Source organism: Symphalangus syndactylus, chromosome 6 (assembly GCF_028878055.3).
Source record: "Symphalangus syndactylus isolate Jambi chromosome 6, NHGRI_mSymSyn1-v2.1_pri, whole genome shotgun sequence".
NCBI classification, from domain to species: Eukaryota; Metazoa; Chordata; class Mammalia; order Primates; family Hylobatidae; genus Symphalangus; species Symphalangus syndactylus.
The window spans coordinates 11335882-11480060 of NC_072428.2; the positions used below are offsets into that span (position 1 = coordinate 11335882).

Here is a 144179-nt window from a genome sequence, read left to right on the forward strand (position 1 = left end):
TCCCATCCCAAGCTCCTGGCACAAGACCTACTGCTCCCATGAATTTTTTTTTTTTTTTTTTTTTGGTGACAGAGTCTCAGTCTGTCACCCAGGCTAGAGTGCAGTGGCACGATCTTGGCTCACTGTGACCTCTGCCTCCCAGGATCAAGTGATTCTCCTGCCTCAGCCTCCCAAGTAGCTGGGGTTACAGGCACATGCCACCACACCCAGCTAATTTGTGTATTTTTTATTACAGACAGGGTTTCACCATGTTGGCCAAGCTGGTCTCAAACTCCTGACCTCAAGGGATCCTCCCACCTTGGCCTCCCAAACTGCTGGGATTATAGGCTTGAGCCACCACGCCAAGCCTCCCATGAATATGTGATGACCGACTGAAGGAGTATACAAGGAACCTCTATGTAATTACAGGAGACACCTGTCAGAGGCTCCAGGACCCAGAGATATGCAAAAGATATCCTATTAAATGAGATGGAAATTAAATGACAAGCCAGGCCCAGGCTGCTGGAGGTGGAGGAGGGGAACACTTCAGAATCCAGGGTCATCAGCGGCTCTATTCCAAATGTGTTTTCAAGCAAACGGTGGAGCCCAGTGAACCTTGGACATGAAGCTCTTTCTAAATGAGTCTTTAATAATTTAGTTATACAAATTGAGCCTAATTAAATTGTACCCGTTGAAAACGCACTGCTGTACATCTGAATGATGAAATCGGGATCAAAAGGCAATACAGAATAGATGCTAAGGTAATTTTCCACTTGTGCTAAGCAAGCTGGGATCTTCAAACTGCAATTGCGCTGAGTGCCCACCTGGGATTATTAAAGGGCCAGTCTTCCAAGTTTATGGGAGAACTCAAGGTTGGTACCATCTCTCTCTTCCTTGGGCTGCCTGCCTCTTGGCCTCCAGAGCAGGGGGCAGGGGAGGATAGGAAGGGTTCACAGACTCCTAACATTGCATCAGCTTCTCTCCCGTCCTTGAAAACACTGAGCTTGCCCCTGCTGTTCCCCTTCCTGGAATGATTCCCTTGATAGTCTGTAAGAGGCTGAGTCATCCTCACCATCCACGTAGGGGTTTAAATGGCCCCTTCTGAACACGCCTCCTATGACCCCCCGATCTAAAGTTGCCTGCTGTGCCATGCCCACCTCCCATCACTCCGATACCATCCTGTTCTGTTTGCTTCAAAACACATCACTATCTGGGAAGCATCCCTCATCTTTCCACTTGTCTCCTCACCCCTACATCGAGACCCAGAATGTAAATTCCAAGAGCTCAGGGACCTCGTCTGTCTGTCTTGTTTTCTGCTATCTCTCACTCCAAGGCCTTAATGCAGAGAAAGTGACAAATGAGTATGTGTTGAGTAAGATCCTCAGAGCTGGAGGATTCCAGAGGTTGAACAGCCACGTCCATTTTGAAGCCTAGAGAGGGGAAAGGGCTGTTCAAGGCCACCCAGCAAGTTCCTAGGCAGCCCGGGTTACTGGTCCAAAGGTCCTTCTCATTTCTCCTCTAGCCTCTCAGTGTATTGGTTGAGGGTGTGGGCCCTGGAGCCAGAGCGCCTGGGTTCAAGTCTCACTTCTGCCTTTACTGACTGTATTGACCCTGAGCAAGCTCCAGAATCCGGCCCCCTCTTGTATAGAGTGGAAATAATGGCAGTAGCCAGCCCTAGGTGATTGTGGAACCAGACATGCGAGGTGGTTTTATTATCCTTGCATTTCGATGGAAGCAGCAGAGGTTCAGGGGGTTAAGTGACTTACTCAGAGTGACACAGCCAGCAGTGGCCGGAAAAGTGACTATGAGCTCAGGTCTCTGCCCTCGACACCACCTCGGGGCTGCTGAATCCTGCCTCCTGGAATCTTCCTCTTTCCCTCCACTTCCTCCCGCCGCCCGCACCTGATTGATAAAGGCAGGACCGAAGCCTTCTGCTCCCCATCCTCTCTCCTGACAAGGCTGCCTCTTGTCAGGTCTGAAAGGCAAGTTTACAAGGTATATCTAAAAGGCTCCTGGACAGGGGAGCTGGTTTACATGCCTTCGGGGCCGGTTCAGTGTTCTGCTTCTAATGAAAACAGACTCCTGGTTCCTGAGTGAGCTCAGAAGAGACTGCGGGCTGAGAGCAGGCAGAGACGGTTTGCTGCAAGGAGGCACCAGCATGTACTTAATCTTGGGTGCCCACGACTCCCCTGCAGGGGTCCCCTCCTCTTTATCTGCTGTCTCACCTTTCCAGAAACGTTACAACACAGGGTCTCAAACTGGTAGGCTGTGAGTAGCCCCTGGCCAGCAGATGAGTCTGGGATGACCCAAGTGGTGATTTTTTTCTGTTAAAGAATTGAGCTAATGTTTAAAAGTCAGATATGGCTTATGGAAAAAAATTGAATTTTCAGCTTCTCTTTAAAAATATTTAAAGAATTGTCAGCAACTCTAACACTCATCCTACCCTGCTCCATGGCAATAGCCCCCTCTCTGGAGTTTTCTCCAGGGACCCACACCTCCCACCTTTCCCAATGCCTCTCTTTTCTTAGTTACATTTCCTGCTGGTTCCCTGGGGGCCATCTGAGTTTGAGAGCCCCATGCTGCTGCAGGAACTGGCAGCACGGACTTAGTCCAGTGTGCTCATTATACACATGAGGGTTCGTGGAGACCCAGAGAGGGAAAGTGACTTGCCCAAGGTCACCCAGAAAGTTAACTGCACATTAGGGACTAGCACCAGGATGTCCACTTTCAGTGAAGCATCTGCTCCTCACCAAGGCCTGAACACTGGGGTTTCCGGGTTTCCCTTCTTTGTGGTCCCAAGGCAGCCCCAGCCTCCTTCCCGCAGCCCCAGCCTCCTCCCGGCAGCTTCATTCCCGCCCCCAAGTCATTTGCCAAAGAGAGCCTTGCAAATTTACATCTGATCTCATTATGTCACTCACTTCCCAACTTTGAGAGGAAAGAACATTATTCCTAGTCTAAGCATAAAGTCAGCCTCCTTAGGATGACACTCTGGGCTGGCGCTATGTGGCCCCCACCTACCTATCCTGCCTCATCCTGTCCCTCTGTCCTACCCAGCCTGCCAGCCTGTCTTGTCCATTCTGTGGGACCATTTGCTATTCCCCAAACACAAAGCTGTGCCCGTTCCTCTGGCTGACACATACCGCTCCCTTCTGCAAATGAAATTCTGCTCAGCCTTCAAGGCCCGCTCCACATTACTTCCTCCAAGAAGCCGTCCTTAACTCCCAACTCCCACTCTGGGGTCTTCAGGTTAGCTAGGGGCTGCTCCCCTCCTTCACCACTCTGTTCATCCCGCCCATCCAGGCACATATTGTTTTGCGTTCTTGCCTGAAGGCCCGTAGTTACCTTATTCACCTGCCGGCCTAATGGTAGCAGCGTTTTGCTAAGCCCTTTGCCTGAATTTGCTCATGGATTCAATAGTCCCCTGAAGTAGAGAGATGCCCCTATGTGTTCATATGGAGAAACTGAGGCACGGCATGGTCCAGTGGCATGTCCAAGGTCACTCAGCCTGAATGCAGCCATGGCAGGACCCAGCTTGGATCTGGATCCCAGGACCAACCAGTGATGCTATGGGTGAGAGGCTCAGAGCAGGAGTGATCCAGGGTTCTTCACCCTGGTCCAATGAGCCCCAAGGGTATTCTTAGGGTCAGGACCAGGTGGCAGCTCCTGGGGCAGTTTCCTCCTTGGTTCTCAGCAGCCTGGGCTCATTGCCCGACCCCAAGCTCCAGCCACCCTACCAACACTTCCCCCTTTCTCCCCACTTTTCTCTCACTCCTCCTCCCTCTGCTGCTGCTGTCTTCTAATGGAAAGACCCAGAAAGCAGCTTTTCTTGGTGGCAGCACCCCAAAGCAGAATGAGTGACTGGAGTTTCCCCTTACAGGCCCCACGCCTCGAGGCCTTCACATGTGCTGTTCCCTCTGTCTGTGCATAAGGTCTCCCCCACAGCCCATCCTCACTCCGGAACTCTGCCCTGTCCTTCCAGAGGAAGCTCAAGGGCAGAAGGTTTCTCTGCTCACCAGGCTAGGTGTGGAGCCCCCACCTGGGCTTTCCGGAGAGAAATCCAGCCTTAGCCCCGATGTGGTTTCCAATTTCCCAAAGTGCCAGGGTGGGGGCACTTCATAGGGTCTCAGATGATGACACTTGGGAGAAAGGAGAAAGGACAAGGAGGACAGCACGGATGTCATTTGACTTGTTGTGAAATCTGACCTCCTTCTTCTCTGTCTCTTGCCCACTCCTTTGACTTCTGCTCTGGCCACCTTCCCCCTTGCCCACTCTGCCTGAGCTGCACGGACTTCCCTCTACTCCTCACACAAGCCAAGTCCTGTCCTGGCTTAGGGCTCCTGCACCAGCCACTCCCCTGCCTAGAATCCCTCCCTCTGCTCTTGAGCCTTTCTATCCTTCAGGTCATGGCTCGAATGTCACTATTTCAGGGGTAACAAGTCCCCCATTGGCACCTTCATGGAGGTGAGAGCTGGTTCACAAGTTTGTTGCCTATCTCTCCTGCATTCCAGCCATAGGAGGGCAGAGGCCTTGCCAGTCTTGCTTGTGGGATCCCCAGCACCTGATACAAGGCCCAGCACAAAGTAGATGCTCAGTAAATATTTGGGTAAATACAAGGAAGTGGGGTAGAAAAAGAGAGCCAGAGAAAGGAAGAAATGAAGGAAGAGAGGAAGAGAGGAGAGAGGAAGGGAGGAAGGAAGGAAGAGAGAGGAGGGGGGGGAAGGAAGGAAAGGAAGGAGGGAGGAAGGAAGGAAGGGAGGAGAGGGAGAGAAGAAAGGAAAAGTAAGAGAGTGCCTAGTTCTTGGCACAGGAAAGGTCTTGATGGTGCCAGACTACCCTTGACAATGGGCAAGCATCTTGTCCCTAGCACAAGGTGTGTACGAGAGGAGACGGGAAGGACAGTGAGGGATAGATGTCTTTCTTTACTCTCCAAATGCAGCATCTGGGTGAGGCCCTTCGTTAGCAGTTGTTCTCCAACTGAGAGCCTCTCTCTGCTCCCCTCCCCGAGAACAAGGGTGACAAATGAGGACAGGTACCTCCTGGAGGTAAAGGGCACTGGGAAGGGCCAGATAATACAAATGAGCATCAGACGCTGTCCTGACCAGAGGCAGAGTGGAGAACAAGAAAGATTAGAGTCAGGGAAGAGAGGAGGCCTAGTGAGCCAGGGACAGAGCTGCCTCCAGTAAGGACACGCCTGTTGGGGCGGAGAGTGGCTGCCCATGACCACGAAGTCATGTGTGAGCAGCCTTTCTGCTGCCTGATAAACTGCTACTGTGACCCCGATCGTAAATTAGAGTCAGGGTTGGAGATTAGCACTAGAATTAAATACCATGGGAATTCAAGGAGAAAAAAAAATCAAATAAAATTCAATTTAAGGATTAAACAGTCATACTTCCTGGTGAAACCATCTTCCTGTGATTATTAAATTGCCCTGCATTGGGGCAGGCTGTCTCACCTGCACACCCCCAAGCTGGCAGCTGGTAGCGCAGTGGGCTGACACATGGCGCTGTTGGTCTTAAAGCCCTCATTCTCTGAGGGCCTTGGGGAAGGAGTGGCTATACCTGCTTCCCCTCCCCCAACCAGTCAAGGCACCCTCCAATCATCCCGTGTTACTGAGTCACAAACAGAAAGAGCAAGGAGGTGTGGAGGGTGCCAGGTAAGCCCACCACCTCCCCTGGGGACAGCTGTGGGTTTTCAGATGCTTATGCAGACACCATCATGCCCCACAGACAGCAGTTGAAGCTGGCAGGCTCTGGGCAGACTGCAAGGTTAGACCCAGAAAAAGCCTTAGAGATCCTCAAGTCTACCTGTCCCCAGAAGAGGAGAGTGAGACCCACAGAGTAGAAGAACTCACCCAAGGCCACTCAGTTGTGTCAGAGGTAGACCAGCACCCCAGGGTCTCTGGACATCTGGAGTTTGTTCCTCAGTGGCAGCATAAGCCACTTAGGTAGGCAGTTAGATCTAAGTGACATCTGCCCTAGGACTTTAGTTGGAACTACCAAGAACAATGCACTTTCTTTCTCTGGGATTGCCCAGTTGGTTGGATGTAACCCTAGAGCTGCTGAGCTCATCTTTGTCACCATTTGAAAGAGCCTGCCTGAGGATTAAGCCAGAGGAACCATAGTTAAGGGATAAAGGGAGATAGACTTTGGATGATATCATTTGAGCACCTGGAGCCAGCCATGCCTGAATGCAGTTAACATTGATGGTTTTAGTTACATGAGCCAAAACTTTTCAAGACCAAGACCATTTGAATTGGATTTCTGTTATTGGTAACTATAAGAGTCCTGACTGATACAATATTCCTCCCTGGGACACAGAGTCCCAATGTCTTTGAATGGTCTGCAAAACTCTGCGGGTTTCAGGACAACTTCTTGGTACACCCCTTCTCCACTCCTGACAATTCACGCTTTGTGCTTCAGCCAACCAAAACTCTTGTGGGCCTACACTCATTCCACCTAGTTCTTGTGCCTCCATGAATACCTCTGGCTAGGATGCATTTTTACCTTTGCCTGGAAAATTCCTCTTAGATTTTCCAAAATCCTTCCCAGAAATTACTTCTTTTTTTCTCAGACTTTCTTAGACCAGTCATTTCCTGCCCATACCATGTCAAACACTGCATGTATTTCTATTGTGATTTTCTCCTGGTTTGGGATGGATCATTCATCTGTCTCCCCTAAAGGAAAGCGACCAGCTCTCAAATGCCCTTGGTGCCTAGGATGCAGCTGATCAAATGTAGAAATGAACAGAAAGGCATTAAGCAAATATGATTGAATGATATTTTTCAAAGCCAACCAGCTGAGGAGCCCTTGTCCCCAAATATCTCCTCAAGCCATCTGCCAAATCTGGCCAGAGAAGTCTTTCTGAAAGATGACCCTTCTGATACGTTCTATACTGTTATCATCTGAGTTCAAAGCCTGGCTCTGTCACTTCCTAACTGTGTGACTATAGGAAGGACCCTTTACCTCTCTGGGCCCCAGTCTTCATTGTGTGGTTGGGCTGGGCTTAATGACATGATGTCTGTAAAGAGCTTGGAGCAGTGCCTGGCACATGGTAAGCACCCAATAAATGTTAGGTGTTATTATTCACTGCGGAGAAAATGAGGCAAAAATTAACAAGAACTTTGATGAGGACCTTTTTGTACTCTGTTTCATATTAAACAGTATTTTAGGTGAGTGCTTACTGACATTGCCCTGTTTAATTGATTTAGAAGCACTTCTGAAAGCTTGCTGCTGCCCAAAGCACAGGTATGCCGTTTAAAGGTGATTAACAAAGATGTTTGTGGTCATTTTATAAAATGTTGAGCATCAGGTCTTTAGTGAGGAACATCATTACATCGTTTCCATGGGAGAATTAGATTAGATTTAGATCATTTCGACTAATAAGTGCATTTTACAAGCCCAAGCTTTCCCAGGCTGGGTGAAAAAGTAGTTAAGAAATGGAGGAGCTCATTGCAAAATCAAGCTTCCAAACCCTGCCCACTTCCTGGCCTCAGATCTACAGAACCAGGTGTGGAAGCTTCATCTCCCACTCTTGTATAGACAGACAACAACCTCAGCTCCCAGAAGAGTAGCACGTTCCTGCAGGACTCCTTCTAATGATTTAAGGTCTCTGGGCTCCCTTTATCACAAAGGGTTCAAGGGCAGGGGAGGGACCAGTTACTGATGCCTCATGGGTGCCAGGCATGGTGCCTTAGTGCATTATGCGACGAAAGCTCACAGCATCCCTGAGAAAGGTACTGTGATTAGACCCATTTTACAGATGAGAGGTGGGCTGACTTGCCCAGTGTCACACAGCATTGTCACATGAAGTAGAAGCCAGAGATGTCTCGCCCCAAGGCCTGTGTTCCTCCCATACCAGTGATACTGTGTTCTGAGACGTCTCATCCAGGAACTGTTCCCAGGCTGACTCTGAGCCTTTACTCTCTGCCCCACTGAGTCCCACTGCCAGCCCTGGTGGAAAATTCCAGCAAAGGTTCTCTCTTGAGTTATATACAAATGTCCATTTCTTGCTGCTTTTAAGCTACTGGAATCAACTTCCGACAGGGTCTTTTCCATTAATACACGTGTTTTGAAGTAGGAGAACAGCCCATCCTGGGGAAGAACAGCTCATAATTCATATCTGACTGTGATTTGTCCCGAGGCTACGATGGATGACAAGTGATCTGCAAGACCAGTGAAGTGCTCCTCCAAGGGTCTAATTAGATGAGCTTGGGATGTGGGGTTCAGACACTGGAGGAGCCCAGAGGGGCCTGGACACCCTGGGTTGACTGCAGGTTTGGGATTTGAGACAGCTCATGTCAAAGCTCATGTGTTGGAGTCAAGATGTCTGAAGAGCTCCTGGGGACATAGAAGCACAAAGCTGTGAACTGGCTCAGGCCCCTTCTCCACCACCCAACAGCAAGAAAGGAAGTCAGCCTCCTCTTCCCTGACCCCTTAACACTCACATGTAGACCAAGGGTGTTCATAACAGAGGTGCTCCCTGGGTTGGCCTGCTGGAACATCAGTGTTCTCTCTTGCCCCACATTTTCTCTGGATGAAGAAGGCCTAAAGGGACCCAGAGGGGAGCAGAACCATGAGATGGAAGGAGCCTGGGTCCCTGAGTGACTGCGTGGAGCAGCACTCCCCTCTCCCACTGACCTGCCTTGGACTTATGACATGAACAAGAAAGACTTTCCTTGTGTTCAGTGCCTGAGGTTTGGGGGTTGTTTGTTACAGCACTTATCCTACCCTGACTGATACACTCACCATTCACAGACGCAGTCCTGAGCCTCTTTCTCAATCTGTTCTCACTGAGCCTTGGGTTTTACCATCTGTTTTCTGGTTTCCAAACTCACCTCATCTTGGGTTAATTCTCCTGTTACTCTGACGCCTACCTAGTGGTTGATGCTCTTTCCTGGTTCTTCTAGGCATCCTGGGAAGTGGCCACTCACCTCCAAACAACAAGGTAAGGAGGAAGAAACAGAATCATAGCTCTGGGCTGAGAATTGAGCCTTTGGTTTCAGTCTGGGCTCTACCACTAACATGCTTGTGGCTGTGGATAAGTCAATGAAAACCTCTCTGGGTTTGCATTGCTCGCCTATAAAACATGGAAGATAGATGCTTAACCTTAATAGTAGTGGTTAAGCTAGACTCAATCACTAACGAAAATTCACTGGACCCAAAATGACAATGCTTACAAATCTAGAGTTTATTACAGGAAAAGGATACAGGTAGCAGCAGTGTTGGGGTAAGGATACATCTTGCAGCCAGGAGGCTGGAAAGGACAGGTGCAAGCTCCTGTCATCACATGGAACACCTCGGAACTAGGGTAGACTCTCAGCTTGAGCATATTCATATCTTGCTGGTCACGTAGGAAGATACCTGCTACATAACCAGCTTAAACAATGCCTTTCAAGGGTCTCACCAAGACCAAGTGCAAACCATCAGTCTCACTGTTAACCAAAAACAATGCTGACAAGCTGGTCCAAGCTGCCCCAAAACTCCTCCGACCCCTGATTACAGAGCAACACTATGATCCAGTATGTTTCTTGACCTGACCAGGGGTCAGTGCTGGGTAGGGAAATGCTTACGTGTCAGTACCATGTTAGCAAGGCAGCTCACGGCACCATCCACATCCCGTGTCCCATGGGCAAGGCCTTTTTATAACAAAACCATCGTCCTTACCTGAACAGTACAGATACTCCTCAACTCACGACGGAGCTGCATCCCGATAAACCCTCCCTAAGTTGAAGATGCATTTATGTCGAAAGTGCATTTAATACACCTAACCTTCCAAATGTCATAGCTTAGCCTAGCCTGCGTTAAACGTGCTCAGAACACTTGCAGTAGCCTATAGTTGAATAATGTCATCTTACACAAAGCCTATTGCATAATAAAGTGTTGAACATCTCATGGAATTTATTGAATACTGTACTGAAAGTGAAAAACAGAAAGGCTCACCACTGCTGCCCAGCATTGGCAGAGAGTATCATACGGCATATCTCCAGCCTGGCAAAAGATCAAATTTTAAAATTTGAAGTACAGTTTCCACTGCATGCATATTGCTTTCACACCATCACAGAGTCAAAAATCATAAGTTGAAACATCCTAAGTCAGGGACCATCTGTAATTAAAATGCTCACACAGATTCCACGCATTTTATAATAGCTTGGTCCTGATTTAAACAGACAGCTGAACCATCCAATAATACCAGCACAAACTTTCTCATATCTTTGTACTAACTGGACAATTTTGCCACCTTAATCTATAGCCATCTGCACTTAATTGTATACATTTGTTGAGTGATAGAACCATAATCAATCTATGATGAATCAAATCTAAATCTTCTTCAGGCCAATTCTCCTTCACAGGTAGAACATTCGAATGGGGTTTTGATTTGCTCTCCCAATACATTTGATCATAAGTATCAGCATCATCATAAATTCTATTAGCTTCTACAGTATTAAATTTGCCTCTGAATCCTGGAGTATACCACCAGCAGCATCAAGTGCAACTCTAGATCTGTGGTTACAGCACAAATGAGACATAATTATAGTGCAATTATTTTGTCCCTCTCAACAAAATCTACCTTTTCCCATAAGCCATATATTATCTCATAGGAGTCTAAATTAGAGACCATGACGCTATTATTCCAGGATTCCAAACCTCTTGAGGATACAGCCAAATTCCTTTCCAGTTTTTATAATTTGACAGGTACTGGTTCCCAGTGAGCGGGACCACACAAGAGGACTCATCTATCCCTCAGGACATGGGTATGAAAAGTCCTTTGATTATGATCCTGGGTTCTATAGCTCTTAGATACTCTGACTTGAAGAGAGAAAAGATTTGAGGTTAGAAAGGTGCCCAGTGAGTTAAATCAGTTAGGCTGGGCCTGCTGCTATTCGGACCTGGGAAGAGCAACTCTTCCCTCCTCTTTTTGTGCAAGTGGCCTCGGATCATAAACACATTGATTTCCTATCAGGTAGACAAGCTGGGCTACGGCAGGAACAAGCCTCTCAGCATGAAGCGGGGGCCGGCTAAGCCCCCTGGTTTTTCGAGATGCTGAATCATCTTGCCAAATGCTAATGCTGGCCCAGCAAAGGCCGTATTGAGGCAGGGAGTCTGGATCTCCCTGCCTCTCTGTGGTTGGCTGTGCCACAATCCCAGGACATCCTTGTGTGGGTAACATGACACACTGGTACTCTTACCTACCGGTGTTCTTTTGGCTTAAATCATGCTTCAAGCAAGCATTTTTTTCAGACACCTACTGTGTGCCTGGTATTTCGACCTCAGTTTAAGCCTTACATCTCCCTTCAGCTGAGACAGGATTACTTATCTTCCTATGAAAGACACTGAAGCCACCAGAGGGGAAGTGACTTACCCAAGGCTATTGACCTTGCAGGTGCTGGAGCTGAGACTCAAACTCAGGTGTTTTTCGGGCCTTCCAGGATGTGAATATTCATGAGATTAAGGCCTGACCTGGCACCAGGAGAACCCGAGCCAGAGTGAAAGCCCCTATAGGTCCTTGGAGACCTCGGAAGTGTCAGTGTGAGTTATTCTAATGGGGTTTCTGCACACTTCTGATACTAGACAACCCCTTCTGATACGTGACTTCTGTTTACAAAGCCCTTTCCTGAACCATAACGCCCTGAACACCACACCCTCCTGTTTTACAGAGGAGCAAATGGGGGTTGTGACTTTACGATGAACTAAGGTCAGGTCAGGCTCCTTAGGGTGGCTTCTCCAGTGCCTGGCCTAGTGTCTTCCATATTAGTAGTTCTTTAATACCTTTTGTCAAGTGAATAAATGAATGAGGATAGATTTTTCCATTCCTCTATTTACTTTGGGTCTTCTGAAATGGTCAGGTCAAAGACTGTTAGATGATCAGGGCCAGAAGGGCCTGTCAGAGAGAAACCCAGCCCCTCATTCTACACATGAAGGGGATGGAGGGCCACTGACCTGCCCGTGATCACACAGCCTGGACTCCTCATTCAGTGCTCAGAGTGACCTAATGGATCTCAAAGGTTTCCCATGTAGGGAACAGAAATGCTGCGTCAAGAGAAATGCACTTTGCAAACAATCCCTCTGGGTAGGCAGGAGACTGGTGGAAAGAGATGATGCCTTCTCAGAGCTGCCTGTATTGAAAGAAGGTGGGGGGTGGCAGAGGAGGCAGGCCTAGGATCCAACAAGCTTTTTCGTGGCTTAGAGGGAGGGGAAAGAGAAGGCCTCCAAGGGGCTTCAGTAGGTACCTTGTAGGATCTCAGAGCTAAAAGGAGCCCACGGCCAGAAATCAGCCTGCCCCGTTCATTGCGGCCGACACAAAAGGGGAAAAACCTAGAGACCCTGCACTCATGGAGCTTGTGGTCTGGCAGATGTGCCGCACAATCCCCACTAAAGATGTCAACTTGCAAGACTGCGGGCCCCTCCGAGAAGAGGGGCGAGTTTCTCCGGACCCCAACCCCAGTGTGTGCGCTTGGCCTGTTGGCTCTCCGCTGCCTCTCTTGCCCCATCTTCCCAGGCTCTTCTGCTTGCCTGTTCTCTGTTCTCTCTCTTCTACTCCCTGCCCCTTTCCTCCACTCCGTCTCTGCGTCTCTCTGGTTTCTAGCCCCGTTGGCTGCACCTCCTGCCGTCTGTGTGTCTCTCTGCCTTGGTCTCTGTCCCCAGCCCTCCTTCTGTCTCTCTCTCCTCCCCCACAACAGCAGGCTGTGCTCTCTCTGTCTCCCTCGGTTACTGTTTACACTGTCTCCGCTTGTTGCTGTTTCTCCCTGACCTCAGGCCTGACTGTCCCTATCTCTTGTAGTCTCTCCCCCTCTCCTCTCTCTCCCTTCTCTCTCAAGAGACTGGAGCCAGAACCCTGCATTCCCAGCGCCCATCATCTCCCCTCTGCAGGGCCCTCCCCATGGCCCGCCAGCAGGCTGTGAAAACACCCGGGCCTCATAACCTGAAGGGCAGAATTGATGAGAAAATAAATTCCTGATTAGTGTTTTAATTTTAAGGATCTTTAGAGGGGACTAAACAGCAAGTGAGGCTGGTGGAGAAAGACAGCATTATTAAAACCATAAATCCTCCGCGGGAGAGGGGAGAAAGGGGCCAAAAGGAATACAGACGGGGCAGACAGAGCTTCCTTTGAAGGGATGGGCTGGGGGGTGAGGCACAGAAGTGGGTGGAGAGGCCAAGGACATGGATCATCCTCTCCCTCCCCTGCACGAAGAGGCTTGCTTCCCTGGGGGCAACAGACCCCACTGGCCATGGCTTCCTGTTCCCAGAGTGTTAGGCTGGGCCACAGAGGGAGACTGTTGGTGGCCGGCACGGGTTGGGTGGAGGGGTGGAAGCCGCGTTAGTTCAACTGCCTCTCTCCACATTGGCCAGCGTAGTGCCTGGGAAGAGTGAGAGCCCATCAGCCTTATTCAGTGAGAGGCAAGAGTCAGAGGTATGTGTGGAGTGGGGAAAATTATTCCCCCACTGCAGGTGTGTGTGACAATGAAATGAGAAATGAGATCATGCACATGCGGCGCTTAGAAGGGGTGGTGCAAGGAAGGTGCCCGTTAAATGCAGCTTTTGTTCCTCCTGCCAGCACCGAGCTCTTTCCTCTCAGAAAATTTTAGTCAGTCTCACCTTCCCCACCTCGTTTTTTTTATTTTTTACAGCTTTATTGAGGGATAATTGATATACCACTAAACAGCATAGTTAATGTACACAATTTGATGAGTTTAGACATAGGCAGAGATGCCGGAAATCACCACGATCAAGGTAACACACATATCCATCATGTCCAGAAGTTTCCTTGTGCCCCCTGCTTTTGTTTTTATGGTGAGAACACTTAACATGAGGTCTACCCTCTGAACAGGTTTTTAAGTACACACTATGGCACTGTTAACTCCAGGCACTAGAGCACAGATCTTTAGGACTGGTTCATCTTGCGTCACTGACACTCAAGTTATACATTGAATAACCCTCCATTTTCCCCTCTCCCAGCTTCTGGCAGCCATCATTCTACACCTCCTCTATGCGTCCGACTTCTATATCCTTCACACACAGGGAACTGCAGTAGTTGTCCTTCTGGGACTGGCTGATTTCACTGAATATTATATTCCTCGGGCTCATCCATGCTGTTGCATATGGCAGGATTCCCTTCTCTTTTAAGGCTGAATAATATTCCGTTGTGTATACATGTCACATTACCTTTTTTTTTTTTGAGACAGAGTGTCACCCTGTTGACCAGGCTGGAGTGCAGTGGCGTGATATCAGCTCACTGTAACCTCCACCCTCCGGGTTCAAGCGATTCTCCTGCCTCAGCCTCCTGAGTAGCTGGGATTACAGGTGCCTGCCACCATGTCTGGCTACTTTTTGTATTTTTAGTAGAGACGGGGTTTCACCATGTTGGCTAGGCTTGTCTTGAACTCCTGACCTCAAGTGATCCACCCGCCTCGGCCTCCAAAAGTGCTGGGATTATAGGCGTGAGCCACCGCGCGCGGCCCCAGCACATTGTCTTTATCCATTCATCTGTCATAAGGCTTGAGGTTGTTTCAGTCTTGTCTACTGTGAATAGTGCTGCTGTGAACACGGGATACAGGTATCTCTTAGAGATCCTGGTTTCAATTATTCTGGATATATACCCAGACATGGGATTGCGGGATCATACGGTAGTTCCATTTTTAACATTTTGAAGAACCTCCATACTGTTTTCCGCAGCAGCTGCCACCCCCATTTACAGATAGACAAGCTGGAGCCAGAGGTCCAATCACCTTACCTTAGGCGGCAAGGCCTGTAAGGGCTGAAGTCGAGATGGGGCCCAGCTCTGAAGCAGAGTCCTCCCCAGGCATCCCTGGGGCTGCCTCTGAGGGATTCATGCTTGCCACCTGAGGGGCTCGGTCCAGACAAGCAGCCACGCCAGGCAGACGGGGAAAGGGTTACCAGGAAGCAGAGCTGCTTGGTTCCCTTGACAAAGCCCAGAACCCGGGTGCCAATGCCTGGTGGGGGGAAGAGGGGAAGGTGGTCACCCCCTGCCCTGCTCCAGCCCGAGAATGAAAGGCCTTCATCCAAGGGCTGCCTAAGTGTGTCTGGTGGCACCTGGAGCCACCCTACCTGCCCCTGTTGACCTTTCCATTCTTCCCATGCTCTTTTGGACAACTCGGGCCTCTAGCTTTCAGGAGGCAGGACCACTGCCTTAGGCCCCACTGCAGGGGGCATCATTCCTATCCTGCAGAATGTGAATCAGACAATGTGTGCAGGGCTGGAGAGGGGATAAGGGGCCTGCGTGATGCCACATGGTAGTGAGGAAGCCACCTCCATGAGATTTTCTCACCACGGGTCCTCAGGCCCACTTTGGAAGCAGCAGGTTGTTCCTCTTGAGAAGGGAGCCTGGAGCTGGGGGCTTAATGAGTAATTCAAAGAGGAAGAGGCTTGGAAGCCACCCTAGGAGGAGGCATGGGCAGCCTCGAGGTCTCTTGTGAGGACGGCGGAGTGAGCAGAATTACCAAGACCAGCGTGGGGTGAGAGGAAGGCCGTGGTCTGTTGTGCAAAGAGTGGGAGGAGAAGGCATCCGGCCAGCCCCCAAGAAGCCTCTGGGGTCTGAGAGGCCTTTTGGTTCCTGTGCCCCCTCCTTTTCCCTTCTATGGCAGGGCTGCTCCCACCAGCCAGTGAAGGTCACTGTGTCCAGAGTCACTGTCCTGGGCAGGGCTCTGGGACCTCCTGCCGCACATTCTTGGCTGATGGTGCTGATTTGGCCCCAAATCCCTTTAGAGACCACCCAAGGCCCACCATAGCACAGTCTATTTTTTCATAAGGGAGCTTGAGCACGGAGGCAGTTGGGGCCAGCAGCCAGCCCCACCTCCGCAAGTTCAAGGGCACACGGCCTCCTCCTGCTCTCATTTAATGGTTTCCTCTCATTTAATTTTTAACTGTTAAAAATTGTCTTTGGGGCCCGGACTCTTTTTCTGGTAGCATTGGGTCAGGGGAAGAGGGAGGAAGAATTTGTCTGCCTGGGATGAAGCAAGCCTGGCTTGGCACTCGGCCTAGCTTTCCTGCCTCCCTTGGGAATCTGTCCACATTCTGGCTCTGCTGGGGTCCAAGGCAGGGCAAATGATGATGTGGCAGCATTTCAGTTCAAACCCATGGTGAGCTGGCATAGAGAATATTTGGTTAATAGGTCAGAATTTGGAGCCAGGCTGCATAGGTTCTAATCCTGGCTTGGTTACCAACTCTCTGGGTGATCTTGGGAAAGTTACTTACCCTTTCTGTGCCTTGCTTTCTTCATCTGTAAAGTAAGGATACAGATATGCTCCTCGAGGGCTGTTCTGAGTCTTTTCCTCAAACTTCAGCCTGATGGCCAGGCCCGGTGTGGTGCCCACTGCCTACCTGCCACGGGCCCCATACAGCCGGAGCGGCACCCGGCCACTTCCTCTGGGACTCCTACTGCTGGCTGGAATGTCCTGCTGTTTGGTATCACTTAGACGTGGTCCTGGTCACCACAGGAGCCTCTCCCTAGCATTTAGGCCACAGCTTCCTGATTCTGCACTGCTCTGGTCCCATGCTTCCCTCTATCTTGTTAGCAATCAACCCCTGTTCCACCCATGCTACCCAAACCACCATAACACCGCAGCTTCCATCCCTGGGGCCTACTGCAGTGCAGGCACTAGACTGTTTGACCTACAAGAGCTCCTCCAATCCTCCACATAGCCCTCCAAAACTGGTATTATCACTCCATTTGCAAAGGAGTAAGCGTGAGTAACTTGCTCAAGGTCACACAGCCCATAGAGAATGTGGAAGAATTTGAACCTGTATCTACCTGCAAATGGGCAGGGTTCTGACACGTGGGAAGAGGTGGCAGCATCTGGCTCAGAGACACAGCAAGGGGATAGAGGGACCAGTGTGGCACCCATTAGAAATAGCAAGTGGGGAGAGGGAGAAAATGAGGAAGGGGTCTGGGCTTAATGGAGGGTGCCTTTCTCTCAGCATCACTGCCAGCTTGAAATAGTCGCAGACTCTTCTGGAAAAAGACAAGGTGAGGGGTGGAGGCTGGGAGAGAAAGCCCAGACTGACAGGTTAAAAAGAAAATCCTGGCTGGGCACAAGGCTCACTCCTGTAATCCCAGCACTTTGGGAGGCCGAGGCGGGTGGATCACCTGAGGTCAGGAGTTCAAGACCAGCCTTGCCAACATGGTGAAACCTTGTCTCTACTAAAAATACAAAAATTAGCCGGGTGTGGTGGCAGGCGCCTGTAATCTCAACTACTTGGGAGGCTGAGGCAGGAGAATCACTTGAACCCCGGAGATGGAGGTTGCAGTGAGCCGAGATCATGCTACTGCACTCCAGCCTGGGCGACAGAATAAGACTCTGTCTAAAAAAAAAAAGAAAAAGAAAAAAAGAAAATCCTGGTTCCTACCTGCCAACTTCTCTGGGTGATGGCAGCAGTGAGAGGAATCCAGGCATTTCGGTGGGTAGGCCCTGTCTGGGCCCCCAATCTCAATATATAGTTACTAATGGTGTGAGAGTAAGAAAATAACATTGACTTAGTAGTCAAGACAGACCTTGGCTGAAAGCCCCTGACCACAGTTTTCTATGTGACCTTAAGTTAGCAACTTAACCTCTCTGTGGCTGTTTCCTCATCTATAAAATGGAACCGTAACACCTACCTTGCAGGACTGGACTAAGTATTGGATGGACTAAGCCAAACTCTTTGGATGTCATAAGGCTCTTCCATGGTACTTGTCCTGCCCCTGCTTTGAGCTCCTGTGTATTTGAGCAGAGCCCTGTCCATGTCTGCAGCTCCATTTCCGGGTCTGTGAAGAGGAGGAGGTGGCACAAGCTGATTCCAACAGCCCCTCCAGCTTGACCAGCCATGATAGATGACTTCAGGCCAGGCCAGCCCTCCTCTGGAGCCACAGGAATGTGAACAAGGGGCCACTTGGGGGCAAAAGAGTTTCCTGCAGCAGCGTGTTTCCGCTTCTGCCCGCAAGCAGAGCCGAGACAGCGATTTGTTCTTAGCTTGAGGAGAGACACAAAACTGGAACAACAGGAAGAAGGCGCTCTGGGGAAAAGGATTTGGCCATGGGGAAATCATGTTCACCTCCACTTTGGGAAGAAAGCTGAGGCAGGAGGCAGGAAGGCCTGGCTGCTCCTCCCTACGTGATGCCAGCAGCCTGGGATGACCGCAATCTAAGAAGAGGCAGGGAATGCCGTCGGCCACTCTGGAGTGCTCTGGAGCCCCACACTTAGGGACCCATCACAAATTGCCAGGGACATCTCAGCTCGGAGCATGAATCAGGACACAGCCCATGTTTTCCTGCTTTCAAATCCAGGGAGCTGGGGAGGGACCTCTAGGAGCAATTGACTCTGGTCATGCACGGGCCATGGGCTCTGTGGCCCTACCTGGGCTGATGGTGCTTATCTACCCCTCAGATGCTGCGTGACCTCACCCTGCTCCCTTGACCTCAGTGAGCCTTAGTTTCACCTTCTATAAAAGGAGACAATGACGGTACCTACTCCGCAGGGATGTTAGGAGGATTAGATGCGTGTGGCATTTAGAGAAGAGTGGCTGATACTTGGCAAGGGCTTTATAAATGTGAGCTAAATGGTCTCATCTGCTCCTCACCACACCTGTGAAGTGGTGGTTGCTACCCCCTTGCACAGATGGGACGTGAAGCTACGGATGGGAGTGATTGCCCAAGAACCTGTAGCTTGTTAAGTAGAGGAGCTGAAGTGGAAGCCAGGGTGGGCGGTTTCCCAGGTCTGCATCCTCCATCCTTACTCCTAGGACCGTTCTGTGGGGCTCTGAGTAGGGGTGGGAAGAGAGAGGGCCCCTACTCCAATTACTTTCAGTGCAGTTGAAAGATGCTCCCGGGTCCCAGCTTCTGTGGGGCTGTCTTGGGTTTAGGACATCTGCTCAGTCCCCTCTTTTCCTTTTTATAACTTTTCCCATTACCTGAGCCCCATCATATGCCAGAAACCATGCTGGGCATGCCACCCACATTATCTCAGTCCTTGTGGGCTAGGTGCTGTTTTCCTCATTTCAAAATTAATGAGAAACAGAGAGGTTAATGCCTAACCCTACACCACACAGATGCTCAGAGCTAACAGAGCTGGGATTCGAGACCCCTGCAGCTCTGCTTTCTGCCCAGCTGTAGCACTAAAGTCTGATGCCCACAACCACCTATGCAACCTCTCCATGTTTCAGTTTTTCCATCTATAAAATGGGAGTGGTAAAGTAGTGCTTACATATCTTCTAGGATTATTGTGAGGATTAACTTGGTAAATGTACACATATACCCACAAAACATTTGGAAGAGTGTCTGACATAGAGTGAGTTCTCTGCGAATTAAAATGAGCTGTTTTCAGCTCACCCGATTAGCATGGGCCACAAGATCAATGGCATTGGGTTTCCTGAGTCTGATTCCTGAGCCGTGCCTTGGCGGCTTGCAGTGGGTGGGCCTACCTAGTGTTTATTCAGCAAACACTACTGGGGCATTGGTTGGACCCATGCACTCAACAATAGCTCATTTAATCCTCACAGTCACCCTCTGAGATCTGTAGGGACTATTCTAATCACTCCCAATTTGCAGATGAGCAAACTGAGGCATAGAGAGATGCAGAAGCTTGCCCAAGCTCAAACAGACTTCGAACAGGGGCAGCTTGGCTTCAAAGTCTGTGGTCTTAGCCACCTCGCTTCATCAGCTGCCTCTCCTTTCCGGAATGTGAGAACCTGAGTGGAAGAGGTACAGCTTTTCTGTACGGGCTTGAAGCCAATAGTCACCCCCAGCTATTCACCATATAATTAATGATGATTATCTTATCTCTTGGGAGCGAAATAGACACACAGTGACTATGAAGCCTGTTATGCTAAGATCTGTGTGCTCTTTTCCCAGGAGATAAGGGCTAAATAGGCAGAAACCAAGGTGGTGATCTCTCAATATTGTTCAGGATAGAGAATTATGGAGCAGGTGAAAAATTGGCCTAAGTTTGCTGGTATCCCAAATGATTTTTCTCATTGTTTGTTTTTAAAAAAACCGAAATTGGGGTCTCCTTGGAGAAAGGAAGGCCAGGCCTGGTCATGGTGGCTCCCTGCCATGCTTCATGGCCAGAGTGACCTCTGCAAGGATCTGCTACATGAATAATCACGTCCTGGGAGTGAACCCATGTGTGAGAGTCAATTCCTGGACTCACCAAAAGAAGAGGGGCCTGAGGGGTTATCTGGTCCAGTATCCCTGCCTTCAAAAAGGAAGAAATCCAGGCCCAGAAAAGGGGAGCGACTTATGCAAGGTTGCACAGCAGACTGATGGCTGTCATGAGTAGCGACTATATGGGGGTGGTGGCATGGGTGGTAAAGGAATTTACCAAGACAGTCGTAGGTATAGGAAGGCAGATTTATTAGAGAAGATATGAAAAGATGTAAGAAAGCAATGGGTAGATTAGCAAGAGAGGAGCTGACTGCCAGGAGACAAAAGCCTTCTGGGGAGTTCATAGGATGGTGCTTGTGCTGGACAGGGTTATGTATAGTATTGATAATGCCAAGGCTGCAGTGAGCTAACTTCCTTTTTTTAGTCAGCTGAGGGCCTGATGGTAAGTTGGGTACAGGAAGACTGTGAGTTATTTGCGCAGGAGGGCTATGTGTCCTGGATTGTGAAGAAAGGCAGATGTGTAGCTTATTTTCTTTTTCTTTTTACTTTTCCCTTGTTTTGCCAGCCTAACTCTGTTACCCTAACATTGTGATTCCACAATGGTGACCTGAGGCTTCAGGACCCCTGGTCACTCCTTATGACCTTAACATTGACAAGACGCCTCAGCTTTGCCTGGTCTGGACTACAGAGTAACAAGGAGAGAATGTAGGTGATGGCTCAAGCAAACCTGCCTGTTCCTAGGATGGTAAATTCCATAACGGCAGGCGACCACAGTGTCTTCTTTGCTGGATCCCCAGGGCCCAGCACAGAACGTGGCATACAGTAGAGACTCAATAAATATCTTCAAAATGACTTACTGAATGAGAAGTCCAGTGTGCAGTGAAACTGGAAGGGCAGAGTAAGCAGTGGGACCTCTAAGGGAGTCTCAGAGGGAGGGAGGTAAGGAAGATTCAGAAGAGGAGGCATCTTCTTAGGAGGCTTCCAACCTCTCCAAAGATCTGTTCCCAAGGGAGGTTCTCTTGGAGCATCATCCTCAAGAAGGAAATGTATGTGCCTTGCAGGGAGGTGGGAGTAGAGCTGGGAAGCTTCTCCAGGTCCCAGCAGGGCACTCCACTCCCAGCCACTCAACCTGCACTTCTCCAGGCTATATCTGGCGTCACTGAGGCCTGATCTTACTCAGACCATGAAGCCTGGCTGTGAACCACCAACTGACAGCTCAAAGCCCTATCTTTAAACCACTCACCATGGTGTTTTAGTAGAAACCATCTGGGCCTTGTTTTCCTGGGACCCTCAAAGCTCTCATCTGGGGGCACAAAGTGAAGGGCAGCTCTCTATTGTGATAGGAAAACTCTTCTGACCTACTTCCTTTCCAAGAGTGGATACTGGAAGAGCCAGATGTCTCCCAGTGGAGACAGATCCTGGCTGTTGCAGACTGAGACCTGGCGTTTGAAGCCACTCCGAGTCACCTCATCATAGTAAAACAGCAGCTGCTGCAAGGTATCGGGAGCCAGTTTTGTGCTAGGGTCTTTGTTCTGTGTTCCATGTATCTCACATTGTCCCCCACAGTGAACTGGGGCAGTGAGCCCCCTTGTGCCAATGATAGAGTTAGGGCCCAAAGGCATACAGCACCCTGACCAAGGTCATACAGCCAGAAAGAGGCAGAGTGGGTTGCTGAATGCTGTTCTGTCAGTCTCCAGAGCCCATGCCTGGAACACTGCGTGACACTGACTGCCTGGGAGAGGGCATGTTGCAGAACTGGCCCCATGACCCAAGATGATCCAGCCAGCCCAGCCAGACTTTTTGTCCTGAGTGGAGATGAGTGAAAGCTTTATTCCAGGTTGGCACATGGGGCATCGCCTGGGATTCTGCAGATTCCCAGTGTGAACCTCATCTTCTTAGCTGGGCGGAAGCTCCTTGGGAGCAGAGACAGCTCTGACGCCTCCACAGCACTGTGTCTTGTCCTCTCCCTGGCTCCTGTGGCTGGGCCAGGCCATGGTCCCAATCCTCATGGGTCTCATTGTTCAACTGGTTCAGGGTTGGGCTACCTGGCAGATTGGAAACTGGAGCCAAGAGACCCAGTTCTAGTCTCAGCTTTGCCATCTTCTAGCTCAGCAACCTTAGGGAGTTCTTGGAGAGCCTCAGTTCCTCAGATGGAGATGACGATAACTCCCTTACAGACATGCAGTGAGGCACTGGGCCCTCCCCACACTTGTGTGGCCTCTTAGAGCTGAGAACACCCACAGCATCTTCTCCATCCATCCTTCCCTTGCAGGGCTGTGGCAGTGGGAGGGATATGGAGAGCCTGCTTCTTCCCAACCCCAGCTCTTGGCCCTTTCCTCAGCTCCAGCTTTAGATCTGTGTATCAGTCAGCTATTGCCACAAAAATGAGAAACAAACCATCCAAAATCTCAGTGGCTTATATCAACAAGCACCTGTTTTCCCATCTGTGGGCCTGAAGGTCAATCCAGGTTCTCTTAGTCTCAGCTGGGCTCAGCTGGGCGGCTCTGCTGCAGGCTGCAGGTTGGGCTCACACTGTGTAAGTTCATTGTACCACCCAGCTGAAGGGCAGCAGCCATGCAGGGGAACCCCTTACTGTTATCACCAGAGCACAAGGGATCAGCGGATCCATCCACACAAGCACAGTTCAATCCTCTGCCCTGTCATGTCAGCTAACATTTCTTGCTCAAGGCAATGTACATGGCCAAGCCCATCTTCAACAGTGCAGGGAGTGTACCCCGACCAGAGTGGGAAGAGATGGGGAGTAAATATTTGCTAAACCATAATCCAATCTAGCATGGCTGGAAAACCCCAAATTGAATTTACAAATAAGGACAGGCTTATCTTGGCCACTGCTGGCTCAGTTCCCCTTTGCCCCATGAGGTTCAAATGCTGAGTGAAGGAGCAGTCTGCTCTGGGAAAAGGGGCCACTGAGAGGTCAAAGGATGGGGTGTCGTTCTACTGTGTGGCCCTGGGCAAGCCCCTTCCTCTTGGCACCTCCATTTACCCCCCTGAACATTCACCAAGGCCCCTTCTGATGGAACTGAAAGCCCTGGGCCCCTTCCTTCTCGCTTCCTTCTACATGGCTGGAGTTTGGGGAGCACATAGAGCCCCGTGCCACACCCAACTGGCTGGCATTTCAGCTCACAAACACCTTTCCTGGAGAAGCAGATCTAATTTCCTCCCTGTGAAAAAAACAGTTGTCTAGCACTCAGGCAGCCTCTGCCATGGGGCAGCCAGCTGCTTCCATGGTGAGGACAAGGGTGGGTAAAATCTGGATCAGGACAAGCTGCGGGCACATGGACAGTGATTGGCGTGAAATAATCGTTCTTTTCCCAGGTGACGGCTGTGGTAAGGGCAGGTGGCGGTGCTGTGTGCTGCTCCAGGATGGTTTGTGAGGCTGAGAGTAACTCCCCCTCCCTAGGCCTCAGTTTCCCTATTTGTGAGAAATGAGGGGTGGGTTTCTGCAAGGTGTTTTCTAGCTCTCAAGTTCATGGCTCTCAATGGATCTACCTTTGTTCAAGTTTGCAGTATTAAGGTGCAAATCAAATTCCTAGCCCCTTCCTTTCTTCCCCTTCTTTAATTTTTTTTTTTTCTTTCCGAGATGGAGTCTTGCTCTGTCAACCAGGCTGGAGTGAAGTGGCATGATCTCGGCTCACTGCAACTTCCACCTCCCAGGTTCAAGCAACTCTCCTGCCTCAGCCTCCCTAGTAGCTGGGATTACAGGTGCCCGCCACCGTGCCCAGCTAATTTTTGTATTTTTAGTAGAGATGAGGTTTCACCATGTTGGCCAGGCTGATCTCGAACCCCTGACCTCGTGATCCACTTGCCTCGACCTCCCAAAGTGCTGGCATTACAGGCGTGAGCCACCACACCCGGCCATCGCCTTAATTCTAAACATATGCAATTAGAACCATCACCGTTCTCTCCCCTGCTGCTGAGGTGTGTCCTCTCTGCAGCTAGGTGGCCGCTGGGGCTAGACAAGACAAGCCACAGGCGGGGGCAGTTGGGGATCCGTGAGAGGTGCTGTTCATAAACCAGCACCCCTCCTAGGGGCTGGCTCCTGAGTTCTCAGCCAACCAGGGCCCTGGGGATGGAAGAGGCTTTTCAAAAAGAAGGTCACTCAGTTTCCAGATGAGGCTCTCCTGATAACCCTTGAGAGAGTTCCACGTGCCTTCCTATGTCCCTGAGAGCACAAAGCCAGGGCTGCTGCATTCACAGCAGTAGGACCACCAGGAGGCAGGAGGGATAACACAGAACTGCTGTGAGTTCACCTCCCGAGAGAGCTGAGCGCTGTCTTCGGAGACCGGCAAACCTCATCTTACTGTTCTCCATTCACCTTTTGACAAAGACAGAGAAGTCAGTAGGTAACAATTTCCAGGTGGGGATATGAGAAACAGAGGCTTCAGTCCCATCCAGCCTCAGCCGCTCATTGGCTCCCCACCTGCCGGTGGTTCCTATATGTCAGACATTCCCCAAGTCCTGCCCCTGCGTACCATCCTCACCATGATCCCTGGGCAAGCTCATCCACCCTCGTGACTGTAGATAGCTGTGGCATAAGCTGACACCTGCTGCCAGATTGCTCTCTCTCAGCTCCAGACTCAGAGACAGTCCCATAGAAAAAATAGGGTGCTGTCACCATCCCAGGCTTGAAAGGGCAAGAGAAGGGAGCCATTGCCAGCACCTGCCAGAGCTTACAGAGCTAGATAGAGAGAGCTGCCCTGAAGGGTGCAAATGGAGATGCTCAGCTCGGGAGCGCTGAGGAAGGAAGGTGCCATCCAGATCTCTTAATCTTGCTGATCCTTCTCTTGTTCCCAGCACCCCTTCTGGGCCTTCTCTGCCTGTATACATCAGAGGCTGGGAAGTTTCAGGGCTTTGAATTCAGACAGTCCAGGATCTGAATCCTAATTGGATTCACTGGCTATGTGACCTTGAGCAAGTTATTTAACCCCTTTGCACCTCGGTTTCCTCACGTGCGAAATGGGAACAAAGGCACCTAACACAGAGATGGAAAGTGTTTGACACATAGTAAGTCCTCAATAAGTTTATCTAATATTTATCCAGATTTATCTACCCTTTATCTCTTGGCCGGTCTGCAGAACCTCTGAGCGGGTCTCTGCCCCATTCTCCTCGAATTCATCCTCCACACTGCCCCTGGAATGCTCTTCCTGAAACCCCAGGTAGATTATGCCACAGCCTTCCTCAAGAACTATGAATGGCTCCCCCTATGCCTAGACAATGTAGCTAAATTCTTTAGTGTAACAACCAAAGCCAATCAGGGTCTGGTCTTAACCCCACCTTACCAGACCCTGCCAATCTTTCCTTTGGTTCTTTTGCCCAAGTGACATTGATCTACTCACTGTCCCCAAAGTGCCATTATGTCTCTGTATTATTCTTCCACTGCTGTAAAAAGATACCCAAGACTGGGTAATTTATAAAGAAAAAAGGTTTAATTGGCTCATGGCTCTGCAGGCTGTACAGGAAGCGTAGCGGTTTTTGCTTCTGGGGAGGCCTCAGGAAGCTTCCAATCACATGGAAGATGAAGGCGGAGCAGTACTTCACATGGCCAGAGGAGCAAGAGATAGAGTGGGGAGGTGCTACACACTTTTAAACAACCAGATCTTGCGAGAACTCACTCACTATCACGAGAACAGCACCAAGGGAATGGTGCGAAACCATTCATAAGAAACTGCCCCCATGATCCAATCACCTCTTACCAGGTCCCACTGCCAACACTGGGGATTACAATTTGACAAGAGATCTGTGTGGAGACACAGATCCAAACCATATGAGTCTCCAAGCCTTTGCTATTGTTGTCCTCTCCATTTGATGTACCTTCTTATATCCCACCAGTGGGGCTCAAAGACCCCATCTTCCAATAAAACTCCTCCTTCACCCCACTAGTATAATTGGCCACAGCTGTTATTACGCTTCTGTGTAGCACCTACTCCATTTTGCCTTGGAGGGGAAGCAGGCTGGTATAGCATGTCTTCCCCCATCAGTCTTTGAATGTACAAAAGGCAGGTCTTTGTGGCACCCATGTCTGGCACTCTGTAATCCCTAGGCTAGTGCTGGACGGAGGGGAGGGCTTGTTGTGTACAAGGTGTTCCATGTGCATTTATGCCAATCCTAAGAGAAGACTTGGAAGGGATAGGTGTAATCCTTTGTTACTAATAAGGGAACTAAGGCACAGGAATTTGCTCAGGTACACTTAGCTAGGAAGCAGGGGAGCTGACTTGGAACCAGGCTGTGTGGGCTCTAAAATCTGTGCTATTCCCACTCCCTGTGGGGCAAGAAGTACCTTAAAAATGAATCAATAAATAAATGAATGTAAAGAAAGTGGCAATAGCAACATACCGTGGTGGTTGAAAGCAAGAAACACTTGGGTTCAAGTCCACTCCTTACAAACTTGGGGAAGTTGCCTTTCTTCTCTGCCCTTCCCACCCTCCCCTAATGCTCTGTGACTCTGGCAGTTCTAGGTTCCCCTCCAGAACCCAGATAGACAGTCAGGGCCTCCCAGCAGGGAGGAAATAACCACGTGGCTGAGACTGATGGAGTGTGGGGAGGCCCACCGCCTGCGGGAAGCCCAGGCAGCCGCCGAAACAACCCTTCAAGCCAGCATGATGAACATCTCAAGATGTCATCTCCAGCACCCAGAGCTGGAGAGGGGGCCTGTTAAAACTATTTATATTTTGCCTGCCAACTAACAGCTTAATCACACTGCTCCTTTTCTTTGACTTTCATTCGACAATCACATTTACACACCCCAAAGAGCCTCAAAAAGTGGGTCCTGTTGGCTCAGCTAGGCAACCTGGCTCCTGCAGGAGACCCCGGGGATTCACAAACAGCTCCAAAGGGACTGGCTGCTGCTGCTTCCTTACAACTCAGCTCCCAGCCCTAGTGGTCAAAGGAGCCTCAGGGAGGGGCTGGGCAGCTTAGGGGGTCTGGAACTGGGGCTCTACCCGCAGCATCTGAGGCCTGGGCTCTGCCTGAGTGGCTAATGTCTGGGCAGCACCTCATGAATTGAGCAAGAATTCCCTTCACCCTCCCGTGCAAGAGGCATTATCGTTGGGGCCATAAATTAACTCCTTTGATTCTCATAAGGGACAAGTTTGGCAAGAAGATTGCTGGCTCTGGTGTGAGCGGGAAGAGCAGTCACTGAACAAAGATGATTAGAATATGGCATCTTTCCCTGAGGCCCACATGTGCCTGCTCACAGGGCCCGGGTCACCGTGAGAATGTTCCCATAAATGAGAAGACATCGTGATGGAAATGATTCTAATACATGGAACTCTTGCACTGATATCATTTAAGCCTCAAAATGCACTATAACCAGCAGCAAAGAAGTGGGAAATCCAGACTGAAGGATGAATTTGTTCACTTATTCATTCATTCATTCATTCGATATATTAATCTGCTAGAATACTCTGCCCTGGAATTTTTGCATGGCTGAAATGTCTCCATATTTGGGTCTTGGTCTGTTTGTCACATCCTCAGAGAGGCTGCCCTGACCACCCTTTCTAGCAGTGTCTCATCCCCTCCATCCTACCCTGGTCCTATGACGTCTTTATTATATGTTTGGTTTGTTGCTTTCACAGTATTTCCTGGTAATGAAGTTCTCTTGTGTATTTATTTGTCTGCTGGTTTGCTGTCTGATGTGCCCACTGGAAGTAAACTCCACGGGAATAGGGATCTTGTTCTGCCTGTCCACTGCTGTGTCCCCAAGTGTTTGGCATCATGCCTGGTCTGCAGTGGACCCTCATCTACCCAACATTTACCAAGAACCTCCCCATTGTCAGGCCAGTGCTAGGGCTCAGCTGTGGCCTGATTGCTGCACTCAGCTCACCATCTAGCTGGAGAGTTTTGCAAATGGGGTAAGGGCCATGTATGAAGCACGTGTTTCTGATGCTTTGACATAGGCTTTGTTGACCCTGTAGAGAGTGCCCATCCCAGGGCTGGCCAATTCCCAGAGATACTAAACAACTTGTCTGTGCCTATGCAAAGCAACAAACCCAGGGCTCATACCCCAACCATCTCCCTTATCAGGCTCTCAATGGGCTCTCACACTCTAGGCCACTATCCACCCACCCACCTTTGTTACCCAAGGGCCAGGTACTAGACAACCAGGGACAGGCCCCCTGCATCAGATTAAGCAAAAATTATTCAAACACAACCAATCCTAAGCCTGCCTGTGCCGCCCTGCCCTTCCTTCTCCCAGGAACCACAGTAAAGACTCTTGCCCACATTCCTCCACTCCCTCTGCTTCCCAACCAACCCTGGTGTTTCCCCATGTGGCCCTGTGTGGTGTGGCATGCCCCACTCATGTTGGGAAGTGTGAGTAACCAACCATGTTTTCCATCAACGGCAGTCATCTCCTGATCTGTTGGCCTCACCATTCCTGACTGATAATAAAGCCAGCACTTAAAAACAGGTCATGAGGGTGAAGCAGGCCCGAGGCGGCAATGACTTGGGGGAGGGGCATGTAACTCACACCAGGGTGTTGCAACAACACCTTGGTTGTTGCTGGGGCTGCTATTGGAGTTGCGTCAGCAGCATGGGGGAGGTAGTGGGTCTTCTAAGCAAAGGATACAGCCACGGCAAAGTTTTGGCAGCCAAGGAGATGGAGCTTTCTGGTAACTCAAATGGTCCCTGTGGCTGGAGCAGAGCTGAGAGGAGCCACAGCATGGAAAACTGGAGGAGGATGGGGACCAAATCCTGGAGGACTTTGGCTGAGGCTGGGTTTTGCTTTGGAGAAGGCAACAGGCACCTAGAGAGCTGTGGATGGAGGCCATTGAATGCATGGTCCCTGGATGTTTTTCCTCTGAGCCAGAGTCCACTTGGCTGCTGTCCTGTGTGTGGGATAAGGTAAGTCAATAGTCCCAAACTCCCACTTCATCAGCTCTGATCCCAGCCCATACCAGCCTCAGCACCCAACCCCCCTTACAGCTGCTGTTTCTCCTGGACCCTAGACTGAGGCACACCTGTCCGTATTCTCCCATCTTGCACTTTCCTCGTTCCCCAGCATCCAAGAGTAGGGGACATTGGGGATGATGGAATTTTTTGGTAGCTGGTGGAATCATTGCTGCATGCAGCACCCAGGAGCTCAAATCCCTTGGGATTCTAAGTTCAGCTGTAGCACAAACCAGAGTGTTCTTAGATAGGGCAAGGAGGAGCTACAGAGTACAGAGGTGCAAGGGCTCACTACTAACTGGGGAGCTCAGGAAAGGCTGTGTGGACCAGGCAGCCTTACGGTTGGGCAGGACCAATGGGCAGTGATGGAGAGAGGGCATCCCAGCAGAGACATAGCATGAGCAGAAGTGCAGACTCTGGGAGGGTAAGACCTTGTGTCTGTGGAGTGGAGTGAGAGACACCCTTGTAGTGGAGATAAGCGTCATTCTGGGGTGACCTTGACCAAAGATAAACCAGGAAGCTTCAGCCCAGTCCACAATGAAGTGGTTTAAACAGAGGACTGACTCAAAGTGAGGGCAGGGGAATAAATTGGCAATGATGAGCAAAATCATGTCAGATCTGGTAGAACATGTGATTAAAACTGTGGCCCCTGGATGCACACTGCTTGGAATTGGTTCCAGCTCTACCCCTGCCCCCTTGGCCCTAACTTTTGATTGAACAGCCTGACTCCCAATTCCCAGAACCAGCATTGCTTTGCTTGAGGACTTTCTCAGGCTGCAAAAGCCCCTTCTGCCTGCACTGGGAATGCCAGGGACTCAAGGTCCCTTGGAGTAACTCTCATCTATGCACTAACAGGAGTTGGTGTATCAATACCCCAGCTCCCTGAGCATTTCTGAGTATCAATACCTCAGCTTCTGAGTATTTCTGAGTATCAATACCCTGGCTCCTTGCTTTTGAGTTCCTCAGAGGGATTACACTTCAGTTCTCATCCTCTTACATGGCAGGAGCAGGACTACGGACACACTTTTAAACAACCAGATCTCCTGAGAACTCTATCACTAAAATAGCACCAAGGGGATGGTGTTAAACCATTCATGAAGGATCCACCTCCATGATCCAATCACCTCCCATCAGGCCCCATCTCCAACACTGGGGATTACAATTGAACATGAGATTTGGGTAGGGACAGAGATGCAAACGGTATCACCCACCTCCCTGTGTTTCCCGGAATCACTTCCCAAATATACTTTTTGCACTTGAATCCTTTCCTTGAGGTTGGTTTCTGGGGAAACTGGAATAAGACAACCAACTACTTTTAGCTAGATGGTCTTGGTTGAATTATTTCACCTCCCTAGGCTTCAGTTTCCTCACCTATGAAATGAGGATGAGGATAGTAATTCCTCTCTCAAAGGGACATTATGATAACTAATTGAGTTCAGAAACACGAAGAACTTAGTGTCTTGCACATAGTAAGTTCTCAGCAAATGTCTGCCAAGATGGTTTCAGAACAGATGAGGTAGATGAGGGGAAGAGTCTGTGAGGAGAGGACAGATGTGAGAGAGTTGGCACTGAGCAGGGAAGGAATTGAGGACACAGCCAAGTCTGCAGATTGCAGAGCTGTAGAGAGGAATGCCGTTTACAGCAGCCGGTGGCCAGGAGGAGGAGCTGGGCTTGGGGAAAGAAGCGCAATTTTAGAGTCAGAGCATTTTCAGGTGCCAGACAGCCATGTGCAGACACCTAGCAGGCATCTGGGACAGTGAGGCCGAGCAGGGGAGATGGCAAATGTGGCAGCCATGAGGATTTGGGAGTTACCTGGAGGGAAATGAGTTGCTGCTATGGGATTTGGGTGGGGGAAGGGGATTGAGGAGACGAGATTAAGAAGAGGTGAAGGTGGCAGGGAGGGGCAGATTGGTGAGGCAGGGTCCTCTGGGGAAGCAGGAATCAAGGGTGGGGAAGGGGAACTCCTCTTCCCAAGACTCTGAAGCAATAGGCATTTCTAAGACTAGAATCATGGCAGCCCGTTTCTGGGGTATGGGTCTCTGGATGCAGAGCCTGAGGCAGGGATTCAGTGCACATGATTGATTGAGAAATGAGAAGGGGAGTAAGGGAGGAGGGATAGGGCAGGGCAGATCTCAGCTGGAGACTCACTTCAGCCTAATCCCATGGGGAACTTGGCAGCACAAATTGAATTGAACCACAGAGTTGTCCCACCTCAAGGCAAGGGGAGGAGCCTCTTATATTCATATGTCCCTTGGACACTGGCTCCTGGAATGTGATTCTTCAGATAAGGCGGCATCTGTAAGCCATTAGCAGCCAATACTTACTGTAACTGAGGAATGAGGACTGACTCAGAAAGGGGATCTGAGTGGGGTACCAACAACATCCACAGCAGCCTGGTGTGAGTCTAGCTCAACCAGGCCCACCCTGGCCTGACAAGATGACATTTATGAACTCACATATACTTATCCTTCTCACTCAAAGCACTCATGTGATTTACCTTGGCAGAAGGTGCAAATGAGATCTGGAGAGTCAGTTTCCAGTCTATCTCCAGAGCACCTCCCTTAACCTCTCACAAGGGAGAATAGATGACATTTGATCTTCACCCAGATAGTTTGGCTAAGTCAGAGGCATGGTGCACCCAGAGAAACTATAACTAGTGTTCATAAGCTCTGGCTGCACATACCAGGTACTGTGTGAAGGGCCTTGCTTGCACTGTCTAGTGATCTGTGACAAAGATGCTTTATTATCCCCTTTTACAAGGGAAAAAGCTGTGGTTTCCTTGGCCAAGATTAAGCATCTAAGAATTAGAATGGAATTGAACCTAAGTCTGTGTGACTTCAGAGCTCAGGATCTTCACTGCTTCCCTGTCTTGCAGCTCAGGATGTTAGGGGCTGTGGACACTGTAAACTGCCTTTGGCTTGTCAGGACACAAAGGGGCCAGCTATCCCTGGCCCCCAGAAACCGTCATTCAATCCCACCCATCCCACCTCACCCCAGTCCTGATAGTTTAAAAAGAAGGAAGCAAGAAAAGGAAGGAGGGGGGAAAACATGACCAAGAACCCTTGAAGCTGAGGATCCACATGCCTAATCCATGTTGAATTGAGATGCCCCCATGGTACTGCACCCTGAGAAAGGGGTGTTTGGGTTTCAGCCTGTGTCCTGGCAGCAGACCCTCAAGAGCTTCAGGATGCCAGGCATAGCCGTGGCCTGACCTGGCTTCCCCCAACCCCACTGACCCCAGGTTTTGTTGAGGGACCCTGGAAATAGATGAGTTTTGGCTATAAGACTTTGGTCTGAAGAGGGGACATCCCCAAGCTCAGAGAACACTTCCAGGTCTCCTGGAAGAGCCAGCAGGCTGACCTGCTAGCAAGCCTTGGAAGCTATCCTTGTTTGAGCTTTACTGGGCACCAATCCACAATCAATGAGGAGGCTGCTCTGAGCCACAAAAGAGCCCTGAGCTGGACACCTGGAGCCCTGGATTCTGGGCCCTGCTCTGCCGCAAACTCACTCTGTGCTTGGCACCAGCCACTTAACCCTTAAGGCCTTAGTGCCCTCATCTGGAAAAGGGGATCCATTTGGGGCCTTCCGCCCAGGTGGCATGAGGATCTGGTGAGATCAGATGAGAAAGGATGCAGCATGTGCACACTGGCCTCCCTGCTGCTCCTTGAACCCAACGCCAAACAGGAGCCCACCTCTGAGCATCTGTGCTTGCTGTTTCCTCAGCCTAGAATGCTTTTCCTCCAGTAAGCTGCAGCTTCACTCCTGCATATCTCAGGTCCCTGCTCAATGTCTCTTTCTCAGAGACGCCTTCCCTGACCACTCATCTAAAAACAGCATCCCTAGCTCTTTCCCCATGCTCCTGTATAATCTTTCCCCTTGGCTCCTATCACTACTGGTATATTTTCTGTGTATATGTTTCTTTTCTTTTGTCTCTCTCCCTTCATAGAATATAAACTCCATGTGGGGAGCAGCTTCATCACCTACCGTTCCCTGCCTCTGGACTTTACAGCGCATTTTCCATCAATATCCAATGGTGTGTATTTCCCTTGAGCCCACTGCTCCCTTATTCCTCTAAGCGTTAGTTTCTGTTGTTTCCTTCCTAGGGATACTACAGAATGTCCTTCAAAATCTTCACCTGGTATATCAGATGTCTCAGGGAGAAATGTTGCTCTCAGTGCTCAGGTAGCACTCCAGGCCACTTCAATAACTGCACCCTCCTGGCAGCATGGTAACTGGAAGTTTACCTGTGACTCCCATACTGTTGTTTGTCTTCTTATCTCTAAGCTGATGTCTGGGCTGGCACCAGAGTGTGGGCAATAACTAAGCAGCACAGACCTGCTCATGGCAGGATGGATAGTCACATAAAACAACACAAGGCCTCAGCTTGGGCCCACTTGGTGGTAACAGGTGGTCTGGCGGGCTCCAAACCCTTGATTTCAGCTAATGGGTTACAGCTGGACCAGAGGATGAGGGGGGTTTTTCTTGATGCTTCTTGCATACCATACAAAGATGCTTCTGTTGGAGGTGACCCTGTGCAGGTAAACCCCCAGGTGAAGTTCTCGCTGGAAAGAGTCAGGGGTCTCGTTAACAGCTTGGGTGAGTGGTGGGCATGGAGGAAGGGCAGTTCAAGTATGGACTGGTGAGTGAATGCTGGATCCTGGTCCGGAGAATTAGGTCAAAGATGACAACGAATGAATGGTCAAAGTCTGTGAAGCTGGCCAGGTGCAATGGCTCACGCCTATAATTCCAACACTTTGGGAGGCTGAGGCAGGTGGATCACTTGAGGTCAGGAGTTCAAGACCAGCCTGGCCAACATCGTGAAACCTGACTCTACTAAAAATACAAAAAAAAATTAGCTAGGCGTAGTGGTGGGTGCCTGTAGTCCCAACTACTCGGGAGGCTGAGGCAGGAGAATCGCTTGAACCCAAGAGGTAGAAGCTGCAGTGAGCTAAGATTATGCCACTGCACTCCAGCCTGGGAGACACAGCAAAGTGAGACCCTGTCTTAAAAAAAAAACAAATGCCTGTGAAGCTCTGGCTCAGCAGAGACACCAGTGGCTTGTGAGCCAGGGAGCAGGCTTCCAGTTTCTGCCTCACTCCCAATCAGCTCTATGACCTTGGGAAAGCCTCTTCATCTCTCTGGGACTCAGAGAGTTTGCTTTTCAGCTTCAGATAAAGGGTTTGTAAAATAGATTTTTGTCCCACTCCCCTCCCCCAAAAAAGTGTCTGGAGTGCTGGGTTAGGAAAGATTCTGAAGTGGACATTGAGCTCAATGGGACAGTACCATGATTGATTAGTAACGTCTGCCATGGATATTGTAAAGGAGACGTGTGTGACTCCTTGTCCGGTGTCTCTTGCATGCATCTCATGACCCAGTGACTCTGCAGAGCCAAAGATCAACAGCGTCTGTGTGTGCCAAGGAAGGAGGGGTCCAAAAGATAAGAAAAGTAGGTTAAGAAGCTTTGGTCAGACCCACGGAGAGCTCCAAAATAGATGGAGAATGGAAGTTGCTTCACTGCACACAAAAAGCACACTCTAGGATAGCAGTTTGTTTTTGCAAACTGAGTTGCTAACCATTAGTGGGTTGTGAAATAAATTTAGTTGCCCATACCAATATTTTAAGAACACACAGAGTAGAACTGAATAAAATAGAATGAAATGGAATATTTTATATTGTCAATGCATATGGTAAGGTTAAATGCTGTTTTGTGAGCTTTTGTTTCAGTTACGTGTGTGCATGTGAAGAGAGTCAGGATGGATTTTTAACTGTGGCTTAGGGTCCAAATGGTTTGGAGTTGGGTGATCAAATGTGATCCGTGCAGGACAGACCTGGTTCACCTCAGCATCCCGGGATAATTATCTACCATCTCCTTTCACTCCCTGTGGTGATTTTAAAATATGTACCCACATTTTTTGGACACTCTTTCTTTCAAAAGGTGAGACCTAATTTATCTTTTCTCAAATGTGGGATGGGACTTGGTGACTTGCTGCTAATGAACAGAATATGGTGAAAGTGACAGCGTGTCTTCCTTGGGACTATGTCATAAAAGGCTCTGTAGCCTCCTCCTCACTGTCTTTCTTGGGTCACTCACGCTGGCGAGCTGCTGCCACATGGTGAAGAAATTCGAGCAGTCCTGCAGAGAGGCCCATGTGGCAAGAAATGAGGCCTCCTGCCAACAGCCATGTCAGCCATCTTGGAAATGGATCCTCCAGCCCCAGGCAAGCTTTCAGATGCCTGCAGCCCTGGTCAGCATCCTGCCTGCAACTTCGTAAGAGACTCCAATCCAGAACCTGTCAGCCAAGACACTCCCAAACTCCTCACCCACAGAAATTGTGAGATAGTAAATGTTGTTTTTAGCTGCTAAATTTTAGGGGAATTTGTTATGAAGCAATTGACAACTAATACATTCTCAAAGTTATTTCTTTTGGTTGAAAAATTATATGGTTACACTATATAAAAGGGACTTCCAGGATTCTGCGGGGTTTCCAAGAGTCACAGAGAAAGAGAAAATTACAAAGAGATGGAAGGCAGCAAAGCGGCCTTTGCCAAAAAGAAGGGAAGAGTGGAAGAGTGGATTCTGATCATGACAGGAACAGTCTAGACTGGCTGACTGGATAGAAAACCCAGGAGCATCTGGGAAAGAACGTGGCATGGTCCAAGGGCAAGCCCAGGCTCACCAAGGTCATGTTTCCCCTAATTAATGTTTCCCCCTTTCCCACAGGAGGGCTGGATTAGCAGATCAGTGGATAAGAGGGCAGGTTTAGTGGTTGGAACAGCTTCTACTCAAGAAGTCTGGGTGGCAGGGAATGAATTGGGAGAGGGATTTCCAGTGCAAAACGTTGCCCTGCCTCCAGCCTGTCCAGTAATTTCGACAGACACTTGGATGAAGACACAAAAGATGTGTCCATCCAAACCTCGAAAGCACAAGTTACTTTGCTTTAGCTGATTTATGATCCAAACTCCTTTCCAAGGCAGAATTGCTGGGCCAAAATCAACACGAAGATATTTAACAGTAATCAATGTAAAGTCAGGCACTTTCAGATAAAAAAAAAAAAAAAAAAAAAAATCAATGATTCTAGAAACAAGCCCAGGGTGGGTGGATGGAGCTGGCTTGGCAGGATTCCACCTGAAATGATCTGGTCATTTTTATTTGACCCCCAAGGTCAATGTAAGCACCAACAATGTGCTGTGGCTACTAAAACAGTGGACCCAGACATAGGTCCCTAACTTCCCGGGTGCCGTGGTAGCGGGAGGGACTGTTCCCCATCTGCTCTTGGCCCTGCTCAGGCGCATCTGGACCCCACAGAGTTTCTGGAGGGAGACCCAGAACGGGGAGCAGGGCTCAGCATCCTCACATGGGGAATGATGAATGACATTTAGAGAGGGGCTCAGCTGCCTTGGAATGTCTGGGGATCGGCCTGGGCAAGAGAGAGGGGCCAAGATGGAGGGTGGAACTAATAGGGCAACAGATTGGGAGTTTCTAAGGGGAAGGTATCCTCACAGGTGGGCTTGGCTGTGGGTGCTTGGGCCCCCCATCACTGGTGTGAGTGAGAAGAGGCCAGTTGGAGGAAATAAAGGCTACTTTGTCCCATTCCATCTCTTTGTAATTTTCTCATTCTCCATGACTCTACGATGCCAGGGTCCTTTCTTCTGTCCAGACACAGCCTCTGGCTTCCATGGGGGCTTTCCCCAGGGTAAGAGGGTGGTCCTTGATTAAGCAAGGAGAATAAGTAGGGGAAGGGAGCAGTAAAAAGGGGGGCAGAGAGAGAGACAAGGGCAGAATCTGCCTGGGCTACCCTGCTGTGTACACACATACACACACACACGCACACACACTCCTGCTCACATATGCTCAAACATCAACCCTCACACAAATGTTCACACACCCACATTCATACACAATCTCATGTATTCCCGCCGCATGTCCACCTGCCTACACACCCACCCACCCTCACCTGTGCTTACAAACTCCCCTCATACACCCGCATGCGTGCTACACACCCACCCACCCTCACCTGTGCTTACACACTCCCCTCATACACCCACATGCGTGCTACACACCCACCCACCCTCACCTGTGCTTACAAACTCCCCTCATACATCCACATGCGTGCTCCCATCTCCCTTACAAAATGCACACGCATGCACGCACGAGTGCCCACACAGAGGAAGGTCCAATCTTAGCTCAGATTCTCGGGAAACAGCCTCTGAGATGGCAACTTGTGTGTGGGAGGCTTACTGGGCAGAGCTCTCGGAAGCAGCACTGGCGAGGGAGCGAGGGAGGCAGGCTTAAGTCGGGGGAAGTGGAGCTGCGATGCAGTCACAGCAGAGGCCTCAGCCCATCCCCCAGGGAGTTCTGAAGCTGGCATGGCCCTTCAGAGAGGTCCAGAATTGATGTAAAGGGGCTTGGCCTTTGTATCTCTGTGTAGACTGGTCACTGGACACAGGGAAGGTAAGTATATTTGGGCGAGGTGGCTCTTTCTAGTTGAGGGCATTGCCCAGAGTGGGCCTCAGCTGTGCGCCATCAGTAGGCGAAGCTCCTGGTAGCTGGAGGCTGAGTGTTTTGGTCCTGGAAGAGATGGTATGGGCAGCACTGCTGCATTCACTCCGTGCCCACAGGGACATGCAGTTGCACACACAAGCCTGGATGCAATTCTCCTTTCCAGCTCAATGCATGTCTGTTGCCGGGACAAGCCCACCCACTGGGTGAGGAGGCAAACAGAGAGGCCTTAAAGGGAAGGCTGCCTCCCTGACCAGCGATAGGAGGAAGCAGTCTGCTGGCCGGGATGGGCTGCCCAGGGAAGGACTCAAAGGAGAGGTCAGCGGTGACCCAGGAAGAATGTGTGGGACCTTCTTCAACCATCTCATTGGGACCTGGCCTTTTGGGTCCCCGCATACCCTGCACCCAGAGTGGCCGGCATGACAAACGCCCTCTCCCAAGACATGTTCCCAGCTCGACTTTACTTTTCCTCCCCGCTCCGTCTGGAATGTTCCCAGTGGATAGCACCATCCCCTGCACCGAAGTGGACACTCAGGCTGTTCCCGTGGCTTTCTGCTTGCCCTTAGATAATCAGCAGTTAGGGTTACAGAAAGAGCTTGATTCAGACTGTGTCCAGTTTGTGATATAAATCTACACTCCAGTCTTTTTTCACAGGTAACTGCTCCCCTCTCCCTTCTCGGGGTCAGGGCTGACGGGAAAGCCATGGAGTTGCTATTTTCTCTCGTTCTGCTCACCCATCCTCACTCACGGGCTGTTGTTTTGGATGCTCCAGGCCAAGGCTAAGCCAGGGTCCCCTGTGGGGTGCAGATGTCAGTTCCTTGGGGACTCAGGGATGGGCATCTTCCACCTGCAGTCATCTTGGCCTGGGAGGTCAACCTTTCCTTTCAAACCATGGGATGTACCTCATGCCCAGGTCCCCAGGAGCCAGGAGCCTGCCTCCGGTGTCTTTCTGCTGAACCCCCCTGTCCCTGGGCAGTCCTGGTGGCAACCTTGCCTCACATGGTGTTTGCATACACGTGGCACAGTCAGGACCCCAAGAGATGCATATATACCCCTTTGCATCCTCAGTCCTCTGCCCCAGGCCACCGTGGCCATCTCAGCTAGGCAGGCCCTGGGCCTCTGAGTGTCCCAACTGTAGGGACCACCTGTCCCATGGAAGCCCCTCATTTTCCTTAAAGAGTATCACAGCATAACACCAGCTCTCCAAAGAGAGCTCCACGCACCTCCCGCCCTCCATTTCCAATTTCATATCCTTGATCTGGCAAAGGAGCCCAAGAATCAAGGAACCAGTTCTCAAAATTTTCCTTTGTAAAAATCTGCCCCAGGTGACTGGCGTCACCTCTCTGTTGTCTGAGATCTGAAATCCTGCAGTCTCCTAGGCCTATTTTAATATTCTCTTGCCCTATGTGACACAGTGGTTTAGAGCACACCCCCAAGCTAGGTCCCCTCAGTTTGAACGCAAGCTCTGCCCCTTGCTGTGGGTGGGACCCTAGGCAGGTTGTGTGACCTGTCTGTGCATCGCTTGGCTCGTCTGTAAAATGGGGTAATAAATCACAGGGTCTGCGTAGATAATGCATATAGAGCCAACTGGCACAGAGTCCGTCTCCAAGAACCTCATGCTTCTAGCTCCTTCTTGATAGTGCTCAGGGCAGCTCAGAGCTCATCCATTCCTCAGGTCTTTTTCCTTCCCCTCCCCACCCCCAGGCTCTTCTCCACTTCTGGAATGAATCTATTTGGCTGATCTTGGCAACCGTGGCCTTAATTGTGTGTGTTTGAGAAATAGCTCTATTGGATCAGGACAGCAGCTGCTGCGGACTGGATCAGGATGGTAACAGTCATGAAAACGCTGGGAGTGCAGAACTGGGGCTGGGCCGAGGAGGCATGGGCCCTGCCCTGCCTGCCTCCCCTCCACCACGCTGGGAACCGTGGCCCCCTCCTGCCCCTCTGCAGCCACTCTTAGGAGTGTTGGTGGGAGTGGAAATCTGATAGCTTTAAAGGATCCTTGGAGATCTGTCTCCACATTCGGTTTTTCGCAAATGAGGATGCTGAGGTATAGAATGGTTGAGAGGCTTGCCTGGGGCACCTAGCTGGTAAAAGGCAGACTTGAGAGTCTAACCTGGCCTCCTGACCTCCAGGCCAATGGCCTGCCCACTGGACCACCCTGCCTCACCCCATAATGCCCCAGCCAATACGCTTCCTCTTTCCTGCTAATTTAATTTGCCGACATTTTCTTGCCCTCCGCCATCCTTCTCCCGTCCAAAATATTCAGAACAGAAGATATCTCCTACAGCACCAGATTAGGAGAGTTCAAACCCCAAACCTTTCACTTGTTTGCTGTGTGTCTTTAGGGGATTTACTTTTCTGCTTTGAGCCTCAGTTTCCTCATCTGTAAAATCGGGCTGATGCAAATTGTAGCTGCTTCATGGGATTGATGTCAGGTGTTTAGTACAATGCCGGCACAGAGTAAACTAAATGTTGGCCATTACTATTACCAGTTGGGGTCCTCAGGGCTGCCTTGTATGGTGGGGCAGTTTATGCACTGCTCAAAAGTACCTGGCAGGTAAGGAAGTGGGGCTGAAATCCAGCCTGCAATCAGTCCTGATGCTGTGGACCCTTGGAGCTGCATCTGCCCCAAGGAGGTGCAGTTTTCTAATTCATCGACCCAGAGGGGCCATCTTTTCTTAATTTGCACAAAAGTGCCATAGAGTGCAGCCCTGTGTGCCTTGACTGTAATTTGAGGGGGACCAGGCAGGATTCCAAACTACATCTCTCATCTGGGGATCACAATGCCTGAATTTTACCATTGAAACTTCCCCTTGGGTCCCATGGTCATTTGCAATGTTCCTGAAATCCCATTTAAAAAGCAGCATCCTCAAGAACGATAATACCCTAAAAATAACGGCACCTTATCATCATATTCATTATCATCATTGCCACTATTTTAAACCTTGAGTGGATTAGCCCTCATCTAGCGGAGGACAGGATACACAGGATGGCTCGGGGAAGGAGCCAGGAGGGGAGAAGGGCGCTGCAGGGTGAGGCAGGGGATGCTGAAGGCTCAGTTTTCTGCCTTTGTGATTTTGCTCAGGGTCACTCCAGTGGAATGGACCCAGCCGACTGGTGCAGCAATAGCAGCACCAGCTGCAAAATGCTTCTGATTTTACTGGGAAACTGCACTCCAAGGAGCCATATTAATACTAGTGATAAACTTGGTCCCCAAGGAGCACCTGCATTTTTTTTTGAGACGGAGTCTCGCTCTGTCACCCAGGCTGGAGTGCAGTGGCGCGATCTCAGCTCACTGCAAGCTCCGCCTCCCAGGTTGATGTCATTCTCCTGCCTCAGCCTCCCGAGTAGCTGGGACTACAGGCGCCCACCACCACGCCCGGCTAATTTTTTTTTTTTTTTTGTATTTTTAGTAGAGACAGGGTTTCACCATGTTAGCCAGGATGGTCTCGATCTCCTGACCTCAGAAGCACCTGCATTTTAAGGGACGTGAGAGACACATTCCAAGGGAACGAATCTCAAAGGTGGGATTTCAGGCACAGCAGCGGCAACTAGGAAGAGCTTATGGGGCCCTGGGTCTTTCAAATCGCACACCAGAGCTGGCTTCCAGCATCACTGACACAAAAGGCTGCCTGGCAATGGGTGGATACAAGTGACATTGCTGTGGAAAGCGGGTGTCTCAGGCCAGCTCCCCTAGAAGCCGACCGACATGAGCGTTCCCGTGCAAGTGATTTCTTAAGAAAGTGCTTCTGGGAGAACCCGGTGAGGGAGTTGGTGAAACAGGAAAAGATATCGAAGAAGCCAAGCATGGGTGTGAACTCAGGCCCTGTTCCTCAGAGGGTAGCTTCAGCCAGGAGAGCTCTGAAGTGTTAACTTACACCTCAGAGCGTGTCTCCACCTGAGGGCAGGATGCTGGGCTTTCACAGCCTGGACCCATTAGTCACTGGCAAGTGCAGCCCAGGGCGGGGACAGAGGATGGAAATTCCCAGGCACTTCCTGCTCTCTGCCCTGGCAGCAAAGCAGCTCCAGAAACCCAAAGGCAGTCCTCTGACAAAATGTCACAGGCGCTGGTTATCAGAAGGTAAAGCACACTGCAGACCAGCACCCGCTCCTGGCATCCCTCCCTCAGCAGGAACAGGGTAGAAGGACCCCTGACGATCTGGGCCAAGCGGGATGGGGGAGGTGGGCTCTTAAGGGCCCCTCGCCACCATGGCAGTGTCTTATCTCCTGCAGTGAAAAGATTTCTCACATTCTAGTCCCACCTCGCCACGCTCCACATTCCAATGGAAACATCCATTTGTCCCAGTCACTCTTGGTTCAAAGCCCATGATCCGTGGGCAGAGGGCTGGGTGGGCTTGCCCCAAGGCTTTGATGCCCACACCCACTCCAAGTTGGGCATTTCTGCTGTCAACATGTGGGCTGGGTGGTAGGGCTGCCACAGCTTCCCCATTGTCTTTTTTTTTTTTTTTTCTACTTTTTAAAGAGACAGGGTCTCACTCTGTTGTCCAGGCTGGAGTGCAGTGCTGTGATCATAGCTCACTGCAGACTTGAACTCCTGGGCTCCAGTGATACTCCTGCCTCAGCCTCCCAAGTAGAACTACAGGGGGGCACTGCCACACCTGGCTAATTAAAAAAAAATTAGTAGAGGCAGGGTCTTGCTGTGTTGCTCAGACTGGTCTTGAACTCCTGGCATCAAGAGATCCTACCAACTTGGCCTCCCAAAGCACTGGGATTATAGGTCTGTGCTGCTGCACCTGGCCGTCTTCTTTTTTTAAATGGCCATTTTTGCAAATATTATTGATTAGAGCTGGATTAGGAATGTAACTTTTTAAAAATCTCAAACACATCATAAAATAGCAGTGTTGCACATATATGAGCTCCAATTATCAGCTTCCTCCGACCCTGCTGCATCTCGGGCTGTATTTTCAAACACCTGCCAGTCCCCAGGCCAGCCTGGGAAGGAGCAGGATACATGGAGCCACAGAAGGTGAAGGATTGCTCTCCATTTGGCCTGGGGCTAAATTGTCCCCACCTCCCAACACAAGTGTATTGGATTGAACAGTGCGCCCCCAAATTCATGTCAACGCAGAACCTCAGAATGTGATCTTATTTAGAAATAAAGTCTTTGCAGATGTAATGAGTTAAGATGAGGTCATACCAGCTTAAGGTGGACCCTAAACTCAACAGGAGAGGTGTCCTTACAAGAAAAGGCAAAGAGACATCCACAGATGTCAAAGAGAAGCCATGTGATAGGGGAGGCAGAGATTGGCATGACACACCTGCAAGCCAAAGTTTGCTGGCAAACACCAGAAGCCAGGAGACAGGCATGGAACAGAGTCTTCCACAAAGCCTCTGGAAGAACCCGACTCTCCCAACAGCTGGATTTCGGACTTCTAGCATACAGAACTATGAGAGAATACATCTCTGTTGTTTTAAATCCCCCAGATTGTGGTAATTTGTCACATAGCCCTAGCAGATGAACACATCAGGAGTTGGGACAGAGGTCAGCCCAGACCTTCATGGTAGACCCTCACTCCTTTCTCCTGCTGGCAGCACGGGCAGCTCCTCCCGGCCCCCAGAGGCCCGAGCCCTGCCCCATTACTAGTACCCTTTTGCCTGAAGCTGGAGAGGACTTTACACCCTCTGCATCCTCCAGACCCTGAGACACAGGGGCCAGTGTAATGGCTCTGCTGGGACACCCGGAGCCATCAGTGCATGGAGGTACTAAGTATCTTTCTGGATTCTCTGGGACCCTGGGGGTAAGGTGGGTACATTAATCAGGGTTCTCTAAATAAATAGTACCAATAGCATTTATAAATATATATATATAATATATATAAATATATATAATATATATATAAATATATATAATATATATAATATATAAATATATATAATATATATATAAATATATAATATATATATAAATATATATAATATATATAAATATATAATATATATATAAATATATATAATATATAAAAATATATAATATATATAAATATATATAATATATATATAAATATATAATATATATATAAATATATATATAATATATATATAAATATATAATATATATATAAATATATATATAATATATATATAAATATATAATATATATATAAATATATATATAATATATATATAAATATATAATATATATATATATAATATATATATAAATATATAATATATATATATATAATATATATATAAATATATAATATATATATATATATAATATATATATAAATATATAATATATATATAAATATATAATATATATATAAATATATAATATATATAAATATATAATATATATAAATATATATAAATATATAATATATATATAAATATATAATATATATAAATATATATATAATATATATATAAATATATAATATATATAAATATATATATAATATATATATAAATATATAATATATATAAATATATATATAATATATATATAAATATATAATATATATATAAATATATAATATATATATAAATATATATATATAAAGAGAGACTTAAAGAATTGGCTCATGAGATTACGGAAGCTGGCACATTTGAAATCTGCGGAGTGGGCTGGCAGAGTGCAGACCCAGGGAAGAGCCACTGTTGTTGTTCAAGTCCGGAGGTCGTGTACTGGCCGAGTTCCTTCCTGCTAAGGTGAGTCCAGTCTTTGGTTACATCGAGGCCTTCAACTGATTGGATAAGGCCATTCACATTATGGAAGGCAATCTGCTTTATTCATAGTTAACCTATTTACATGTGCATCTCATTCAAAAACACTCTCACAGAAACATTGGCTGGACGTGCTGGCTCACACCAGTGATCCCAGCACCTTGGGAGGCCAAGGCAGGCAGATCATTTGAGTCCAGGAGTTCAAAACCAGCCTGGGCAACATGATGAAACCCCATCTCTACAAAAAAAAAATTAGCTGGGCATGGTGGTGCCCACACCTGTAGTCCCAGCTACTCAGGAGGCTGAGGTGGGAAGATTGCTTAAACCTGGGAGGTGGAGGTTGCAGTGAGCCAAGATTGCACCACTGCACTCAGCCTGGGTGACAGAGTGAGACTCTATCTCAAAAAAAAAAAAAAAAGAAAAGAAAAGAAACAAAAGAAACACGTTTGACCACACATCTGGGCACTGTGGCCCAGCCAAGATGACACACACTGCACATACTGTGGGTATGGTTTCCATTCCAGATAGAGGAAAACTAAGGCCCAGAGAGGTTCACTGATTTTCCAAAGGTCACAAAGCAAATTAGCTGCAATGAGGAGTTGTAAAATGAGACTGGGCTAACAATGAGGAAAGCTTGGATTCAATTCATACCCCTTCTGAACCGGAGTCTTAAGCCTGGCCCTCTACACAGAGGCACTGGATCAGGATAGAAAATAACCAATTGGCATTTGCATTCATGTGGTGTTTGTTGCTTATATAAGGTCCTGTAAGGCAGGAAAAAACACTGCTACCATTGAAGGAGAGTGTCACTTTGTGCTGGAAACCTTCCTTGTGACATCTATCATTGCAGTAACACCCAATGTCTATCATCATCCTCATTTTATTGATGAGGAGACTAAGGCTCAGAGCACAGAAGAGGTTAGCTAAGGCCACACTGCTAACAGGTAAGGGAGCCAGCCTTGAACTCATGTCTGTGGGCCCCAGGGTCTGCCTCCTTGAGCTTGGTCCACACTCCTCCTCAGCATGTGCTGACCAAGTGCAAGGGGGTTGAGCTGAGTCTTCCAGAGAATGTTCACCCACATCACATCATGGGGTCCTCACAGCAGCTGTGTGACAGAGGGGAGTCAGTTTCATCTCTCAGGGCAGGGGCTGAGGTATAGAGAGGTTAACCAGTGTCCTAGGATGTGACAGATACCTGGTCGTGCAAGGCCTTTGCCTCTGGTGTTCTTGGGTGTTGACAGCCATTTCTCCCCTCTTTGTAGCTGGCAGAAGCCTGTTTTTGTTCAGGTGCCCCTTTCTCTTTTCTCAAAACTCAGGGGTTAAATCTGTTCAGTCTAAGCCAGAGGTCAGCAAACTTTTTCTATAAAAGACCAGACAGTAGATATTTTAGATTTTGCAAGCCATATGGTCTCTGGCGCAACAACTAAACTAAGCTCATGTCCACACTCTGGAGGTAGAAATCCTGCCTAAAGAAAAACATTCCACTATAGTGCTCTTTGCTTTCCAAAGCACACAAAAATAGATGAACTTAAGATGTCGGCACCCAAATGCCTGACATGCTGATACCCCTGGCTAGCAAGACAGCAGCCATGGACGATGCATAAACAAATGGGTATGGCTGTGTCCCAGTGAGACTTCATTTACGCAAGTTTACCAAGCCCCAATCTAGAGGAGAAGGAAGTGTGGATGATGCTGATGGGACAGTGGGTGCCTACAGGAGTGAGTCTTTGTGAAGGCACCCATCCATCCCCTCACCCAGACAGTCTCCCTCTGCTATCATGGTGTCAAGCTCCAGCTCCTCAAGCATCCTCGCCAAATATAGGGGTGGCAATGCCCTCCTCATCAGGAATGATATAAGTGACTGCAGGACACACACACTCAGCCCTCCTGAAAGAATAGTTACCAAATAGGCTGTGCCCACAGGGGTGGGGGCGGGGGCTGAGCTGGGGCCCAGAGCCTACAGATTCCTTAAGATCCAAAGGCTTGTGCACTAGGACCATCCTCAGGGACATGCCTGACTTCCTCCATTTTACCCACCTTTGGCCTCTCCCCTCTGACAAGTGAGAGGAAAGAAGAAAAGTGAGACAGAAGAAAAGAAGGAAGACCAGAAGGAAGAAAGAAGAGAAGGAAGAGAGCCCCTCTCCCACTCTGGCAGCTCCCCCAGTAAACCTTCTGCACATGACAGATGCTTATGGTTTTAGACAATGAAACGGATCATCGCCTTCTATCTTAAGCTGGGGTCATTACCCCTCAATTCTGCAAAGGTACATTTATGGCTTAATTTTTTGTTGTTTGCATATGAGATCATTTCAATTAGAGAGAACTGGAAACATTCCCCTCCCTTTCTTTAGCAAACAGAGCCTTATTGCTTCCCACCCAAAAAAGAAACGAGGGGAAAAAAAAAAAGACACCCATGTGTCAATTTTAAAAACAAACCAATTCTTAAGCAGTGATAGGTGGGCTCTGGGTAAAAGAACATCTGTAACTATAGGGGTTTCATTTAGGAAAAACATATCTGTCACCTTCTGCTGTAAGTCATTGAGCAGCGGAACTAATTGAAACAATCTAACACAGCAGGATCACCTTCTTTGTTCCTTTGTGTTACTCAGATCCTCTGCCAGCCTAACTAGATGCCAGACAGAAGGTCTTCCATATTGTGGAGGGAAAGTGATTTGCGAGTGTACATAGCCCCCATTTGCTGGGTCTTAAGAATCACTTGGAGAGGTTGCTAAAATATGCTAAGCCCTGTCCCATGGGGGAAAGAATCTCCAAGGAAAGGGGCCAGGGACTTGGTATCTTTAACATTTACCCCAGGCAAATGTGGGTAGCTTAATATATAATGTAAATGATGCATAGGAGGAGCAGGAGGTTGACTTGGGTTTTGAAAGTTCAGGGAGAACCAAAGGTATAAGACAGCAGAACCCATAAATAAGCAAATACCTTCAGATAGAAAAAATAGAGTGGGAGATGAAAGGAGGCACAAATCAACCCATAAAAAGAAGCAGAGAGTTAGAATAGCTGGGTCATGTGAATGGAGGAGCCTCAGAAGAAAAGTACCTGATACCAGTCAAATGCAAAAACAGAAACAAAAATTGAAGCAAGCAAGCAGGAGGGTAGATTGATGTGAATAGTATACAAAGTGGAACTAAGGACTAGAAGCACTCCACAGGAAAAAGGTACTTCATATAATGATATAGGACATATTTTACAGAGAGGATATAGTCATAAACATGTATGTACCAAACAACATAGCAACTAAATACAAAGGACAAAAAGTATTAGAGGTGGAAGGAAAATTGTCACAAAATACAATTTTAAGTTGAAGATTTTAATACACCTTTCCAGAATTGAACAGATCTAGCAGAAAGAACCAAAGACTTAGAGGTATGCCATCCATTACAGTAATTACTGGCCACCTGTGGCTGTTGAGCACTTGAAATGCTGTGCTGTGAGAGTAAGATATAAATGCCAGATTCCAAAGACTCTGTACCAAAACAAAAGAACATAAAATATCTCATTAATATGTTTTATATTGATTATATGCTGAAATAATAATCTTTTGGATATATTGAGTTAAATAAAATGTTATCAAATTAGTTTTCATGTTTGTTTTTGCTTTTTAAATGTGTCCAGAAAATGTCAAATTATACATTATAGTGTGCATTATATTTCTATTGGCCATTGCTGACTTAGAGAAATCTAGTAACAGCAGCAATAAGCTATGCTTTGAGGCCTTATCATTTTCTCATTCCTGTTCTTGGGTTGTAAAACCTCCCCCTTATTCCACATGCATCCTTATAACCATTGCCCCTTCCTGGGGCTTGGCAAGTGGGAAGTCTGGTGTGTTACAAGGAGAAGCTGTGGATCCCAACCTATTTTGTGACTACCTGTTGGAGAGATTTGGGTTTTAGATTTGTTATTTATAAAATAAAAATAAATCCTACCAGCAGGTTTGTTGTGAGGACAAAATGAGTTAATGTACCCTCATATTTTCTGAAAAAAAAAAAAAAAAAAAAAAAAAAAAAAAATTAAAAACCAGAGAGATGAAAGGGGTCCCCAAATTTTGTTTCCTGTCCCTGTCCCTTTGCACATGAAGATAGTGAAAACCCAGAATCAGAGCTTCTCAGGAGATAATGCTGGAGGATCTGTGGGAGTCTGAATGGAAGCAGTATGCTGGAATTCATTCCAGACTCAGCCAGGCGCAGTGGCTCACACCTGTAATCCCAGCACTTTGGGAGGCTGAGATGGGCAGATCACCTGGGGTCAGGATTTCGAGACCATCCTGGCCAACATGGTGAAACCCCATCTCTACTAAAAATACAAAAATTATCTGGGCATGGTGGCACACACCTGTAATCCCAGCTACTCAGGGGGCTGAAGCAGGAGAATCGCTGGAACCCAGGAGGTGAAGGTTGCAGTGAGCCAAGATCGTGCCACTGCACTCCAGCCTGGGTGACAGAGCAAGACTCTGTCTCAAAAAAAAAAGATTTCAGACTCTGAGGATTTAATTCTGTGGCCTTTAGCCAGGGCATGAACCAAGAGTCCTCACACCACCTTGAATTAGGATAGCTTTTAATCTAATTTTAGTATCCTTAGAAACAAGATACTGCATTTTCAGCTGCTTTAAGGAGGAAAGATTTCTCTTCTATGCTTGTTGTTGCAGAGTCATAGCAAGTTCAGGCCAGGAGGCCCTGAATGAGCATCCAGTACAGTTAAGATTACCACCTCATCCCAGTTGGCTTAGAATTTCCCTGGTTTTAGCACTCAAAGTCCCAAGCCGTAGGAAACCACTCAGGCCTGAGCAAACCAGGACTGCCTATAGCAGTCCTCAAACTTACGTTTTCTAGACCTGCCCTTGGGAGAGAAATCACCAGGGGATATGTGTTAGGATGCAGATTCCTGGGCCCCATCTTCTCACTCAGAATCACTAGGATAGCAGTCCCTAAATTGGGACCTCAGTTCCCAGCCTGGTTTGAGAACACAAATGAGCACCTTTATTTCGTTTTTTTGTGGATGGAGATACTGTGGTCCAGAGAGGGGCATTTTGAGGGGACACACTGGTACCTTTAAAGGCCCTACACTGAGATGATTGAGATGCCTCCTTCCTTGTAATAATCCAAAATAACAACGGTATGAAATTGTCTGTAAAGTAGGTATAAGAAAGTTAAAAAGTTCTGATTTTCCCTCTTGAGGTCTATTTTCATCCATTTTTTTTCTTTTTGGAAATATAAATAGCATCTTGTGGGTATGTTCCTCCTTTACCGGTGGGCAAAGCCTCGACTTGGTCTCTCTGTGGGTGATTCAGCCCCAGGCAGTGACCTGCCCAGGTAGAGAGCCGGGACCCCAGTGCCTTGCAGTGAGGGGTGGTCCCTGCGGCCACAGCTCTTCAAAGAATGCTCAGATCTGGGAAGCAGGGGTTCTGCTCAGGCCTGCCCAGGTGTGGAATGCCCCTCTGGCACACTCCTTCCAGGTCCTTTCTGCTGCAGGCCGTTGCCAAGGACAGAGTGTGCAAAGAGCTTATGTGAGAGTAGGGGTTTTTGGTGAGAAGGGTGGAGACCCAGACTCCATTAAATTCTCTGTTGCAGCAGGACATCACAGGGTAAAATTTAGGGTGCTTTGACTGCCAATTCAGTAAAAAGAGAGTCATCTTTTGCAATACACAGACAACTTCTTGCAGGCCCATCTCCTGCTCCTGTGAGCTTAGTCGTGCTCAGTGTATCCTAGGCAATATGTTCTCATCACCTGGACTCTTGGTTGCCAGATTTTTCTTTTCTTAGAAAGGAAACATTATGCAGCATGGAAACAGCTCCAGCTCTGGAGCTGGATGGCATGTGCCCAAAGTCCAGCTTTGCCACCTACTAACATGTCATTTAACCCCTCCAAGCCTCAGAATTCCCCTGTCTGAAATGGGATAATAGCACCAATCCTACAGTAGAATTAAAGGTAAGGTATGCAAACACATCAAGTACACAGTAGGAATGCATAAATAATGTCTAATCATGATAACATACTGCTATGGTTTGAATGTGTCCTCTAAAGTTTATGTGTTGGAAAGTTAATCCCCAATGCAAGAGTGTTGGGAGGTGGCACCTGAGGGGAGGTGTTTAGGGCAAGAAGGCTCCACCCTCATGAATGGATTAATGCCAATTATTAAAGGGCTTGAGCGGCAAGTTCGATCTCTTGCTCTCTCTCACCATGTGGTGCCTTCTGCCATGTTATGATGCAGCAAGAAGGTCCTCACCAGAGGTGCGCTCGACCTGGGACTTCCTAGCCTCCAGAACCATGAGCCAAATCAACTTCTATTGTTTATAACTCACCCAGTCAGTAGTATTTGGTCATAGCGCACAAAATGGAATAAGACATATTCATAAAGTGCTTGGTATGGATTAAGGGCTCAGTTGGTGTCTTTGAGACAGACTCTACTTCCTAGTGATCCTGGGTCCTTAATGGGAAGATGCTACATGAATAAAAATAAAAGTATGTTGCACAGAGAGAAGCAAATAGAAGCAAAGACATTCAGGCAGTTGGTGTTTTCCGACTGTGAGGGCTGCCCCAGTTTATTTTGGCAGCTGCCTCCACCATCAGTGATGAAAGGATAAAGGAAAGAAAAATGGCAGTAAAACAAATGGATCAACCAAGGAGGGGAGGCTGTTTGGTTCCAGCTTCCAAAGGAGAACCCAGCTGTCCCCATGATTGCTATGCAATGGGTCCCAGGATTCTGGTCCAGCCTTTACATGCCTGCCCTCAACAGGGAGGGGGTTTCCAGAATAACTGAGCTGGGAGGAGTTTAGGTCATTTGAACTAAATTCAGGCTATAGACTACCTCCAAATGGCAACAATTTCAGTAACGATTGCTGCATGAAAAACCATCCCAAAACTTAGTGACTCAAAACAGTGACAACCATTTGCTTCCAATTCTGCAATCTGGGCTGGATGCAGTGGGTGGCTTGTCTCTGCTCCACAAAGGGTCATCTGCAGTCATTCTTGTGAGGCTGGATTCAGCTGGTGGTTGGACCGGGACCAGAAGATCCAAGGCAGCTCATGTGCCTGCCTGGTGCTTCATGGTACAGCTGAGATGGTTATGCAGCTAGGGTGGGGGTGCGGCATCTCTCTCTCCACGTGGACTGTCATCCTCAAAGAAGCTGGCTCAGCCTTCCTTGCATGGGGTTTCAGGGCAGCAGGAGATTGAGATTGGAAGCCTCACACCTCTCAAGGCCTGGGCTCTAGAATGCTCACAAGGTCCCTCCCGCTACATTCACAAAGCAGTCATAGATCAACTTGACTAAAGGGGTGGGGAAATAAACTCTACCTTTTGTAGGGAGAAGTGGCAATCCACACTGCAAAGGGTGTGGATACAGGGATTGGTGATTCATTGGGGGCCACTGTAATAACAATCTACCACAGCAACACAGAACATTTTCTGGGGTGTGACCTTCAGAACCTTTGTCTTCGGCCCCTATAGCTTTTCCCCTTAGGGGGCACTTCTTTACTCCAGCTTCCCTCTCTGAACAGCCTGGACCCTTTCCTTCCTCTGTCTTTGCTAGTGCACCTCCTTTGGCAGGGTTCAGTGTGAACAGGAACACAAGCCGAGCACTCAGGCAGCCCTGGGTGGCAATCTGGCCCCACCACTCCCAGCTGTGTGACCTTGGGGCAAGTCTCTTAGCCTCTCTGCGTCTCATTTCCTCCACCGTTAATGAAGACACTGAAGCCTGCCCAATAGGACTTCTGTGAAGACGAAATGAGATACAGCAGGTGAAGTGCCTGGCACAGAACCTACCTGCTACTGGAAGGTAGATGCTAAGTCTTGATCCCGGTGCCCCTCCATCCTTGATGGCTCCCACTCCTCTCTCTGGTGAACACCTACTTGTTTTCTTATGACACATCCTTTGACAAAGTCCTCCCTGGACACTCCCAACCCTCAGAGAACTAATCATTCCCTCCTTTTAGCTCCCGTAGCCCTTTGTGACACCTCAATTATGTGCCAGGTCACAGTGACACATACTTATGGTGTATATGTGTGTCTCCAGAGGTGAGAGTTCCTGTATCAGGGAGTCAGGTGCTATTTATCCTTTTATCTTCAGTGCCCAGAGCACAGTGAAGGCTCCGTATGTGCTTTGGTGAATAAATAAGTGAACTAATGCTTGGGCTTCCCAGAACTTAGGGACGTCTTTTATTATTTTAGGACCTTTCCATCTCACCCCCGATTGCTCAGGAAAGGGCTAGAAGAAAAATAGGGATCTGACTTCTGTCCCGTGATGTGGCCAGTGCCATGCTGGCTGCTCTGGGGTAAAATGCCCAGCATTTGCTATGGCCCCGTCTGCCATCCCTAACTTATGAAGGCTGCACAGTCTGAGAGAAAGTGGAGGCAACTGTCTTCTAACAGTATGATTATGCATTAAAAATGAAGATTTAAGTTATCAAGTAGGAAGCTCAACTCAGCACACTTCTGGCTCAGCAGGAAACAGTCGCTGCAACTGAGGATTCTGGGCATAGGAAAAGCCTGAGTTCAAATCCTAGCTCTGTTGTTCGTTGGCTTTGCAAACCTGGGCTAAATGCCTTGCCTTTGAACCTTCATTTCTTCATTAGTAAAATGAGGAAAATGGTAACTCTGTGGAAAGACCGCTGCAAGAATTAAATAAATCACATAGGTGGCATATAGTGGGTGCGGTATACCCAGTCCTTCTACTTCTCCAAAAAAAATCTCAGCATCTCAGATCTATCTATGACCATTGCTCTGGGAGATAAGTTATTCAATAAATAAACAATGAAGTGCCTCCCTAGACCCTTTATGAAGATGATTAGAGTTTAGGAAATAAAGTATGAGCACTGGGAAGCTGCTAGGTTCACTCACTAGGCAATGAGTATCAGTCCTAATAATATTGGAGCTAGCAGGTGAGCGTTTAACATGTGCTAGGACTTGTTCTAATCATTACATTAATTCATTTAATCTTCACAACCACACTGTGCAACTGACAGTATTATTTTCTCTTTTTACAGAGTATGAAAGTGAGGCCCAGAGAGGGGAGGAACATACATGAAGTTACTCATCTGCTTGGTGGCAGATCTCGGATTTAAACTCAAATTTTCTCACTCCACAGCCTGTGCTCTGAACCAGGATCCCACACTATCTAAAGGGGCTTATCCCTTTTTCTGAGACATAGTCTTGCTGTGTCACCCAGGCTGGAGTGCAGTGGCATGATCACGGCTCACTGCAGCCTCAACCTCCTTTGCTCAAGCCATCCTCCTACTGCAGCCTCCCAAGTAACTGTGACTACAGGTGCAAGACATCACACCTGGCTAATTTTTTTTTATTTTTTGTAGACATGGGGTCTTGCCATGTTGCCAAGGCTGGTCTTGAACTCCTGGGCTCAAGTGATCCGCCTGCCTCGGCCTCCCAAAGTGAGAAGTGGCTTATTCTTGTTTACTAATCTGATGGCATCTATAAGGCTAGCCTATGTTTTAGCAAACAAAGATATCTAATGCCATAGAGTATTTACCACATGGATCACATCTTGCTGAGGCATTTCCTGGAATTGTTTCGCACACTTGTGAGATCAGGACTACGTTTTCTATCTCGTAGATGAGGAAACTGAAATACAGTGAAGGTAGAGACCCTTTCAAGGTGATACAGAATGGGTAGTAGAGTTGAGATTGAAATCTAGGCAGAGCCCACCCTTAACCATCATGCTGGTTGTTACAAGTCAAGGATGGGTGCAGTGCATGAATACTGGAAACTGCCCATGGTTGGTCCTGAATGTCAATTATTCTCAACCAGTATAATTCATTCCAGGACACCTGTGCACAGTGCTGACTCAGACCTCATAGCCTCTCCCCGAAGCCCCTTGAGGGGAGAGCTTTTCCTCCAGCCCCAGGCCGTGCCTCCTGCTTGACCCATCAGCATCATATGCCTCCCCCCATTTGCCCCGGGACTTAATCATCAGGGTCCCCGGGCATCCAGCAGGTCCTCTGGTAGAATTCAGGGAGTTGAAGAACTTGAAAGGGAAAAATGACCTCTCTGTGCTCACCAATCTTAACTGAAATGGAGCATTTCTTTTAGTTGCATGTCACCAGTAGAAATGACAGATAAATTCTCAACATTATGCAGTTGCAGATGCCTGGAAATGCCATTTATGTCCATTGCCACTTCTAAATTATGAAGCCGATTAGACTTGCGGCTGGATCTTATTATTTAAGGTCTTAATAAAGAAGCACATGCATTGCTAAATTATAAATTTATGTTTTTAATATTTTGATACTATTTTAATATAATTAGTTATAAGTGTTTTGAAGTCTTATGTGTTTTTATGGTCTGCATTGAAAAACAGTATTCCCAGGAGGGAATAGTGGAAATAGTCTGTAAGCATCAACAGACTTCCAAAGGGTCCATGGCTCGTGAAATATTTACAGCAACCCTTTGAGGTAGGAATCTTTGCTCATCTGTTATAATTTTCAGTTTACAGAAGAGGAAACTCAGGCACAGAGAGGTAAAGAAAACTGCCCAAGGGCACACAGCTAGTAAGTGAAGAGAAAGAGTTTGAACCCAAAGCAGTCTAGAGCAGGGCCTGTGCTCTGGGCTAGCACGTGGGGTCAGGTCCCGTTAGCGCCCTTATTGATTGCCAGACCATTCTTTCACCTGACACTTTCTTCTCTGGAATGTGATTGCTGCTCTATAGCTCTGCCTCCCTGAGTGCCTTGAGGGCTGGGACTGGTTTTATTTATCTCCTAATCCCTAGAACCTAACTCAGTGCTGAGCCCAGAAAAGCTTCCAAATAAATGTTTCTCAGTGAATGTGTTTCTAACCCATAAGTACCTCATACATACATTGCTAGTCCAAAGAGCTTTTCTTTTCTGATGGAATTTTACTGCATGAAAGAGAAAAAATAAAGGCCCCAAACCAAATCATTCATCTACATTTTATAATGGCATTAGTACAGGGTCTTGCATTTTTTTTTTTTTTTAGCACTTTAGATGTTTCCAAGACTTTTTATATCCCTTTGACTGAAACCTCAAAGCACAATGGTGAAGGGTAGAGGTTGCTGAATCTGGCAGTGGCCTGGGTTCAAGCCCCACTCTGTCACTCCCTGGCTGATTATCTGTCTGAGCACAGTGACCTCATCTATGAAATGGGGATAGTAACAGCTGCCTTGTAGAACTGCTGTTTGGATTAAATGAGATTAAACACGCTTTTCGAACAAGTTTCTGGTACTCTGTAAGGCCACAGTAAACTGGGGTTATTATCTGATAGCAGCGAAGGATGTGATGGTGGCGGTGTTACCACCCTTAGCTCCGTGAGCTAATGCAATTGACACAGTGTGGTGCAGCCGAGTTAGGATTGGATTCTGGTTCCAACTCAGCCACATGTTTGGGACAAGACCCTGTTCTTCTCTGGACTTTGGTTTCCTGATCTGCAAAACAAGGGGACCGAACAGGGTCAGCGTGCATGGGCTTCGCATTACTTCTTCACATCAATGTGTGTGTGGAGTCAATCTGAAAAACAAAAGTAGGACTGCCGAGTTTATAGATAGGGCAAGGACCCCTCACCCCTCACTCCTCACCCTAAGGAGCTCTGAGGCACCACAGAAAGACAGTTGGAAAGCTTGGTTGAGCCAGAGTTTAGCACCAGATTAGACCTTAGATTTGTCTCCTTTGGTGTGAAGAGTTAAAAGGTGTGTAAGCAGGGAGGGGCGGGGGACTTGTGGATTTCAGTGTCTTTAGACAAGGTCTGGCCCCTGCAGGGAACTGTGTTTGATTCATGTTCAAGCTCTTTCCCTGGCCCCTGATCAACTCTTAGATGTAGAATTCTTTTTTTTGTTTTTAACTTTTATCTTAAGTTCAGGGGTACGTGTGCAGGATTGTTATATGGTTAAACTTGTGTCTCAGGGGTTTGTTATACAGATTATTTCATCACCCAGGTATAAGGCCTAGCACCCATTAGTTATTTTCCCTGATCGCCTCCCTCCTCCCACCCCCCCCCACCCTCCAGTAGGCTCCAGTATCTGTTGTTCCCCTCTATGTGTCTGTATGTCCTCATCATTTAGCTCCCACTTATAAGTGAGAACATGCGGTGTTTGGTTTTCTGTTCCTGCATTAGTTTGCTAAGAATAATGGCCTCCAGCTCCATCCTGAGTGTATAATTCTATAAGGTCAGGCAGGATCTACCCCACTTCCCCCACCCCCTCCCACCTCATCCCTCCCCTCCCCTCCCTCTCCTTCTGCTCTGAACTATTCTGTCTTTCCTCTAATTGTTGAATCTTTTATAATTACGAGCCTTTAAAATTTCCTGGTATCATTACATTCATGCATGTGAGGTACACAGGGCCTCTTTCTGCCAAGGGGCTCACTTGGGAGCTGGCTGAGCTATGATCAGAGCTGGTGGGAAGCCCCTCCCACAAATGCATCCAGGAGCCCCCCATGAGAATGGCCGCTTGTACTTGATGTTGTTAAACCCTGCCAGGGGAGACTAGAACTGTGGGATAGAAAATGTGGGAAGTGAGGGAGGGGTATGGGTGAGGTGGCCAGCCCAGCCCATAATCAGGCTAGGAAAAACCTATTGAGCAGATCTTCTTCCCTAAATGACTTTCCTCATGTGAAATTGTCTTCTGTGATTGTCAGAAGAAGGGTTTTTAAAAGAGGTTAACATGGGATTTAATGAATATAGAGTAATAATGGTCCTTGTATCAAATTAAAATTCTAAGGCTGCCACATGAAACAAGTACATTATGAGTATCCAACATTATGTATTAGTATTATTGGACTGCTTGATTGCCCTACATACTTAGGAATAAAAGAAACAGCTCTAAGTCCTGCATTTAAATTGGCACACATCTCCCTTGGAATAAGAGTCTGGGAGGACCAAGAGAATGCCCACTCTGCAAAGGCGGATCCTGGGATCGTAAGAAATATCCTCATGATAAAGCAGAAGGACACAGAACAGATAGATGACAGTGTTTCGTGAAAGCAGCATGAAGGAAGGGTATGTCTGAATCTGTATGCTGTGTGACTTTGGGCAGGTCACTTCACCTCTCTGAGGCTCCATGTCTCCACACTTAGTCTGGGTAAAGGACAGTTGTGAAGATAAGTTGAAATTACAGGCATGAGAGCACTTTGTAAACTCTGGCCGGGCGCAGTGGCTCATGCCTGTAATCCTAGCACTTTGGGAGGCTGAGACAGGCGGATCACTTGAGGTCAGAAGTTCAAGACCATCCTGGCCAACATGGCAAAAACCCATCTCTACTAAAAATACAAATATTAGCCAGGTATGGTGGCGAGCATCTGTACTTGGGAGGCTGAGGCTGGAGAATAGCTTGAACCCAGGAGGCGGAGGTTGCACTCCAGAGATGGCGCCACTGCACTCCAGCCTGGGCGACAGAGCAAGACTCTGTCTCAAAAAACAAGCAAACAAACAAAAACAAAAACAAAAAGCACTTTGTAAACTCTAACAGGCTGTTGAGTTCTGAGGATTGAAGATAATTCTAAAAGCTCGCTTTGTTGATGTCTTCCCTCTTCCCACCCTTTCTCGACCACTGAAGCCTGGATGCCATCTATAACATTTAATAACAGTAATCTGTGTTTACTGAGCACTTACTAAGAGCCAGGTATCATTTCACTCAGTTCCACCATAGCTTTATGTGGTAAGTATTATTATTAACTCCATTTTATAGACTAGGAGATGGAGGCTCAAGATGACAGCTAAGTTGCTCAAGGCTCAGGGAGTGGCAGGGATTTAAATTCAGGTCTTCCTGACAGAAAACCTCTTCGCTCTTGTGCTATATTTGCTTCTACAATATGTCTGACAAGCTGCTTCCAAATGATGCTTGAACACCTCCAGGGACAAGGGGCTCATTACCACCCCCTGTCCCTCTCCACACAATGCGTGCTCTCCCCTGACACATAAAGCATGATTATGGTGATATTATTATCAGTAAAATGGAGTGATTGGAGTGGATACTCTCTTTAGATCTATTTCAGAATGTCACTTTAAGAGCGTGAGCATTCACAGACAAATTCACACTGGCTACAGAAGAAAGGATTAAAAATCTCCGTACGAAAATGGAACGCAGCAAGGAAGAGGTGTGTGTGAGTGGGGGCAATTAATTCTCTTTTGCCAATCGCTGTTAAAAAATATATATATTTGCTGGAAAGGAAGCATTTATTCCCTGCAGACCCATGGTGTGATTTTGAAATATCTCCACAGAAGGAAAGATGACTGAGGAAATACAAATCTATTAAATGTGCAGGACAAAAGAAAAAGGGGCTTCCATAAAAGGATTTAGAAACCATATCAAAGGCTTCAGAGGTCAGGGAGGGTTGCCGGAATACTACCAATTAGAGCTAAATGGGAAACCAGCTTAAATCTCAAAATTAAAGATGAAGAGCGGCAATTAACCTGTCTTCTAACAGAAAACATAGCCCTTAATGCTCAATGTAATTTAATATTTTAAAATTACGACCACAAGCATCGAAGTCTCCTGTTCAACAATATAAGGTGGACAATAAAAGTCTCAGTGGGGCTTTGGATATCGTGGGTGAGATGGCACAGGAATAATGCTGGTACCGATGGCTCTGAAGCCACAGAAGCTGAACTGGCAGGGACACAGTTAGAACTCGCCCCAGGACGCGAGCCACCAAGCCTCAGCTCCGTTTTCCAAAGACCCATTCTCTGGCCAGCAGGAATCATTTGATTTGTGTTTTGTGGGCTTTAATAGGATGGATCACGCTGATGTGGGTGGAAAGGAAACCCCCGGCAGTGCTTAGAGGGTCTGCAGCCTATTCCAAGGGATTTCTTTAAAGCGGTGCTTCTTTTGGGGGAATTTTTATGCCTGGTGGGGCAAGGTGGCTTATGCCTATAATCCCAGCACTTTGGAAGACCAAGGTGGGCTGATCACCTGAGTTCAGGAGTTCGAGACCAGCCTGAGCAACATGGCAAGACCCTGTCTCTACAAAATACAAACAAATTAGCCAGGCATGACGGTGTGTGCCTATGGTCCCAGCTACTCGGGAGGCTGAATTGGGAGAATTCCCTGAGCCTGGGAGATAGAAGCTGCAGTGAGTCATGATTGTGCTACTGCACTCCAGCCTGGGTGACAGAGAGAGACACTGTCTTAAAAGAATAAATAAGAAAATAAATAAAATGCTTCATGCCTGGGCCTTCATGCAGACTAGAAGGCCTGGGCATCAGTATTTGTTAAAGCTCCTAGGTTAATTTTCATTGGTACCCAGGGTTGGGAACTGCTGCTCTAAAATATTAGGGGCCCAACAAGGAAGAGAAGATTGACATTTGGAGCGTGGCAAGCCTTGATGATACCAGAATCAACAGCATGGTACCTGATGTGCTGACAGCAAGTGTGCAGGTGAGAAAGTGGGTCCAGGGACGATTTTTCTCCTAGCAGGCAGGAGAATAGGGAGCTGAGCAGGACAACCACATAGAAGTCAGCCCCTGACAAAGTCTCCGTGGATATAAAACCTGCGGCTGAGAGCCCAGATTTCCAGGTTGCCAATTAGTATCTGTGGACACTTCAAATGTGTGAGACTCCTTTTGGTGGCTGGCCTGCCCTAAGAAGGCTAAAGTTGAAATGCCCCTCTTGAGTTCTCCATGTCCTTGGGGCTTGGGCCAAATTAGCTTCCCCTTCATTCTCTATGACTCTTCCCGCATTACCTGGGTGACAGTGTGGAGCACTGGGAAGGTGAGTGTCCCTGTGGACAGACTGACTGACAGACAGACTTGACGCCTGTAGCCACCACTTACTGAGGGATCTTGGGCAAGGAATTAGCCTCTCGGAGGCCGTTTTGCTCTACAAAATGCAGATCGTGATAGGCCTCATGGGGTTAGCATGAGGAGTCCGTGAAATGATCCTGGCAAGCTGCTAACATGGTGCCCGGCCCACAAAACCACATCTGTGCTGGGCACTACCTGACGCCCCTCCGTGGACCCGCTGTCAACATCAACCACAGAGGTGCTCCTCCTTGGATTCCCCCCAGGGTTTCCAGCCTCCATGCTTCTGCCCCAGCAGGTCCCACCTCCTGGAGTACCTTCCTCATCATTCCTTCCTGTCCAATCCTCCACCATCTAACCTGATGCTGGGTTAGGCTCTAGACGAAGCTCGTCCAACCCACAACGTGGGCTGCATGCGGCCCAAGACAACTTTGAATGCAGCCCATCACGAATTTGTAAATTTTCTTAAAACATTATCAGATTTTTTTGTGTGATTTCTTTTCTTTTTTAGTGCATCAGCTGTCGTGAGAGTTAGTATATTTTATGTGTGGCCCAAGACAATTATTCTTCTTCCAATGTAGCCCAGGGAAACCAAAAGATTGGACACCCCTGCTCTAGACCTACCATGTTTTTGCTGTACTTGGCATTTTTTCAACCTGGAATTTAGATTTTAAACTCTCCCATGGTACTGCTGTCTTCCCTGGCCATTTACTCACTTCCATTCTGGGCCTTTGCTTTGCATTGACCCTCCTCTGCCCAGTTCACTTTATCACTCCCACCTACACTGAGAATTCACTGGGGGTAACATCTGTGAGTTTTCATCACCTGGAGGACAGTGTGAAGTCCCAGAAGAAGCATGTGTTTTGGCACTTAATCCTCATAGCCAAGTCTATGTGGTAGATCCTATTATGATTTCCACTTTACAGAGGAAGAAACTGAGGCAGAGAGATGAAGTCACTTGCCTAAAGTCAAACAGCCTGTATCAGAGGTGAGACTCGAACCCAGCAGCTAGCTCCAGGATTCAGGCTCTTAACCACTTTGGGGTGCACCCTTGCAGAGTGAGGTTCTTACTACAGATGAGAATAAACAGGAGGAAAAAGGGGAGGGTCAGGGAGATTAGGAAGCACCATGAAACCCAGCTGGAACTGGGAAGCCTGTCACAGCATCAAGGAAGCTACATGAGTGCTGAGGTTCCCTTCCCATTATTGCCCACATGGACCACCTGGGGATGGGGTCATCAGGTCCCTGGCCAAACATCCAGTCTGAGGTGACGCCCATTGGTGCCCGGAAACTGCTCAGCCCTCCTCCAACCCACCCCTGAAGGGGCAACTCAGAGTCCAACAGTCCAGGATGCTTTTAAACTCTTCCCCCAACCAGAAGGAGGGGGCTCTGGACTTCTAGAGTGAGGGTGATAGTAGCACAGAAGAGAGGACCGTATCCCCGACCAAGGTCAGACCTGCAAGAACCAACCTGAACCCTCCCATTCAGTAGAACAGCCGTGGGACACAAGCAATAACATTGTGTGGTCAGTGACTCCACAGGCCGCAGCGTTGCTAAGATATCCTGGGCCCACCTCCTCGCCTCACTTCTCCCAGCTGGGCTCAGATAGCCTCCTCAGATTCCTCAGCAGAGTTCCTCTTACCCACCAACATGCACTCAGTAATCCTCAAAAAACCATCATTATCAGCATGGATGATGCCCCCTACTAATCAGCCCAGCCAACTGCTTCAGATCACCTTGACCTGTGGGCACGTGAATTCCAAGACCTGATCTGGCTCCTGGGAAGCCCCCCTTCCCAATGTCTCCCCCATCTCATTGAGTGATAGTCTCTTCTTGGTTTCTGTCCATCCTGGCTCTACCACATTTATTAGCTGTGGGGTCCTAGGTAAGTCATTAACTCCTCTGAACCTCTGTTTTTCCATCCCCAGAAGGGGACAATTCTGCTTGCCTGACAGAGTCACTTGAGGATGTAATGAGCTGCCATTTAGAAGGTTCCCAGGACAGAGCATGGCAACAGGAGACTCTTGGCAGTCACTGCTTCCCTATAGTGTCTTCCCTTCCAAATTGCCAAAAGCAAGTGGCTTCCATTCGGCCCTGCTGGTGTCCCTCTTCTGGTTTCTAGGCAGGGCAATCCTGAAGCCCCCCTCCACCCCACACGTAGGTCCCTTCACTGTAAGTGGGATGAGAACTGAGCCAGACCCCACACAAGTGTCACCAGGACCTGCGCAGAGAAACTCATCAATTCCTACCTCTTTGCACAGTGAGGGACCTCAGTCTCGTCCCTGCTGCCTGCCCCGGGAAGAAAGACTGGGTCGTGGAAGAATACCCAGGGGAGAGCGATGTTTGGGCAGCACCTAAAACCATCCTGCTCTGAACCCCAGAAAAAGCCCCAGAGGGTCCTCCAACTACCGCCCCAGTGGCTGAAATTTCTCCTCTGCAGAAATAGGAATCACAAACAAAAGCAGAACAGGAATACTTTCAAAACTCAGAGAACGAAATGTTCAGAACAGAGCACACAGCAGGTCCTGCTCCATGGAATGGGAAAGGAAAGTGCTATTCCTTTTTTTAAATTTTCTCCAAGCAAAACACAAGCAGTTTGGATTTCCCAGGCTTGGCATCCTGAACAGTCAGTGGAGTGTCTGCCTCTGCCACCTGCCACCTTAAAGGGTCCAAAAGACACAAAACTCAACAGGGTGATTCCCCAGTTCCCAGGACAGCCCCTCAGACTTTGTTCTCACACTGACAGATCCATTCTGTCCCGGTGGCAGTGCAGTGAGAAAGGGTAACCTGATTCTTTTTCTCATTTTGAACAGTTGGCCACTAGAGGCTCAGGGAGGCAAAGTGACTTGCTCCTGGTGATCTGGCTAGTGAGTGCTGGGCTGGGATTTGAACCCATCACCACCAACTAGTAACTTTCAAATTGCATCCTTGGAGTTTTGGGGTCTAGGGGGAGGGAGAGGAGAAGGAGTTGCAGGGAAGAAGAGCAACCAGGTGTCAGGCTTCTTCTACTTCTCTTTCCTCTCGCTCGCTATGGTGAGCGGATACACAAAGAAGAACCCTTGAGGCCTGTCTGGAAAGCAAGAAGCGTGGGCTGGGAGAAAGCTGGAGATATTCACACACAGGTTAATTTCTGTTCCTGTCACACATTAGGGCTATTTGTTACTGTTGGATATAAATTGGGCCTCCACATAAGATTTCATTTGAAGAAGGGGATAAACAGCTTAAAAATAATTGAAAACCAGTGCACCCAGCCAAGACTGTGGCTTGTGCCTACTGGGTGGGTTTGTGATGAGGTGGGTTTTCTCTGCTGTGGTGTACAGTGAAAACTCTCAAGTCTCCAAGAGGCTGCACAGTGGCAAACACCAGGCATAATTGGGGTAGGGCGGGGGGTGGGGAGAGGGAATGCCTCTGCTGAATTTGAATTAGAAACTTTAGCTATTATAAAATGGGCAACAGTCCCGTTGGTATTGGCAACACGCAAGTGGCCACCTCCCACGACAGAGCTCTGGGGAAGGTTTTGGTCCTCGTAAAGTTTGCCCCTTGGTCTGAGAGGCGTGACTCTTCAGGCAGGGTAGCTGTTGATCCCATGCCAGAGTGGCTGACCTCCCAGCTGGGCTAAGAGGAGGAGACTGGCACCAGCTAGCACTGAGCCTTCAAGCCCCGACCCTCAGACATTCGGTAATGGGGTTTTCCCTCATCTAAGCAGAAAACATCAGACTCCTTGGGCACATTGGGTCAGCCTTGGGCAGATGGTCTGGCTGGGCAACTTCAGAGGGAGGCGGAAGTTTAAGGAAGTCTCTGAAGTCACTCACACATCTGCAGAGGCTAAAAAAGCAATTTCCTTTTGGTGGCTGGACATGGTGTTCCCAGAGGAACACGTGGCCCCCAGGTGCTCGTGGGCAGCCCCTGTTGTCCCTGATCTTTTCTTCTGCTGTTTGGCCTGATCAGAGCCAGAACAAACCTGCCCAAGAGCTGACGGGTCACACAGCAACAGATACTGCCCAGCCCCCACCAAGGGCCAGGGCCACCAGGATGAATAAGATATAGCTGTGCCCTTGAGGAGCAGGGAGCATGCCAAGAATCCTTGCTTCATCACTGAGGGGGTTCCGGAAGTAATGACCATAGTAGCCACTATAATTTATTGAGAGCTTACTGTGTGCCAAGCGCTCTACATACATTACTTCATTGTGTCACCATTATGATCCACCGGAAAGTGAATCCTGTTTCCAGATCCATTTAACAGATGAGGAGACTGAGGTTCAGAGAGGTTAAGCCAAACATTAAGTGCCAGAGGAGAGACTTGAACCCAAGCCAGATGCCTAAGCCTTTATCCTTGACCAAGCTCTGCTGCCCACACCCAGTGTGTCTGGAGTAAGTGGGACCCCAGCCCCACCAAGTCTATATTCCAGGGCTCTTGCCTTACTTTCTCTATACCATACATTCTCAGTGGGGACAATATTGCCCCTAACACAGCGACAATTGGTTTTCTGTGCTGGGGAACAGAACAAAAAATATTACTTGTTTCACATATAAAGCATACATACAGTATATAACAGATATGGAGCATACCTGTAATATTAAAAGTTTATGGGGAGTGCAATTAGGAGCAAGTGTCTGGTGCATAGTAGGTGTTCAGTAAACAGCCATCCCCTGCTTCACTGCCTGCTGGGGCCACACATGAATTGGTCTCAATGGGAGCTTTTGTATACAGGCCTCAGTCTGCCTGGGCCCAACTCCACCCTCAGGCTTTTGGCCCTGGCAGGCTCCATGCCCTAGTCAGCACCTGATAGCACCCAAGCTCACCCTGAACATCCCTGGTGCCTCCTTGGAGGCTCCCGCTCCCCAGAGTTGCCTACTGGGACTTGTTATAGGTTAAACAGGTACAGGAGTAGCTGGGCTCAAATGAAACTTGAACACTTCGGGTCGTTGTTGTCAATTCTCCCAACACAGGGAAAAAGGTAATTGTCAATTAACGAGCCCATCAACTGAGGCAGGAGGAAAATCAATAACATGGACCAATACAGAGCTTTCTAATGCCAGTCAGGATTCCAGGAGCGGGAGCCTTTCAAACAGGTACATGCAGTAATTGGCTTTTCCCTTGTGACCCGTCCCGCGGACTCCACAACCCTCCAATTAACATGTACCGTTGACAGGCACACAATTATTTGGGTTCACTGTGCCCCAGCCAGTGTTTGTTCAATCAAAACTTGCAAATACGTGGAAAGTGCACAGAATAGCAAATGCAGGATGTCTCTAGGGGAAGCCAAGTAGTGAATGGGTCTTAAAGGAACCTTGGATTTGACTTCTATTTCAGAGATCTGCCCTGAGTCTCAGCTCAGATGCTGGCTCCACACCCCTGTCTGGCCAGCCCCTGACTGGACCTGTCTCCATCCTCATGGGGGAACTCAGAGGAGTCTGCCCATGGCTTGGCCAGCACTCTCCTTCCACAGCCTATGAGAGAGGAAGGGACCAGCCCCCTGCCACCAGCTCCACCAGAGCTAGGAAACAGCTGGGTCTGTGCTTTTGCAGAGGAGGCTCCTACTGTCTAGAACACCATTTCTCACCTCCTCTACCTAGGTCATCTAGGTGAGCCTCCAAATCCTCAGGGATTCTTCCAGAGGTCAAGGGCCCTTCTACTGTGCACCCATACCCTCCTGGCACCACTTCTTCCTTGGCATGTGTGCCATCTAATTACACCCATTAGATCACCTCCCTGTTTTCCTCACTAAAAAGTGAGACTTTGATGTCAGGGACTAAGTTTATTTCTCTTTAAACATCATTAGGTTAGAAGATGTCAAGCAAATGGTTGTTAGATGGAAGTATGGGTAGGTTGTGCCAAAAAGGGTGGGTACATGGATTGATGAACTTGTGGGTGCACAGAGGATCAGGAAGAGGAAGAGGAATGGATAACTAGCAGGGAATAAAGATGGTTGAGTGGTTAGAGGATAAGAGGGGAGAATGGGTGTTGGGTGAAAAGAACAGGAGGGTACATGGGTTTGAATAGAGGAAGGGTAAGAGACATGGAGGCTAGGTGGTTTGTGGGTGGGTAAGTCCGTGGAAGGCCATTCAAGGCATTGGTTAGGGGTGTGTTCTCTGGAGCCAGATGTCTTCAGTTGAATCTCAGCTCTGGTATTTCCTGGCTGTGTAATCATGGGCAAATCAATCCTTTTCTCTGGACCTCAGTTTTCTTTCTTATCGGAATGGGAATAATAATAATAGAACTTTTCTCTTAAGCTTATTGTGAGGACTAAATTATACCTAGGAAACAGGACTGAATAAACATTAGCCACTGTGATTTTTATTATTACCATACTTCCTATTAATAAATGGAGACATGAATAGGATGGACGAATGTGTAGATGGTTAGGTAGATGGGTATATAGATGGATGATGGGAAAATGGATAAATGGGTGAGTTAATGCTTATGTAGGTGAGTAAATGGATGGATGGTGGGGAGGAAGAGCATGGGAGCAGGATGGACAGAGAAATGGCTGCTGTGTGCCTAGGGTAGCAGATGCGTCTATCACATACACGCCCTCCTCCAAAGCCTCCCCTAAAGCCACCCCCAAGGCATCCGAAACTGCTGCCTGCCATCCCTGTCAGCACAGGGAGAGGTTTCACGGTTCCTAACCAGAAATCCTGTTGGACTCCTCCCTCTTAAATTCCTGCTCCTGGCGCAGTTCTTTTGTTCTTCCCTCTGGAACCAAGCAGCTGGTAACTCAGTCCCTGTACTCCTCTCACAGAGCTCTGCCCCCAGCCCAAACCGAGTCTCCTCCTAGAGGCTGACACCCCTGGGCCTCCTCTGAATCTGCTAGGAGCTTGGGCTTTCAGTGATCCGCTGGAAGGAGCAGGACACAACTTCCCTCTATTGCTCCTTATTACTGTTGAGGTCATGGAATTGCCCTTACTCCCCCTAGGACACTGAGGGAATTGACTGAGCACCTCCTACTTACCAGTCACCTGGCACCAGTTATTTCATCCTCATTACAACCCTAGAAGGTAGGGTTTAACTATTCCCGTTTTACACATTAAGAAGTCAAGGGCTTGGAGTCACAGAGAACAAGGAGAGGAGTAAGGATTTGAACCCCAGTCTCCTACTCCAATGCCAAAGCTCCTTCCACAATCCCAGGCTTCTTGGGATCCTCAGAAAGTCCTGTCCCATTTCCAGGGTGCATACAAAATCCTGCTTGGGAACAAAAGCTGGAATGGTGCCACGATTCTGAACAGAAAAATGTCTTCTAGGGATAAAATTATATTTCTTATTGATTTTGTAGTAGAGCAACTTGGCTAGAAACAAGTTCTGTTTATCAGTTTAAAGAGTTCAGCCACCCCTGGTCCACAGCCCTACTCCTATAATGGTGAAGAACATGGACATATTTTCCCCTTTGGATGCAAGGATACTGCTACCTGATGTGTCATCTCCCCATGGGAGTGGTCCTGGGACTGGCCAAGTGGGTGAACTGGGTCTTCTCTGCCCCATCTCTTGGGGTGGCAGCTAATCCTGAAATAGCTTCAGTAGAGACTCACTTTCAGGGTATCTTGGATCTTAAATGGGATTTTTGGGGACCAAAAACCTACCAGAATCATGAATGGATGCTTAATCGTGGAATTCCAGGCACTGCATCAGCCAGGTGCCTCCCGCATCACCCCACGTGGGCAGCTGGACATGCCTCTTCGTCAGGCACAGTCTCCTCCCTGGCCCAGGCTCTTTGACATAATTAATAAATATCTAAAAACTTAGTGTTATATGATGTTCAAAGCACCATTTCTTATTATTTAAAAATCTCACTTATGAACTTGAACAGGCAAATTCCAGATGCATATTAGCTAATAATTCAGTAATACATTTTGAAAATACGCTATGATTAAGTAATATTTAACCCAGGAATGCAGGGTTAGTTCAATATCAGAAAAATTATTATATAATATAGCATACTAGCAAATTAAATAGAAAAATCAGAGGATCACTTCAAAAGATGCAGAAAACACATTTAAAAACTTCAAAATGTACTCATAATAAAAACAAACTGGCAAAGTAGGAAAATAAACAAACTTTCCTAATCTGTTAAATTTTATCTAATGAAAAAATTAAAGCAAACATCACATTCAATGATGAAACTTTAGACATAGTTCTGCTAGTCAGGAACAAGATAAACATACTTTCTATCACTGATTTTGTTCAACATTGAACTGGGTATCCTAATCAATGCAATAAGAAGAGAAAAATACATAAACTGCATAAGAATTAGAAATGAACTGTATTAGTCCATTTTCACACTGCTGACAAAGACATACCCAAGACAGGACAAATTACAAAAGAAAGAGGTTTAATTGGACTTACAGCTCCACATGGCTGGGGAAGCCTCAAAATCACGGCAGAAGGCAAGGAGGAGTAAGTCACGTCTTACATGGAGGGCAGCAAAGAGAGAGCTTGTGCAGTGGAACTCCTCTTTTAAAAACCATCAGATCTTGTGAGAGTTATTCACTATCACAGAACAGCATGGGAAAGACCTGCCCCTGTGATTCAATTACCTCCCACCGGGGCCCTCCCACAACATGTGGGAATTCAAGATGAGATTTGGGTGGCGACACAGACAAACCATATCAGAAACAAATCTGTCTTCACTTGCATTCCTATATAGAAAATCCCAAGGAATCTCCGAGAATGAGTAAGAGCTCACCACAGTTGCGAGGTAAACTCAAGGTCAATAATATAGACATAGATTGTGTTCCTATTCATTAGCAATAACCAATTCAAAACTGTAATAAAAAAATACTATCAAAACAGCAAGACATCCTGAAAGGTACCTAGGAATAAACTGAGCAAAAGATGTGCCTGCTTTTATGGAGAAATTTATATAGCATTGCAGAAGGAAATAAAAAGACAAACTAGAAAGACTGAGGGGGTTATGGGAAATGAGAATGAGGGAGAGAGGGCAGGTGAGAAGACTTCTCCAAGGCCCATGCCATGTGGACTTTGTACAGGTTGAGATAAAAGTTAACGGAAAAAGCAAAGAATGATTAGGATCCTGGACTATGAGCACTTGAGTAAACTTCTCTTTCTGGCAAGGGGCTGGCTGCACTTCCATGCTCATTTATTAAAGCATAGATCATGCACATGCTATTTTGTCACTAGCTTTTTCCCACTTAACAATATAGCATGGATATTTCCCAGATCATTAAATGGTGTTTGATTTTTAAAAATATATTGAGAACAGTTCTCCAAGTCGGACAAGCCTGGGCACTCCCCCTATTTCAGAGATGAGGACACCGAGGTGCTGGGGAAGGAGGAAGATTCACCCAGCACCTATTACATATCATCCAGTTTTCCCAGTCATCCTAGGATACAGAATATTTTCCCTCTATTTTACAAATGAGGGAATGGGGCAATGCAGGTTCCAGCTGCTGAATCACAGGGCTGGGACACACACCTGTCTTTTTGTCTCTCTCAGAATGCTCAGCATAGTGCTATGTGGAAAGACATTTATTCAGTCATCCAACACGTGCTGTGTGCCCACTCTGCCTGGCATTGTGGGACAACTTGAGAGGCAGCAGTGAACAAAATCAAGATCCTGACTGAGTTTCTTGGGAGTGATACAAGCTCCCTCTAAAGGTTCTTCCTCACCTCTTCCAGCTTCTGGCAGCTCCTTGAACTTTTTGGCATCATAATTCCAGTCTCTGCCTCTTCCTATGGCCTTCTTCCGTGAGCCTCTATCTCAAATCTCTCTCTCTCCTTTCTCTTATAAGGCTCCAGTCATTGGATTTAGGGCCCACCTTAAATCCAGGATGAACCCATCTCAAGATCCTTTACTTAATTTGTAAAGAGCTTATTTCCAAATTAGACAAAATCATAGGTAGCAGAGGCTAGGACTTGGACATAATTTGGGGCCAGAGTCCAATTCAACCCACTACATTCTAATGGAGGAAAATGGACACCAGCCTACTTTGTAATGGAGGAAAATGGACAACAAATAAATATATAGCATGTGAAATGGTAATCAATGCTGTTCCAAAGAAGGGGAAAAGAGGGAAGAAAGACAGAATCTATGGGGGCCAGCACTGCAGTTCTAAATGGGGCATTCAGGGAAGGCCTCACTGTGAAAGTAAACATTTGAGCAAAGACATGAAGGTGGCCACAGAAAAAGCCACGTAGGTATCAGCATGAAAAGCGTCCCAGGGAGAGGAAAACAGCAAGCATAAAAGCCCACAGGAAGGAGCATGCCTGGAAAGAATTGAGCATGGGGAAGAGAGGGAGGAAGGAAGTCCAAGCAGTCGTGGGACTTGGATCACAGAGGACCTCATGGGCACTGTTCCTCTGACCAAGATGAAAGTCATTGGAGGGATGGTTTTGAGCAGAGAGGTTGATGTGACAGAAGAACGTTAGCTGCCTTATGGAGACCAGTGAGGAGGCAACTGCAGTAACCCAGATGGGAGATACTGGCTTGGACCAGGTAGCAGCAGTGGAGGTGAGGAGGATTGGTGGAATCCTGGGCACATTTTGAAGATTGGGTCAGTAGAATTTCCTAATAGATGTGGAATGTGATAAAAACAGAAAAGTCCCAGATAACAGTGAGGTGTGTTAGTCTAAGCAATTGCAAAGATGGAGTTGCCATTAACTGAGTTGGAGAAGGATGTAGGTGGAGCAGAATTATAGGGAAAAGACAGGAATTGAGTTTTGGACATGTTGAGTTTGAGATATTGTATTAGTCCATTTTCACACTGCTATGAAGATACTACCTGAGGCTGCATAAATATAAAGGAAAGAGGTTTAATTGACTCACAGTTCCACGTGGCTGGGGAAGCCTCAGGAAACTTATAATAAATGGCAGAAGGGGAAGCAAACTCATCTTTCTTCACAAGGCGGCAGGAGAGAGAAGTACAGAGCGAAGGGGAGAAGAGCCCCTTATAAAACCATCAAATCTCGTGAGAACTCACTCACTCTCATAAGAACAGCATGGAGGAACCATCCCCATGATCCAATCACCTCCCATGAGGTCCCTCCCCCAACACATGGGGATTACAATTTGGATTACAATTCAAGATGAGATTTAAATGGAGACACAGAGCCAGACCATATCAGATGTCAACTAAGAAGAGATGATGGTTAGATAGTTGGATATTTGAGTCTGGAGTTTGTGGCGAGGTCTGAGCTACAGATATGGATTTGGTCGTCAGCACGGAGACAATATTTAAAACTGTGAGAATGGATAAACAGGCACAAGGACTAACCTTTGCAAAGGACACCTCAACATTATGAGATTGAGGTGGGGTGCAGTGGCTCATGCCTGTAATCTCAGCACTTTGGGAGGCTGAGGAGGTTGGATCACAAGGTCAGGAGTTCGAGACCAGCCTAGCCAACATTGTGAAACCCTGTCTCTACTAAAAATACAAAAAATTAGCCAGGCACAATGGCAGGCAACTGTAATCCCAGCTACTCAGGAGGCTGAGGCAAGAGAATTGCTTGAACCTGGGAGGTGGAGGTTGCAGTGAGCCTAGATTGTGCCACTGCACTCCAGCCCGGGTGACAGTGTGAGACTCTGTCTCAAAAAAAAAAAAAAAAAAAAAAGTGAGAGATTGAAGAATGGGACCTAACAAAGGAGGCTGAAATGTGTGACCAGTGAGGTGGGAAGACAACTAGGAGAGGGTGGTGTCTGGAAACAAGGGAAGAGTGGTTTAAAGAGGTGGTGATCAATCTGGGAAATGATGCAGCTGGGTCAAGTAAGCCAAGCACCGACGAGTGGCTCTTGGTGCCTTAGAGGTCTTTGGTGTCCTTGCTAAGAGCAGGTCCAATGGAATTGTACAGATGAAAGCTGGCTGGAGTGGAATTAAAAGAGCAGAAGAGGAACTGGAGACAGCCCGCAGAGACAACTACTTACAGGTGTTTTGCTGTAAATAAGTAGAAGGAAATGGAGTAGTGCTGGCAGAGATAGTAGGGCCAAGAGATGTTTTATAACTTTCTAGAAAGGGAGAAACAGCAGCACATTCGTATGCTGAGGGGAATGACCAGATAAAGAGGGGAAATTGGCAACACAGGATAAAGCAGAGGAAATCTCTGGACACTGTGCTCCAGGGAGCTAAAGTGGATAGGACCTGGGGCTCAGGTCTAAGGAAGGGCTGCCTTAGGCACATGGGCAGTCCGTTTCATCAACGGGAGAGAAGGCAGAGGATGTTGCAGGCACAAGTGCTAGAAGTGGGTACCTGGGGAGCTGGTGGAAGATCTCTTCCAATTGCTTCTATTTTCCAAGTAAACTCGAGTAAGGCCTTCAGCTGAGGGGAGGAATGGAGGAGGAAGAACTGGAGGCAAGAGAAGGCAGATCTAGGAGGGGGGCAGGATGAATGCACTGGAGAAAATATTAATAAATAAAGCAATTGAAGGCAGCACAATGGACCCACTTGAGAGCTGTTTGCTGTGTGCTGGTTGAAAGAGGAAGTGAATGAATGATTTTGAGCCCCATGAGGATGCCTCTATATTGTGCTGTTTCTAGTCCTCAGCACAGAGCCTGGCATTTGATATGGATCTGTTGATTGATAACAGAATGAATTAATGAGCACACGAGTAGCAAAAAGAAGGGCTGTCCTGCCTGTCTGAGGGTATTTTCTTTCGGCCACCATGATCTCCTTCTCTTGGAAGGCAGAGTGAGACCCCAGGCAGCTGTAAGACCTGAGGCACCAGCCATATTGCAGGGAGTTAATTAACTCTGGGTGTTTTTCCCTTCTGTTCTCAACTGTGGAAAGCTCGCCTTTGTTCCTGACAACCTCAATTAGCTCCTGCTTCTCCTGAGCTCCCCCATCCCCACCAGAAGGCAGGTGCTGTGGTCACTGGCCTGTTTCTGGGCAAGCAAGGTAGCCTGGCTTCCCCTGAAGCCTCCTGCCTTCTCAGACTCCACGGGCACTCCCTGCACTGGGTGTGCCCAGCGACAGGGCAAGATGGTGCCATGAGTCCTCCCAATCCACCCCTGCTGAACAGTGAGGCTGCCGTGGACTCACTCCAAAGCCCAGGCATCCCGCCCTGCCAGTCCCATCTCTTGATCCCTGAAAAATGCCCTCTCCTGGGCTTTTTGTCCAAAGCAGCCAGGCCTCACCTGAGCCTCTGCTTCTTCAGTGCCTTGTACAGTGACTCCTGTCCTGTGCAGACAGAGATGCTGTGACCCCAGGAGAGATCTGGGCATGGGGACCCAGCACGTGTAGTTTATAAATCTCCACAGGTAATATGGTTTGGCTGTGTCCCCACCCAAAGCTCATCTTGAATTGTAGCTCCCATAATCCCCACATCTCGTGGGAGGGACCCAGTGGGAGGTAATTGAATGATGGGGGCAGGTTTTCCTGTGCTGTTCTCGTGACAGTGAGTAAATTTCACAAGGTCCGATGGTTTTATAAAGGGCAGTTCCCCTGTACAAGCTCTCTTGCCTGCCACCATGTAAGATGAGCCTTTGTTCCTCCTTCCTCCATGATTGTGAGGCCTCCCAGCCATGTGGAACTGTGAGTCCATTATACCTCTTTTACTTTATAAATTACCCAGTCTCGGGTATTTCTCCATAGCAGTATGAGAACAGACTATTACACCAGATGTTTTTAAAACATAGCCAAGATTGGGAACCACCTCATCCTCCATAAAACCAGGCCAATCATTCCTTTGTCGTTATGAGGAATTTTTTTAAAAAGCAGAGCAGCTTGTATTTATTGAGCAATTACTATGTGCTCAGCACTTAGTCTTCTTTAACCTCCACAGCAGTCCTGTGAGGTAGGTATCATTAGTCACGTTTAACACATAGGGAAGCAAGCTCAGAGAGAGGAGTAAACTTGTCCTGGGGCGTCTAGTGGTAAGTGGGCAGAGTGAGGGTTTGAATACAGGTCTGTGTGACTCTAAGGCAGGTCGACATTTGCACCTGGCGCACGGTGGGCCTTTGTCCCTATGGGCTATTTTCTTTCTTTTCTCAAATATACAAATAATGATAATCCCAAGCAGGACAGGTGAAGTGTTTTTGTTTTTTGTTTTTATTTTTAATCTGGGCTACAGACCCAGTGGTAGGTAGGGATGTCAGTGAGGTGGTGCAGTCCAGCCCACCTGGAAGGTGTTGGGAGGGCTGGGTGAAGGAGTAGAGGGGGCATTTGAATTGGGAATTTAAAAGCCACTGAAGACCTCTGAGAAGGAAAGTGATCAGACCAGGGCAGGAAAGAATCGGCCGGGGAGGGGAGGTGAACAGGAGGTGGTAAGTCCAGTTGGGAGGCTACTGCAATAGTCCAGGCAGGGAGGAGGGGCAGGCAGGTGACAAGCTGCACACAGGCCCATACAGGCATCCAGGGAAGCCCCTGCACCCAGCTGCCTTTCTGTTGGAAGGCCGTTTTCACAAGGCAGCCGGAAGCACTCCCGGGCAATCTCGTCTGGAGATGACTGCATTTCATTATCATTTAAGCCTTTCTTGGGCTTCGTCAAAGGCTATGAGTGTCTTGAAAAAGAGAAGAATCTCTTTCCTCAGGTAAGGGGAAAACATGCCAGAGCTTTCTCTTCTAATAAAAACTAGACAAGGAGATGCTGCTGAGCTTGGCAGAGCCTGCCGGAGAACGCTAATAGACTCGACGAGGAAAGAATTATAGAAAGAGACAGCTTCAGAGGGTGGTGGGGCAGGAAGAGAAAGAGGCCCCAGGACAGCCAGCCCCAGGTGGGCTAGCAAGGAGCTGGATCGGTGTCAGCAGATGTGGCCCGAGGGCCTGCACAGACTCAGCATCTCATCCGGCGAGAAGCTTCTCTGCCTGGAGACCAGAGAGATAAGACCCCTCGCCCCTAGCATCCCTCTGGCTGGTTTCCAGTGATCCCATTAATTATGGAGGCTCGGGGACTGGAGTGGAATCCTTAGCGTTTCCTGCATGGGAGATCTCAGTGGGGGAGGATGGAAGTGACCTAGAAACATTTAGCCCGGGGAAAAAAATAACCCACGCAGGTTTGACACTCCCACCCGAGGCTGGGAAGGGGTCGGGGGCTACCATGTGTATATGAGTGTTTTAAGATATTATCTCGGACAGTTTGATGTCCCATGAAACATTAAGAAGGTGTTTTGCTTTTTAAAAATCAGATTATTTTCCTTTTGCCTTTAATAAAAACCAGCACTGGTCTCTGACTCACAGGCTTAAAACAGCCTTCACTGGTTACCGAGGATGGGATTTCAGCAGTGGCACAGGCTGGAACTGTTCTCAAATAGGAAATCGAACACTGGGAAGACAAAGGAGGGGAGAGGGAAGAGGGGAGGGAGAGGCAGAGCAAGAAATAAATTTGGAGTTAATGCTGAGTGAGGGAGGGCTTCGCTGCTGGCTCCCCGGGTGCTCCTGAAAGGCTGCTCAGCCCCAGGAGTGAGCAAGGCAGGAGTTCTTGGCTCCATCCTGGCAGCCCATTTGTCCCCTGCCAGCCAGCCCTCCGGACCACAGGGCTGCTCTTCCCAGCTTGCGAGGGAAGCGTCCTCTATATCAGAGGCCTCTGAATCTTAAGCAAATGCCCTGTCACACAGGAGAGAGGCTGTCACCTCCCCCAGGGTGGGCACGGTCACTCAGAGTTGATATGGTGGCTACAAGGCTGATGGTCACCAGTCATCAGGGCCTGGGAGGCAGGGCGGGAGGCAGGGCAGGAGGTGGGGTGAGAGGTGGGAGGAGGGGGAAGGGGGAAGGGGGAAGGTGAGGATTGTAAGAGAAGGTGGTCCCTGCTCTAGTCTCTCTCTCTTTCTCTCTGTGTGTGCCTTGCTTTGTCTTTGTCTTCTATCTTCCTCCCAGTCTCTGGATCATTTTATCTTGTGGTCTCTCTCATTCTTTGTCTCCATCCCTCTTTCTCTGTCTGAATCTTTTCCTCATTTCAGAAAAATGGCTGAACTTGTTAAGCTGGAGATCAAACACCCCAGCGGGCTGAGTGGGGGAGAAGGGAACACAGCTTTAACATCTGCTGCTCTCTTTCTCTGCGACACAGAGGGCTCCCTGCAGAGAGGAAGGGCAAGGAGGTGGAGGCGGGGTGTGGGTGAGAATCCCTGCAAACCTTGGCATTGTCCTTGTCGGGGGTCGGGTTGGGAGGGGTGATAAGGACAAGGGAAGGGAAATTGGACAAGAGCCAGACGCACACGCTGACCAGGGTACTCGCAGACAGATAGGGAAAGCCCCCACCTCGCGGGAGGAAGCAGATCCAGTGAGGGCCACCATGCCCCAGGGGAGTCAGGGGGCTCTGAGGCTGCTGCCTGACAACCTCTGCACTTTGCACAGAGTGAAAGGAAACATTTATAGGAGTGAAGGACGTGGACTAAAGGCCTCTGAACTAGCAGCATTAAGAATGTCATTTCAGCAAGTCCTCCTAACGTCCCTGCCAGGGTACTCTTCCTGCCCTAAAGACGCATGAAGCCACCAGGCCAGGAATGTATGCAGTGCCCCTGGCCAGGGAGGTGCGGGGCTGACTCCTTGGCCTGCGCTTTTTCCGGCCATACTTATTCCTGCAGAAGATGGAAGCTTGTCTTGGGGCAGGTTCAGAATAAAGGCAATTGGGTGAGGGTGCAGCCTTGGTCTGAACCTAAAGGGAGAAGATGGAGGGACAGAGGGTGTCCAAGCCTGCTTAGAGGACCTGCCCCTCCAGGGTTGCCTTTCAGAGGCATGTTGGGAATGTAGCTCCCTGGGCCCAGTCTCATTTTGAGAGACAGGGCATTCTGTTGCCCTGAGGAAAGGGAAGGGGAAGAGGAAATGAGAGAGGGAGAGAAAGACGGGGAGAGAGAGAGAAGCACAGTCTTCCCACTTCTTTCTGCCCTCTTCCTGGAATGCAGACCTGCCAGTCGCCAGGAAGAAAAGAGAACATTTGATCAATCTATTGAGCTTACTGTGTGCCTGTGCTAGGCATGGTCACAGATAAGCTCTTTTCTCTCCATCACAACAATCCCATCCCTATTTTACAGAGCAGTAAACTGAGGCAAGAAGAGCTTAAGCAATTTGCTCAAGCTCCCAGAGCTGGTAAGCGGCAGAGCCATGGTCCTCATGCCCAGCCCCCACTTGCATATTTTCCTGGGCCCCAGTTCCTCTCTGTCTCTTCTCCAAACATAAAGCCTGGAGCAATGAGCAAAGCAGACAGGCCCTGCTAGGGCAGTGCCACAGGGAGAGGAGAAGACGGAGGACAGAGCTGGCCCACACACAGTGTCACACGCAGCCTGCAGAGGTGTCATTTGTAACAGCAGCAGCCTGTCTCCGCCTCTCCTCTGCCAGCTCTCGATGACATCAGGCCCCTTCTCCAGGGAGCATGACTCAGGTCGAGTGTGGTTGTGGTCAGTGGGGCACATGGATAGGCGAGGTAGGGCTGGAGGAGGGGACCAGGGAGTCTGCTGTAGTGTCTGACAAAGGGGCCCCTTTATTCCCTGTGCTAGGTTGTGCTTTGGGCTCCCAAACTTATGGGGCTGGAGATGAAAGGCAGGGGCTTCCGCTATGTCACCTGGACAGGCCCTGAGAAGGAGAGGCAGCCATTCCTGTGAGAGGGGAGCGGGGTGCTGGGAGGAGGGGCTGGGTGCCAGACAGGATGCCAGGCACGCTTTACATGAGCATGTGAACTGAGGCCCCACACTTGATACCGACATATACATGTAACACACAGCAGCACTTGCCATATGGCTGATGTGCATACCTTGTGCCTGCCTCCAACATGAGCAAACTGCGCCCAACGCTGACATGATTGTAAAAATGAAACTCGGATATGGCTCCTGACATTCAACACTGTTTACTTAATCCATGACGGATACGTGGCTTTCACATACTCATCCACTCAACCGTGACTTTGAAATGCCTGCCCCCATGTGCCGGATGAGCTGCATCTCACACAACACCTTGACCTTACACTTGGCTTGGGATGATGCTAACCTAACACGAAGGTCCAGCTGACAGCCACAGGACGAGTCGGACCAGCTGCCTGGTTTTCTTTACCTTTCAGTGTCAAAAATGTCTTGAGCCGATTTTTCAATATCAGGAGATTGACATACAAGTCAGAAGGTCTGGCTTTCCTGGGTGCTAACTCACCGGGCTTCACCGGCTGGTGCTGGGCAGTGCTCACCCAGTTCAGCAGGAACCCTGCCCCTGCCATGTCTCATTCCCACAGCCCACCTGGCTCTGCAAACCCAGGGCTTTGGGACCCAGGTCTGATACATGCCTGTGGTCCCCATAACACGTTCTTTCTGGTTTTTAACAAATTCTTAGCAACTTCCCAGCTCAAAAGGATAGAGGCAGCCAGCTGCAAGTGAGAAGACCTGATCCTGGATCAGTGCCTGGCTGCCTGCCCTCAGATGGCAGATGATGTATTTCTTCAGGGGACACTCAGACTGGACACATTGAGTCAGTCAGGGTGGCAAATGGAGTCCCTATGGCCTGCCCCTGAGCTTCCAGGGAATCCTGACATCCTGTCTGCATGATCAGTGAGTCAGGCCAGGCCACTCTGGGGCTGGGGAGCCAGGCTGACCCTCCACAGTGGTGACTGTGGGAACCAGAGCTGGGCTGTGTGGTAGAAGGTGGAGACTTTGCCTTTCACAGGTTGCATCTCCTTCTCCAGTTCTTGTTCAATGACTGTTCCAGGGCACCTGTAATGAGGCAGGCCCTGTTTGAGATATGAAGAGGGAACTAAAATTTAATCCCTTGCCTTAAGACACCCAATGTTCAGGGAGAAGACAAAAGGCCACGTGTCACCCCACATCCTGGCTAGCTTTACAGTTCAAGTTCAGGGAGAGGCCCAATCTAATGCCGAGGTTGAGGACAGCACCGTAGTTGGGGCGAAATCAGGAAGGTTTCATGGAGAATGTGGCTTTTGTGTTGGGCCTTAAAACATTTCAACAGGGAGAGATGGTCAGAGGGTTGGAGGGTGGGGAGGCAAAACGAAGGGCAGGGAATGTGGTCCCATATGGAAACAGGGGCATTTTCAAAGTGGCTGCTGTGCACGATGTTAACATGGATTCCTGTGTCTTCTGTGGTCAAAAAACATGGAGATGATGAGGCTGAATAAAAGTTTAACACATTGCTCTGCAGGGTTTCAGAGCCTTTACTAATACGCACGTATGGTCACTTTTCAAGAAGGCATGGAGAATACAGAATTTTCTGAATTTGTCTCCAGGCCCCACCACCACCTTCTCTCTTTTTATCTGTAGCTGGGGAGCACCCACTGGGCTGGCGGGAAGGGGGTAGATGAGGTAATAGACAAAAACTAGGAATAGAGGCAAAGCCAGATCGTGCTAGGCGACCCAGGTGCCAGGCAGCAGCTTTGCTCTGCGGGTAATGGGAACATGAAAGGTTTCTAGGCAGAAGGTGACATTATCAGGTTCACTAGCAGTTTACAAAGATCAAGGCGCTGTTTGAAGAGGGTGGAGGAAAGAGCAAGATAGGGGCCAGGATGAGGATAAAGGCTCAGCCCTGGACCAGCAAGGGGAGGGGAGGGTGGCAAGGCCTGGGGAGAAGTCAGAGGGAGGAGGGTCTGACAGCATCATCATGGGGCAGCAAGGTCCTGCTGGCTTCTCTCAGGAAGGAAAGTGGCCATCGGTTCCCTTCCAAGCAGTGTGGAAAGGTCCAAGGGTCTGAGGAGGCTGCCCACTCACGTAGGAGAGCTGTCCCTCCAGGGCAGGGGTGGCCCCTGCTTTATGCAGGAGCAGAAGGCCAACAAGAATGGCTCCCTACTGTGTGTATTTGACCTCCTGCACCTCGTTTCCTCCGCTGAAATGGGGATAGAGGTAAACCAGGGGTGTTGCAAGGACTGAGAAGCTGTGGAGTGCCATGCAGGTTTCAGTAAAAGTCACTTTCATGTCGCTTAGGCTAACAGCTTCATGGTGAACTAAGGTTCTGGAGTTAGGCAGAAATGGAGTCAAACCCTGGCTTTGCTCTTTTTATTTTTCTTTTATATGAGACAGGGTCTCACTCTGATGCCCAGGCTGAAGCGCAGTGGCATGATCATAGCTTACTGCAGCCTCAACCTCTGGGGCTCAGGTGATTCTCCCATCTCAGCCTCCCGAGTAGCTGGGACTACAGGTGTGTGCCACCGTGCCCCGGCTAGTTTTGTGGTTTTTTTTGTTGTGGTTGTTGTTGTTTTTGTAGAGAGATGGGGTTTCACCATGTGGCCCAGGCTGGTCTTGAACTCCTGGGCTCAAGTGATCCACCTGCTTCAGCCTCCTAAACTGCTAGGATTACAGGCACGAGCCGTTGTGCCGAGCTATGGCTTTGCTCTATATTAACTGTGTGGCCTTTGTCAAGTCATCTAACCTCATTAAGCCTCAGTTTCCGCATTTGAAATGGGAACCCCCAGTATTCCACATTAGGAGTAGTAAGAATGAAGTGAGAGATTGCTTGTGAGGTGCTATATAGTGCTTGACACAGTAAGTGCTCAATAAATATTAGCTATCATTAATTTTAATATTAATGAGATTTTATACTATTTGTAATAAAAGTCCAATAAAAGTTGAATTTAGATTACAGGATTTTAAAATGCAGGTTTATTACTTTTAGGTACACACAGTGACCCCTATTGGGCTACTGCAATATTGGCAGATAGTCTTTGGGGGACTGTAAGAATTACTGGAAAATAATGATTTGCAATTAATGGCTTGTTTCTATATCATAAAAGGTACTTCTCAAGCACTTATAAAGAGTTCCTGCAGTTCCACAGTCCCTATGGGCCGCTAGAATGTGGCCCCAGGTATTTATTTGCTGACCAAGGCTCTTCTCAGAGCAGGAGGGCCAAGTCCAGGTCTGGACCAGAGTCATCACCAGTCAGGAATGAAAGACAAGAGAAAGGCTGAGGAGAGGCCCTGCCACAGAGAGCCCCGTTAGAAGAACCAGGCAGACAGAGGTCAGGGGAACCCCAAGATCTTCTCCCTCATAGCTGGGGGCAGTGAACAGAGCTCAGGGCTCACTCCCTGGGGGATAGACACATGGGGCATCTGGAGTCATGCAAAGGCCATGCACCTGGCCACCTGCTCCTCCATGATGGTGAACTGGAGGCTGCCACAGTGACTTCCTCTGGCTCACTGTCCACCAAATTCCATGCTTTCCTGCCTCCAGAGCAGTAAAATTATGGCACTTCGCTGGCCAGCTAGATTACACTTCACAGTCTCCATTGCAGTTAAGTCACGTTCTCACCAATGGGATGTGAGCACACGTGATGCATGCCCCACTCAAGCCAGAGCCTTTAAGACAATGAGCCCACCTCCATCTCAATCTCTTTCTCCTTCCTCCTGCCCAGGACATGGGTGAGACCCAGCTTCACCCACAGAGAGGTTCATAATACCCTGGGGAACTGTGGAGAAACAGATGGAAGCAACCAGAGACTCTAAATGAGCTACCTGCCCAAAACTATTGCAAAAAAGAGAAATAATTATTTTTCTTTAAGAAACTGGATTTTGCAAAGGGGGTCTCTGTTACTATAACTTAGCTTCCCCTGACTAATACAGGGATTTCCAAACTATTTGACAGAAGAGGAAGCAAGGAAAGTCACTTTTGAATCTAGAATTGTTGGTTTCCTCTTCATTAACAGCAGAGGGAACATCTAGTCTTATCGGGTTACATCTAGTATTTTTTGTTGAGCTTCTATTGTGTGTCCAGTACTGAGGGAAAGTCTAGGGATACGAAGAGATAGAAAACAACAAAAATATTGGAACTCTTTGACCCATCACAGTAGGACTTCGGTGAAATTTCCCAGCTCACTTCATCCTATCTTACTGCATATTCTGTGTTCCAGCTCCCTGGGTCTATACCAGCTCCCAAACATACCATGGGCTTGGATGTCTCTAGATCTTTGCTGATGCTGTACCCTCTGCCTGGAATGCCCATTCTCTTCTTCCTCACTGATGAAATGTCCCTTATCCTTCCAGACTTTCTCTGTGGTAGAGTTAACTCTTCTTTCTTGGGTCATATTACCAGGAAGGTGCACATCTCTGTTTTTTAGGTGGGCAGTCAGTGGGTTCTATTAAACTTTGGATGCCCAGTACTGAGCACAAGGGCTGGTAAAAAAACAGGGGCCCACAAACACTCATTCATTCGAAAAACACCAGTCAGGTCCCCTAAGAAGGACAAGAGACAGAGCAGTGAATAAGACACGCATCTTTGCCCTCAGTTTATATTCTAGTAGGGGAGACGGACATTAAACAGACAAATAAACAACTATGTAATTACACATAATGATGTATGATGTAAGGAAATGGACAAGGCATGGGGATGAGAGCTTTGGATGGGTGGCCACTTTCAGACAGGAGGCAGGGATGGCCTGTGTGAGGAAGTGCTGTGTAAGCTGAGACTTCAGGGGAGTGAGAGTAAGGGGGAGCAGGAGGGTGTCTGTGGTGGGGACGGTGCTCAGGCAGAAGACACAGTTTGTGCAACTGCTTGGAGACAGGAGACAGCTTGATAGGTCGTCATAAGGAAATGAGCAGGGGGATAGCGATGGAGATGAGACAGGGTGGTGGTGAGGATTTGGGGGTTTTATCTCCTGAGCACCAGGCAGCCATCGATGGCTTCAGGTAGAGTAGTGACCCAGTCTGATTTCCATAACAGGAGAAGAGTTTACTGCAATGGTCCCAGCCCAACCCGATGGAACCTTAGACTCAGGAGGATGGTGAGGGGAAGGAGAGAGCTGCATAGGGTTGTGCTGTGGAAGTAAAGTGGATGTACTGGGCGTGGGAGTGGAGGAAGATGGAGGAGTCAAGGTTGACTCCTGGAGGTTTCTGGAAGGGGGGATGGAAGGGTATTAGAAGAGGTGGAGGAAGGGAAGAGGGTCCGTGTCTTCAAGAAGCATGGAGCTGTAGCGATGGAGGTTGCAACTGAACAAGACCATTTGCCCCTTTAAACAAATGCTGTCAAGAGTGAATGAGGAAGAAGAGGATTTATTTAAACTTAAAGATTGATTTTGATAAAGAGCGGAAACAACCTATACATACAGCAATAGGGGACTGGCTAAATTAGAGGGCCTCTCTATAACAGATCACTCTGCAGCTCTATAAAAGAACAAAGAGTATTCCAGAAACAAACTGTTGTCCTCATTTTCCCCATATTAATGAGACCTTTTAATCAACACAAGGTAAAGATGGTCTGCCTATTGTTTTTTGGTGGTTCCCCTTACAGGGTTAAAACAGAGCAAAACTATATGGCAGGAGAAAGCATTTGAGGAAAAGGCAGTATTTGGTCTGGGTAATCTAGGAGGGGATGGCAGTTCCCCAATCCCTAATGTCTTCAGTGAGTCATTCCTGGAGGTGATCATATAGAAAGTGAATCTTGAGGGAAGAAATAAGACATTGACGATGGGAAGGAAGTATGTTCTGCAGCTGTGGCTTCTCTTAATGGACTTTGTACCAGTTCTGGGTTTGAATACAAAAGAAACACAAGAGTTTTTTAGTCCACTGAGAAAAGAAAAAGAAGACCTTCACTTTATCCTGTTCCCAGTGAATTTGCCCAGAGCTGATCTGGATCTTAGAAAAATGAGCAGACACCAAGGAGGCAAAAAAAAAAAAGAATCCAGACTACAGAACACACAGATTGATGTCCTAACTTGTTTCTCAAGCATGCCATTATACCGTTATACTGGTAGGAAGCACGAGTAATGCAGCATCTTTCACAGAAAATAGAGAAAATGGATTTTTTTTTAAATATAGAAAACTTCATTTTCCCACCTCAGGTCTGAACAAATGTTGTCCATTATTATGACAGCACTATTGAATTATAATTAGATCCCTTCCAATATTCACTCTTTTTTTTTTTTTTTTTTTTGAGATGGAGTCTTGCTCTGTCGTCCAGGCTGGAGTGCAGCGGCATGATCTCGGCTCACTGCGAGCTCCGCCTCCCGGGTTCACTCCATTCTCCTGCCTCAGCCTCCGGAGTAGCTGGGATTACAGGCACCCGCCACCACGCCCGGCTAATTTTTTGTATTTTTAGTAGAGACGGGGTTTCGCTGTGTTAGCCAGGATGGCCTGACCTGGTGATCCGTCCACCTCGGCCTCCCAAAGTGCTGGGATTACAGGCATGAGCCACCGTGCCCAGCCCCAATATTCACTCTTGACTAAATGCTGAGAATAGAAGCCAGGACCTGGAAGCCCCTATATTTCTAGTACTGTTATTTTTTAATTCTCATCTAATTCTTCAATGTTATCAATAACAAAATAACCAAATATGCTAATGATTCAAAATTCTACACGCATAAAATTTCAAAACCTAAATTCATTTTCTGACTTACTAATTATCTAAATTCGTAAGTGTTTATATGAGATTAAAATACAGTGGATCTCCACACTGATTTAGATATAAAATAATCAAGAAACAAAGATAATAAGTAAAACACATACAAAATTCTAACTTAGAATGTTCACGGCCGGGAGAACTTATTATCGTGGAAGAAAGAATCTCATAAATGAAATGACTTTACCAAGTTCTTATTGACTAGTGATCTATGTGGTAGTCTTCTAGGGTAATCACATTTTATAAAGGAAGTCAGAAGCAGACTATATCCTTAATGAGCATGTCAGGTAGTGTGGCCCCAGAGTAGGGCAAACTACGCTGGGGAGTTTTTTGTTTATGCTACATAAGTGGCCACTTATTTTCATTCATTTTTTCCTTTGACAAATATTAATTCACCACTTAACTGTCTGTCAAGTACTTTTCTTGGCACTGGGGATAAATATTTCAGATATGTTATGAAAAATAATTCAGGACTAGAGCTGGATAGAGAAGTTGGTGGGGAGTACTTTAATTAGGGCAGCCAAGGAAGGCTTCACCAAAGTGGTGACATTTTAGTTTAGAGCTAAATGAAGTGAGGGGAGGAGCATTAGAAATATCTAGAGGAAGAGAATTGCAGGAAGAGAGAAAAGCCACTAATACTGGAAACATGGTTTGATTTTACAAAGGGAGATTTGAGGATGGTGGTATTTGAAAGATAGATTTTGTCTTAGGAGCAGCTTTTCAGGAATGTTTCATTCATATATATATGTATATATATACACATATATATTTCGTTCATATATATGATATGTATATATATACATATCATATATATTTACGTATATATGTATTATGTATATATGTATACATATGTATACATGTATGTACATATATATTTCATTCATATATATGTGTATATATATATAAAGTAGTATATGTATAATAGTGTATATATTCTAAAATGTAGAATGGGATGAAAACAGATCTGTCAAGATTTTGTAATCAGAGTCCCAGAACCTGAAGAAAAAAAAATATTTAAAAAGTGAAAAAAAAGACAAAACTCTAGATTATTAAGGAATCATCTCCAAGACATATTAATAAGGTGAAAGTATAGAACAGCAGGCATTGTATGCAACTATTTGCCTTAAAATGGAGGAAATTATTGAATATAAATATACGAATCTATAATACAAATATTTTTTCTTACATTAAATAAGCTATCTCTGGAAGGACACACAAGACACCAATAATAACGGTTGCCTCCAGGAAGGAGAACAGGAGTAGAGGGAGAATTTTGATTCCATATCCTTTTGTACCTTTAAGAGTTTCAACCATGAGGAGGCATTAACTATTAAACAACTAATAATTATCATTCAATATGAATTTAAGATCAAGAATATATTCCAGCCCAAAGATTAATCAGCTATTACAAAGGGTGTTAGATCTGAAGAGCTGTTGTCAAGGCCGACTTCTTCCCGCTCCAATGAGCTCCCCCCACGCTCACTCTCCTCCCATTCCTCCCCCTACTCCTTACTCCCAGCTCTAGGTATTGGGAGGCAGCAGAGAGCTGGCTCTTTGCCCTCCTGTCCCATAAACCCAGGTGCGAAGTAGGCTATACTACCATTTGTGGGCTTCTACAGTTTTGATTGTTGCTATTAAAATTGATTTTTTTCTTGAAATTACCTAATATACAGAAAATATATGGTCAGTTCTACAGCAGTGAGTAGCCTAAATCATTCCACACCAAGGTCAGAATCCCAAGCCCATAATGTTTCCACCGAAAATAGCTCCATGAGTTGCCAGTCACCCCTAACCCTCGGGGAAGGTGAACTGTTATTGAGACCCCGTGCCCAGCTCAGGTAAGACAAGAGATGAGAGAGAGAGACGTACAGAGGCTGCATCTCCCTCATGGAGCCTGCAATCTAACCAGGAGAGAGAGAACGCCCCAGAGGAGTCGGCAAAACCACAAGAGCTCAATTATGAAAGCGGAAGCCTAGGAGATGCCATGAGGCAGAATATACACCAGACGAGGGCTCCCCATGAGACAGCAGATGCGGAGAGTTCAGAGGAGCCTCTGGGAGGGGAAGGGAACCACACAGTGGGGTGAGTTATACACACTGCCTCCTCTCACCGTCCCACCCACTCAGGACCAGCGACATGATTTGCAGGACCTAATGCTAAAGGAAAATGAGTGGCCTTTGCTAACAAATTATTAGGGATTTCAAGATGGCAACAGCAGAGCATTAAGCCAGGCACAGGGTCCCTCCCTCTGAGCATGCAGCCCTGTGTGACTACACAAGTCACACACTCATGAAGCCAGCCCTGCAACCACCCTTCAGTGTAGGCAAGCCAGATGAGGCCTCTGAGGTACCAGGAGGTTAAAGGAGATGCCTAAGGTTGCAGGGCAACTTAGCGGAGGGGTTGGGATTTGAATCCCAGTAAAGCCCATGCTTCTGGCCCACTACTGCACTCTATTTTTTTGTTTTGAAACAGTCTCACTCTGTCGCACAGGCTGGAGTGCAGTGGCTTGATCTTGGCTCACTGCAAACTCTACCTCCTGGGTTCAAGCGATTCTCATGCCTCTGCCTCCCGAGTAGCTGGGATTACAGGTGCCTGCCACCATGCCTGGCTAATTTTTGCATTTTTAGTAGAGACAAGATTTCACCATGTTGGCCAGGCTGGTCTTGAACTCCTGACCTCAAGCAATCTGCCCACTGCACTCTAATAGTAATAATAGCCAACCTTGAGTGCTCACTCTAAGCCAGGCAGTGTTCTAAGCATTATTCATGTATTCATTTAATGCACACAACCACCTGCAAAGTACCATTATTATCCCTATTTTACAGATAAGGAAATAAGCACAGAGAAGTCCAGAATGTTCCCAAAGTCACACAGCTAGTAAGTGGCAGAACTAGGGCTCAACCCCAGGCGATCTGACCTCCAAAGCCCACTCTCCCCCTGCATTCTCCTGGGAGGGCTGGGAGGGTTCCACATAGAAGATGCAGCCTGTGAGGTGGGTTCAGAGGGCCAGGATCAACTCAGATGACTAGAGTGGGCAGGTCAAACTTGGGAGCAGAGAGGTAAGGGCCAGACAGGGCTGGATGTGACCGATCTCCAGATTTGACGGGACAACTCAGGAAGTCCTGCATCGCTGCCGCAGGCTTCCCCGGGGACACCCCCACTCTGTGTGTAGGTCCCACACATCCCAGCTGTTTATAGGAATGGCAGCAGCCACATCTTCATGGACAACCCTCCCCTGATGGGACAGCAGCTCACGAAGAGAGGAGGGAAAAATAATAGAAAGTACCGAGAGAAGCTTGAATGTTTACACCTTGCCCTGGCTTTTTTTTCTCATGACAGGCAGTGACTAATACCAGGAGTAAAAAAATAACCCAGCCCAGTGCAGCCCCCCAGTGGCATCCCCGTGAAGTGGATGGATACATGAGCCCCCCCAGTCCACAGCCACCTGTGTGTCCTTGCGGGGAAAGCGCGGAGAGGGGTCAGGAGGAGAGGTGTGCACCCAGCAGCGTTGGGAAACTGCATGTCGTGCTTGGGGCTAATAGCAAAAGAGAGTGCTTTAGTGGGAGGCATGGTGGACCCCAGAGAAGTGACAATTAAACTGACTTTAAATCCTGGCTCCTTCTCATCTCAGTTCTGCGGGTGTCCCAGGCTGAGTGCTCTACCATGTGGCTCACTGAGTCACATCCTCACACAAACCTTCGGAGAGAAGTCCGTCACTCTTCTCATTTTACCCGTCGTGAAGCTGAAACTCCAGAAACAGTAAGTCACTTGTCCAAGAACACCCGGACAGGAAGGGCACGTTTCCATGTCTCCATCTCAAAATGAGTAAGTTGCTAGACCACACAAAATTGTGTTACCCCTAAAATAAGATACTGGCACAGCAGCTGGTACACAGTAAGTGCTCAAGAAATGAGTAGCATGAAAGAGCCCGCCCGACAGGCAGCTGCTGAGAACTTCACTTGGCTTCAGGCCGGTCAAACCTTCCAGTGTGGATGAGAATCCAGTGGTAGCAGGTTGTACAATTTCATTTTATCTCAGACACCCAGAGTTTGGACCTTCAAGATGCAGCGCAGAAATGGATGTAAACGAGATGCAAATCAAGCTGTCCCCAGATAAACAGGAAACCAAATATCTCTAGCGATAGCTCTTTCCTCTCCTTATGGAGATCAAGGACATGGGCTGTCTTTGAAGGCAATCCAAAGCTCACATCTGTCTGACTTCGCGACTACCACCAGCTCTCCCAGACAGAAAATGCCATCGCCAAGCACTGCCACGGCAGTGCTTTCAGGAGCCCCGATTCCAGGGCCTTCTTTCCCCTCATCCTCCTTGAGGAGTGAGGGCCTCACAGGCTTTGATCTTTGGATCAGAAGAGAAGGTGAAATTTCTTTTTGCTCAGGACTTGGTGAGTGAGATCACCTCCAAGTAGTGCCCCTGTCAGAGGCATCTGCATGACAACAGCAATTATAACTGCAATAATGTGATGTAACAAGAAATATATACTTGGTCTCTGCCCCTGGTTCCAGGCACAGAGCTCCTAAAACCCTTGTAATGTTCTGAGCAACAAGGGTGTGAGGTGCATCTTTTGTTCTAATAATGTTTGGTCTATGACCCCAGTTCCTGACAGAGCTCCTAATCCCTTGGAATTTCCTGGGTGATAGGGGCATTTCTTGTTCTAATTAGGTGACTCTTGTTGGGATCCTGGGTAACTTCAGGATGGGGGCTGGTCCTCAGAAAGACCGGGTCATAATTGGAAGCTTGAAACTTCCAGCTCCCTCCTCATCCTCCAGGAAGGAGAGGGCTTGGGGATTGAATTAATAAGTGACCATACCATACGTATGTGATGACGCCTTCATAAAAATCCCTGAACTACAGGGTTCGGAGAGTTTCTGGATTGCTGAACACAAGGAGGTCCCTGGAGGGTGGTGCCCCTAGAGAGAGCATGGAAGCTCCACACGCCTTCTCTCTTCCCTTGCTCTAGGCAGCTCTTCCCTCTGGCTGCTTTTCTGTATCTTTTGTAACATGCTTTGTAATAAGTGTGTAAACACAAATAATTCCCCTGAGTTCTGTGAGCTGCTCTAGCAAAGTCATTAAACCTGAAGAGAGAGTCATAGGAACCCCCACTTTATGGCTGGTTGGCCAGAAGCACAGGCCACAGCCTGGAGCTCATGATTCATATCCGAAGTGGGGGGCAGTCTTGTGGAACTCAGCCCTTAACTTGTGGGATATGATGCCATCTCCAGGCAGGTAATGTCAGAAATGAATTAGAGGGCACCCATCTATTTTCCCCTGGAGAACTGGTTGTTAGTGAGGAGAAACCCACACACATTTTGGTGAGCAGAAGTGAAGTGTTCTGTAGTGAATGGTGTGTGAGTAGGAAAAGCAGTGTGGGTTTTCCTATCTCTTATGATTACAATCATAGGCATCAATAGAGTCCTGCGTGGTATGATGAGATGCAGAGACGATAAGAGCTCTGCATGGTACGCTGAGATGCACGGTACGCTGAGATGCACGGTACACTGAGATGCATGGTACAATGAGAGCCCTGCATGGTACGCTGAGATGCATGGTATGATGAGATGCATAGTATGCTGAGATGCATGGTATGCTGAGATGCATGGTATGCTGAGATGCATCGTATGCTGAGATGCATGGTATGCTGAGATGCATGGTATGCTGAGATGCATGGTATGATGAGATGCATGGTATGCTGAGATGCATGGTATGCTGAGATGCATGGTATGCTGAGATGCATAGTATGATGAGATGCATGGTATGCTGAGATGCATAGTATGCTGAGATGCATGGTACGATGAGATGCATGGTATGCTGAGATGCATGGTATGCTGAGATGCATGGTATGCTGAGATGCATGGTACGATGAGATGCATGGTATGATGAGATGCATGGTATGCTGAGATGCATGGTATGCTGAGATGCATGGTACGATGAGATGCATGGTATGCTGAGATGCATGGTATGCTGAGATGCATGGTATGCTGAGATGCATGGTATGCTGAGATGCATGGTATGCTGAGATGCATGGTACGATGAGATGCATGGTATGCTGAGATGCATGGTATGCTGAGATGCATGGTATGAAGAGATGCAGGGACGATGAGAGCCCTGTATGGTACAATGAGATGCAGGGATTCAGGGCATTACCAAAATGCAAATGCAAATGCAAATTCCTGCAGGTGACGTGCACAATGAGACCAGGAGTGTGGAAGGAAACCACCAGGGCAGCCCAAGGATGGCAAGGGGCATTGGACCCTTGGTGCCTGGGAAGCAATAGGAACTGGGATGAACCAGAAGACCTGCCTTGTCTCGGGCTGGAGCCCCCACTTGGATGAGCCTGCTACTGCTATGTAGGAACTGCAGGCCCAGATCATCTAATACTTCAAAAGAAGCTAATGATCTTAACTTGTAACATGACATTCTTGATTACTGGTTCAATGTGTTGTAATACCAGTGAGCTTAACAAAAATCTGGGGTTTCTGGCTCATGGGCTTCCTGTTTACAGGACCTGTATTAAAAATGGTTTTCAACCTTTCCTCTTGTGGACCCTTTGAAAATGCAATGAATACAAGTCAAAAGAAAAGCCCCGGTGTGAGAAGATATTTGCAATTCATATAACTGCCAAGGATTGATTTCTAGAATATATTAAAATGAAACCCAACAAAAAACCCTTTATGAATCAATAAATTAAAAACAATACAACCCAATAGAAAAATGGGTAATAGACTTGAACTGTACTTTATATAAAGGAAACCCTAATGGCCAATAAATGTATTAAAAGTGTCAGATCTTATTAATCATCAAATAAATGCAAATTTACCAAAAACATTGCCCATACACACACCTACAGAATTGACAAAAGTGAATCTACCTACCAATACCAACACTGGTGAAGATGTGGAGGAACTGGTACTCTCATGCTGGTGGGAGTGTAAACAGGTAGAAACACTCTGAAAAAATGGTTTGATTACAAATAGTCATCTTGCTTTTTAAACTTAGGAGGATAATGATCTGGGTTTGGTGTATTAAAGCTTAATTATTCATGCTTGTCTGGTAAAACTGAGTATGCACATACCCCACGATCTGACAATCCCACTCCCAATTATTTTCTTTAAACAATCTCTTGCATGTCCACAGAACATTGTTCTTAATAGTCAAAACCTAGAAACAGCCCAAATGTCCAGAAACCTGTGAGCTGCGTTGAGTCAGGTAATGGAAGACTAGGGTGCAGAGAAACAGAGAAAACCGTAGGTCCACACGTGGGCAGAAATACATCTCAAAAGATCCCCTATATATTTATAGTATAAATCCACTAGAAGTTCAAAACTGGGCATGACTAAACAATATGTTGTTTGGGAATAGATTCATAGGTGGGAAAACTATAAAGAAAGCCAGGGGGATGATAATTTTATGAAAATTAGGATAATAGTTATCTCTGGGGAGAGGAGGGAGGTACAATCCTGGAGGACCTATGGGAGGAGGTTTCCGAGATATTGACAGGTTCCTATTTCTCCATCTGTATGGTTAGTACACAAGTGACCACATCTATGTGATGAGGCCTCCATAAAAATCCCTGAACGACAGGGTTTAGAGAGTTTCTGGATTGCTGAACACACGGAGGTCCCTGGAGGGCAGTGCACCCAGGGAGGGCATGGAAGCTCCACGCCTCTTCTCCCTTACCCCACTGTAGGCGTCTCTTCCATCTGGCTGTTTCATTATTCTTTATATTAGACACATACACTTCATATATGCTTCTTTATATTTCATAACAAACGCAAGAAAAAAATCAACAAATCTTCCTTTTACCATTAAAATTATCTGATGAAATCCATGGACCCTATTTCCCAAACAAGTAAAAAAAAATCCAGACATTTTATTTGAATGCAGAGGGCTCATAGACCCCTTGAAGATCCTCTATGGGAAGATTCCACATCTGGTGTTACAGTTGATTTACACCCCCGTAAATCCCTGAGGCAGCGGCCATCTTTATGCCCGGGAAACGATCTGGGCTGGGATGGTCCATTGACGTCAGAAGCAAACCTGCACCCCTAAAGAGGAACTCTGCACGTAGGCAGATCCCCCACAGCCAACCCTAGCCCCCTTCCCTCCCTACCTAGAGCATTTCCAGCTCCCAAGATCCCAGGATCCTCCCTCTGCCTCTTCCAGGGCCACAGCTTTGGCCATCATGTCTAGCTGCTGGGCCCTCTGCAACATAAAAAAGCATAATCCTTTGGGGAAGAGGAGAGTAAGGAAACACCAGAAGGTAGCTAATTACTTGTGTTACAAATAGTAATCTCGCTTTTTAAACCTTAGGAAGATAATGATCTGTTTTTGGTGTATTAAAGCTTAATTGTTTAAGTGGGGGAACAAAAACAGCTTCAAAACAGGGGGACCCTAGAAGCAGAAGAAACGTCCTCGGAAGCAGTGTTGCGAGCTAGAACGAGAAGACTCGCCACGTGGCTTCGGGGAAAACACTTCCTCCCTCTGGGCTTCAGTTGCCCATCTGTTCAACGGAGGAGTTGCACTTCTAGAAGATGCCTAAGTCATCTGCACCCCTGACGTCGCAGGGCTCTCTGGTCACCAGCTTCATTTCTCTCTGCTCTGGAACTGTGCCAGTCAAGGACGGAGGCTTCCTCATAACCCAGTGCCTGACACATGGTAGGTGCCCAACTAATAGCGTTGTTGACTTGCACTGCGCTTCCTTTTGTTCCCTAGTCCTCACACAGCCTATCACAGACGCGAGCCTTTAGCTGGTCCTCAGTACTGCTTTCCTCATCTCTAAAAATGGGAAGAACCATGTAGGGCCAATGTGAGAATTAGATAAAGTATGTGCAAGCCCCTTGCCCAGTGCCTAGCACACACTAGGCACAATTTAAATGGTTCCCATCTTTTTTGTCCTTGTTCATCATTCACCTGAAAAAGTTCGTCTGTTCTGGCTAATCCCGGCCCGCTCCCTACATACAGAGACACACGCATGCGCATATACACACACACACGCAGACACATACTCTTTCTCATGGAGCAGCTGCTTCCTCCCCAGGACTGACCATCATCCCCCTGGATGTCCAGACAGTGCTGGGCAGCCAGGCACTGACTCGGCCAGTGACTGCGGATGGTCAAGAACTCCTGGTGGAAATGGAAGGCTAAGGCTCTACACCTCTCTGGATTCCCCGAGAGCCTCCGTGTGTTAGACACAGCCGCCAGGATGACTGGGGGCCCCCAACACCTGTACAACACCACATCTCCCTCAGGCCAAGGTCCACAAATGTTAAGTCAAAAAGTGAGGGCGATTCTGACTGGGGAGTGTCTCTTGGACGGTGTTGGCTGTTAAGTAAGGTCAGAGGTGGGGGATAGGGAGAGAAGGCCAGAGAGAGAAGAGGAGGAAGGAAGAGGAAGAGGAGAAGGTGGAGGGAGGTACAGAGAAGAGGAGGAAGGAAGAGGAAGAGGAGAAGGGTGGAGGGAGGTACAGAGAAGAGGAGGAAAGACAGAGATGGAGGGAAGAAGAGAAGCGGGAGAGAGAGATGGGGCATTGAAAGTGGAAAAGAGAACTTCAGGTCCTGGGGTGAGGGCTTTGGACACATTTGAATTTTAAATCAGCAGCTTCCCTTGGCCTGTCCCCCTGATTTGGCCTGGGTCTAGGAGGCTGATCAAGAAAGTGAATCTCTGCTGACCTCCATATGAGACTGATCGTTGACTGGGGCTGCCCACTGCTTTTCTCACACTCAAGGAGAGACCCACACTCAGTCTCCTGGGCTGTAGACCACTGAAGCCCAGGGACCAGGGCTCCCCATCTGAATGGTCAGAGGGAGGCTGCTGCAGCCCCAGCCCCAGCCCCAGCCCCTGCCAGGTGGCCCTCTCCATATAGGCTTCCAGGTGGTCACTGGGATGACTGTCACCAGCCCTGGGCACCGAACTGTCCCTTGAAATTTTTCTACACCCACCCAGATCTTTGGAAATAGTCCTTTTAAAAACTCCCTTCCAATTACCCAACTTGAATGAGCTTGTTTCCTGCCAGGACCAATCTGAAACAAGCACAGGGTTTATAATCCTCATGTCAGCCCTGCTTCCAGGTCATCCCATTTCCAGATAAGGAAACTGAAGCCCAGAAGGTCAGACATGGGGAGTGACTTGTCCGAGGTTGCGCAGCTAGGGGTTGGGGAGCGGGGACTGGAACCTGCCCCAGCTGGGTGTTTACATTACTTGGGCTTCAGAGAGACCGGGTGGTTCAGCAAAGGTGGACCAGGCCAGAGGTCAGGAAGGACTAAAGTTAACACTGCCCCTGCCTGTCTGGGTTCTCCTTATGCTGGAACCTCAGAGGCAGCCAGGAAACCCGCCTTCCTCACTCCCCACATCCACTACCCTCTATCCTCTGTCCCCACAACCAGTGCCTGGGGTCAGACTCTCTCATTCCCTTCCTCGTGGGCATGGCCAAAGCCTCCTGGCCAGCCTCCTGCCTCCATCAGCCTCACTACAGTGGGAAAAGCTTTTCTAGAGGGATCTTTCTGGCTCACTCTGATGCTCCTCCTTCCTAGGATCTGTCTCTGCATCCCCAGTGCCTATGGGACAAAGTCCAAAATCCATTGGTATCAGAACCCTTCCCAGCTGGCCTTCTACACCTTGCAGTTGGGCTGTGCCCTGCCCTTCTGCACCTCCGTGCCTTTCAGCAGACTTTCTCCACCCCCGGCAGCGCCCTTCGGAGTCCTCTGTTCCCCATCAACGTCCACGTGTCCCTCAAGATCCAGCCAAAGCGTGGTACAGGGGAGGGTCTCCTTAGTTCTGTCTCCACCCCGTCTCCCCTGCCCCCGACACACACAGAGACCACCCCTCCCACTGTTGTCCCCTCGCAGAATCTGTGTTCTTGCTTCTGGTGCAGCATTTTTTTTCCCCTGCTGTCTCAACTCCCTCAGAGGATGAACCATGGCTATACATCCAAAATAATCCATGGCTCTCTGGGCCTGGCATCATAATTGCATTGCGTCTTTCTCTCTTGCTGTGGCACAAGCTTCTGAAGGACAGGAATGTATCTTCATCCTCCAGACCTCCAGTCCTGGGGGCAGGGCCTGGTCCCCGACAGTGCTAAATACATTTTCCCTGGCTGAGCCACTGAGGACGGGTGATCCTCGACTGCATGAGTGAGGAGTCTTTGGGCCTGCGGCTGCTGTGCAGCCTTGGGCAACTCCTGAACCTCTCTGTGCCCATTTCCATTTCCTTACGTCTGGGGAGTAAGATCTGCTGCTTGCTCATAAACATTTAGCTATCCTTTTCCTCCCTTTCCTCAGAGCCCAGGCCCTCTCGGAAGGGCTCAGACACTTGTATTTTATGTGTATCCATGGCCTTTAGAAAATTCTCCTCTTTGGGTTTGCTAAACCCTTCTGCAATGGCTTTATTCACACACAGAGGAGAACTGGCTGGATCACGGAGGCACTGCTGATGGAGCCTGGGAGCCCCCAGTGCATACCCATGCAAGTTCTCTTGTCCTCTTGTCAGTTAAGGGCTCCAGCTCTTAAGCAAGCGTGATGGGCCACGGGAGCACCCCAGGCCCTTGGAGACATCCTGGCCAAGGTCTCTGCACCCTCTGGAAACCCAGCTGGGGGCATCCTGGATGGGGCTCTGCCTCGTCATAGAAACATCAAGCAGGGTTCAGGGCAGCCAACATCATTCTCCTCTTGTGATTCGCTTTTCCCTGGTGGGCCCCCCTCCCCACCGCCCCCAGCCTCCCCACGAATGTGCTGCCCCTCGCTGAGGTGGAAGACATCCAGAAGCAAGGCTCTGTGAAGTATCTGGCTGGTGGACGACACCCCCCCTGGGAAAACCTGGCCTCCCCCGTCGCCTCATTACAGCAAGCTTTCCCACACGCTGCCTCCGATTCACAGATCCCAGGAAGCCAGGAAGCCATCCACTTACAATAACGTGACTTATGATTTATGGCTATGATTACCAGGCCTTTTTTTCTTTTTCTTTTTTTTTCAAAACATCTGATTTAATGGGGAAAATGCTATCCAGAGGAGCTGTGGGCCGTAAAAATGCAATAGCAGGGAAAAAAAATGCTGCTAACGGCCTCTTCTAGTAACAGACCCTCAGAGATCGGCTCTCAGGGTTGTAACAGGCTTCTCAAGAGCTGGCCTGAGAAAGAGACCAGGGCTCAGTTGCAGCCCAGAGGTAACCCCAGAAAGCTGGGCCTCCTTTAAGACTTGTCTCTGCCTCTCCACCTTCTTAAACAGAAAGGCAGTTCCCATCTCCTCCCGCTTTCCCTCACCTCCAGGCCTCACCTGGCCACACAGTCAGCGAAGGAAGGGAGGGAGGGACCCTGGACTCTGGGGCCAACAGCCCCTTGCCAGGCTTCCTGGCTGTTGGGGGCACCCAGCAGCTGCTGCCGGAGCTTTCAGACCTGCCTCTTCTCCCGAAATACAGGATCGACAACCCGAACACAAAGGCACTTCCATCTCCTTTAACTCCTCTGAGCAGCCTGGGCTAATGGGAGCCCTGCTGTGTAGGACCCAGGATGCCTGGGTTCAGGTACTTGCTCTGTGACCCTGGGCGAGTCCCTTCACCCTCCAGATTTCCTTCTCCAGAATATGAGGGAGGTGGACGAGATGATCATCTTAGGGACTTCTGGGTAAACAGGGCAGGCGGGATTATGCCAGTTTTCTCTTCCTTGTGGAAATATAAGCTCTAAGAGTGCCGGATTCTGTTTCCCCTTAGCTGTGTGTAATTCACATGTGAATTCTGCAGAGCAGTAATTGGTGGCCTGAAGGGGGGACTAAGAATGACTCTGAGACCCCAGCTTAGGTATGCTTGTCCAGGGCACCTCGGCTTCCCACCCGCCCCACACATGGTAAGCTCCTCCCAACTCTTGCCAGCAGGAAAGACATGTTCCTGGGGCCCACTGCTCCCATCCTCAGATGGGCCAGCAGGGCTAAGCATCCCTAGGATTCCTGCCTGCTGTGTACTCTCAGGAGAAGCAGGCCTAGCCCACTCTGGGACTCAGGCCCCAGGGACGGCCGCCTCCCCTCTGAGAGGCTCAGTCCTCAAAGGTTGGGGGTTGACTGCTCCAAGCCCACATCTGGATGGGTCTCTCAAAGCTCTGGCTGCCTCCGGAAGCAGAAAAGCAAACAGGCAGTTTCTAAAAACCAAATATTTTGCTTTTGATGGGTTGAAGGTCAGGATGGATAAACAGACTGGAGAGTTCTCCTACCAAAGGAGGTCACAAGGTGAGAGGCTGACTTCTGGACTGGACGGTGATTTAGCATCCTGCTGCCCCACCTGGACCTACCCGAAGGGGGTAGAAGTGCCCTGAGAGGCTAAAGGGGAGGGCAGAATACACCCAAGAGCACACTCCCCTCTCTTCCTCCACCCACCCTCCAATCCCCGCCACTCCCCGGCTCCGAGGCCATCACTGGGCAGGAGAGGCTCAGGCAGGCCTCTCTCCTGAGCACCTGTTGATTAGATTCCCACTCCTGCTCTCCCCGAGCCTCCCTGCGATGTATCAGAAAGAAAACTCAACCTCTCCACCCGAACCTGCTCCTCCGCGGGCTCAAGACCGAGCCGTGGGCGTCGTCCTAGGCCCCTGCCTCCCTCTTCCTCCCTGCCCTGTGGGTTCTGTCTCCTCAGCCCCCTCAGCCCATCCCTTCCTCATCATCATGCTGACCCCACCCTTCTCCTGGCCCCCATCTCCTGAGAGCACCCCGTCCAGGACCCCTCAGTTGTCCCCTGCCTCCAGTGTAGCTCTCTCAGCAATGCAGGGCTGAGGGCAGACCCTCTGTGGAGAGCCTGTTTGGAGGAGGGTGAAAATGCAGGCTGGGGGCTGCTGTGGCTGAGAGGACCCAGAGAAGGGCATGAGGCAGGAAAGTGGGCTTGTTCTTCACAGCCATGGTGGGTCGAGATTGGAGACTGAGGACCCAGAGGCCGAGGCGGGGGTGGCAGAGGTTACAGGCCCACCCTGACAGCCACCGGTGGTGTGCCCACCCAATACCAGTTGCTCCCGAGTGACTCAGGCAGAGCTGCTCTCTGCCCGGAGCCCAGTAGCTCCCAAGCGCTTATTTGCTCACAGCGTGTGGGAAGGGATGAGTGGTTAGAATTTATTAAGCCTGTGCAGGGGCTGGCTGAGGACAGAGAGGCGCAGAGAGGTTGCAAAACTTGCCAGCATCAGACAGTAGGGGGTGGAGGCAGGCTTTGAAGCCAGGTTTCTCGAACCCTCATTCACTCTATCACATTGGAAGCAGCTACTTAAACTGTGCCTCAGTTTCTTCAACTTCAAAAATCGGGATGATGATAATTTCACCATCTCAAAGCAGTGATGAGAATCAGAGATGATGCTCGTGTAAGTCAAGGTCAAAAGCGCCAAAGCAAGATGGTCAGTGAGGGTCCTGGGACCCTAACTCCAGTCTGTGGGTCCCAAAGTGCTTTACCAGGCACTGAGCTTCCTTCTACCATCATCACCACCATCGTTGTCCCCATTAATGCAAATATTATAGAAGGATAACGGGAGAGTCTGAGAAACTGAGATTCCTGCCTCCCAGGCCCTCACGTTCTAGGAGAGTAACAGATCAGAGAGAAAAACTAGAAGCAGCACCAACCTGAAAATGAGTGTGAGGGGGGACTGGGCATAGGGGCCTGCCAGGGGTCTGGGCAGGGTGCATACTATGCCTGTGGCTGGGACACTCCAGACCACAGGGCTCAGCTTGGTTTGAGATGATTTCTACCTTGCTCTGTCCTCAGACAGGGAGCTCCGGGGGACCTCTGAGGCCTGGGAGCCAGTTTGCAATTTCTACAGAGCACAGAACGAGAAAGGGTGCTGCCTCATCAGGAAGGTGCTTTCCAAGAAGCAATCTGGTCTTTGTAATAATCATTTTTTTCATGACTGTCTAAAATTCTACTGGTGCATACACCATAATTTAATGTGCTGCAAGAAGGAAAATGCTTATGATAGAACAGTAAGGGAACAGAGCAGACGGCAAAATGGCCCATTCCTTCTGGCTACACCCATTTAATAGCCTACCCGCCGTGGAGGGAGCTGGCCTACACAAAAGCCGTTTTACCGGGCAGATCTTTCCACAGTGCTGTTTAATGTTGCTGCTGCACTGGGTTTTTGGTTCTTGTTTTTCGGTTGTGTTTTGGGCCTTCCTGAAGCCATAACAACTTTCCAGCCTCCTTGGCAAACTCTGAAAGTAACTTTTGGGAAGAAGAGGTAACAAGGGGGCAATGTTAGGTTTTGTAGAGAAGCAACTGAGTAAACCCATGAATAAATACATAACACACAGCAAGAACCCCTCCACCTCCTGTTTGCACCCAGTGAGCTGGCGGGTGAGGCTAAACCCGAAGGAGAGAGTCAGGGAGACAGCTGGCTACATCCATAACCAAGCTCCCTGGGCATCATGACGCTGGGGACAAGGATCTCCACCGGGACCCACATTGTTATTGATGGTTTAACTCTATCGGGGGTGAGAGACAGTGTGAAGGGACCCTGCCTAATCACTAGTAAATTTAAAATCCTGATTTTGCTAAATGCTAAAGAGATCTCCCACTATAACTCCCAAACTACTCCACTGGCTCAGGGAGAGGAAGAGATACCTCCTGCTCAGGGAATAAAATCATATTCTACAGAGGGACATTTAGAACTCTAGGGTGTAGCCCCTCATCAGGAATTCCAGAGCTCTTTCCAGCATCTCCACGGCTGAGATCTACCCCTACGAGAGAGGTCGAGTGGCCCAGGACACGGGCAGCTCTCCTCTGTGACCAGATAACCTGGGCCACATTTTAGCTTCTGCAAGTCAGGGGAACTCTCTAAGCCTCAGTGTCTTCATCTATAAAATGGGGCTGCCAGCTCCTGCCTTGCCCACCTCCCAGGATTCTTGTGAGGCTTTCACATCTCAGCATGGATATGAAAGTGCTTTGGAGATGGTTAAACTGGGATGTTATCAGGAAGCCTTGTTCCTATGCAGCTGGCAGACTCTGCTTGCCGAAAATCACAGTGTTCGTGAAATCTGCACCAAAGGCACGTGGCTACCAATTCTAGCTTGTCTCCCTCCACTGGGAAGACATCCTAGCAAAAAATTCAGGCAACCTGGGCTGATGAAGATAAGAAGAGGCTTTTTTGGGAAGATTTGAACATCAACCACCACAAGTAAACAACAAAAAATGTCATTTGGAGCACTTTGGTGTCATGCACTTTACTTCCAATGTCTTTTCTAGTCCTTCCCACAACCCGATGGGGTAGAAACTGTGCCTTTTGTAGATGGAGACACTGAGGCACAGAGTGGTTAAGTAGCTCCCTGCAGGTCACACAGCTGGGATAGGATTCCAGGACTGTCTGACTCTGGAGGTCACAACCTCCACCACTAAGAAAATTGCCTTTCTGTTTGGGCAGCAGCCCTGGTGGCCACAGAGAAGAGGAAAACAGAAGATACTTTTGCTTTTCAGTGAGAGCACACAGATCCAGGGGGCTGTGAGGGTGGACACAATCTCGGTAGCAGCCAGCTCTTGCTGCATAACAAACCATTCCAAAACTCAGTGCCTAGAAACAATAAGCATTCATTATTGCTCACAGTTTGCAGGATGGCTGAGTGATTCTTCCATTCTCTGTGGTGAGGTGTAGGTTGGGTAGAAAGCTGTGCTGATCTTGGCTGTAGGCTGGTCTGGGAAATCTTGGCTCTTACTCACAGGTTTCCTGAATCCTTCCAGCAAGTTAGGCTGAACACATTCATATGACAAAAGCAGAAGAGCAAAAGGAACATGAAAATACACCGGTGTTTTTGCAAGCTCTGCTTGAACCCAGTTGGTGACTATTCCATTGGTCAAAGCAAATCATAGGGCCAAGCCAGAGTCAATGTTCTGGGAGGAACTACTGAAGGGCAAGGACACACAGAGGCATGAGAAACAGGGGGCATCATTAATATCAACCCTTCTGGAGGCACAGTCCCTTTGCAGAGAACCTTCCCTATGGGTAATGCTGAACCCCTTCCAAAGCCCTCTCCCCTTCACGCTGCCATTTAATTCCCACCACAACCCTGGGAGGTGGCACAAGGCAGGGGGCATTTCTGCCCTTTTGCACATGAGGACACTGAGATCACCCAGCAAGTGCGTGGCAGAGTCCCAACAAAACCTGAGTCTCCCAAGACCCACATGGGCTCTTTCCAGAACACCAGCCCCCTGATTCATCCAATTCTACAGATTCTTTTTCCCCCCAATACCTTCAAAAAAGTCCTGTTCCTCCACCCTACACCCACTCCTGGGCTTTCTCAGCCCCTCACCTGCATTCTCCCTCCTCCTGCAAGATTCTGGGCACCTCTCTGCCCTCACCCTTTGCAAGCTCTTCCTCCATTTGCAACAGACCCTGGCAGAAAGGGGAAGCATGCCATCAAATGGTTAAAATTCCCAGTCTCTCATAAATATTTCATGAAAAATATCTGCTGAGATAACCCCAGACTGTTGATGTCGACATTATTGCACCTGCACATTTTAATTGGTCCAAGAGAGCTGGCCCATAATTGGTGCCTGAAAATCGGCACAAACCTGACTTGGTTGTAAATTGGAAGATTGGGCTCTACAGAGAGTTTGGCATTTTAACTCTGACATGGCCAAGGGACTGGAAAGGGTGGGTGAGGGTCAGATAGGGAAGAAAAGAAGAGGGGTACCCCCCACTCAAATGTGCAAAGCCTCCAGAGGCTGCTAGTCCAAGCTTGTTGTTCTGCATGGCTCTGGTAGCAAAGTGATGGCATAGAGGCTCACTACCTGCGAGGGAGGTGAGCCTAGTGGTTAGAAGCACTGGCTTGAGAGCTGAGTCTCCTAACATTTCCTATGCCATGACCCCTGTTACTGGCTGCTGGAGACAGTTTTTAAATGCGTAAAGTATGCATGATTATAAAGCAAGTCAATTGTATACATTTCCAAAAATAATTTAAAAATTTAAAATCATAGGCCAGGCATAGTGGCTCACGCCTGTAATCCCAGCGCTTTAGGAGGCTGAGGCAGGCAGATCACCTGAGGTGAGGAGTTCGAGACCAGCCTGGCCAACATGGTGAAACCCCATCTCTACTAAAAATACAAAAATTAGCCTGGCGTAGTGGTGCACGCCTGTAGTCCTAGCTACTCAAGAAGCTGAGGCAGGAGAATCACTTGAACCTGAGAGGCGGAGGTTTCAGTGAGCCAAGATCGTGCCATTGCACTCCAGCCTGGGTGATAAGAACAAAACTCCGTCTCAAAAAAAAAAATTAAAATTGGGATATAGCAATATATGTCCATTAAATTCTTTACTAATGCATTACATTATAAGATCTAACATCAGGTCTAGTAACTACTGTAATTTCAAAGTAGTGATGAGCATAAATGATAGTTCAAGATCTTTGTCACCATTGCAGTGAGATGTGAAAATACCTGTGGTTTCCAGTGGCAACGAAATCACAGGTGCTGTCAAGAGAACTGTGGTATGTTGCTTACATTTGCACTTGAAGGAAATGCTACATTTTTGTTAGAGGTGAGTGAACATAAAGTTGTATTTTGTTCCCACCCAAGTTCACAGACTCCCCTTCCCCCACCCAGCAACCCCCAGTTAAGGACCCAGCCTCCGAGCCTGCCAGTTCTGATATTTATAGCTGGGTAGCCTTGGCTTCCTTTGGCTTTGCGGTCTTCGTCTACAAAACGGGCTTTGGAGGCAGACTGAGCTGGCTTTAAAAACTGCTCTGCCACTTGGGTGTGCCCTTGGAAAGTGACCTGAGCTCACTAAGCCTCAGTTCACTGGCTGGAGGATGGGGTTCCTGACAGCACCTTCCTCATGGGCGGTTCTGGGACTTGGATGAGATACTGTGGGCAAAAGGCTCAATACACATCAACCCACTGCAGCCTCAAGGAGCAACCTGGTGCCCGGCATCCAGCCTGGGCTGCTCAGTGTCGCCCCAGCCAACCTCGAGTGCTGGATACATGTGCATCTTCTGTCCCCTGTGCATCCCCTGTGCTGGATCTTCTGTCCCCTGTGCATCCCCTGTGCTGGACTCTGTGGCTTCCCGCCCCTGTCCAGCCCGATGGCCCCAGAACTCAGGGACGCATCTGTCTCCAGACTGCAGCTATTCAAGGCCCTTTCAAATCAGCGACCCCCAAGTGGCTGGGATGGGGAAGCCAGACACAGGCCCGTGTGGTGTCCGGTGTATCTCGCCATCAGGTGAAAGCCCCACCTTTAGGATGATAAATACGTTTCCAATTCTTCACACTGGGTGCTGGTGCACAGAGGCATCACCTCCCCCATCTCCTGTGTCTGCTAAGGGGCCTGGTGTGCAGTCATCGGGCATCTACAGGCTCTGGAGGGCTTGGAGCCCCCCCACCCCTGCCACTTCACCCCAGGTCTGTGGTGGTAGGGGCAGGATAGTCCTCAAAAGCAACAGCCCCATTCAGTATGCAAGGCTGGGCAGTGGCTGACCTTGGACCCACTGACCCTCTCCGGGCCTCATGTAGACATGCAGGGCACTGGGGCATCTCCTATTATGGAGTGTCAGGGAAGGTTGCCATGGCTACCTCCCCCTTCAGGTTCCCACTCAGCCCAAGTCCACCCTGTCATTGACTGTCAGCTTTAGAGTCAGCCAGATCCAAGTGGCAGCCGCTCCTCATCCTTCTCCACTCAGAGGTCACCCCTCTGGAAGGCAGCTGCTCACTCCCCCCAAACCTGGGGGAGCCCCTCCATTGCCCAGGAGACCTCTCTTCCTCTGGCACTTGCTGTGGGCTCTGCGGGGAGCCATCACCATCTTTCAGAGGCGTGCAGGGCCCATTAGTGCCAAAGCCAGTGAGAGATGCTGGCTGGGGAAGCTGGGGCTGAGGGAGGGAGCTGTGGGGCTGGTGTTGGGGAGGTGGAACCCTCTCAGGAGCACATCTGGCAGGCCCAGGTTGGGCAATTGTGGGAGGAGGGACAGATGGCCATGAGGAATAGGGGCCAATGCCCCCAGCAGCCCTGGGTATTTGCAGGTTTCTGCTGCCAAACTTCTTACAGCCCTCAGCTGGGAGGAGGGAAGGGGGAGCCTGTACTCCCTGGATGCCTACTGCTTGCAAGCTTTCTTTATGGACACAACCTCATACTATGTCAAAATGACTCTCTGAGGTAGGGGTGCTGTTTGAGCCCCATTTTACAAACAGGAAACTGAGGCTTAGAAAGGTTCCACGATTTGCTTACGGTCACAGAGCTGGGAAGTGGTAGGAACCAGAATTCAAACCCAGACCTGCTAACACTTGAGACCTCCACAAACCATGGAATTCCCACTGCATGCGTGACCCTCAGAAGCCTGCCTACCAGCTCCCGAGAAGCATCTCGGCACCGGGCACTGCTCTGTGCTGTGCAAGCTTCCTACCTGCTCAGATCCCCACAGATGCTCTACTTCATCGAAGTGGACACTGAGACTCAGTGAGGCCACGTCGCGGGTCCAAGGTCACACAGCCAGCAAGGAGTGGGCATTTCACCTGGATTTGTCCATCTCCAAAGACGACGATCTTGGTTCAACTCAATTCAACAAATATTAATTGAACGCTCGCTATGTGTCCAGCCTTGACCTAGGTGCTGCCACCATAGCAGTGAGTTTACCAAGACTCCGCCTTCCCAGAGTTGCGGGGAACAGACAAGAACAACAGACAAACATAAATCATCTAGGGTATCAGAGGTGTTAAGTACGAGGGGGAAAGCAGAGCTGGGTAAACAGGGCTGGGTGAACCAGGAGTGGGGTAGGAGGGGGCTAGGCATTAAAGAGGGCAGACAGGGCAGGCCCCAGTGCGAAGGAGGGAGGGAGGAAGGGAGGGAAGGAGCCAGGTGAATAGCAGTACCTGATGCATCACAGGTGCTTAATGAATAGATGCTGAAAGAATGAACTCATTATAGGATGTGCCTGGTGGAGAGTAATGGGGTTCCGGCCACGAATAAAAACAGCTGCCTCCTATCAGCACCTAACAGGTGCCTGGGCTCCCATTGGCACTTTACACACTTTGCTCCCGTTCCTTACTTGTTCTTCATGGTGTGTTTGTGGACGCGATTTGGGGCTCGATCGCTGTCTGTGGACTTACAGATGACACGACTACAGAAGTGAAGGAAGGGCCTCGTGCCAAGCCTGGCATGAGACAAGCCCTCAGTGTTAGCTCCTTCCCCAAGATGGCTCAGTTCGGCTCCCTCTGGGACTTCTGACTTTTCTGCAAGGGAGAAAACTGCCAACCACAGAGATGTGTGCTGGACAGAACAGACATTCTTGGGGGTGTAGGTTGTGGCTTTGTGGTTAGGAGCCAATGAAGGGGATGGGCCTCTGACTTTAAAAGGAAAGTCTGGGGAATCAGGTTCCTCTCCAGCCTGCTCAGGGCATCTCAGCACAGCCTAAATCACTGTCTGCTGAGAGACCAGCAAAGGTGGTATTTTTGAGGTTAATGCCCAGTGAGATTTGGGGGTTGAAGGCAGTTGGAACATTATCTGTAGATTTGGCTGGCCGGGGAAATCCTGACAGTACTGCAGAAGTAAACGGTGCTTTCCTATAATTAGATACATATTTATTTTAAAAGGTTATAATTTCCTACTGGTTTGCTGCTTGATAAATACAGAGTTTATTATTTTTTTTTTTCTTCACTGCAGCTCAAGAAAAACAAATCCAGGCTTGGACATGAATAGGAATGTCATGATGACTCTGGGCAGCAGTTTTCTTCCAAACCCCATCAAATGCAAGTGCAAGATTGGATGGCGCTGGAGTGAGCTTGGCATGTATAAGATTTGGGGGGGCAGACAGGCAGAAGGTCGAGAGGAGAGGGCTTTCTGAGTACTGCTTACAACAAGTGACATAATTACTGCCCTGCAATTCCCTCCTACATGCTTGTACTCCTGCACTACCCTCTGCCTGGGATGCCCTTCCATTTCCATAGCTAAATCCTGTCAATGTATGGCTGAAAGGCCAGCTCCTCCAGGAAGCCACTGAGGATTCTTCTGCTTGGCAAGAACCCTTTATTCTGAATGCTCACAGCCTGTCCCCAGTTCCTCTAAGGTAGTTGCCACAGTGCATTGTGATTAGTTGGCATTGTACGTTGAACTGTCTCCACCTCCCCCACCCCCCAAGAAAGAGATGTTGAAGACCCAACTGCCCAGTACCTGTGAATGTGATCTGATTTGGAAATTTGGTCTTTTCAGATATAATTAGTTAAGATGAGGCCCTATTCAATTAGGATGGGCCCTAATCCTATATGACTGGTCTATTTATGACAAGGAGGAGAAGCGATACAGAGACAGACACACAGGAAGAAGGTCACTTGATGACAGAGGCCGAGGCTGGATTAATGCATCTGCAAGCCAAGGAACACTAAGATGAATGGCCACCAGCAGAAGGTAGGCAGGGGCAAGGACGGATTCTACCTGGAGTCTCAGAGGGAGCATAGCCCTGCTGACACCTCGATTTCAGACTTCCAGCCTCCAGACCTATGCACGGATGCATTTTTGTGGTTTTAAGCCACTCAGATCATGGCGCTTTCTTGTAGCTACCCTGGGAAATGAATGCACAGGAGGACAGACCATTTCTTCCTCCTGGAGAAGGCTCACTGCCGTCACGGCATCTGGCACAGCATAGGTGCTGTATCGACATTTATTGATGAGTGAATGGTTAGATGGATGGTCAGTCCCTGGAGAGGAGGATCCAGATCTGGCTGGTCTTTGTGTCCCCAAATTGCCTACTAAGGACAAAGGCCCTGTCCTAGTTCATGTTCCTGTGGCCTCCAGTCTGGATCTCCACAGCAGACAGCCAGCTGGCCTTCATGCCTCCACTCTCATCTCCCAGCCAACTTCCTCAAGTTTTGCTGAACTCTTAGGTCATTCCAAGAGTGGAACAGGACTTTCCCTGGGCCAATGCCCATGCTGTGTTCTTGGCCTGCAGTGCCCCTCCTCCCTTTCCCACCAGGCAGACCTCCACTCATCCTTCAAGCCTGAACGCAAACATTCGCTTCTCATTAGCTTCCCTGAACCACCACCCATCCCTCGTCCCTGGTAGAATCACGTGTTGCCTCCTCTGTGCTCTGTCTGCTGCCTCTAGGATAGCTCGCGTCACCCTGGCTTAGCTATTTGTTTGCTTATCTGTCTGCCCTGCTGGCCTGTCTGTATCTTGAGGTGAAAGACCCTTTATTTCTCATCTGTGCCCTCATCGTGCCTGCCAACAAGTGGGGATGTGTGGGTGTCTGAGGAATGAATGAGATGATCGGGTGCTTGAAAATCAGGCTGAGTGGGCCGGGCGCAGTGGCTCACCCCTGTAATCCCAGCACTTTGGGAGGCCAAAGTGGGCGGATCACAAGGTCAGGAGATTGAGACCATCCTGGCTAACACAGTGAGACCCCGTCTCTAGTAAAAATACAAAAAAAGTAGCTGGGCGTGGTGGCGGGCGCCTGTAGTCCCAGCTACTCAGGAGGCTGAGGCAGGAGAATGGCTCATTGCAGTGAGCCTAGATCGTGCCACTGCACTCCAGCCTGGGTGACAGAGTGAGACTCCATCTCAAAAAACAAACAAACAAACAAAAACAAAAAACAAAACAAACAAAAAAAGAAAATCAGGCTGAGTGGTGAGGAAGAATGGTCCAGCCTCCTCTTTGGGCGCTCGTTAGGTGATTTTCACAGCTGCCCCAGCTCCCTCCCAGGGCCAAGGGTCCCAAATGACAAGGAGGCTTCTGGGGAGACCCAACAGGCAGAGCTAGAAGGGGCTTTAAAGTGATTTCCTGGGCCGGGCGTGGTGGCTCATGCCTACAATCTCAACACTGGAAAGCCTGGGTGGGGGAATGGCTTGCTCCCAGGAGTTTGAGACCAGCCTGGGCAACATAGTGAGACCCTATCTCTACAAAAATTAGCTGGGTGTGGTGGTGCACGCCTTTGGTCCCAGCTACTCTGGAGGCGGGGTAAGAGGATCGCTTAAGCCCAGGAGGTCAAGGCTGCAGTGAACCATGATTGTGCCACTGCACTCCAGCCTGGGTGACAGAGCGAGATTCCATATCCATAAATAAATAGATAAATAAATGTGACTTCCTAGCCTGCGCATCTCAAATCAGAGATGAAAGACCCACAATCAGAGGAAAGGAAGAGGGTTGCCCCAGGTCACACAACCCACAGGGGGGCATTCTCTGCCCAAAGCCACAAGATTTGACTAGTGCCTTGGTGTACTCGTGTACTAGTGTGTTGAGTCAATACAGCTCTTCCACATTAGGGGCTAGAATTGGAGGATTTGATGGGAAAGAAAAAGGGATAAAAGATCTAAGTCCCTCAAGAGGAGATGAGAACTTAGACTTAGGTGTGCTTACTATGTGCTGGCCCCGGGCTAGGTGCTTTGACCCTTTATCCAGAAGTCTCAGCACAGCCCTAGTAGGCAGGTACCATTTACAGATTAAGAAAGAGAGGATCAGTTGCCCCAGGTCCTACAGGGAGAGCTGGGTTTTGAACCTAAGCCTACCTTGCCCAAAGGCCATGAGCTTCCTTCTCCACTGTGGTGGCTCCTCCCGTGAAGGGTACCGGAATCTGGGTCAGGTCTCGGCCTCAGAGGTGGCTGATCCTAAACGGCAGCAGACTCTGTTTCCTCAGGTGCCTGGAGACCAACTTTGTGTTTTTTAAGTGGAGGAGAACACTCTGGAGTGCCCAGGACCTTGAAGAAACCCCTCTTCCAGGTGGAACAGTTAAGGCAAAAGAGAGGAGGAGGATAAGGATGCAGGCTGGGGCTCAGGCTTGGAGGGTTCTATCGTCAGTGTGATGGAGCTAACACAAGCAGCCATGTGGCTTTGGCCACATTAATGGGGGTGGGGTGTTCGGAAGGAAGGAGGTGATTGCTTTGGTAGGCCTTGTAGGGGCTGAACAAAAGCCTGAGCAGAGTCCACTGCTGGGGCCTCCTGCTGAGAAACACGGCTTGGTAAGAGGGCTGGGGATTTTTTATCCTAGAGAAGACACAGCAGGAAATGAAAACTGTCATCAATACCTCAAGGGCTCTCCAGTGGATGAGCAATTAGACAGATTCCTTCTGGTTCTGAGAGCTGGAGTAAGGACCCGCAGCTGGAGGGTACAACCAGACAGGCTTCACACCGTTGCCCTTCTTCCAACGCAAGGGGCTGCCTCGGAGGGAGCCAGGCCTCCATCCCAGGAGTCATTCAAGTGAGATGGGTCAACAGGCGATTCAGCGTGAAATGATGGGTCGGACCAGGTGCCTCACCTCTGAAAGAGACAGGAATGCCTGGCCCCAGGAGACGCTCACAGCTCCACTCTCATTCTGAGTTTTCTATGGTGATACATTAATTACTTCCTAATAATTTAGATGCTCTGATCTTTCTAGATTTGACTAGTGCCTCTGAATTTCCTCTGATAGTGAAGTCTGGGAATTTACACCTTAAAGTGATTCTGGTATGCAGCCAGGTTTGAAAATTACTGTCTGGCCAGGCGTGGTGGCTCACGCCTATAACCTCAGCACTTTGGGAGGCCAAGGCCAAAGGATCACGTGAGGCCGGGAGTTCGAGATCAGCCTGACCAACATGGAGAAACCCTGTCTCTACTAAAAATACAAAATTTAGCCAGGCTTGGTGGTGCATGCTTGTAATTCTAGCTACTCAGGAGGCTGAGGAAGGAGAATTGCTTGAACCCAGGAGGTGGAGGTTACAGTGAGCCGAGATCACGCCATTGCACTCCAGCCTGGGCAACAAGAGGGAAACTCCATCACAAAAGAAAAAAAATAAATAAAGAAAATTACTGTCTGTGAGGCCATGGGGGCAGCAACACCCCTCATCCCCTCCCTACAACCTCCATTACACACTCAGTAACCAACACACAGCCTTCAGTTCCAGGCCAGGGCCCAGTCCTGTGTTGCTGCAGTCCAGGAGGCCTTGACTGGCCGAGGCAGAGGTTACACCTAGTGGCTAGTGGCTTCCCAACATGATCTTCTGGGGAAGTGGGAACAAAATCTTACTACTGTGTGGTCTGGAATCCAAGGTGAGTGGCAGCCTCCCCGAGGCCTGGGATATATGTCTGGTATGTTTGCCAATAACAGGGTGGGATGGTTCACTTTATGTGTTAACTTGGCTGAGCCACGGTCCCCAGATCCAGAGTTAAACATCATTCTAGTTGTTTCTGTGAGGGTGATTTGGGGTGAGATTAACACTGAAATCAGTGAGCTTTGAGTTAAGCAATTGCCCTCCGTAGTACGGGAGGGCTTCATCTCATCAGGGGAAGGCCTCGATAGAACAAAAGACTGACCTGCCCTGAGCAGAAGGGAATTCAGCTGCAGACAGCCTTTGAGTTTGAACTGCCCCATTGGTTCTGCCAGCCCATCCCGCAGATTCTGGATATGCCAGCCTGCATAATTGGGTGAGCCAATTCCTTAAAGTGAATCTTTCTCTCTATACGCATCCCATTGGTTCTGTTTCTCTGGAGAACCCTAATACCCAGGGACATGGACCAAGGTGATCAGCAGAGAAATCATACAAAGGCAAGCTCTCTGGGCACCAGGAACTGTCAGGCGTGAAGGGTACAGAGAATGTGAAAATTAATTCTGGCCAGGCACGGTGGCTCATGCCTGTCATCCCAGCACTTCGGGAGGCCAAGGCGGCTGGATCACTTGAGGTCAGGAGTTCAAGACCAGCCTGGCCAACATGGCGAAACCCTGTCTCTACTAAAAATACAAAAAAATTAGCTTCGCATGGTGGCGTGTGCCTGTAATCCCAGCTACTTGGGAGGCTGAGGCAGGAGGATCACTTGAGCCTGGGAGGCGGAGGTTGCAGTGAGCCGAGATCGCGCCAATGCACTCCAGCCTGGGTGACAGAGTGAGACTCCATCTCAAAAAAAGTAAAAAATAAAAAAGAATACTCATTCTCCCAAAGCAATTTCCCTCTGCTCTGAAGCCAGCTTCAGAAACGCTGAGCATGGGCAGGCAGGGGGAAGCACGTGAAGCTCTTCAGAACATCCTTGGGAAATGCAGAAGGAAGCCAGTCAGAGACCCAGTCACTGGGGAGCCAGCAGGTGGCCCATGACGGCTGGAGAGTGTGCTCTGCCTGAACCTGTCTGGACCCAGGAGGGGATGCTGAGAGTGGGGAGTGGAGGGAGGGAGCCTCCAGGTGACTTGGAAAAACTAAATAGAGACAGAGACCCACATCACGAGAACCCAGATGAAGAAAGTTCAGGGAGAATGCTCCCAAGCCTTTAAGACTCAAGACTCCCAAACCAAAAAGACCTCGAGGGTCATTCAGTTCAGTCTTCTGCCTGCAGGCTGGACAGCCAGCAGCCCAGGCCAGAGATAGCCATGTAATGGGAGTATTTGCAAAGAATATCAGAGAGGGAGGGGAGGTGAGGGGGAGGGAGGGAACCTTGATGCCTGTGATGGCCATGACCTTGGAGGCTTTTGAGCATTTCCTGGGTGGCAGGCACTGAGCTGACAGCTTTCCATACATTGTCTCATTGAATATGAACGATACTTATATGAAGTAGGTACCATTACTGTCCCCACTTTACAGATGAGGAGACTAAGGTACTAGTGAAGTAACTTACACAGGTAGAAAGTGGTAGGACTGAAATTTACACCCAGATCTACCCGATTCTGAAGTCCTTGTTCTTTGTCACTAAGGAAGAAGAGAAGATAAGGGGGGTGGGGAGGGAAGAGAAGGAGCACAATTCTGTTATTTGATAAATAAAGAAGTAGGCCCAGGAAAAACAAAGGATGTACTTGGGGCCTTGTGGCTGGTGATGCAGGCTGGGTGCACAACTGAAGGCTGCAGGGCTGGACCAGAGCACACAGGACCATGACCCGAGAGGAGCAGGCCCAGCGGCCTGAGCAAGTGTGTTTTCAGGCCCTAGGGAAGGACTCGCTAAATTTCTCTCTTAACAAACCTGGAATTCCACTGTTTGTGTCCTTTTTCTCCTGGATTTCTCCTTGAAGTTTGAAAACCCCAGGGAGGCAGGGCACACGGAGTCCAGCTCAAACACCTGCAGTAGGAGTGCATTCATCTGGTGACTTCTTCCAAATCTGGTGATCTAACTCCAAGCTACCACCTTAGTGTGGGTCTAGGCAACAGGTTGGAGGAAAAGCCACAGCAAGGGCTGAGCTGCAGAGCAGGGGAAAGAGGAGGGAAGAGCATCTAGATGCACCTTGAGGTATCTCTCAGGCTCCTTAGACCAGCATTTCCTAAGCCAAAAGTGCCACTTTCCTCCTCAGATCTGATCATCCACCCTGGCCAATGATGCCACAATTCTGGGAGTCATCTCCAACTCACCCTCTCTTTCTCCCATCCCGTCAACAACGAGTCCTGCCAATTCTACCTCCTAAACAGACCTCAAAGCCTCCTACTTCTACCTCCACTGCTCTCACTCGGTCCACACCACAGTCCCTCACCTGGATGAAGGCCACCACCTACTAGCTGGTCTCCCTGCTTCACCTTTTGCCTCTCAACCATCCATCCTTCACTCAGCAGCCCCAGTTGTCCTTTTAAAAGACAAACCCTGTCGGTCTCTTGCCTCCTGAAAACTTTTTCCTGGCTCCCCACGGCTAGTGGGATAAAGCCCAAGCTGCTAAGCAGTGTATAGTGGGTCCTCCGCGGTCTGCCAGTCCCTGCCTGCCCAATCCCACCTCCTGCCCCTATGCCCCAGGATGCCCCCCGACACTGGCCAGCTGGGCTCCTTGGGGTTCCATCCCTGAAGACCTCACACTTCCCTGGCTTTGCACATGCTGTTCCGCCTTCATGAATTGTCTCTTCTCCCCTGTGCCCTGTGCTGTTCTGTGAAACTCATCTTTTAAGATGTAAGCCAGGCATCACCACTTCCGGGAAGCCTTCCTGGATCACCTCTTCCCCATCTGCAGGCAGAGATGCCCCAGGTACTCAGCACATCCCTCTCCGTCTGCTTAAATGACGTGTGGACTTGTCCGTCTCTGCCAGGCTGTTGAGCATATGGGAGCCCCTGAAATAAGGACAGGGATTGGATCTTTCTCATCGCCAGTGACTAGCTCTGGGCCTGCCCCATAATTACAGCTTGATGAGAATTTCTGGAATAAAGGCAGACATGCAAGCAACCATGACATCGGGCAGGAGGTGATGAGAGATGAGATTATAATGAGAGGTACAAGGGCGAAAGAGGAGATCGATTCTAAGTCTTTCTGGAGGTGGTGGCATCAAAGCGGGGTCATAAAGCATGGGTAAGCTTTTAATAAGCAGAGATGGGAAGACAGGAGCCAGCTTGGGAGCTCCGCTAACCATTTGTATAAGTGCAATGTAGCTGCTGGCCTCGGCCATCAAGAGCAGACCTGAGACCCAACCTTAGTATCCAGTCCACTGGGAGCCCTGACCTTGCCCTTCCAGCTACAATATTAAGAGTAAGGGATCCAGATTCCCAGGGCAGATTGCCTGCCCTTAGGTCACTGGAAAAAGAAAGAAATTTGAATGTTTAAATACCCTGGCCAGATTCTCCATTGTTCTGATTCACTTCCCTTTATTTTCCCTGAAGCTTAGTCCCACTCAAACAGTGCTCCTTGTTCATTCCCTCATTTTATCCTCTGTAGGCTCAAAGTCTGCAAGCAGCTGAAAGGGAACCAGAGCCTGGGCTGGGCTCAGAGGGCCCATAGGCTAAGCCTTTCCTGCTTCTTCCTGAGACCCTGTGTTCTTTGGGGCTATGTAGAGACTGGGGAGAAGAAAATTTATTTGCTAAGAAGAGTATTTGGATGTGTTGACAAGGTCTCTATAGTAACCAGGAAATTGAACAAGTGTCGCCAGAAATCCACAAACAAGGTGTATTTTTCCCGCAAATTGGTCAGGGAAGCTCGTCTGGGGCTTGGGGTTTAGCCATGCATGTGAGCAATTAGAAGCCAAGAAACCATGCTCCTTCACTGGTTGGCATTAGGAGCTGAGCTGAGCGCTGAGGCTCACTTGGTGCTCAGGAGCACAGGATCAGATTTGCCTTTGTAGGCAATTCAGTCTTGCTTTTGATCAAAAAAAGGCAATAAAAACCAAAACCAACAACAAAACAGAGAAGTAAAATAACTCAAGATAGAGCAATCGACTTGGGTCAACTTTCGGTGTCTGAGTAATAACAGAACCCTGCTTCTAGAACCCACTCTTGAGGGCCAGACGGGGTGGATGAGGAAGGCTGGTTATAGACAGCAAGGGAGGGGTGGACATTTTTGGAGCTTCTATGTGCTAAGCACTGGATTCTGCCAAAATTGAGGTCAAAGAGCACAGTGGTTAAGAGTAGAGTGCCAGAGCCAGGCTACCTGGGCTCAAAATCTACACTGTCCTCTCCAATTTTGTCCCTGGGGTTTGTTTAACCATCCTGAGCCTCCATTCCCTTAGCAGCAAACTATATTGTTATGAAGATTAAATAAGCAAATACATACAAAGAGTTTAGAACCCAACCTGACACATAGTAAACGCTCACTAAGTATTAGTATTATATTAACTTGTTGAATCTTCACATTAACCTATGGGTTTGTAATTTGACTCTCCTCAGTTAGTAAGGAAACAGGCTCAACTCGAGAAATCCCCTGCCCAGGGCACACAGTTGGCAAGAGGCAGGAATGGGACTCTACTCCGAGTTTGGCAGGCCTCCTCACCCCTCGATGCCTCTGGTAGGAGCTGGCTTTCCCTGTGAATCTGGATGATGACTGGGCTCTTCCTGGCTCTTGGGGTTTCATTTCTATAAGGGAGGCTGCACTCACCCCCACACATGATGCCCATGTGATGGGGTTCACAGAGCAGAGTGAGCCTCCCTCACAGTCACAGGCCAGAGGGATCAAGAAGCATCCCATGGTCCTTCCTCTCCACGGCCTCCATGGCTCCTTGTCACCCAGGATGACAGACAGAGCACCAGGTTGGGAATCAGCAGGTGTGGGTTCCAGCTCTGCCGCAAACCTGCTGTATGACCTTGTGCAAACCAATTTCCCCATCTTAAAAACGAAGAGGTTGGATTTTGCCATCCTGAGCTCTCTGAGAGTCTGAATTTACAATTCCGGGGATCAGAGTGTCACATCTCACATGCTAAGATGAAAAGGTGAGCGTTTCAGCCAGTTGACTGCAGTGAGAAGAGATCACCCATCCTCTCAGTGCCCCGTGGAAGCACTTCCATTTAGGACACATCATACATTCAACAGGCTTTGAGAAAAACTGGGGGGTGGAAGTGGGGAGAGAACCACTATTGACTTTGCACACCTCAGGCCCTGGGATTGACATTTCCACACACAAGAACCAGTGACAGCAGCCCGATGGCACGGGGAGTGTTTGTGATGCCATCTTACAGAGGAGGTAACTGAGATGCAGGGAAGTCAGGTCTTAGCACCGACATGACCTTTTGATCCAGGTATTTCTGAATCCAATTTGATGGCCATTATAAGATTATAAGCAAACAATAGATTCCATGCAAAAAAGTGAATTCCTTTTTTTTCTTTTCTTTTTTCTTTTTTTGTTTTAAAGCATTTCGCTTTTTAAGGGCCAATCTTCTCTTCATGTGCGAAGTGGGAACCAAGATCTGGGTCATAGCTTACAGTCCCAAGCCCCAGTTGTCCTGGAAGAAAACAAGGACTCATCAGGGCCTGGGAAGCTTGTGTCTGAATCTCCAGCAATCCATGGCTGGCTGATTTCTTCTAAAGTCAGCCAAGTTGGAGCCTGGCGGGCTGAAAGACCATTTCACTGGCGGCACAGAACCCACTCCCCATGCGTTTCCCACCACCCATAGTTCTCTTGTCCTACCTGAGTTCCTCCTTGGCAGGCAGTTTACCAGACACTCAAGCACCAAACGGGGCCATGCGGATCTGGCCTGGTCGTCTGTACAGCTGGAGGAGCCACGCCCCTTCCTGCCTTTTCTCAGGAAGCAAAGCACCTACTGTCTTCCCAGCAGAGCCAGGGCAAGCATGGGCTTGGGAATGGAGCACACCTGCCTCCCCAGTCTGGCTCTCTGCCTTTTAATAATCGTGTCCCTGGGCTGGACGCGGTGGCTCACGCCTATAATCCCAGCACTTTGAGAGGCCAAAGCAGGAGGATCACCCGAGGTCAGGAGCTCGGAGACCAGCCTGGCCAACATGGTGAAAACCCGTCTCTATTAAAATACAAAAATTAGCCGAGCGTGGTGGCACATGCCTATAATCCAGCTACTCAGGAGGCTGAGGCAGGAGAATCACTTGAATTAGGGAGGTGGAGGTTGCAGTGAGCCGAGATCACGCCATTGCACTATAGCCTGGGGACAGTGAGACTCCATCTCAAAAAAAAAAAAAAAATTGTGTGATCCTACACTCTCCCTCTCTGGCCTTTAGCTTGATATTATAAAAATGGGGATACTATTTCGTTGGATAGTTATATGTAGATTTAGTGAGCACAGAGCTTTTAGATCCAGGTTTCACGGAAGCACCAAAGTGTCTGCTAGGAGTAGGGAGGATGCCACATTGTGAGGGACAGGGCCTTAGGTGCCCCATCCCCTTCCATCAGAGGCGCTTCCCTGGTATTTGTTTTACACGGCCAGGTTAGGCTTGCGATTTTGGATGGAGGAAAGGGTTATGCAGCTGAAAGACAGCAGAAAGACCGCTGCTCTAGTTGTTGAGGAAGTGCTGGGCACCCAACGGGCACTTAATAAATGTTAGCACTTTCCCTCTCCTCGCCCCCATCATTCTCCCCACTGGATTCTTTATTAGATGGCTCGGCGAAAACCTGAACCCAGATGAATGGAGAGAAGGCAGCAGGCAGAAGATGGAGTGCTTTTAAAATATCAAGCGAATCACTGCAGGTGTGGAGTGCCTGGCGGGGGCTGGGGGTCACGGAGGCTGTGACCCAAATACGACGGGGCACAGGCTCACCGCAGCTCCACACTGAGGGCCCCTGCCTGCAAACAGCACAGAAAAGGCTCCCCAGAAACAGGGGAACCGGCCCCTGCCCCATCAACGCCGTTCACAACAGGCTCATCTCCTCCTCCTCCTCCTCTCCTGAATGGAAGGACCCAGAGGAAAAGAGAGAGCTCTGAAATGTGCGAAGGGGCACAAGAGGTGGAGAGGCCCAGTGGGCTGACCTGGCTGCTTCTTGCAAATAAGCGGGGCCTGCTGCACTGCGAGGGCACCGAGAAGAAAGAGCTTCCATCAGCTCTGCCGGGTTTTCCCAGATCCTCTGAAAATGGATCTCCCGGGAGCAGCTCGGCAACCGGAGCCATGGCGCCACCTACAGGCTTCCTTCTGCCATGCACTTTGCCTTCAAATGCCCCTTTTCAGCTGCAGGTATTACATGCTAGGTATGCCAGGGGCGGGAGCGCACATCAAATCCACTGAACTGCGAGGTGTCGTGTTGTTGATACGCTCAGACAAATGAGCTTGGCGTAGAGAGAACGGTCGTTGCTAACGTGTGTCTTGCAGGCAGGGTGTCAGGGCTGCGCTCCAGGCAGGAAGCTGGCAGAGTTGACGGCCAATCTCCCATCTTGGTAATGGGGAAACTGAGGCCGAAACTGTCCACAGTTACACAGTGAGTTGGAGGCAGAGCTAGGACAGGAAGCATTCTGTGCCTCTCCACTTGGATGGCTGTTCCCCTGTTAATTCCGCAATAACTGTACTGTGACAGCCACAGGAGCCTGCAGCACACACACTAAAGAGTGGTTCCTTTTCACTCAGAAATGTCAGGAGAGGGGGCCAAGTTTAGAGGTTGCAGCTACAGATAAGCCTCCGAATACGGGCTCCATGGGGCCTGGGGATAGGCGCCTGCTCTGAATGTGGATGTGAGAGGATTTAGTTCGCAGAACTGACCTTCCCTCCTACACACCCTCAGGTTCACACTCTCCTCCCAGCAAACTGTTTGCCCTTTATGGCCCACTCACAGGTTGCTGTCTTCCAAAGCCTTCTCTGATCCCTTCTCCCTGCCAGTGGAGTCCATCATCTCAGCCTGTGCCACCACAGTACTTATTCAAGACATTGATTATTGAACAGATCCCCCTGTATTATGATGGTTTATGTGTCTGTTTGTCTAAATGGAGAGTTCTGGTGTCTCCAAAGCTCAGCCGAGAGCCAGACACAAAGCAGGTGGTCACTCCAAAAAGGATGGGTAGATGGATGGATGGGAGTGTGTGTGTGTGGGTGGGTGAGTGGATGAAAGGGTGGGTGGGTGGATGGATGGGTGGGAGTGTGTGTGGGTGGGTGGGTGAGTGGATGAAAGGGTGGGTGGATGGATGCGTGGGCGGGTGGAAGGATGAAAGGGTTGGGGGGGGTCGATAGATGGATGAGTGGGTGGACAGCAAACGAGGCACACCTAGAGGATGAGGAACTACCCTATTCTATACTCTAGAACAGGGATAGCATCTGTTTCTAAGGAGACCTACATCTAAAAGCATCTGCTCCCAAGTCCAAGTCAAAAAGCATAACAGGGTGTGCATGCTAAGGGCAGTTGGGCTGGCCCTCTCCTCCTCCTGACTGCCCCTTCCCCCTGGTTTCCCAGATAACCCATTAGAAACCTGCCAGTGGTCCCCAAGGTGTAGTTCCCTGAATGCCTGCAGCAGAATCACCTGAAGAGTTTGTTAAAATGCAGGCTCCTAGGCCCTTCCCCCATAGATTCTGATTCTGTGAGCCTGAGGAAGGGCCTGGGAATATGTATGTTTAAATCAGCACCAACCAAGTGAGGCTGATGTGAAGGTAAGTTTGACACCACTCATCAACACAGTACAAGGACGTGCCAGAACCTGCCTTTGCTGACGGTCCACCCACAGAGGCTTAAAGAAACGACCCTGTCTCACAGACCCAAACGGTAGAAAGTGCCTATGGAGTCTTCAAACATCTAGGAGTCCAGGGAGAGGGAGGGCTTCCAACTCCCTCCACGCATCTCACCCCACCCCTGGCCCGATCCAAGCCTGAGGGGGCTGGCCCACTCCCTAAAGAAAAATGGCCTTCCCCTCCCCAAAAGCGACAGTAAGCCTGGCCTGCCTTGTGCCCCCCACTCCCCAGTGAAGCCCACAGTGGGGGGTGGGGCTTTATTCCCTGTTTACCACGGCAGAGAAGCCAGCAGCTGTTTTCAGTGTCTGTTTCTACCTAAACACAGCTCACGCTCCCAATCATGGGCTCTGCCAGCAAACGTTAGCAGACCTGGAACACGAGTCCCCCATTGGGTTCAGGCTGGAAAGGGCTCAAGAATGAAGACAGGACCAGAAGATGGTTCTGGACAGGGGCACAGCCAAACATCTTGGCAACTGTGAGTGGGCAGGCAGCCCTCCCAGGCCAGCTGGTGAGCTCCTGGAAGGAGCAGAAAGGGCCCACTGGAAGGCAAAAGAAAACAAACCATGACATCCAAACATCTGTTTGTCCCTGTGGCCCAATATCCTGAGCTCCAGCCACACTAGGTCTTCTGCTGAATACCTACTATGTGCCAGGCCCTATATTTGGTGCCTTATTATTTAGGTTAATCCCACAATAGCCTTAGGAGACAGGTAACATCATGATGCCCATTTCACATACAAGGACACTGAGGTTCAGGAAGGCAAAGTGACTTGCCCAGACCTTGAGTGGGTCAGCCCAGATCAGAGTCAAAGCTGGGGTCCAGGCTCCTCTGCTTTTCCGGGCTCCCTTGCTGCAGCTGCGCTGTTCACCACGCACATGCCAGGCGGTCTGGCCCTGTCCACACTGCTCCTCCACCCAGAATACCTGACCTCTGGTGCCACCAATGTAGTCCTTCTGGTTCTTCAGAGTCACAGGCAACTTCTTCCCTAAAGCCCTCCTGGATCCCATCTCCCATCCAAATAGAGAAGTTAAGTGCTGTGTTCCCACGCACACTGCTTGGCCTGGCATTCAGCCCCATTTTCATCTGTCTTACAGTTACTGAGATTCACAACAGTCCCCCTAGATCTCAATCTCCCACCCCCACCTCTGCTGCTGCCACCACCCAGCCTCTGCCCATCACATCCCTGTCCCCAGCACCTAACTCGGAGCCTCTGCAGGCTTCAGGCTGACCCTCTGGGGCACCACACAGGTCCAGGGCCCATATGTAGACTCAGGAATAAATAAATTGCCCCTCCCAGCCACGGGCAGAGCCAGTCATTACTGAGGGCAGTATGGCCTATTGAGCTAATGGAAGAACACTGAATTCTAAGCTTAAAAGCCTAGCGCTGAGACTTGGTTCTGAAACTAATTCACTGTGTGATACTGAGCCTCTCTGGACCTCAGGTTCCGTCTGTAGAATGGGTGGGTGAATGGAAGACATGATCTCTATGTTCCATAGCTCTGTTAAACACTTAAATATTCAGTGAATAAGGACATTTGAGTTTTTATCAAGGGTCTAATCCATTGAGCCCACAGAGTGGCTGCAGGTGCCTGCCTGAGGGCAACTGAGACAGACTCAGCTGGACCCAAGGTTCTGCCTGTGAGTAGGAAGACAAGTTTGGTTGGGTCAGCTAAAGAGCTTTGAATACCAAGAAAGGAACATGGAACTGACTTAATATGGCAGGAGAGTGATTGTTGCTCCCTCAGGCGGGAAGGACAGGAGAGTGAGGCGAGGGATCACTCATCCGGCACTGATGCGAGGGGTGACAGAAAGAGGACCTGGGCCTGAGATGCTACTTGGGTGCCTGCTCAATGTAGGAAGCCTGGTTGTCATGAGCCGAGGGTCTGTACCAGCATGAGTGGCAGTGGGATTGAAGAAGGGAGATGTTTTGGAAACATCTCAAAAGAAGAATCTCTAGGATTCCTAGAGATTTTAGCATGCAGCATGGAGGAGAAAAGGAAACACAGATGGCTCAGAAGCTTGAAGTTGGGGTTGGTGAGTTTCAGAGTACAGTGTGTTGAGGGGCTGAGTACCTGTGGCTCCAGTACTGAGGGGCAGGGGCTAAGGAAAAAGAGATAAGGGAAAGACCTGGTGCCAGTCTCCATTCCTGCTCCTAAACATAGCAGATCATCATACCATTCTGAGCCCGTTTTGTCACCAGTGAGATGGGGGGAAAGAATCTTGCCTACCTGATAGGGATGCTGTGGGGCTTTCATGAACTAATGGATGTGCAGTGTCTGTACTGGGTAAGCCTCATAAACATTGACTATTATAATGGCTATGTGTCCGCGATCCATTTTTATTTCACAATTTAATAATAATAGCTACCATTTATTGATCACCTGCTCTGTGCCAGGCATTGTACTAAGTAATTTGTTTATACTCATGATCTGATTTCTTCCTCATAAGAATTCCATAAGAACCCCCTGCATTGTGTGGATGGCTAACTCTGAAGATGAGAGAACTCAGGCAACTTTCCTGAGACAGCACACTGGCTGAGAAGCAGTCACTTCCAACCAGCATTCCATAAGCCCCTAACAGGTCCCGGGCACTGGTCGGAACACAAAGAGGTGTAGAATCTGGCTTGGTCCTTCAAGGCAGCTCATTGCAGCTACTGGCCTCCAGTGGAACAGGTCTCTTTGAGCTATTTGTTCTGGAATTTTATTCTCTGCTGTGAATGTTGATAGACAGGGAACAATTATCCCCTGGTTGGACTCTCTGAGCACGGGGCACTGGGAAAGGCTGTCAAGCCCTGAGACCATTGTTCACGATGAGCGGCCGCACCCACCCACCTGACAGCCTTTTATCCAACTTGGCTGGGTGCTATTATTCAGCTCTGAGCCATCACCAGGAGCTGCAAAGCAGTTAATTACAGAAGTATAATCCCCTTCTTCACATGAAGCTGATCTTCTAGGGTTGCGAGAAGATAAGATTTATGCCTCTTTCAATTCCTTTATTCTCTCATCAACATAGATTCATATTTCAGTTTCCCGCATTGGAAACAAAAAGGAAACTCACTCAGCCCACTGCTGCCTGAGAGAGATAAATTAGGCTACACAAAGAACCAGTCCTATAAACTCAATCTCTTCCCCTTCCTTTCATGTTTGTGATTATAAACAGAGTCAAGGGCAGTTGAAATATAACCCTCTGCCTGCCTGCCTGTCTTGTCCTAATCAAAGAGAGGAGACAAACGCAGTGGTAGCAATCCGTGTGGTGTCAGGAAAGAGGGACACAGGTCCCCCACGATCCCATGCCAGCCTGGTGAGCAGATCAGATAGAAAGACCTTTGTCTCCAACCATTCTCTGGTCACAAAATTGTTTCCAAAGGCCACAGAGAGAAGCTGGATGCCGCACCACTGCCAATGCTTTCATTTTCTTGATGGCAATGTGTATGATGTTATTTGCTCAAAAGAAAGGGCCTTTCAATTTGGCGGGCTGTGCAGTGTGACTGTGCCAGGGCCCCTGGCCAGTCTCAGAAGTGTGCGGACAGAGGTCGCCAGCAGATCAGACCACAGAACAAGGCCAGTGTTGGCAGCTCTGAGGAACAGAGAGGTTCCAGCCTCTTCTGAGAGGAGAGGCCCACTTACTGAGAGCAGTCCTGAGCGAAATGACATTATCCTACCCAGGAATCGGGGTGGGTTTTTGGATTATTGTTTTTGCTGTTCAACTGCTTTTGTTGTTTTTTCGAGCGTCGCTGGAGTTATTAACTGCGGAGAGTTCAGTTGGCAGATGAGGAACAAGGGGGCCACAGAAAGGAGCCAATTTGCTCAAGGACCCAGGGCAAACGTGTGGCAGAACTGAGAATGACAAAAGTCCCAATGACAACAGTGGATTGTGGCGCTTGCTGCAAAGTGCCAGACACTGTGCTAAGCATCATCATCCCTCACCTTCATGACAACTAAAAAGTAAACATCATCACCCACACTTTACAGAGAAGGAAACTGAGGTGTAGAGGAGGCAAGATACTTGTTAGAGGCCACACATTGGCCAACTCTGGAGCCCCTGTAGCCCACTGCCATGCAATTCTGCCTCCCTCATGTACGGCTTTTTGGCATCCTGACTTTCTTTGGAGGACTTTATGCAACTGCTGATTGGCGAAGGGGAAAATCTAATTTTTAAGGATAATGAAGAAAGGGAGGAAGGGAAGAGAAGAAACAGAATACAAGAGACAAGTTGGCCCCTGTAATAAAATGTCATCCCACAAGATGTAAGGCAACAGTCTTTATAGACTTCGAGATTCAATTATCCCTTTATATTTGCAGCAGACCCACCGTCTAAATCATCCATTCGCCGTGAACACACCCTAATTCACAAATAAAATATAAAGCAAATCAAGTTTGAGAGCTGTGTAGCCTCTGAGCCATCACTCCTTGAAGACACACACCTCAGCATTCACTCCCAAGGGAAGAAGGTTAATAAAAGCCTTGGGCACTGTCTCTAGTTCAAGGCCTAGGGCCTGTCTCACAGATGGCTAAGAAGAGCTCTGTGATTCAGATGCAGAATCAATCTTTTCCATTCTGGGGCTTTTAAAGCATTTTCTTCTGATCTCTCCTGGCCACCCTCTCTCAAGCCCTCAGATGGCAACTCTTGACTCTCTGGATCATTCCCATTTTTTCCCCCAAAAGACTTTACAGATATGGTATCTCCAGTGAATGCCAACATATTCGATTTTTCTAGCAGCTGCCAGGGTAAGGACACGCCAGCTCAGCCCCACTTTTCTAGGTAGACCCACTTTTCTTCTTTGGCACATGCATCAGCCTTGCCAGAGAGGCTGATGATCCACCCTGCACAGGTCCCATGTAACTAGCTCCTAAATCCCACTTCCTATTCTGTCCGTCTCCAGTATTTTTTTTTTTTTTTTAGTTTTCCTCCTTTAAGTTATAAAAGTAATACATGTTCATTGTAACAGGTTATTCAACAGAGTTTTATAAAGCAAAGTTCCTTATTCTCATCTAGCCGAATTTCACATACAAGTGAGTTACCAACAGTCTGATATGTGCAGTGGTGTGATCTTGGCTCACTGCAACCTCTGCCTCCTGGGTTCAAGTGATTCTCCTGCTTCAGCCTCCTGAGTAGCTGGGACTACAGGCGCCCACCACCACACCTGGCTAATTTTTGTATTTTTAGTAAAGACGGGGCTTTAGTAAAGACGGGGGCGGGGGTTTCACCATGTTGGCCAGGCTGGTCTTGAACTCGTGACCTCAGGTGATCTGCCCACCTCGGCCTCCCAAACCCTTAAACATGATTTTTGCTTTTATTTTTTTCTTATAAATATGAGATAACACCATACATATTTCTCTACATCTTGTTATTCAGAATTAACAAAATATCACGCATGTCTTTTCAGGTAAGATAAGGATGTCTGTTCCATTCTTTTCAATAATGTTGCATGCAGGATATTACGTAGTATGACTGAGACATCATTTACTAAGCCATCCTATATCCTGACCCTCCTAGATGGCATGCCTGGCCTTTCATATCTATGAATGGCATGGTTTCCCTCCATTGATAAACCGCTTATCTTTGGCAAGGCCGTTTCCAGGATGGCTTAGCCTTGGAGAGGGGACTCCTTTTCCATGCAATATTCCTGAGAACAGTCCCTGCCAAGGTAATCTCCTGGCCTTTCAGGAAAGACCCAGACAGACTTGTAAAAGCTGGTTTCACTGCCATGAAATCTGCACTTCCTTTGGCAATGAAAAAACAAAACAAAACACAAAGCATAACTAAACCCTTAAGATACCATAAACAGGCAAGCAAAAATACAACACATAATTCTAGGCATAAACCCAATACCCGCCAGAAAGACTTAGGAAAACAATCCTTGAGAACACAAAAAGACGTTGTTTATCAAAGAAAGATTTTTATAATGCCAATGCTGCATTTTATTCGAGAGAGAAGAGGCCTGAAGAGGAGGCAGCCTACAGAAGATTTCTGTACTCATTTAAACTGAATGCTAAAACACTCTAGGTCTGAAATGTTGCAAAACTGGAAGTAAATTCTTTGAGGCAATCTGCTTTTCTAGAGCTCTTTTATGGAAGTCACATTCGAACAGTTTTAGAAATCAAAATGAAATCTCACAAAATGTATTAAGAGTTTGTCTCCTTTAGAACTAGTTACACCATTTCTGGGACTCTATCCCAAAAAAAAAAACAAAAAAAAAAAAACAGGAATGCCAGCAAAGATACACATATGAGGATATTTATCCAGCATTTTTTATAATTTTAAAAAATAGAAAACAAACTAAACTAAAACAGGAAAATGTAATAGTATGCAACTATTAAAAGAGATATTCACAGTATTGAATTCCAAGAATAAATGCTTATGTTATGATATTAAGAGACAAATACAATTGTATATTCAATCTGTGTAAAAATACACATAGAAAACAGTGGAAGGAAATACACCAGCATATTGACAGTGGTTATCTCTGGGTGGTAGAACCACATATTTTTTTCTTCTTCTCTTTTACTTTTCTGTAATTTAAAAACTTTCTAAAATTAACCTGCATTACTTTTATAACGGATTAAATTAAACCACACAAAAAAACAGAACTGATTCTACTGACTATTTTTAGGATCACGGGCTGGTACTTATGAGAAGGAACGGGCATGGATCAGGCTAAGGGTTTTCTGGGTTGGGGGCAGTGATGGAGAAAATCCTCCCACTTTTTGGTATCTTTAAGGGTGTGGGCCCTCTAATCCAATACCTTCTACAGAACAATTAGCACAAAATGAAAACTTAGTAACATCAAATAGATGACATTGCCAATTCACTCGACATTTAGTATGCACATACTATGTGCCAGGCACTAGGGGGAAATAACCAACTTTGTATTCTAGATCATTTAAAAAAAAATCAAGACTACACTTTGTCCCCATCATCATATATGAAATGTAGCACATTGATTCCCTCAATTTTCCTTCCATTGTTTTCAGAAAGGCAAACAAAAAGAAAAATGAACAAGTTGAGATTTCCCATGGACGTCAGGAAGGAACATATTGGAAGTAATCCCAGGACCTTCAACCGTCTCTGTTAAGTGTGTTTATTCTTCGTTAGAGCCAGCTCTGGGAAAAGAGGCAGCCAGGCAGTTATCAAACCAAGGTTTCCGGTTTCTCCTGTCTGTTCTGAAAAGTTTTGACAGATGGGTCCTCTCAGCAGGACCAGTGAATGGTTATTAATCCATTCATTCAATCAATACCTACTATGTGTCACTCTCTTTTAGGAGCTGGGACCAATGCAGAGAATCAAGGTCCTTGCACTTACGGTACTTACATTCTAATGCAAGAGACAGGCAACAGACAAATAAAATAGAAACTAATATTATTCAGGTCATGATCACTGCTATGGAAAAATTAATAAAACAGATTAAGGAATAGAGTGACAAAAGGCTCTTTTCTAGATAGAGTATTAAGAAAAGTCTTCCCTAAAGAGGCGACATTTGAGCAGATGACTGAGTGATTGAGAGGATTGAGTGAGATGCATATCTGGAGTAGTGTTCTATGTTGAAAGAGCAAATGCAAAGGCCCTGAGGCAGGACTGCAGCAAGAAAAGCCATCTAGCAGGAGCACTGTGAGCAAAGAGGAGAATAGATGAGAAGTGAAGTCAGGGATGAAGTCAGGCTAGATCATGCAGGGTCTTTTGGGGCATGGTAAAGGCTTCTGATTTTATTCTAAGAGCGATGAGGGGCCACTGGATAGTTTTGAGCTGGCGGGGTGGGGTAAAATGATCTGATTCAGGTTTAAAAAAATCACTCTGGCTACCAGGTCAGGGGAACGAGTGTAAATATGAATTTGAGCTAAGATGCTGTTGCAGAAACCTAATGAAAGATGATGGTGGGGATGGTGAGAAGCAGTACAATTCAAGGTGTATTTTTAAGATGGAGTTCATGACTGAATGTGAGGCAAGAGCAGAAAAGCATCAAGGAAGATTCTAAGGTCTTCTGGCATAAGACACTGAGTAAATGTTGGTGCTATTTAGTGATATGGAAATACGGGGGGAGGAGTGGGTGTTTTGTTTTGTTTTAAAGGGACATAGCGAATGCTGTTGATACCCAGCCCATATCCCTTTGGCTTTACCACATCAGTGCACACTGGTTGACTTTCAACTGCAGCATTTGCATCTCTTTGCCTGAGGGTTTTCTCCTAAACTGGAGAGAACCACTCTGCCTGTGTGCCCAGCACACCACATGGGAGCAGCTGTTAATCACCGACACTCACAAGTTGGTGTATAAATACCTCAGCTCCCTTCCCTGAGTGGGAGTGGGAAGACAGATCATTCTGACCTGTGTGTCCTACACCACCATTCCCAGGGTTCACCAGCGGAATTGAGCTCCAGTCTTCCACAGGAGTAGCAATCCTTTATTGGCCTTTCTCCCTTCCCAGCTTGTTCTCAATTCCCCGCCAATGGTTCCTGAACCTCCCAAATAAATTGCTTACGCTTGAATCCTTGCCTCTGGATCTGGTCTGGGAGAATCCAAACTAAGATAGGGAAACCAAAAACAACTTCCAATTCCTTTTACCCCATTTTTCTTTCCATCTACTGCTAATCTCACCTTTTGGTCATTCATTCTCACTGCCTCTAGCAGGATAATGGCAGCAGAATCAAGATAATCGGTGAAACTCGGTTCTATATGGTAGGAACCAAATGGAGTAATTTTAATAAACCAGATTGCCACCTGCTCTCCCCATCCTAATCCCTGGGCCTGCTAATCATTAGTCTCCTTTTCTTTTCCAACTATTCCAATGCAGAGACCTCACCTCGCTTTCAAATTTTCAAAAATAGCAAAGAATAGAAAGGACGTTGATCTGAGAGAATCTAGGGAGCTGCCAAACGGGACAGGCAGGGGAATGAAGGATTTTTTTCTGTCCCCTTCTTCACTACACAGTTCAGCAAATGCCTGGAGACTGGAAGGCCACAAACTATTAGCAGCCACATCAAATGCTATTTATTAAGCATTGCCCCTATGAAGAACTAAATCCTCTCATCAAAAGCTGGGGGCAAACAGACCTGACTTGCCATATGCCATCTCTCTTAGGGAAGCACATTTGTTTACACAGTAGCATTTTATATGTCACAAATGACTCAGAATCATCACTTTCCATTTGCCCTGTTGATATGGACTGACTGTTGGGGGGAGGGGGTGGAAAAAAAAAGCAAAAGCTGCCCGAAGATCCTTTGGCTTGAGCAAAAAAAATGCTTGGTACAAATGAAGTGTTGTCAACGTCCATCAGGCACTATGTAAACATGGCCACCCCTTCTACAAATGAGAACGTAGTGGATGCATAGCCACGTTGCAGCAAGGATGCTGGAATCTGTACCCCTGGCATATCAAGGGGCACTGAGATTGGACACTGGCTGTGGAATCAGTTAGATCTGGGATCAAACTCCTGGCTAGCCATTTACTAGCTGGTGACTTTGGGGATGATATTATTTAGCTTCTTTGGGCCTTGGATATCTCACATACTTAGTGGAGATAATAATATACTCACTCATGGCGGGGCTGAGATGAATAACAGTCAGTGACAAGCAGAGCAGGCATTGCATCGCTATTAGTTCCCTCCTCTGTTCAGCTATTTGTAGCTAAGGGCAACCTGGCAAATCTACCCTGACTCATTAAAGGCCTGAGAAAAACCATTTCAGTGATTTTCAAGACAAGGGATTGTCACTGAGAAAACAAGGATGATGCTCCTAATAAATGTTCCTCCCCAGGCCCTGGGTGCCTCTTCCCAAGGTCCCTGTGCGGTAGGTGTGAGCTTCTTCTACACTGTCTCATACTTCTGCATCTCTAGCACTAACTGTAGGGCCTGGCGCACAGTAAGAAAGCAAGCTTGGTGCTTTGGAAATGGCACACACTTTTGAGTCAGATGAGCCTGGGTTCAAGCTTCAGTTCTGCCACTTGCCTTTGAATAACTTACTTCCATGAGCCCTGGCATCCTTATCTGTAAAACAGCTAATGATGTCTACTTTACAGTGTTGTATGAACTAAGAGATGCAGAGCCTAGTACAGTGCCTGGAACATTATAGACACTCAAAAAATGTTACCCTTTATTAAGAAATAATGAACTCATGGACAAGAAGAACTCAATTCAATGAACACCACACACCTCCACACACACACACACACACACACACATACACACACACACACACACTAAAAACATGCCATATCACATTTTCGTTTATGCATATCAAGATGTAGCCTCAGCTATTTATTATAGTGCAAAGGTTTCTTCCTCTCTTTGTGCAGCATAATTATAGCAAGCTCTGATCTGTACTTGGGATGTACAGACTGAACAAATCACACAGTCCACCCCATCCCACCTCCAATCACCCCTCCATCCCAACACACATGTAAGGAAAATCTGGTTACAAATAAGGCCAAGGTAACCTCACAGCATCTCTCTCCAAATATATATTAACATAAATGGAATTCTCCTCTTTGCAGTGGAAAGACCAGACAGATGCCACCTTAATCAGTGATCAGATGTCATCAACAGCAATGTGTCTTATTAACAGCACCAATAATAAGACATATTGATATTATGTACTCCAATATGACGCATGGAGAAACTTCAAAACCGCAGTCTAATCATGAGAAAACACTGGAGAAATCCAAACTGAGTAACAATCTAAAAAATAACTGAGCAGTACTCTTAAAAAGTGTTAAGGTCACGAAAGACAAAGAAATAATGAGGAACCATCACAGATTGGAGAAGACATAAAAACTAAATGCTATGTGGGACCCTGAACTGGGTCTGAATAAAGTTTGTAGTTCATTTTTTTTTTTTTTTGTTAAACATCGAGGTAGCCTCAAAGGGGAAAAAGATTGACAAAAGGTCCAACCAAAAGGTTCATGGAAGATGGAAAGCTAATCCTTCTGAATTTGGCTGAACAATTGGGGATGAGGAAGACTTATGAAAAGATTAAAGTCTAAGCTCCATTTTTTTCTTTTTTTAACCTTGAGCACCAACAGTATTTTCTCTCTTATCCTTATCCCCTCAAATCCAACCTAGAGTGAGAGAATAAATTTGAGCCACTTCATCGTAGTTTCAGTGGCATAATAAGCTCCTGTATTTTCATCAGTTATCAATATAAACATCAGATGGCATAAAATTAGATGGCTTTTTAGAAATAATGTGTCATGTAAGTGTAAATGCCAAACTGAGGTGTAATCCAAGGTTTACTATTTTCTAAAAAGTGGGCCTCTTACTTTTTAGAAGGAGCACAGCCCACCTGCCCAATTTCAGTTAAGTTTCACTTTTAAAGTTGCACAGGAGCCCAAGTAAGCCTTCACTTTGTATCTGAGCAGAACGAGGGCCCAGGAAAGGAAAGTTGCTCAGGATCAGCCCATGTGGTGGTGAACAGAACCACTGCAGGATACCACACTACTTTCTCCCAGCTGCTATGATTTACTGCAGCCTTATTGTCCTGACCAAGAGTGAGACCAGTTTACAAGTAATACGCAGTCACAGACACATGGGCCCTACCTAGACCTCTGAATCAGACTCCTTAATGCTGAAGCCTAAACATCTCTACCAGGAAAAGTGTTCTCTAAGACTCAAGTACAGAGCACGTGCTGAGACAAGATTCTTCAAGCTGGTATGTGTGTATGTGTGGGCACACGCATGCTTGTACAAGTCTTAAGATGTCCAGGACCTATCTGTAGAGTTGTTCTATGTCATTTCCATGTTCCTTCCCGGACCCTCTGCCCTCCACCCCAAATGCTTTTCTTGCCCCTCTCCACTGTGTCTTTGCCCACATCTTGTGCTTCAGGCTCCACTCTATGTAGCATTTGACCCCCTGGCCTTTATCAGCCTTCCTGTTTCAACGTACCTGAGATGAGATGGCAGCAGCTTTGAAGAAGCAGAATCCATTCACTCATTCATGCATGCATTCATTCATTCATTCATTCATTCATACGTCAGAGACTATTTGAGGTTCTGGGGATACAGTCATACAATATAGACAAGATGTTTATTTTCAGGGAGCTTACATATTAATGGGAGGAGACAGTCAATAAACAAAGGAAGATACAAGAAAAGAGCAGTAATGATGAGTGTTGTGGTGAAACTGAATCAGGATGATGTGACAGGGAGTAACAAGAGGGTACATGAGTTTGGGTGGTCAAGGGAGGGCTTATTTGAAGAGGTCACATTGAAACTCAGCCCTAAACAAGAGAGGGCCAGCTCTGCAATACCGGGTGAAGAGGGTTCCAGCAAAGGGAACAGCTAGTGCAAGGACCCTAAGGCAGGATAAAACTTGGCAGGTTGAAGACAGAAAGATAGTATGTCTGTATTATATTGAGTGAAGGGGTAGAGAGTGGTTCCAGATTGAGTCCAGATCATGTAGGGCACAGTAATTAGTGGGGGAAGATAATAATTCTAAACACAAAAGTGATAGAATCTAACTTTCATTTTAAACAAATATTTTGGCTGCTACTGTGTGGTGAATGGACTGGGATGGTGAAAATGGGTCAGAAGATTAGAAGCAAGGAGGTTAAATGAAAAGGATCTTGTAGTTAACCAGGTAAAGGATGATGATGCCTGGGTTAGGGTGGTGGAGATAAGAACAGTGAATGGATTTAGGATATATTTTGGAATAAAAGCGGATAGAATTTGTCAATGGGTGAGCTGTGGGGAATGAAAGAGGGAATCAAGATTGTTCCCAGGTTTTTGCCTTGAGCGCACTAATCATGGCACCATTAGCTGACATAAGGAGCCCTGGGAGAGGAGGACCTTGGGGACAGGAAAGGAAGAGTTTGACTTAGACATGTTAATTTGAGATATTTATTAATGAACCTGCTGAAGCCCCCATCTCATACTTTATATCTATCACTATACCAAGAACTATGAGATCCAAGACCTTGCCTTCCTTTTCAATTCCTTGTTAAGCAGGAATAAAGTGAAAGATAACTGAATAAAATATTCAGTTTTTTTGCAAAACACTCTTAGGTTCAGAGGTTTGGTAGCAGAGCCATATCTTCCCAGGCAGGCATAAGTAGACAATCAATCTCCATGTCATACCAAGCAACGGTCCAAGGGGCAAACTAATTAAAAATTTAATCCCATGATTTTCATCTTAATCTCTTTTTCCCATTAGCTTTGATCAATGCCCACAACTACAATTTAACCAAACTTTTCATTTAGATAAATGACTGAGTGGGGTACCTATTTAGTCCATTTGTTATGAACCAATGGATAACTAAAATGTATATGCTAATTACTAAAGACCACATACTAATTTTCAAAGCATTTTATTAGCACAAAAGCTGTGTTCCTGTTATCAAATGAAATACGCTTCCTATGTTACACTTAGTAGTTGTTCAAACCAGTTTCTCTTGACTGCAGTAGCCAAATTGCAGCATGCTGTGTAGGTACACAGTGCACTTGAGAAATGTCTGCACATCCCAACCCTGCACTATATCACAAGCAGTAGTGAAAGGTGTACCAAATAAGAAGATTCCATGAACTTCTCAGCTACCTGGGACTTCTGCTGCACCCTGAAAAAAAATCAGGCTAGAAACCACATAAAACAACTAAACCAAACTGAATGCAGGAGCTGCTATGAGGAAGAATGAACTTTGCAGCCTGTTCCAAATGCTAAGGTGAAGGAGGTCCTGGCTCTGCTCACTAGGTGTGCAAGTCAGGAGATATTCATTTCATGACCATCCTTTCCTATCACCTGTGGTGAAATTTCTACTGCTTTCAAGTCTTCCAGCCCCTATTTGAATGCCAAAATTCTTAAGTTCCTTCAAGTAAAAGAGATCTTCATTTAAAAAGTAAAAGTCAATGGCTCTGGTCTCCTGTAGCCTTTTCAGCCCCTGTAACAGTGCTTTCTCACTTAGATTTTCACTGTCACTTCAATGAAGGGGTGAGAAGACAGAAGAACGGGGCCTGCGATCAATGAAAACTATTCAGTAAAGACTCTTCACGCCAGACATGGCCTCAGAAACAGGCGGAAAGTTTACCAGACAGCAGGAGTGGGTGGTGGCTGGGCCCAGCGGAATGGGTAAACCTAAAAGGGGACGAAAATGGTTTTCAGGCTGCTGTGGCCGTCTCTACACACACTTTGTAGCCATGAAGTCCTGGCTACTAAGCATCATTGTCTCTGCGCAACCGCTGCACCTGCCACTTCCCTCAACCCATTAATAACCGGGTTCCTGGGAGGATTTTCATCCCCAATTTACTGGACATGCCTCCGAGCCACCTCCCCGCTCCGGCCCTCCCTCTCGTTGGTCGCCTTCAGACTCCCCCACACGCGGGACGGCCCCTCCCCCCACCCTCCTCACCGGCTAGCCGCGGCCAGCAGAGCCTTAAGCGGCTCTGTCAGGCTGCCCTGGAGCGGAAGCAAGAAGGAAGAAGAAGGCGCGAAGGAAGACTTCCTCACATTCTTGGCTTCCAAAGGGCGCTAGGGCAACAGAGGGGGAAATGACGTAGCTTCCATCCCGGAAGCGAAAATTGGGCGCGGGTCCAGGAAGCCGCCATGTTGTGTGTGGCGGATGAGAATTTCAGCGCTCAGCATCTGAGTCCCAGCAGAGAGGCCCTGCAGAGAGGATAAACTAACCGTCTACCCCTTCCTCTCCCTCCTCTGCTCTTCCCCTCCTCCCATCCCCCTCTCCCTCTCCCTCTCCCTTCTCCATGTACTAAATGAGTGCTTCAGAGCCCAGTGAACAGGATGGACAAACATTTAAATTTCCTAGCCGGAAACACTGAAGGATGAACTGTCAAGAGGCGTTTGAACCAGAGGGACTCCATCTTGAATAGGGGCTGCATAAAAGAAGGCGGAGACCTGCTGGGATGCATTACCGGGAGGTTAGGCATTCTAAGTCACAGGATGAGACAGGGAGGTCAGCACAAGATACAGGTCACAAAGACCCTGCTGGTAAAACAGGATACTTAAAGAAGCCGGTCAAAATCCACCAAAACCAAGATTGGCAATGAAAGTGAACTCTGGTCGTCCCCACTGCTCATCTTATGCTAATTATAATACATTAGCTTGCTGAAAGACTCTCCCACCAGCACCATGAGAGTTTACAAATGCCATGGCGATGTTAGGAAGTTACCCTATATGATCTAAAGGCGAGGGTGGAACCCTCAGTTCTGGGAATTGCCACACCTTTCCCCAGAATACTCTTGCCTAATCCACCCCTTGTTTAGCATATAATCAATAAATAACCATAAGTATACTCAGTTGAACAGCCCATGCCGCTGTTCTGCCTATGGTGTAGCCAATCTTTTATTCCTTTACTTTCTTAATAAACTTGCTTTCACTTTACTCTTTGAACTTGCCCCAGATTCTTTCTTGCTTGAGGTCTAAGAATCCTCTCTTGGGGTCTGGATGGGGACCCGTTTTCAGTAACATAGCCATTTTGCAATAGTTGAGGGTTTCAAGCACCAGGCTGGTGAGTACAGAGTACATGGCCCTGCTTTTCTTGACTTTGGTTACTTGGACTCAGGCCACAGCTGAAGAATACAGGAGGGAGGGAGGGAGAGAAAGAGGGAGATCACTGGGAAGTAGGTGGCAGCGGTGGTGGTGGTGGTGGTGGATTGGGTATGTGAAATTTGCAGAGTTGGGGTGACTGCCAGGCTTCTGGGCTGATAGCTGGGAGAATGTTGGGCCACCACATACTAAAAGGGAACCACAGGAGAAGAAGCTGATGTGTGGGAAGTTTGGTTTTACATATATATAAGCCTTGGAGGTCTTCTAGTGGAGAAACTCAACAGGCCAATGGATGGGCCTGTTTTGATTTTTTAGATGACAGGCCTGAGCTAGAAATCTGTGCCTTAGATTCTTGTATGTGAATGGGGCTAGAGCAGGAGCTTAGAAGAGATTGCCTGGTGGAGAGAATATCCTGGTGGAGGTCCAGGACAGAGTGTCAAGAGCTCTTCTACTAAAGAAAGGGAAGACAAGCAAGCAGCCCTAGGAGAGGAACCAGGGAAATATGGCATTGCAGGGAGCAAGGGAAGAGCACTTCAGGAAGAGTAGTTAATTAGGTCAGTTTCGCTGAGAAATTAGTGAGATGACTGAGCAGACTTTGTTGTTACCTGGAGCAGATTCCTTGGAATGGCTGGAGAAGGTCAGCTTGCAGTGAGTTGAGGAATAAGTGAGGGTGATGGTGAGAAAATGGAGATAAATGAACATAGCAAATCTTCCAAGAAGTTGTCTGTGAAGAAATGAGAGTGATACTGAGAGGAAAATGATGATTTTTAATTATTATTTTTTAAGATTGGAGAAACATAACCTTGTTTTGGGGGGTTTTTATTTTGTTTTGTTTTCTTGAGACAAAATCTCATTCTGTTGCCCAGGCTGGAGTGCACTGGGGTAATCTTGGCTCACTGCAACCTCTGCCACTGGGGTTCAAATGATTCTCCTACTTTAGCCTCCTGAGTAGCTGGGATTGCAAGCACGCACCACCACGCTTGGCTAATTTTTGTATTTTTAGTAGAGGTGGGGTTTCACCATGTTTGCCAGGCTGGTCTCAAACTCCTGACCTCAGTTGCTCCCACCTTGGCCTCCCAAAGTGCTGGGATTACAGGCATGAGCCACCACACCCAGCCAAAGCTTGTTTAAATATTGATGGGAAGGAGCCAGAGATTTTTTATGTTGATCAGCCCATGGACAAATTGAAGAGTGGCTTTGACTGTTTCCTGGCAAATGATAGTGAAGACGCTTGAGGAAAGAGTGCCTCTTTCTAATTCACACACATGGCCAGAGCAGCTGTGGATGAAAGTTTGGTGCTGGAAGGTGAAGTACGTCCTGTCTTGCAGTGTATATTTTGCCTGGGAAAGGGAGGCAAGATCATTGAAGGAAGGAGATGAAGTGCCTGAGAGGTTTGAGATCGGTGGAGGATGTGTGCGTAGTTGTAGGGGTTGGGGGGATGGCAGAGCAAGCAGATTTTAGCCATGTAGATTCCTAGATAGTGACTCTACAGTAATCTTAAAATATCTGAAATAGGATAATAGCCCCCCTTTTTTTTTTCTGACAGAGTCTTGCTCTGCTGCCCAGGCTGGAGTGCAGTGGCACCATCTCAGCTCACTGCAACCTCTGCCTCCGGGGTTCAAGCGATTCTCATGCCTCACCCTCCAAAGTAGCTGGGATTACAGGCCTGTGCCATCACACCCAGCTAATTTTTGTATTTTTAGTAGAGAGACAGGGTTTCACCATGTTGGCCAGGCTGGTCTTGAACTCCTGACCTCAAGTGATCCACCCACCTCGGCCTCCCAAAGTGTTGGGATTACAGGCGTGAGCCACTGCGCCTGGCCCAGCCTCCTTTATAGTAGGAGTCAGGAGACAGCAGATGACCAGAGACTGCAGCCAATGCCATGTATTGGTTTTGGTACCCATACTCAGCTCTCAGTTTTCCATGTCCTGTTGTTACCCTACTTGTCTGACTTTAAAATGTCTTTTTGTTATTGGGAATCTGATAAGTTCCATCTTAATATGTATTTTCATTACTTGTAATTTTACAGATCTCTCAGTGAATTCTAGTGTTGACCCGTACACAGCTGAGCTTACTCAAGACCAAGAGGCTAAGTGGTTCCTTGGCCCACCTAAGACCTACAGATTGAGGCCTAGAATCTGCACTTTTTGGCTATGCAAAATGCTGCCATTATTATTTTATAAGAAGTCACTTTCCTATGAGCCAAGTACTTATTACAACCTCAATAACCAAAACAATGCTGTATAATTGTTAAAGAGGCAGTTTCAGGGGGACTTGCCTTGGTCTGGACATACACTGGGGTTCCCAAATGGCTATATACAGGCCCAGCACTGCTCTGCCTTCGCCAGAGGTACAACTGCAGAAGCCGTATTTTAATAAGCATTCCCCAGGTACTTTGATTGCACTATAAAATTTGAGAATGATTGGTGTAGACTGGCAGTGGTATATAATGGATTGAGACAGATGCATCCCCAGAAGTAAAGTCCTCACTAGCTCATATCGCTGAGGAATGATACCCCTGAAGTCTGTATGGGGAATCAACGAAATCATCAATGTTCACATTATCTCATTTTCTTGAGGCATTTCTAGAAAACTGAGCTAGCTTTTTGCCCCTCTATTTTTAGTGTCTTGGCAGGCAGATTGAGATGATTTAAACCTTGCTGATCATCTTGTCTCTTACTGCAAACTTGTTTTCCATTTTGAAAAAGCAGTGGGATGTTAACGCTCTTTCATAGGGAAATGTCTTTTGTGAAAGTGGAACAAGAGGCCAGCTTTAAAAATGCATCAGGGCTTCTGCTTCCAGGAAAATGGAGTAAATGTACTTTCTCTTCTTCCTCCCACAAAGTGCAACTAAAACCCCTGGGCATTATACATAAAACAAACATAAGAAGACTTTGAAAGGTGGAATGACTAGGAAACTTGTGATCTAAGGAGCACCATGCTGGCAAATTTTCTGGGTTTTCCTTTGCCTCATATATTCCAAACCTAGAGCTGAGGAAGCCAGTGACCCAGTAATGCTAAGGGCGTCAGACAAAAAAAAAAAAAAAAAAAAAAGTCCCAACAAAAGCCGCCTTTCTTAAGATAAAGGACTAAGAATGGGGCAACTTAGCAAGACAGAAGGCTTTTGGACAATAACTGCTTGACTCCAGCCAAAGACGACCAACAAAACAAACAAAAAAGTGCTTCCCCTGTATCTGCTGATATCTATCTAAATGTTTGTAGAGGAAATATTTAAGACAATTATAAGTGGGAGAAGGTAAAGGGATATAGAAGATGGTAAAAATTTCTCCACTGCATTCAAATTGGTAAAATGATGACCCCAGAGAATGTGATATTATGTATATATTAAATGAAATACCTAGAGCAACCACTAAAAAGAATATACAGAAAGACATTCAAAAACACTCTAGATAAATAAAAATGAGATTCAACAAAAAAGTTAAAATAACTCACAGGAAGGCAAGAAAAAGAAAACAGAAATGAGAATAGAAAATACAAAATGATAGACTTAAACCTTAACATATCAATAATTACATTAAATGTAAATGGTCTAAATACACCAATTAAAACACATAGATTGGCAGAGTAGATGAAAAAGATGACCTAGCTACATGCCACCTGTAAGAAATTCTCACTTCAAATTTAACAATATAGGCAGATTGAAAGTGAAAGGATGGAAGAAATATATCATGCAAACAATCAAAGTGGGAGTAGCTATATTAGCATCAGATAAAGTAAATTTCAGGGCAAAGAAAATTACCAGAGCAGAGAGCAATGTGACAAAATGATAAAAGGGTCAATCCATCAAGAAGAAATAGCAACCCTAAATGTGTACACACCAAATAACAGCTGCAAAATATGTGAAGCAAAAAATGGATACGTTAAAAGGAGAACTGGACAAATCCACACCCCTCTGTCAATAATTAATGGGACAACTAGACAGAAAATCAGCAAGGATATAGAAAAATTCAGCAACACTGTCAATCAAAATGATCTTATCAGCATTCATAGAATGCTCCACCTAACAACAGAAGGTATGTTCTTTTTAAGTGCCCAGGGAACATATTCCAAAAATAGACCACATTCTGGGCTATGAAACAGACTTTAACATATTTGAAAGAGTTAAAATCATACCAAGTGTGTTCTCTGACCACTGTGGAATCAAATTAGAGAACGGCAACAGAAAGATGACAGTAAACTCCCCCAAACACATGGAAACTAAGCAACACATTTCTAAATATTCCATGGGTCAAAGTGGAAGTCTCAAGGGAAACAAAAGAATATGCTGTACTGGATGAAAATGAAAATAAGCATATCGAAATTGGTAGAAGAGAGCTAAGCAGTGCTGAGGGAAATTTATAGCACTAAATGCATAGCATACATTAGAAAAAAGGAAAACTCTCATCAACAATCTTAGCTCCCAACTAAAGTACCTAGAAAAAGAAAAGCAAATTAAACCCATAACAAGCTGAAAGAAAGAAATAATAAAGAGCAAAGTCAATGACATAGAAAGCAATAAAACTATTAAAGCAACTAAAAAAAAAGAGCTGGTTTTTTGAAAATATTTTTTAAAGGATAAAACTCTAGCAAGACAGACAAAAAAGAATAATATTAGGTAACTTTCTAATATCGCCAATATTAGGAATGAAACAGAGAATATTACTACAGGTTCTCCAGAATAAGCAAGATAATAAAGGAATACAGTTGACCCTCTTCAGGAGGATGAAGGCACACACTCTCAAGTCAGGCTGCTAGATGAGCCATTACAACATGGCATGTTGTCATGAGGTAACATTTGGGAATGATGGATATCTTCATTATCTGGATTATGGTAATGGTTTCATGAGAGTATACATATGTCGAAACTTATTAAATTGTATGTTTTTAAATGTTCAGCCTATTGTAGGTCACTTAAATAAAGGTTAAAAGAAAGCATTATCAAATCTTAACCTTTGCCATATGTATTTATTTCAGATTCTCCACTTACAAACACACATCATTTATCCCAAACCTATTTTCCCCTATTTTCTATATATAAGCACTAGGAAATTGAATTTGGTGTTTTTGATTCCCATGCATAATTTTCTATATTACTACATAAGTCTTTATAAACATTATATAACATAGTTTTGTATTACTTAATATTGTACATAAATGAAGTATCTATCATTCTGTAATTTGCTTTCTTTGTTTAACATATTTATGAATAAATTATATAACTTTAACAAAAATTTAAGGAAAGGTATTATTACCATTTTACAGATGGAGAGAGAAACTGAGGTTCACCCTGATTAGGTGAACCATTTCTTGCCAAAGGTGATTATGAAGCCAGGATTGAGCCAGGTCTGACCTGGGTCAAAGCCAGAGCTTTAAACAGTGACCACAGGTACTTTGAGGGAGATTTCGCTCAAGGGCTCCCTTGTTTGTGCTTCCTGGGATTGTCATGAGCAGCACACTTCCAGGCGATTTGCTCCTCTAGACCGTTCTAGACCGCCCTGGTTTGTCTGGCTACCTGGCATTCAGGTTGGGTCAGGCATTGCCTTGCCATATCCAGCTATACTTTGCCGGGATCAAAGTATAGTACCTTTGCCCTGCCTTGCTCCTTCTATTAATACTTCTCCGTGGCCTAACTAAGGCCTGCCTTTTAGTGTCTAGATAGGGCTTCTTAACCTCTTTCATGTCAGGGATACCTCTGGCAGGGAAGCCTAGTGGCACCTTGGAATAAAACTTTTTAAATGCTGAAGACACATACGATTATAGCTATATTGAAATGCAAAATATATTTTACAATGGTGGTTGCATAATATATATGCTCCTATTTTTTTTTGAAACGGAGTCTCCCTCTGTCACCCAAGCTGGAGTGCAGTGTTACAATCTCGGCTCACTGCAACCTCTGCCGCCTGGGTTCAAGTGATTCTCCTGCTTCAGCCTCCTGAGTAGCTGTGATTACAGGTTCCTGCCACCATGCCTGGCTAATTTTTGTATTTTTAGTTGAGACAGGGTTTCACCATGTTGACTAGACTGGTCTCGAACTCCTGACCTCAAGTGATCTGCCCGCTTCAGCATCCCAAAATGCTGGGATTACAGGCGTGAACCACCACACCTGGCCGATAAATGCTTCTTTATTTATGCTTTTATGTTACAAGGTCTAATAGTGGATCTAATAACCAATTTTGCTGCACAGATGAGCCTGAGCTTGATTTCAACATATCTGTAGCAACTATAATACATGAAAATGTCGGTGATTTCTATTGATGACAATGAGAACTGATAACATTACTATGGTTTGTTGCCTGCTTTCCAAACCAAAGTGCTACATTTCGGTTAGAAGTTAGCAAACATAGATATATTTTCCCTCATTCGAGTTCACAGACCCCTGAATTCCCTCCACAAACATGTTAGGGGTCCGTGGACCCCTGGATAAAACTCACTGGACTAGCACCTTCCCAGAGAACCAGGAATTAGAGGGGCTTGGAAGCAGCTGGTTTTGGGGGCAGACAGAAAGCTGGTCCCAGGGCTACGTGTTTTATATTAATGACAATCATCTCTCCGTTTTCCTGATTAAGAGCTGCTGTGAAGCCTCATGCACTATTTGACTTAGCCAGGAACTTCAAAAGCAGATGCCTGACAAGAATAACTCTTAACTCTTAGATTTAGGGCACAGCATGATAACAAACTCCTGAGCAAAGCTTTGCAAATGTTCAGTTTTCAGTGATGTAGTATAATTCTGCGGGGCATTTGTTACAGACACGTTTTTTTCCAAAGAAAATTGTTTTATGGCTTAATGTGAAAGCAACTCCCCTAGCGGACTCTCGCCTGCCTCACCAAAGCCCTTTGCAGGGCCCCTCTGGTTCCCGACCTCAAAGAATGCCCTGCAGTTTGTCAGGAGCCACGGGATCTGCTTTAAAAAGGACAGGCACTATATTTTGTCATTTGTGAAGCTTACCACGTTTGCAATCCTGCTCTCAGCCTCCCTGCGGCTCAATTAACTGCTGATGATACCTTCCAGTGTGGCAAGGCCCAAGGCCTTCTCTCTGCCTCATTACTTTATACATTTTGAAACGCTGGCTTTTTAAGTTAGAGATTAATTTTCCTGCATCGAGGGGGGTGTTAGTGGGAGGAAGCATGCTTGTACTTGGCAGGAAAAAAAAATCCTCCAACATGGTCATACCAATTTATACCATACTAGCAGTATGTAAGAATTTCAGTTTCATCTTTGTCAGCATTTGATATTTTTCCATCATTTTCATTTCAGCCATTATGTTTTAACTTGCATGTAATGTGTTTATTGGCCATTTGGACACCTTGTTTTCTAAAATGCCTGTTCAAATATTTCACATATTTTTCTATTGAGTTTTATTCCTTTTTTAAAAAATTTATTCACCAGAATTTGTTATATATCCTAAGTCCACTGTTTGCCTATGTGAATTGCAAATATATTTTCCAAATCTGTAGTTTGCTGTTTTACCCTATGAGTAGTGTCTTTTGATAGGCAAAAGAGCTAATTTTAATAAAGTCCAATTTACTTATTTCCTTTGTGGGTGGTGCTACTGTTAAGATTTTTTTTTCTTTTAGGAAGTTGGGTAGCCTCGCTGACGTTAAGACACATTGGTGCAGTGTTTTCACTGCTCAGCCTGTCCTGTGGAGGGCTTGTGTTCACACGCCAGGCCTGTGTACCCCTGGGAAGGCACCATGCTTAGAGTAACACTGTACAAGAAATATATGATGCAAGCCATGTGTGTTATTTAGATTTTTCTAGTAGCCACATTTACGAAAAGCAAAAACTAACAGATGAAATTAATTTTGATAGTATATTTTATTTAACTAAATATATCTAGTACTCAGGCCATTTCAATGCTAAAAAATTTACCCTGCTCTTTGGGAGGCTGAGGCGGGTAGATCATAAGGTCAAGAGATCAAGACCATCCTGGTCAACATGGTGAAACCCCATTTCTACTGAAAATACAAAAAATTAGCCGGGCGTGGTGGTGCGAGCCTGTAGTCACCGCTACTCAGGAAGCTGAGGCAGGGGAGGGGGGCTTGAACCTGGGAGGCGGAGATAGCAGTGAGCCGAGATCATGCCACTGCACTCCAGCCTGGTGACAGAGGGAGACTCCATCTCAAGCAAACAAACAAACAAAAAAATTACTCTGCTTTGGTTTTGAAATGAGATTTAAATTTTTTTTCTTTTTTTTTGAGACGGAGTCTCGCTCTGTCGCCCAGGCTGGAGTGTAGTGGTGTAATCTCGGCTCACTGTAAGCTCCACCTCCCGGGTTCACGCCATTCTCCTGCCTCAGCCTCTCTGAGTAGCTGGGACTACAGGCGCCCGCCACCACACCTGGCTAATTTTTTGTATTTTTAGTAGAGACGGGGTTTCACTGTGGTCTCGATCTCCTGACCTCGTGATTCGCCCGCCTCAGTCTCCCAAAGTGCTGGGATTACAAGCATGAGCCACCGCGCCCGGCCGAGATTTAAATTTTAGTCACACTAGCCACGTACACGTGGTAAGTAGTCACATCTCTCTGACTGTTATCATATTGGACAGTACAGGTTTAAAAGCTGACAATCAGCTCTGGAGGCAAATGACCGGGGTTCTAATATGGCTGTGTCCCTTTATAACAATAGCTAGCACCTATGGACTGCTTCCTCCTTAGCAGGCTCTGTCCATAAGAAAATAAAGACACTGAGGGCCTCAGGCATACCAAGTACTGTGCATGATTTATATTATTTAATCCTTCCAAACCATGTGAGGTAGGTAATGTTCTTACTCCCAGTGGTGGTGAATTTTATGTGTCAATGTGGTAGGTTGTAGCACCCAGTTGCTAGGTCAAGCACCAGTCCAGATGTTGCTGGGAAGGTATTTTTTAGGTGACTTTAGGTGATTAACATTTGAATCAGTAGACTTTGAGTAAAGTACATTACCCTCTTTAATGTGAGTAGGTCTCCTCCAATCAGTTGAAGGCCTTAAGAAAAAAGATTGAGGTCCCGCAAGGAGGACGGAACTCTGCCTCCAGACTGCCTTTGGATTCAAAACTGCAACCATCAACTTCTGCTGGAATTTCCAGACTGCCAGTCATCACTGCAAAGTTTGCATTTTCCAGCCCCCACAACTGCATGAACTAATTCCCTAACATAAAGTCTGTCTCTCTCCCACTCTGCCTCCCCTCAGAGCCCCCACACCCACATCCTATTAGTTCCATTTCTCTAGAGAACACTGTCAAATACACTACCCATCCCAATTTCCCTCAATAGGGAAACTGAGGCAGCTTGGCTCCAGAGCTCATGCTTTTAACCTCTCTGCTGCCTCCAGCCATTTGGAAAACTCCTTAACTTCTTTAGGTCTCAATTTTGTTATTGGCAAACTAAGATAATGGTGCCTACCCAATAGGTTCGTTGTGAGGACTGTTTGCGATGACATAAAGCACCCGGCATGTAGTAAGTACTCAGTGCAAAGTATTGTTGTTGATGGTTTCCATTTTAAGACACTCAGAGCAGAACATATTACTTGTTATACTGTAGATATCAAAGAATTAAAGAGAAGGAAGGGCAAACTTTGGGAGAGTCTATTGTATGAGACTCACTGATGATCTTTGTCACAGGTACTTTAAATGTTTGCCATGCCCATGTCAATAAAAATGGCCGTTTTTAAGTGAGTCCCTGCCATCTGCACAACATTTGAATTCCATCATCTCATGAAATCCTCACATGAATCCTACCGGGGAGTCATCATTGTCATTTCCCAATTCCCAGTTTAAAGATGAGAAACTGAGGCCGTAAGTGAATCAGAAACTTATCCAGCTTCTAAATGACAATCTCTCAGGGAAATAATTTCCCACCACCTTCATGTTATCAAACCATCAGGTTATTTGTTTTCTTTATTAATCCTTTACAAAGAGGCTCGTAAGTGAATTGAAATTAACATCAAATCATTGTAGGGAAATTGAAAACTTAATCATTCCC

At 47.7% G+C, this 144179-nt stretch overlaps 1 protein-coding gene and 2 long non-coding RNA genes across 4 annotated transcripts; all 3 read right to left on the minus strand.

Annotated features, from left to right (window-relative positions):
- Nucleotides 1-24209: 24209 nt before the first annotated feature.
- On the minus strand, nucleotides 24210-101419 carry LOC134736938 (uncharacterized). Its single transcript, XR_010121442.1, has 3 exons — nucleotides 101339-101419; nucleotides 100634-100778; nucleotides 24210-24406 (listed from the first exon to the last, which is right to left on the minus strand). It is a non-coding gene; the product is annotated as an uncharacterized lncRNA (long non-coding RNA).
- A 15207-nt stretch (nucleotides 101420-116626) lies between these two features.
- Nucleotides 116627-117130, minus strand: LOC129484086 (putative uncharacterized protein FLJ41423). The gene is given in 1 exon segment (XM_055281502.1): nucleotides 116627-117130. A coding segment is annotated over 1 exon segment (504 nt).
- A 14886-nt stretch (nucleotides 117131-132016) lies between these two features.
- Nucleotides 132017-133335, minus strand: LOC129483879 (uncharacterized). Of its 2 annotated transcripts, none has more exons than XR_008658322.1 (2): nucleotides 133068-133335; nucleotides 132017-132278 (listed from the first exon to the last, which is right to left on the minus strand). It is a non-coding gene; the product is annotated as an uncharacterized lncRNA (long non-coding RNA). The 2 variants fall into 2 exon arrangements; XR_010121483.1 differs by having other exon boundaries at nucleotides 132017-132793.
- Nucleotides 133336-144179: the final 10844 nt, after the last annotated feature.